Here is a 142846-nt window from a genome sequence, read left to right as displayed (position 1 = left end):
CACGGAGTCAGGATCCAGCCCATCCCGCAGCCGAATGGCCAGGCGGTCAAAGTCCTCCATCTCCAGTACTGCCGGTTCATCTGGGGAAGAGGGAGGGTCGGTTAGGTGGGCTGGATGGTGGGATAGTGACTGTATTTCCCTTTTTGCTTTGCCATCCAGGAAGCTGAGTCAAATTCCAGGTTTACTTGGTAGCATCTGCTTAGAATGTTATGGTCTGCACATCTGCGGTGTTTCTAGCCTAATCGTGACCTCTGATTTTAACTGAAATTGCACCTGGTCTTGCTTTTTAATTTTAATTGAATGTAACTCACTTATGCAAGCACTGAATAGCCTTCGTGGAAGAAGGTCAGGAATAAAATAATACATACTTATGTACCTCCTGTACCAGTAGCTACCATTTACTGAGTGGTTATTATGTGCCAGGCACAATGCCAGGCACGTTATACATATGTCTTTAGTCCTCATAATCCTCATAGTCACAGCCTGGCAAGATACGCACTATTCTCATGTAACCAGATGAAGAAACTGAGGCTTAGGAAGGAACTTATCCATGTAAAACAGCTGATGGAATTCAGAACCTAACCCTGTACTGATGTGTATTAATCCAATGAGATGAAGGAATGACGGTTCTGAGAAGCCACCCAAGGATGGTGGGTTTGAGTCTCAGCCGGCAGCTCTACCCTCTTCAATCTAGGAAGGCAAAAGGCACAGCTGGCATTCGCACAGGGGCAAAAGACAAAGAGAGAGATTCTGGGGCCAGTGGGCCACACAGGGGATGCTGGGGAGGGAAGCCAGGAGCCCCGAGGATGGGTGTGTGATCTACAGACCTGGGTTAGAAAGCTACACACAGCTCCCCTAATACACTTCATTTCTCCCCTGTATTCCAACTGTACTCACTGCCTCCTCTTAAATAGCTGTCTTGCGCCCTCCCCAGCCTGCTGCTCCGGTGGCACCAGTGCCACAGGCCACTCCAGTCTTCCAGGACACACCCTGCCTGTCTCCCCCAGGGCCGTCCCTGCAGCCTCGTGAGAGGTCACGGGGAAAAGGCAGGAGAGCGAGTCCTGCCACAGAGCAAGCATTCTCAGGACTCTGATTTTCCCCCAGAAATAGGGAATTGGCCAAATAACTTTCTTCTTCTTCTTCTTCTTTTTTTTGTTTTGTTATTCCCTCCTCTAATTAAAAATCTCTAGGCTTCTGTGTGGAGAAGAAAGAATGAGAGCAAAGAGGGCAGGATGAGCCCAACGGATTGAGGGGCTCTGCTGCTCAGTTCTAGACCGGAGGAAATACCCTAGCCACCTTCAGCCCTCGGGGCGCCCCCTTCCGGAGGACCACTCTCAGGACCCGGCTTCTCCTCCAGCCAATGAGAGGCCAGGCCCCTCCCAGGTGGATCCGCCGGCCAATAGCAGGAGAGCCCGTTGGGGCGCTGCCCGCGGAGAGGAGGGGTTTGGTCACGGGAGGGGAGAGAGGAGCCGCCTGGACCGTGGGCAGGGGCACGCGTCCATACCTTGTCTTTGGGTTTCCTCTTTGTGAGGCCGGTTCTTGCCGAGCTTCATGGCGGAAAACACGCTCCTCCCGGCTCTGTGAGACGGGGCCGCCAGAATGAGGTGGGAGGAGATAGACGCCGGGAGGAAGACACACAGACATAGAAGAGCAAAACCCGAAAGAACACGTAAGGGAAAGGGAGATCCAAGCTCCAGCCCCTCACCTGCTGGTCCCAAGATATATTGGGGGCCAAATTTCCCAAGTCGGGAGCCGTGAGGGGGAATTAGGGCAGAGGAAACCCCACCACTTCCTCCTTCCCCATGTCTTCACACCACTCAGGAGCAGGTCGGGGACGGCGACCAGTAAAGGTGGAAAGAACCGTTTCAACTGGAGCCCCTCGGGGTCCTGATCCCAGCCCCCTCAGTCCAGTCTTAGAGCTCTGAGCTCCGCCAGTGCCGCCAAGCTCACCCTCCCTGACCGTGCACCCCACCTCGGCTGAGTGGAAAGAAAACCAGACAACCAGAGATAAAGCATCAGAACAGAAGGGCAGAAACGGGACTCAGAGGCACAGAGACTGATGAGCAGGTAGGAAGTGTGGTTGCAACTAGCTGCTTAGTTCTCAGATGGCTCTGGTGCTCGAAGCCTGCCTTGTCTTTCCCAACCTCTCTGTGCCTTTGGATTCTCCTTGGTCCCCGGTGAAAAGAAGGAGATGGGCCCTTTCCCGTCTCTATCTTTGGTCCTGGCTTTGCCCCTTCTGCCTGTCCCCTCTCACTACAGAACCTCCCCCCCCCCCAACCAACCCCCAGGAACGTATGGCAGACTCCATAGTTCCTACCTCTTCCTCTGGTTGGTGTGGCCTTGTGCCCCCAGGAGAAGGGCCTTGCAGTCAGGGGGGCTGAGGGAAGGGGGCAGGGGGTCCTCACTGTCCCCTCAGTGATGTCCCCGCAGCTGAGCTTGTGATCCCTGGTCCAGGAGGGACCAGGAGTAGGATCAACAGGCGGTAGAGTGCAGTATTCCATTACCCCATCAATATTGCATGAGCTGGACACCTGACTCCATCCACTTCCCATTCTCCCTCCTCCTGGCTGTGCCCGTGTCATCCTGGGCCCCATCCCTAGGTGGGGTGGGGTGCAGATTCCAACTCTGAGCTCACCTACAGCAGCAGAGCCCACCCATCTCTGGGTCAGGCATCTCCTTGTGGAGGTTTGGCTATGGTTCCCCAAGAACCCCTGTTCTTTTTTTTTTTTTTTTTTAACATATTTAAAAAATAATTTAATCTCCACAGCAAGCTTTGAGGAGGATACTATTGACCACAGTTTACAGTTGAGGTCTGAAGCAGTTAGAAAAGCTTTATTCCATTGACCACATCTTATTATCTGTAAGGAAGAACCCCTGTTCTTTATGCTGGGTCATGTGAGATGGGGGAAAACCTTTCTGTCCTTGTAGAGATGGCCTAGAAATCTCAAGCCCCTCCTCCCCTCAACCTGGCCCTATCCTAGCTCCGGGCCTTTTCTTTACTCTTCATATGCCTGGCAAGACATGAAGAGGAATGTGTCTGTGTCCCAGCGAGAGAGCAACTGAGGACCACCTCTTTCATGTGGCACCAGCTCACAGTTTAAGAAACACTGACATCTTCATGATTTCCTAAAAAGGCATGAGGTGGGTGAAAGAAGGCTGGGGTAGCACTGATCTCTTCACACTCTCCAGCATCACGTTATCCAGGACATATCAACAGGAGGAAAGGGAAAGAAGGCACTCTAAAAAAGGAAAACGGATGCCTTTGGAGTTATCTTTAAAAGTTTCTCCCCAACAAGAGATTATATAACCTTTCTTGAGCCACTAATCTGGGCCAAAGGCTTTTCCAGATGTTTGCTCATTTCATCTTCATAGCAGTCCTGGGAGGAGGGACACATGCTTCTCCTCGTTCAACCCATGAAAAACCTGAGGTTCAGAGAGCTGGGATTGAAGCTACCACCTCCCAGGCTGGCAATACTTCCACTGCATCCTCGCTGCTGTGGGATTGCACTTCTCTGGGGGTGTGAATCCTGTCCTGACCATTTGGAACTTTGGCAGAAAGTCTCCATGGGGCCAGCACAACTTGCAGATGGGGACGTCATCTGTGAAGAGTCCCATGCACTGGGCCCATGTTTACAGAAAGGGGGCTCATTCCAAGTAATGTGAGCATCAAGACATTTTGGGAAGAGAAGGCTATAAATATTAAATTACTGGTGACCTAACACTGCACCAATCAATGAGCGCATTAAAAACAGTCGTATGGTGGTGAGAAAGGAACCATCCCGCCTGGCTTACAACGATCCATCCTGTGCGATTTCTCCCTGCTTGGTGGCCTTGAGGGCAGGGGTGCCGGCCATACTCTGACTCTTGCAACAGGAAGTGAGCCTAGTGTGGGCCCTCCCTCTGCTTCCTGTCCCAGCATTTGGGTTTCCTTTCCTCCCAGCCTTGCTGCTCTCCTGCCTTACCCAGGAGGGCCCTGTGCTGACCGTGTACAATCACTTCTTGGCCATTCCTAGGCTGTATCATCCTTAGAGTCCCCAGCCCCAGTCCGTGTGTGACTTACACGCTGCCATCACACAGTCTGTTCCAGCCACACAACTCCAGTCCCATCCCCCCCCACCCCCGCCCTAATGTCCCCCAGGAAAGTGCTCTGAGATGGTAGGTCAAAGCCATGTATGGGGTCAGAGCAGGCCCTGCCTGCAGAAGCCAGCCACTCTGCATGCTGATACCGGATCTGGTCCTGCTGCCTGAGGCCCAGAGGTGGTTTGGGTAGCAGGGAATTGCGGATTTCTGATGCTGGTCCCAAGGACCCATCCAAGTGGAAAATGGCCTGGGGCTTCCCTTGGGCAGTTATGGCCCTTGAATTTGAAAGTCACTCTAGTCCTTAAAACAAACATATTTGGAAGCAAAGATTGAGACTAAAACATCTATACTTATCAGACCATTGTCTACCAGACCCTGAAGCAATTCAAAGGAGAAACCTCTCTCCCCAGACCCTGCATGATTTTAACCATCTCAAGTGGATAAGTGCATCGGTGGGATTCCTGTGCACCTGGGATTATCTCAAAATGGTGACATCCCTTTGCAAAAAAATGCATACTATGTAGGGCAAGTGTAATTCCCAGAATTCTTACTGTAGGCTCTGCACCCATTCATTTCTCTTCAGTGACTAGCTCTTCATTCCTGTGAGCTGTGGGCAGCAGAGCATGAGGTCATCAGCTATCAATCCCTTTGTAATTTTCTAATTGATGACACATCAGAATTCACTGCCCATCAGTTGCCCATCATGCCTGCTTCTCTTGGCAAAGGGTAAAGGTTATTTTTGAAATCAACGTTAACTTAATCAGGGAATTTTGAAGATTATCCACTTGTATTAAAGACTTAGATTTCAAAAAATGTAAATTGTTGATTAGGTTACTGATGTACTGATATTTCTTTGTTTTAAATTCTGCATTTGGTCTAGATGGTTCTCCAATTACTAAAGATATAATATGGACAGAAACAGACAAAGAAAACAAGCCAATAATCAACTTGGTGAAAAACCACTTTGCAACCAAGTGGCTCCTTATTCGTGGCTGCCTGAAAGCCTGAGAAGCAGGAGCCGGGGAGGTGGGCCTCCCAGGACCCTCTGAGGGTTTATGATCACATTTGGGCTTCCCCATTGATGGATTCATGACAGTCAGAATGATATGCACACACAACTTAGATAGCTATTTCTCTCTGGAGAGAAGTCTAGTTAGTTCACTCATTTAAAACTCTTTTTTCATTTATGGACCTAATGATTTCCTTGCTGGTTCCATGGCTAAGAATGTCTTTGTGGTTGGGTAATGCACCTGGGGTCCTAGGGGAGAGCTGGGAACTATCCAGTGATGACTTGGAAAGATTCGCCAAATTAAATTTAGTGAGCTGGATCTCAGTCAGGTCTCTGTGTTATTGTGGAGGTTGTGACTTAAAGGGGTGGGACTGGAAATGAACCGCAGGCCATGGCTGCCTGGGGCTTCTGCCCTCCGACTGCCTGCCCTGGAAACTGTCAAGGCTCATTAGCTCAGGCCTCAGGTAACTGGGAGAAACAAACTCCTACCTAAGAGACACAGGGTTTATGGTTCTCTCTTTCCTCTTGTTTCTCCTCAGGAGAGCTAGAAACTAACCAGTTTTGCCACACAATAACCCTTCAGAGATTTAAAACTGCTCCCACAGCCTTTCTTCTTCAGGCTAAAGAATTTCAGCTTGTTTAATCTCTTCTTAGAAATCCCATTTTCCTACCCTTTCAATCATCCTAAGGCTCTACACATTAAAATAAGAATGAATGCCAGTTTACTCATCTCATCTGTGAATTGGAAATGGCAGGACATTAGGATGGGGTTGTGCAAGGGAACCAGCGGGCCTACTGCATGCTCGCACTGGGAGGCATCCCTTAGTGCCGTTATGTCCAAAGGGATCAGGCCAACCTGAATCCCTTGGGGTCCGGCCCAGGACAGACTGGGGAGCTGGAAATCAAGAAGGGTCTTAGAGCATCACCGATCTCAGACAGAGAGCCTGGGAGACCGGCAGGTTGTTTGTGTCTCATACGGGCCTTTTATGTCTAACTGTCCATGCAAAAACCTGACCCTGAGCCCTCTCCCTAAGTGGGACCCCCAGCTCAGCAGTCTGATGTCATCTCCCACACCCCCCAAGATCCTGTTCCCTGGCTTCCTCTCCAAGTCTGGCACATGCTCTCTGCCTGGGGCTTCTTCCCTTGATTGTAACCTGGCAAACTCTCCGATCCTTCAGGTCTCTGGGCCCGAATTTCCCCTCACGGTGCCATTGCCTTGTTGTCATGCTTTTTGCTCATGTATAACAAGCAGGAGTTGGAACTCAATATGCTTTTGTTAAACGAGACTGGGAGTCCCCGGGAGCTTAATGCAAGCAGATACCCCAAGCCCACACCAGTGCTCATCACTTCAGACCCCTATACAAATAATCCTGCTGTCGCCATGATATTGTCTTGTTGACTAATTTTTAACTTCTTGAGACCACAGTTTTGAGCAAATCTCTTAACATCTCTGGGGCTCAGTTTCCCTATCTGGAAAATAAAGACCACATTCCTGGCTTTTCGGGTCTTGTTGATGTGTTCGGAGAATTAAATTTAGAATATAGTCAAGTGCTCTAAACTTACTGGGCCTGTTGGAAACTCTGGGTTGGGAGTTAAATTCTCTGGGTTTTAGTCCCAGCTCTGTTCCTCTTCTGGAGTCGCTTGCTTCCCCTCTCTGGGCCTCAGCTTTGTCACCTGTAAGAATGGGTGTTGGAGCACAGGCTGCTCCAGTGTGGTCAGCCCTGACTGCCACTGCCCTTGTGAATTCCCTGTGATGCTAGAAGGTCCTTGAGATGATGCAAACTCTGGGGAGGCTGAAAGACCCACTTGTCTCCCCCTGACCTTGAGACTTTCCAATACCTTGTGGCGACCCCTCCCATCTGGAGTCCTCTGGGGAATGGAGATGGTGAAGACCACCAGAGAGGGGTCATCTCTCCTTAGCTTTCTGGGCTTCATGCTCCGGCCGCCCCCTGTGGCCACTTGGTGCCCACAGTTTGTCCTTCTTGGGCCTCCAGCACTGCATGTCCACCAGCCCAGCTCTGCCTTGGCTCTGCGGGAGAGCCACTGGCATCTTGGGCCGTCCCCACTCCCTCCCTCACAGGGATAGCTCGGGGCCTGCCCACAGGCATGGGGGACTGAACAGGGAAGTGGAGGAGGAATCGAGACACTGAAAAGAGGGAGGAGGGAGTGGAAACCGGAAGGCCTGCACCCACCCTGACCTCCCTGTGCCTCGCTCCCATGGCCAGATGGAGAGACCTCCCTCGCCCTGCCATCACCCGGTGCTGGCTCCACCATTGATCCGGGCCCCCCGCCATCTGTACCCTGTGCTGAGGACCCTTCCCTCTCACGAGCCGCACGGGCTCCACCCTGGCCTCGGCCACCTACTTGTGCTCGCCATCTCTGCCTCCCTTGGTCTTCTGTCTGCCTTTGCTGAGTAGGGGGAAGAAATGAGGAGACAAGGGGATGTGTGTGAGAGGGTGTGAACCAGAGATGCAGACTTAGCCCCTGGCCCTGCTGACCCCCACGCTCCCCAGGGGCCTCCTTGTTCCAGAGAGCCCTCACCCCACAGCCTCTCACTTAAGCAAGCCTAAGCCTGCTGGGTAGGGACCCCATGGCCCAGGCTCTGCCCTGGGGAGGAGGGGAACTGGTCCTGATTCTTGGGGAGGAGCTCACAGGAGTGGGGCTGGTGGCCACTGTCCCACTGACCCCAAGCCTAGGAGAACCTGGGGCCCTGGGGAGGGAGGAGGCCTCAGGGTCCCCGTTGATCTCCTCCCCCAGGTCAGGGTCTGGTCATTTCTGAATGTGGGTTGCAGGTTCCACAGGGAACAGAAGGTTAGATGAGCCCGGCTACCATCCAGGCCTGGGCCACCCTGCTCTCCTCGCCACGCTTGATCCCCTCCAGTAGAGTGGGGGGCCCCCAGCTCTGAGGGCCTCGGAGAAAAAAGGTGGGCCAGGGAGGTTCTGGGCCTGCAGTTGTAAGCGAGCTACTGCTCCAGGGCTCAGAGCAGGGCTCCTCCTCCTCCTTTGGGAGGCTTCCAGAAAGCCTTTCTGGAATGTTCTCTCAGTGCTTCCCTGATGCTGTGGCGATGAGGATGAGGGAAAGGAAGTGAAAAACAATTAGCAATTTCTTCCTCTCCTCACACCCTGTCCCGGCACAGACCTTGCCCGGGTAGGCATGCCTCCAATCCCTCACAGCTCAGGTCCTGAAGGCCCAGTGGATCACAGCCATCCTTTCCATCTGGCCAGCTGGCCAGTTTGTATTTCCTTTCCAAGGAGTTAACATCAGCGAGGTCTCTGGCTACCGCAATCGGCTGAGACCACCGAGCAGAGAACAGAGAAGGGGAGAGTGTCTCAGCAGCCCTGCTCTGGCCCTGGGCCTAGTTGGGGGTCTGGCCAGGCCTGAGCCCCCACTGGGACCCACTGAGAGCTGCGTGGGCTCCAATGAGCTTTCGAGAATGAGGGCCGAACAGGGGGCTGCCTTTCTCTGAATTATTGATACAGGTTTCGGGGGAAATTTGTTTTTTTGTCTATTATTTTTTAAAGAACTGGGTGACCCTGAAAAGTTTGAAAATCTTTGCAGTAGAGGAACTGGAAGGGGAAGTGTATCACCTGAGAGTGGGCAAGGGTGGGTCAGGAAGGTGGAATTTGTGTACCTAAATGATAACATCTGACCCTTTTTCTCTTTCCCTTTGGCGGTTTGCTCTGAAATGGCAGAGAGGTGTCAGGCTGGCCCAGCAGCGGCCCCCTCGGGCACACAGCAGGCCAGAGAACAGTGTGTACCTGCAACCTGGCAGCCGGCACCTGGCACACGTGTGCCCTACCCCTGCTCACGCGCTCCAGGCCCCTGGGCCAGCTAAGAGGCTGCACACAGGTCCACACTCTCAGTGGGGAAATGCAGAAGGGAAAAGACCCTCTTTCTGTGAAAAAATAATACTCTTGTGATTTTACTACAAGCACTGTTGTGACTCCAACTAACATTAATAACTGCATGGCCCTGCGGGAGAACTTAAACATGCCTTGACATACTGATGCCAACCGTCTCACAAGGGGGTATCATTATCCTATTTCCCAAACGGGGGAGCTGAGACTCTGCCTGCCCTTAGTCACTCAGCCGCAAGGGGTGGGGATGAGAGGTTTGACCTCATGGTCATCCTCGTTGCTAGGGGACCTCTCCGTGGAGCCCTGGTTGGGCCTGACTTTCCTCCTAGAGTCTACATTGTGTTTTTAAGTGTCCCAGCCTGGCCGGGTAAGTTCTGTTCCTCAGCCAACACACACACACACACACACACTCTCTCTCTCTCTCTCTGCCTCAGTTTCACTCACCTCTTCCTCAAGCTCCCACCCCCGTGACTCTGTGTGCACAGTTAGAAGGAGCCATGGAGGCTGGGGGACGTGAATCAATATGGTGGCCTCTGGGGGATTGAGGGTTTTCTGGGATCTTAGTGCTTCACGGTGTGAGGTCTCACTTGAGCACTCAGACCCGGGCAGGGGGTGAAGAGGACCCCCACCTCAGGTGAAGTGGCTGAGTTTGGGAGGAGTCTGCTGAGCACTGCTTCACCCCAGATCTCAGCATGGCCCTGACCCAGGCTCCTCCAGGCTGCTTGGGAGTGGCTGAAGCTCTGGGGCTCAGCCTGGTGGAGGGAGGCGGGGGAGGGGCTGTGGGAACCCTGCACTCTGGGGGTGAGGCTGGGTGTGTAGACCCCATACACACACATCTATGCATACCCCATGGCACATGCCCCAGGCACACGCAGGCATAGGAGGGAGGTACCTTCTTCTATGGGTCTCCACTGGAGTAGAAGAATGATCCAGAGGGAGAACAAGAAATGTGTCCCACTCCCTCCCTTCCCCCAGGAGGAGACCCGGCAGAGAGAAGCCCAGCAGGGACACCAGGAAGGGGGGCTGGGCAGAAGGAGGGCTGGAGGGCCAGGCAGGTGGAGAAAGTGAGGAGGAGAGTCGCGGAATACAGGGAATCTGCGAAAGCCCCGAGTCTCTGAAGTGCAGTTGTGAGATTAAGGCTGGGTTCCCTTCTCTGTCCTTTCTAACAGGGGGTCCTTTGCCCAGAACCTGGTGGTGTGTGAAGCTCCCTGGTGTCATGGAGAGAGAGAACATACGTGCAGGTAAGCGTGAGAAAACACCCGGGCATGTGTGCGTGTTCAGGGCCAAAGTCTCCTCTCTCTTCAGACAACAGGGCAGATGTACACTGACACGCAGGGGCCCAGAACCCTGATTTTGTGCTTCTGAGAGCAAAGTGCGCACGGGGTTAGTAGTTCATTCCTTCTCTGCAACACCGACAGCTGGGGGGGCGAGGGAGTCCTGTGAGCGAGTGAGACCCCGGCCTGGGCCCAAGCGGCGGTGAAGCTCTGGCTGTGGGCGCCTTTGTTGGCAGAGCCCTTGGAGGAGGGTGGGGATGGCCAGAGCTGAGAAGGATCTTGGGCCAAAAGGTCCGATGCTGCTCAGGGTAGAACAAGTTGTGGTGGGGTAACATGGAGACTGCGGAAAGGGAGAAGGAAGGAAGGGGACCCTGGTTGAGCACCAGCCACGGGCCAGCACTGCGGCGGGCAGCTCACACGTATTATCTCATTTGACCCTAACACTCCTGTGAGGCATCAGCAACCCCTGTCTTACAGGTGGTAAAGTGGGGCTCCAAAGGGCAGGGCTGGGATTTGAGCCCTGTGCTCTCCACGGCACCGCACTGCCTCCTGGGACATTCCCGGGCATATTGTGCAAAGAGCCAGCTGAAATCAGAGGCTGCTGATTTGGAGACAGGGCCTACAGAAGCAGCCAGAGTGGCTCAGAGGGCCTGACCAGGGCCTGGGCCTGATGGAACCATGGGAGGAGACCGACCAGGGCCTGGGCCTGATGGAACCATGGGAGGAGACCGACCAGGGCCTGGGCCTGATGGAACCATGGGAGGAGAGGGTTAGTGGGAGGGTGGGTGGTGGTGGGTTGGAGGCTGAGGGACTGCTCAGGCAGAGCTGCCAGTGGACATTCCCTGAGGCCCAATGGGAGAAACTTCCGGGAAGATACTTAAGGCCTTGGGAGTGTAGAGGAATGTCTGCAGAGCCCCTCCCAGGGGGTGGTGAGGGCAGATGGCAGGAGCCCAGCCGTGGGGACCTAGGCCCTGCAGGGAGACCTCCCCACATCGGCCTCCTCTGCCCTCCATGGAATGGATGCCTCATGCCACCAGTCCTGGGCCTGAGGTTGCTTCCTGCCACTCACTCCACCAGCCCCCCGACCCCTCCAGCAAGCACTCCACGCAGCCACATCAGACAGGGAGGAATGGATTCCCACACCAGACCCCTGTGGATCCAGACAACCAGGTGAGAGACCGTTGCTTACCGGCCATGAAGTTTTCTTGTTTGGGAAAACAACAGAGGCACCCTGTAGATTGGGCACCTTGACCTACAAAGCGATGTGCCTTCCCAGGAGGGGCTGGAGGGCAGGGAGCAGATGTGGGCGAAGGAGGACTTGACTTGGAGTCAGAGCCTGGGCACATACATCCCTTCCTTCCCCCTATTCTTTCGTTGGCCAAATTTTTTCTGGAGGGCTCTCTGGCCCAGAAGACAATGGCTTCCTCCCAGACCCCAGAGCTGACAGGCCTGCCTGGCTGGCACTTAGGTGAAGAGGGTGAGACATGACACCTACAGCTGCGAGGCCAAATCCGGGTTCCCCCTGGAACCGTGCACTCCTTGACCCAGAACTCATTGGCCCATGCAGGCAGCTAGAATTAAACCACAGGAGAAGCCCAAATTCTCTAAACCAGCTGTACCTTCTCCTCACACCTCTGCCCTCCCCCTGCCCCCAGCCTGCTGGCTGCATGGCCAGGCCTGGCCAGAGAACGTGTGGCAGTGGTACCACCCCGAGGCACTCTCAGGGTCTGGGTTGGCAGCCCCAGCGCAGCCGGGAATCTGCGCACACACCCAGCCCCTCCAAAGCAGGCCGTGGCCCCCAGGAGACAAGGAGCTCTGCGTGCGGTCGTCACCCTCTCCCCATTCCCAAACTCTGGGACGAAACTTCTCCTCCCGTTGCTGCTTCCTGCTGCTGCTGGGGAGGTGGGAAAGCCAGGCTATAACGTGAGGGTGGATAGAGGCCCCCTCTCAATCTCCATACTCCTGGGGCCCAGGACGGTCTGCAGGTCCAGGACCAAAGCCCCTCAGGCTTGACCGCATTGTCTCACTGTTCCCTCCATCAACACCCTGGCCCACTTGTGTGGGATGAGAGAGGACCTGGCTCGGCATTGCCTGAGCTGCAGCGACCCCAGACAGGGCTGCCCTCTTGGCTTCCATAGCGAGCTGTTCTCCACGCGCGCTACCCACGGGACCTGGGGAATCCCTGGGTCCCTCAGGACGTCAGAGTTGGAGGGCAGCCAGGATGCTCAACCCATTCCTGTTACTAACCTGGAGGGGCTAATGACTTTTCCAAAGTCAGTTAGTTAGTGGCGGTCAGGATGCGACTTAATGGGGCTCAGCTCTCCTGATTTGGAGCCAGCATTCCTTTCCCTGCAACTGATGGCTCTCACGTGGCGTCCAATCTGTCCCCAGAAAGCCCTTTCTTAAAGTCCACGTGTAGCCGCAGACAAGCTCTTTTCCCTACGGGGACAGAGGATGGGGACCAGATGGGACCCTTAGTGTCAGCATCCCCACACTCCCCACTGCATCCCTGCTCCTCTTTTCACCATTTCCAGCCCGATTCCTAACCCCCTGCATTGTCCAAGAGCCTGTTCATCACCAGCCCTTACGTGGGGTAGTACTTGGCACCCCAGTTACAGTCTGACCCCCCATCATCCCTCAGCTCTCCCAGCAGCAGGGTGGGGGTTCCCATTGCCCTGAGACCCCTGGTACAGGGTAGGAGTGACTGGCCAAGGGTCACGAGGCTGGTAAGAGGCGGAGCTGGGACTCAGACCTGTGTCTCCTGAGGCCAGATTACACGCTGTCTCTACGCTACCCAGCCTGGAGTCTAAGGAGAACGGTCTCCAAGCTGGCCTGGGTGATGCCGTCCACCTCACGGCTGACCTGGAGTCATAGGTCCAGGAACATTTGCCACAGGCATGGTTCCTTTGGACTTACTATGATTACTCCCCACCTGGCTCCCAGGGTCTGAAGCTTGTATATGTCTCGGGGGTGGGGGGGAAGTGGGGAGCGGGGAGTGGTTCAAGGGCAAAGAAGGAAAATATATTCATACAATAAAAGTATAAAATTCAATTACCCTAATTTAGCATCTGTGCTTTTTCAGAACAAGTACTGAATCAATTTTACTTGGAAAGGACAGGGTGGAAGGAGATGGGAGGGAGATGTTTCCAGTGGGAGGGGAGCCTACCCCCCTCTCCAAACCCACCCCCATCCTTCAGATGCACAGCTGACTTACCTGAGTTTTACACATTATTCCCAGTGACCTAAGAACCTGCAGACAGTGTTTTACCTAGAGTCTGTCTCTCTGGGCTCTGAGAGTAATACAGTTGCGTTTCCTTTTTTTTTTTTTTTGTAAAAATAGTGCATTTGGAATGAGTAGGCCTGGACACAGCATCCCGTCCTCTCTGTGTGACTGGACATTTGAAGGTGGGAATCCTGGACACCTAGGGTGTTGGGATGCGGTCTTCTCAACAGAATAGAGGCCAGGTCCCAACCAGGACCGTTGGCTTCACTCTGGCAGGAAGAAGCCTCCTTCTCTTGGGCCTTCACTGGGCCAGGGCGGAGGCCAGGCTGCCTGGGGCTGGTCTGGCACTGCTGGGTCTTGGGCCAGAGAGATCAGGGCCTCCTCCTGTCTGCTTTTCCCATCCTTTGAGGAGGCAGGAGGTCTAGCCTCTTCCTCCCATGTTAGAGTCCACCCTCCCAGAACTTTGCCTCCCTCAGGGTAGCGGAGGGGCCTGGCCCCTCAGCCTGATCGCAGACACCCTGCTGCCTCCCCAGTGAGTTCTGGAGTCGGGGCGCAGGGGATGCTGCAGAAACACTTGCCCTCCTCTTGTATGTCTCTCCAGCAACTCAGGTCTATACTCTGAGCCCAGGCCTAGAGGGGCCTTCCAGGGGAGCAGGCCCCAGGCATCCTCCCTGTGTCTTTGGGGGCAGGGGGCCCAGCCTGTTACCTCCGGAAGCTCTTCTCGCCCGGCGGCCGAGAACTGGAGCGGGAGCCAGGGAGCAGCCCATCTGTCTCCTGGCTGTCCTTCTCTTCCTCGTGAAGGGGCTCATCCCCCAGGAAGTCTTCGTCAGCCCAGGAGCCCACCATGCCTGTGGGCTGATACCGGACCTCCACGCACAGGCTGGTCTGGAGGGAGAGATGGGTGGTGAGTGGCTGGGACGGCAATAACAATCATAATCCCGTGTCCTCCGCTGCTCTGTGATTTTACAAGGTGCTCTCACACCCTTAACTTACTGGAGGAAGGCAAGCTGGGTACTATCCTCCCCCCCACTTTCCCGTTTTGCAGATGAGAAAAACAGAGGCTCAGAAAGACTGACAACTGAATGGGCTGTGGCTCCAGATCCTCCTGCACGTGGCTCTCCTCCTCCCTGGTGCCCGAGGTGGGGGACCCACGCCGGGCAGCTGAGCCTGGGCTGGGGGTGGGCCGAGTCCACTGGACACATAATCAAGAGCATCCTCCAGTGTCCCCATGGTGTAGGTCACTCTCTCGCCCTCAGAACCAGGGCTGCCTGCGGGGACCAGGGGTGGTCTGTCTGAAATCAGCTGACTTCCCCTCGCTCCTGATGCTCTCTCAGGATTTGATGACGTGAGCTGAGAATGTCCTTCGGGAGAGGAGCCCAGGCCCTGGACACCCTCAAAGGCGTGAGGTCAGCACTTCTTCCTGCTCACCTGACACCCACCCTCCTAATCTGGAGAGGATGGGAGCTCGAGGTCACCATGGGATTTTCTCTGTGTCCTTGGGCCACAGAGCAAGAAGTCTCCTCTTAGCTCTAGCTTCTCCCCAGTGCACAGGGAAGACTCAGCCTAGTCCCTTCCTCAGCCCGTGTGGGTGCTAGAAAATCTTCTAGACACGCTTTCCCTTCCTCCAGGTCAGGAGCTGGCTGGCTCCAGAGACCCCCACAGGCAGCCCACACTAGGCATGTGGTCCTCTGAATGCCCAGGCTTCGATTTCCCCAGGGAAGAAGTGTCTTGAGCCACCAGGGCACTGTGGGAGTTTCTGCCCCACCCTTGGCACTCCTCAGAGAGGGTTCCTTCCATTCTGGCTCTCTGTGGCTGCAGTCCTGCTTCTGAGGCTATTCTGCTGGCTACTACATAGGGTCATATGTGGGACCAGGGTTGGGGAACCATGGTACAGCCCCATTTTACATATGGATAAACTGAGGCCAGGAAATAATAGCTACTGATCTTACTTTATATATTTATTGAGCACTTACTATATGCCTAACTGGTCCAAGCACTTTCTGTGCATTCCCATTTAATCCTCAGAGCAGTCCTGTGAAGTCGATACTGTAATTTTTCTCACTTTGCAGATGGTATGCAGCCAGCCCACAGTTAGTGAGTGGCCTAATGAATGTTTGTACCCAAGGGCTGTGTTCCTCACCACTAGGCTCAACTGCCCAGTGGTGGGCATCAATGAGCTCATGGGGACAGATGCGTCAGAGCAGAGCCTGGGGTCTGGGCGTCCAGAATGGTTTATTTCCTTCCTCTGTTTGAACATGTATTAAGTGCCTACAGACTGTGCATCATTAGTACATGTGTGTTCCTGTTGGAAGTGCTGGCATGGAATGTGACAGATGAAATAGAAAGAAGGTCCCTGCCCTCACAGAAAGGCTAGTCTTAGACGTCAAGGCAGGCATGCAGAGTGAAGGTCATGGCCAGGAGTGGCCAGCAGGGCTCAGACTGGGTTTCAGACGACAAGAGACACATCTTTAGTGATTCCTGAGCTGGGTCCAGATGGAAGGTCCCCTAGGGAGAGAAGGGAGGGCATCCCCCCGTTGCCTTCTCTTGTACTCTTATGGCAGGAAGGATTGCAGTGTCCACCTTGGGGCCCTGTCACGCCCCAAGGGCTCTGGACATGGCTGCCAGGCTGAGGGGCTCCAGCAGAGTCTGACCTGAGTCTCCTCCTCCCACCTCACCTCCCCGCCCATAAGGAGTGTTCCTAAGGCCACGCTATGTGCAGGGGCAGGGAGGCCAGCAGGCCCCCAGGTGACCCGTAATAGGCAGGTCCAGGGACTCTCTGGGCGCCCTCACCTGGATGATCGCATTGTTGTCGTCGATCAGCATGTCAGTCACTTCCACGTGCTTCTCCTCCACCACCTTCTGCAGCACCATGCGGAAGGTCCCGATCAGCCTGTGAATGGCAGAGGGGGCGTGGTCTTCATGGTTTCACATGAAGAGGCCAGAATGAGGAGCAAGGCTGACATCCCGAGAGGCTGGGACTGGCTGGCAAGGGGACGAGGGGGCTGGCTCAGGCTCCAGGCTGGGGTTGGAGAAGGTGGCCCAGGAGCTGGGGCTGGCCAGGGTGGCATGTCCAGGAGGGTCTGTGGCCCCCAACAGCTGTGTGTGGTTGTACGTATGACAGCCATTTCCCTGGGAGAGCTTGAGGGCAGTGAGCACCTGGGGGGATGTTCACAGACGGGTCAGTGTGTCCTGGTGGAGCCTCGTGCTCCTTGGGTACAGGCGATTGGGGTTGCTGAGCCCCTGCGGAGCAGCTTCCAGATGCCCAGCATGGAGGCTGTGGGGAAGGACCAGAGGCTCCTGGATACACAGATAGCTCCTCCCCCTTCCACCTCCCTAATCACTACCAAGGTCTCTACCCCTCACCGGCACCACTGGCTCGTTCGTCCTCTGTTGAGTCGGTAGTGATGCCCACACACACCTGCATTCTGCAAGCTCCTTGGGGGCAAGAACCCATCTGACTGTGGGATCCCCATCCACCCAGCTGCCTAGAGGGGATCAGCAGGGCAGTGTTGTGATGAGCACAGACGTGGAGTTGGAGAGACGGGATCGGAAACCCAGCTCGGACACTTACTAGAGGGTTACCTGCTTCCCGGGCAGCTGACCTGGGCTCTCAGTCCCAGATTTCTCCTAAGATGAGCTAATAACCCCTGCTTCACAGAGCTGCTGTTTAGAGGACTAACAGAGATCCTCTGTGCCAAGTTCTTAGCAGAGCGCCTAGTACATAGTCAGCACTCCAGGAGCTGTCTGGTCGTTATCAAGGGGGTGACGTTATAGCGTGAGCCTTTCCAGGGAAGCAGCTGTTTCCTATTTCCAGACTCTATTTGGTATTTCTGGCTCACAGGAGATCTCAAAGTCTACTGGCTGAATTAATGAACGACAGTGGGGGCCCCATAAATGCTGACTGAGTTGACCTGCGTGCCATTGCATCCCGTGGTTTGAAGGTTATTGCTCTAGGAGAGAACAGGGTACTCAGAGCGATGTTCTCACACGGCGATTCCACATGGGGTAGATTCAAACATACACACCACTTCTGGTTGGAGGGACAAAAGCAGAGGGGGCCATTCACAGGGTGTGAGACAGGAGGGGACCTTGGGATCATCTGGTGCTGCCCTTGGTTTATAGGGGAGGAAGGTGAGGCTGAGAAAGCAGGAAGGGATGCAGTTAATTTAATGGCCACTCCGGATGAGGTGAGGTATCGGGTGGATTCTGACTTCACCAGACATGTCTGATGTCTGCATCCTCCTGAGGGCCATGGAGGGCAGACACTGTTTTAAAAAAGCCTTCCGTCTGTGTGAGGGGAGAAAGTGCTGGGAGCAGCCACAGTGAATGAATGCTTCTCTCCGGGGTTCAGAGCTCCATCCGTCAGCTCGCCCCATCCTCCCTATGGGTGAAACTGTTCATACCATTCCTCCACTCTAAAGCCTACCTTGGCTTCCAGGCTCTTCTCAGACTAGCCCCTTGGAAGCTGCCTCCCCCGCTGCATCCTGCCCTCTCCCCAGCTTGGGCTGAAGTGCCGGCCTGGGGTCAGGAGACCTAGAGCCGCTGCCCCTGGGTCTCAACTTTGTCTTTATAAAATGAGGGTGGTGGGCTCTTAGCTTCTGTCCTGTGAAGCCCTTCTAACAGTAGACTCTAGGCATGAACATGTATACTGGGTTCTTTGCAGCCTCATCTCTTTAGGGTCTAAATCTGTGGTTCTAAACTTCAGCATGAACAGAATCATGGGGAGGGCCTGCTAATACACAGATGACTGGGACCCACCCCCCCACCATTGTGCTGGCAACTGTTTAACAACTGGCTGGGGGAGGGGAAGGGCAGTCCTGACTTGCAGCTTTTGCTCATTTCCATGGTGTAAATACCCCCACCAAGGCCAATTTCAAGCTTGCAATGTGAAGTCACTGAGCACCGAGTTGGGAGAGGTGTGTACCATCTGCTCTTGGGAGCCGGCCCCGCCCCAGGGGGTCTGACTCAGCAGGCGAGGTGGGGCCCCAGAATGGGTATTTCTGACAAGTGTCCAGGTGATGTTGATGATTGTGCTTGGGGAGCACACTTTGAGAATCCCTGTTCTACCACTGCCCCTTGCTGACTGGAACTTCAGGCCCTTTTAGCTCCACTAGGGCCTGTTGAGCACCTGCTGAGCGCTGGGTGCGCAGGCACAACTTTCCCTAGAAGATACCCAGGGATCAGTAGAGATGCTGCAGTGTGACAAGACACCCCCAGGGGGCAGGATGGAGCTATTCCCCCACAAGTGCTCAGAGAAGGCTCTGGCACCTTCCAGGCTTAAACAAGTTCTCAGACCTTTAGACTTGCCAGGGACCTAAGAGGAAAGCTTGTCCAGCATTCCGTCAAGGAGAAGTCCCTTAGTAGAGCTGATTCACTTTGTTATAAAGCAGAAAGGAACACACCACTGTAAAGCAATTATACTGCAATAAAGATGTTAAATTTAAAAAAAAAAAAGGAGGAGTCCCTTAAACCTCCTCCCTGACACACACTCCCAGATCCTGCTAGACGCCCGGTGACGGGGACCTCACTACACCCTGGCTGCTCACCCATCCACCTCTGCTTCAATCACACAGTAAGCTGAGATCCGCTTTCTGGCAAATTCCCCCTCCTCATGCCCTGGTCCAAGCCCTGTTCACACACAGACTAAATGCCATCCCTAATGGGAGGCAGTGTAGACAGTAGAAAGAGCCTGGGCTCTGGGGTCAGACAGAGGTGGGTTTGCCCAGCAGGGTCTAAGAGGGTTTCTACCACCTGGCAGCTGTGTGACTTGGGCTGGTTCTCCAACCTCTCTGAGCCTTGCTTTTTTGCCACCTCCCCAAAGGTGATACCACTTGCTTCACTGGGTGGTGGTGAGTACACTCAAGTGAAAGTCCTCTAATACCGCCACACTCAGATGTCACATGTCACAGTGGGGCATGAGGTGGGGCGGTGTTTGCCGTCTGGAGGGCCCATACACACTGGTCTCCTGCACAGGGTGGGCTCTGGGGGCAGATGCGCAGTCTCACAGAGCCAGGGCAAGCCTGCGGCCCAGAAGATGGGGTTGGGATCCTGGGAGCTAGCAAGGCCAGAGGACTGAATTCACCATACCCACAGTGCGTGGCTTGTGGGGCTTTAACTCTTAATAGTTACCTGCTGCTTCCCCCAAACAAACATAAAAAATAGTGTCCTTTGAAATGGACAACGGATGTGATCTCAGTCTTATGTTAAAGATAAAGAAAAACATCCATCACCAGAGGAATGGATAAAGAAGATGTGGTACAGGGCTTCCCTGGTGACGCAGTGGTTGAGAGTCCGCCTGCCGATGCAGGGGACACGGGTTCATGCTCCGGTCTAGGAAGATCCCACGTGCCACAGAGCGGCTGGGCCCGTGAGCCATGGCCGCTGAGCCTGCGTGTCCGGAGCCTGTGCTCCACGACGGGAGAGGCCACAACAGTGAGAGGCCCGCATACAGCAAAAAAAAAAAAAAAAAAAAAAAGTATATAATGAATAAGAACCTACTGTATGGCACAGGGAACTCTACTCAGTACTCTGTAGTGGCCTATGTGGGAAAAGAATCTAAGAAAAAAAAAAAGAGTGGCTATATGTATACATATAAAACTGACTCACTTTGCTGTACACCTGAAACTAACACAACATTGTAAATCAATTGTACTCCAATAAAAACTTTAAAAAAATAAAGGAAAACATTTTAAATAAAACTTTACCCTTTTTGCACATCTGTAACGTACCGTCTAAGCAAAACCAGGGTGCTTGCTATGAAAACACAACTTCAAAACAAGTGCCCGCATGCTGCTTCCAACAGAGCGTTGCCTCTCAACCCCCTTCCACAGATGTTCTCTGGGGAAGGAGCTGGTGCAGGAAGGGAGCCTTGGGTCTGGCCTGCCTGGTGACCCCGGAGACCACCTCCTGCCCCGAGCCCAGCTGCCCTTTGTCCAGTCTGGCTGGAAGCTCAGCAGCCTCTGTCTATTGCCTCTGCCCCTCCCGGTGGGTCAGCGTGGAGGAGCTGCCTGGGAGGTGGGCCCTCCGGATGGCAACCCCCGACTCTGGAGGCTGGGCTGGCCCCCACGGAGCGGCTGGGCAGGCTGAGCAGGCTGAGCAGGGGCAGGATTCTCTGGTAGTTAGCCAGCAGTGAGGGGGGCCCACAGACTGACCACAGTAGAGCTGCAACCAGGCACCAGGGTCTGTCAATAATTCATTGCTTTCCCCTGGGAGCTGGTGTCAAGTGCCTGAGGCCTCACCAGGCCTCCACTGCTCTCCTGGCTCCTGAATTATTCAGGAGCCCCAGGAGACTGGTGCCTGGGTCAGACCAGCCCCCCTCCAGGGTCCTGGACAGGCAGAGGGGGTGGCACAAGATCCTCTGGACCCAACATCACATCCTCACAGGGAAGCCCAAGGCTCTTGAAAAAGGATCTCATTCAATGTGGGCAGAGCAGACCTGGGGTCTCCTGGCCTGGGTGAGGGGTCAGTTTCTATGCTGCCCTCTGCTTCTAGAATAAGTCCCCTTCTCTGTGGTGGGTGGTGGTGGGATCAGGCCCACAGGTTCTAAATCTCACGCCAGCCTCCTTTACCTCAGTTTCCCCAAATGTACCAGTCATGTGGCTGGCTTCCTGGGGAGCCCTGAGCTCTTCAGAGAAGAAGGGCCACTCGAATTCCTGTGCCCAGATCCTCCTACCCTGTACGCCCTCTCCTCCTGACATTACTCATTCACTCATTCCACAAAGTAAGGGGGGCCTGCTGGGTGCCGGCCACTGTCCCGAGCAGCGGGTGTGGCTTTGCTGGTTGCCGTGCCCGGTGCAACCCCCAGAGGCTCCCCAGAGGCTCAGCTGCCCCGTCAGAAGGAGCCTGGTGACTGAGCTGGGCCATGGTGGGGACAGAGGGCAAGCACTAGGTGGCCCTTTCCTTTGGCTCTGGGAGATAGAGCCCAGACTCCAGGGTGGGAGACTGAGGCCCACCTGACTCCAAGCACCTGCCCTCCCTTTCCGACCCCCCGAGCTGGCCTGTGTCAGGTGGGCCCTGCATTGTCCACGAGACCACCAGTCCTCCCCACCCCAGCTCTGCAGCCAACAGTGCCCTGGACCTTCTCCAGGCTTCCAAGGAAACAGCAGGACCCACTTCCACCAGGTCCAGGCCTCCCCTTGTGGGGTTTCCTGCCTTTTCCTGGGTGGGGGCAGGGAGGGCCGGGAGAGAGAAAGAAGGAGAATCAGAGCAGGGACACCCCACTTCTGTCTCCGTCTTGCTGGCGTTTTAGGACAACTCATCGAAGCCCTATATTCCAGCATACTCACTGTTACAGTAGTTGATTTCCTAAACAATTTACCAGATACTTCTGATTAGTCTATAGCAAGAGTTTTGATGTTTTCAAGCATTTTAGGGATTGGTCCAGCAGCTTTCATTTAAATGATTTAGCAAATTCATCTAAATGATTTAGCGATCTCTTCCACATCCTTGGTTTCCACCATCACTGTTCACATAGCCCGGTCTCTGGGAGTTTGAGGATTAGGAAGGGGAGGGAGGAGACCAGCATCCTAGCCCCGCCCTCCTGCTGTCTACCCCTGTGGCCTCAGCAGCCTCTCCGAGGCTCACTTTCCCCATCTGCACAACGAGGGTTGCCCTGGCTGAGCTCCAAGGCTCCCCGGTGCTCTGCTGTCTACCGTGGGTCCTGTTGGGACGCCTGGAGCTCCTCCCAGCCCTCAGCTTCCGATTCTGCTTCTTCCTCCACGTCCACCTTGCTGTGCATGTTCCTGTTTCTCCTGTTCTCACAGGTTACCCGGTCTCTCATCCCAGGGAAGAAGGTCCTGCTTCATCTTGGGGGCCCCTGGTGGGGTGTCTCACCAACCTTTCTTGTGGGTGCCAGAGGCAGCTGCCTGAATGATGGGATGCCCTGATAGGCCTCCCTGCCGGTGGGTCTGGAATGCCTACATCCCATACCCAGCTGAGATCTCTCTGGCTCCCAATAAAAATCACAGAATCCTTGGAGGTCACGTGGTTTGGCCCTTCCTGACTCAGAAATCCCCTCTACGGCATCATGGTCCACACTCTGCTAACCCTCTCCCCGTGACAGCTCATTGGCTGGAGAGCTCTGGCCAGCTTTCATCTGTCTGCTGTCCACCAGCAATGCAGCCCTGCCCTGATCCTGCTTCTAGGCATACATCTTTCCTCTTTCACATGGCAGAAAACCTTCTTAGGGGACAGACATGGTGCCCTAACCCCTCATCTTAGTATCTCTAATGACTAGCACAGTGTCTGCCTGGTATACAGTGTTTCTCAGTGAATGTTTGATGAGTGACTGAAAGGATGGACCAAGGCTGGATGGATGGATGAACATGTCTTCTGTGATTTTCTCCTCTAGGCTCTCATCCCCTTGTCATGAGGCAAGATTTAAAGTCCCTTCCCCCTGGCAACCACGAGGCAGTGCCTACTTGTCTTCTCTCCAAGCAGCATGAGGTCAGTGGAACCCTCGGCCCTCACCTCTCCTGCTCTGCTGGCTCTCCTACTAACATGACCTAGGGTTAGGTCAGCTTTTCATTCCTTTGAGGTCTTCTCCCACTGTTGAGTCATACTGAGCGCTCAGTGAATAAAACCCCCACGCCATTTCAGACGTGTCATGGTTCAGCCATGACCCCCTCTAGCTTGTATAAGAAAAGTGGCTTTCGAATCCAAGACAGGAACTTACATGTACTATATTTAGCCACCATTCCAGACTGTTCAAATGATTCTGAATTTTGCTTGTCACCCAGAGAGAAGGATGGGAACTACTTTTGCTGAAGCCCTGGTAGTGATAGGTGGTAGATGGGCTCCATTGCAGAATGTAAGCTCCATGAAGGTGGGCGCCTCGCCATCACAGTAGCCACTTAGTAAACATGGGGATTGAATGAATGAATGAACATCTATCTCATTTAATTCTCACAGCTTCCCTTTGAGGTAAGTACTTATCCTCTTTACACATGCAAACATTGAACTCAGAGAGGTCATGCAACCTGCCCAGGGTCACACAGTAGATGACTGAGCTGGGATCTGAGAGCAGGCTCTCCTGACTCCTAAACCACTGAACCAGACTGCCTCGGAGCTTCCAGTCCTCCACAGGTGTGACAAGTTCACTCTCAAGGCTACAGATAGATGGTCTGTTGGAGGGTATTATCACCTCCTCTGATGGGTAACTGTTGCCCAGCATGGTGTAAGGGGGAAAACTTGAGGAAGGGGACAGGAAGCTGTGCTGGGACTGGGGACAGAGAGAGTGAACTTGGCCAACAAGGATCGGGAGGGCTGGGAGACTCTGAGGACATGAAGGAGCGGGGGTTTGTGGTGGGGTGGGGGCGGGTCTTTGAAGGTCAATCCAGGCCCCTTTTAAACTCAAAGGAGGGGGCGGCCCAAGGAGCAGGGCAGGCGCCCCGCCCCGTGGAGCCCCGCCTCTCATGCCCCGCCCCTCACTTACTTGTTGCTGAAGACTTTGCTGTAGTTGAAGATCTGAATCTCGAGCATCTCATTGCTGTCGATGCCGCTGGCCACCTGCCACCGGAAGGTCTGGGGAGAGAGGAACAGCTGTGGCCTTGGGTGGAAATGACAGGGAGGGGTGTGGGGAGTGGGAGGGGGACCCCTGGTAAGATAGCCCCTCACACCAGCCCAGTGTTTCACAGGAATTGGAAGACCAGATGGAAACTGGGGGCCGGGGTGGAGCAATAAACCCTTCTGGACTTGACTTTGAATAACTGAAAATAACCAGAAAGCTCTGGGGTCTGCTCAAGATGCCGCTGAGAGATGCTAAACAAGGGGGATTTGACAGAGCAGGAAGAAGGCAGTGACTTTTTAAGCTTCATTTATATAGCCCACCACATTCAGAATGCACAAGAGGCTAGTAATAAATAATAACAATAGTAATAGTAATAATAGCTGCCAGTTGTGGGTCTGAACTTTTCATCATGTGGGTCTGAATGCTTTAGATGCATCAATTCGTTTAGCTTTAGATGCATTAATTCATTTAGTCTTTACAACCACCCAAGAGGCTGGTAACGTGGTCTCCGTTCTAGAGACAGAGGAACTAGCGTTCAGGGAAGTAACAGGACGCTGTTTTTAGTGGCCCAGCAGGTGCTGGGCAGGCTTCTGAGGGCCCACCCGGCAAGCGTGCTGCTTCAGAGCAATTCTTCATTCTCCAGTGAGGACTTGGGGGCTGGGGGAGCACCGAGCCAGCCTGGCAGATCACGGCCGAGTGTGGGCAGGGCCTGTCATGGCCTTCAAGTCCCCTCTCTCTGGGGCTGGCCAAGGCCCAGGGAGGACCCTGACACCTCCACGGTCAGCTGGAGCAGGCAGGTGAGGGAGGAAGAAACAGAGGAGGGAGGGGGGCCTGGGGTGGGGAGGGAGAGGGCTTTGAGAGGGGTGTGGGGGGAGGACTTTGGAGGCCTTGGACACAGAAGGCAGAAGGGGGGGAGGGGAGCCTGGAGGCAGCCTGGCCGCCCACAGGCCCCATTAAGCTTCTCTGTTCCTGCCACCCGGAGGTCTCCAGCTCAGCAAGGGTATGGTTTTCTTAATGAAGTTGCCATTATCGGGCGGGAGGGAAATAAACTAGCGTGCGAAGGGCGAACTCATTAGCCACCATGCAGAGGGAGGAGGGTCTGGGGGCGGGCACCAAGATTTTGGTTTTCTTTTTTTTTTTTTTTTTGCGGTACGCGGGCCTCTCACTGTTGTGGCCTCTCCCATTACGGAGCACAGGCTCCGGACGTGCAGGCCCAGCGGCCATGGCTCACGGGCCCAGCCGCCCCGCGGCATGTGGGATCTTCCCGGACCGGGGCACGAACCCGTGTCCCCTGCATCGGCAGGCGGACTCTCAACCACTGCGCCACCAGGGAAGCCCATGATTTTGGTTTTCTTAGAACCAAGGGGAAAGGGGTGTTTGAGCCACCTGAGGGTCTGGGCGTGGGATTTTGGCACTTGAAGGAGGAAAGGAGTAGGAGAAAAAGGAGCTGTGGAAATGGCCCAGTTAGAGGAGGGTGCTGTTGAAGAGTGACATAATTAGGTGAACACAAAGGCACCGGGAAACATGAAGTCCTTTCGAGGAAAAGGGGCCCCGAGAGGGAAGCGGCTTGGGGTCTCTTCTTGCCCATTGCCAGGTCCTGACTTGCCCAGTGGTCGGGGTGCAGTTTACTGGGTCACCAGGGCCGACAGGCTAAGAAGGCCACCGTCGTGGACCAGTCTGCTGAGCAGAGAGGAGGGGAGTCAGCAAGGGCTGGGAGGGGCACCTGGGGGGGCCTGACTGGGGGTGAGACTCCGGAGGAAGCCCACCCGGGGGCGCCCTTTCAGAAAGTTTTCAGCTGAGGGAGCACATTTAGCATTTCCAGGAAGAAGCCTCAGTCGAGCCCAGCCAACCCACAGAAGCATGAGAAACACGAAAATGTTGATAATTTGTCAGTGAGCTTTGGGGTGGTTTGTTACGCAGCCCTAGATGACTGTGACAGTCCCCTGTGCTATCTGTGCCTCTCTCTAGGAGTCAGCCGCATGTCAGGGAGGCCTGTCATCAGTGGCAGAGCTGGCTCCCTGCCCGGCCCTTGCCTCTCCACATACGAGGCCCCTCCCTTCCCGCCGTCCCCCGAACTCCTGGGATAGCTTGCCTGTCCCACTCAGCAGTTCGGAGCCTGAGCAGAGCCAACAGGCCCAGTCTTGTCTCGTTTACTGGGGTCACCCTGCACCCAGCGCGGGGCCTGCCACGTTGTAGGCATTCAGCAAATCGGCCTCAAATGGTTGCCTCGACTGCAGTGCTGCTCCTTGCTGGCCTGAGGGCGAGGCTGAGCTAATTCCCCTCTCCACACCTCCTCCTCCTCCTCTGGAAAGCGAGCGTGACGTTACAGTACTGCTTCTTGGGGTTATCGCGAGGCTGGTGAAGCACTAGCGCAGAACCCGGCGCAAGTAAGGGCCTGATCAACATGGCGCTTTATTACAGTGAATTCTACTGCGTTGCTGTTATTTCCAGGAGCCGGGGCAAGGTCTGGCCTCCTTGGGGATGGACACTGCAGGGATTGCAAGGGGCTGCTGGGGACAGAGAGGCTCTCTCCAGCCTGAGGCAGCACCAGCATGATTCTCTTCCTGCAGCCACAGCAGCTGAGGGTTGTGTCTTCTGCCTCTGGAGATGCCCTGAAATCAGTGGTCTAGCGATCAGGCCAAGGGAGCCCGCACATCACCTAGGATCCACCCCGTGTCAGCCTCCAAACATGTCAGGGGACTCAGGTAGTAGCTGAGCCAAAGATAGCTACTCAAGTTGTCATGAGCCAGCAAGCCCCACGCAGGAGCACACGTTTGCTGAGCGCCTCCTGTGTTTGCTGGGCACTTCCTGTGTGCCGGGCTCTGCATGGGGAGGCAGGGGTGTGTCTCAGGAGCTACTCTCTGGGTAGTTCTGAAGACAGACACAGACCTGAAATTGCAGCTTGGGATAGGAACATTGACAGAGTAAGGTGGCAAGCATTAGGGGCAGAGGGAGGGAAGAGGACCTCTGTCTGAAGGGGGGTCTCAGGAGCACCGGGAGTGTGGAGCTGTGACCCAGTTCACCAGCTCTAAGCTTCGCCGTGACCTGGCAGGTGCTGGCCAGGGTGGCGGTGTTCTGCATCCTATCAGCCCCAGCTATCTAAGACTCCACGGAAAGGTTTCCCTGATGCAGGCTGGAGAATGACCTGGGTTATCCTGGGCTTCATCAACTGGGTTTGAAACCATCCTAAATCAGCAAGGCAATGTCCTTAAAGAGACAGCCCTCATGCAGCTCAATAGCAAAAAAACAAACAACCCAATCCAAAAATGGGCAGAAGACTTAAATAGGCATTTCTCCAAAGAAGATATACAGACTGCCAACAAACACATGAAAGAATGCTCAACATCATTAATCATTAGAGAAATGCAAATCAGAACTACAATGAGATATCATCTCACACCAGTCAGAATGGCCATCATCAAGAAATCTAGAAACAATAAATGCTGGAGAGGGTGTGGAGAAAAGGGAACACTCTTGCACTGCTGGTGGGAATGTGAATTGGTACAGCCACTATGGAGAACAGTATGGAGGTTCCTTAAAAAACTAAAAATAGAACTACCATATGACCCAGCAATCCCACTACTGGGCATATACCCTGAGAAAACCATAATTCAAAAAGAGGCATGTACCAAAATGTTCATTGCAGCTCTATTCACAATAGCCCGGAGCTGGAAACAACCTAAGTGTCCATCATCGGATGAATGGATAAAGAAGATGTGGCACATATATACAATGGAATATTACTCAGCCATAAAAAGAAACGAAACTGAGCTATTTGTAATGAGGTGGATAGACCTAGAGTCTGTCATACAGAGTGAAGTAAGTCAGAAAGAGAAAGACAAATACCATATGCTAACACATATATATGGAATTAAAAAAAAAAATGTCATGAAGAACCTAGGGGTAAAACGGGAATAAAGACACAGACCTACTTGAGAATGGACTTGAGGATATGGGGAGGGGGAAGGGTAAGCTGTGACAAAGCGAAAGAGAGGCATGGACATATATACACTACCAAACGTAAGGTAGATAGATAGTGGGAAGCAGCCACAGAGCACAGGGAGATGAGCTCGGTGCTTTGTGACCGCCTGGAGGGGTGGGATGGGGAGGGTGGGAGGGAGGGAGATGCATGAGGGAAGGGATGTGGGAACAGATGGATATGTATGACTGATTCACTTTGTTATAAAGCAGAAACTAATAAAAAAAAATTTCCAATGGCAAAAAAAAAAAAAAAGAGACAGCCCTCTAAATATGGGGGGGGGATATTTTAGGATATTTAGTGTTGCAAAGCTTTAGGGTGCAATGGAAAGAGACTGTCTTGGGAAGTTAAAGACCCAAGACTCAAACTGGGTTTTTTCCTTTGTTCATTCTTTCACTCAGCAATATTTCCCTGAGCCCTGTGCTGGGTGCCAGGCCATTCATGAACCAGACAGGTAAGTTCCTGACCCATGTTGTTCACAGCCCATGTCTTGCAGGTACAAGTGAAGTGGGAAGATGAGCTCTGACCCTCCACCGCCCAGGCTGATGACCTCTCCCTCCTCTGGGCTCAGAAGGCCCATAGTCCATCTTTCCTGTTCTGGATCCATCTCCCCTCTGGACTGAGCCCCTTGAGGGCAGGACTGAGCCTTGTCCGCTTTGCAAGTGGCCATAGGCTCTGGAATTAGACTAGGGTTCAAACCCTGATGCACTACTCATTGCCTGGGGTGTTGCCCACCCAGTGCGTTGCAGTGAGTTATGAGGCTTGCGTAAGCTCTCAGCCCGTCCTGCTGTGTACCAAGCACTCAGTACCTCGCAGCTGCTCTTATTCCTACAATTGTTATTGTTATTCTGGCCTCTGCTGGGAGGTCTGGTCCACAAGAGCCTGGTTAAGGCCAAACCAAGCTGGCTTGGAGTAGGCTGGGTGTGGCCATGCCCCCACCCCCCCACCAGGGGCCTCTGCTGGCTTCTGGCCTGGCACGAAGACTGTCTCTCTCCGTCTCTCTCTCTCTGTCGTTAGCTTCTCCATAGTTGTAGGTTAAATGCAGGATCTCAGGTTCCAGCCTCTGGGAAAGGAGACACCAGGTCCAGGCTCTGTTTCCACCATTGTTGTTCAGAGCACTGTCTTTCTGCCATGTCCACCCCCCACCGCCTCAGGTTCCTCCGCTGTGCCTGCCGCGGCCCCTCCCATCCTTGTCTGAGTAGAGGAGGGAGAGACATTTGTTTTCATGTCTTTTATTTCATTTTCAGCCATGCGACATTTCTGTGAGGCAGACAGAGCAAGGAGTCTGACCCCATTTTTCAGAAGGGGAATCTGAGGCCTGGAGAGGTTGAGTGGCCAACCCAAGGGCACAGATTTCATTAACACCTCAATGGGGACTGTAGCCCAGGTCTCGTGACTCCCAGGCCAATGTGCTTTGTACCTCACTGAGCTGGTTCCCAAAGGCCCTGGGCACAGTAAGGGTGAGAAAAGAGACTTGCTGGGAAGCTAGGAGACCTCCGGAGGTTTTGTAAAGGGCAGCTGAGGTTTCTTTTCCAAGCTTATTCTGGAACCACTGACAGGCTGGTTCTTTCAGGAGCCAGCTGGGAAAGTTTAGGACTTGTCCACCCGAGGCTGGGGAGACAGGTATAAGTATGGGTGCATTTCCAGGCTGTCCTTGGAGAGTTCCCTGGGCCCTTCCTGAGCAGGAGGTGGGACCGTTGCCTCCACTGCTTTGTGGGGTGTACCCTGCTGACCAGTGGCAGCCAGGCTGCAAGCTGCTTCTGAGAAGGAGAAATGGAGACAGGGGTGTGGAGAGACCCCAGCAAAGCCTTGCAGGAGTGGCGGGGGTCAGGCCAAGCAGCTTTCTACTGCTGCATCCAGAGGGGCCTTAGTATCTAAGGACCCTGGCTTTGCCACTTACAGCTGTCACCTTGGGAAAGATACGTAGTCTCTGAGCCCGAGTTTCATCACTGTAGTTGCTGTGGAGACTGGATGGAAGAGGCCTTGCTCAGGATGCAGCATGGTGCTGCGGTGGGAAACTGCTGCCATGATCTTCCCACAGGGCCGCCCAGAGGGCAAGTGACGGGCAAGTCCGTGTCCCGTGGGAGGGCCTGAGCACTGCAGGTCACTTAGCATCCTTGCCCCATTCCACCAAGTGCCCGTGTGTGTATAAATTTCCCCGGGTGGGAGCTACCTCTCCCCGCCTCACGGCTGCTCTCTGATCCTGGCATGTGCTTTTGCCCATAACTCCCTGGCCTCCACCCCTTCCTGGACTCTCTGCACAGACCCGGAGGATCCCTGTGCCCAAGTTCCTGCAGGGATCCTTGTGTACTGTTGCACCTGCCTCTCCCTCTGGGGCATCTCTACCTGGGCCTGGCACACATCAGGTGCTCAGAACGTGGTCCCGTGCTCGGGGCGGCAGGACTGACTCTCCCCCTGCCCCGTGCTGGGCGGCCCTGGGAAGAGGAAGGACACGGTGATTAACTTGGAATGTCATGTATACCCATGGCTCAGGTGTCCCAGGGTGCAGTTAATGGAAAAGAGTGACAGTGCCTTTATAAGGGGCATCAGGTTGCTCACGGGCTGGAGGTCTGGGTGGACATGTCCCCTGGGATACTTGGTGAGAAGGAGGGAGTCGATGCTGTGCCTGGCTGATTGGGGGCAGACGCCCAGGGAGGCAGGGCTGAGCGATTGAGCCAGGAGGCCTGCATCCTCACCCAGGCAGGCCCTCCAGCTCGGGGCCCTGACTGAGGAGGTGGTGCGGAGGGGATGGAACAGGCAGGTTGTGCGGTGGGGCTCATCTGAGGCTGAGACACCAGGCTTAGTACTGGCAGTGTTTCCATTGTCACGACAATCTCTCATTGTGTTCACGGTTTTACAAAGAGACTTCATACCCATCGTCTGCCCCATTTGACAAGTGTGGTAGCTGAGGCTTAGAAACTGAGACTGAAAGTCATACAGCCAGGAGGCAGAGAAGGCAACAACAGAACTCTCACCGGGGAGGGTACAGCTTGGGGGCTGTGATGCTCAGTGGTGGCCTGAGCCCAGGTGAGAAGGTGGCCTGAGCCCAGGTGAGAAGGTGGCCTGAGCCCAGGTGAGAAGGTTGAGGCCTTGCTCCCCTGTGCCTACAGCTCTGGTCCTACGGACACAGCTGTACCGTGTGGGATGGGCCCAGAATGAGGAGGAGACAGCAGTTCTCAGTGGCTCCTGGAGGCTGGTCAGCTAAATGCTAGCCTCAAAGGGAACAGGCTGTCATGAGGCTCTTTCCAGCCCAGACAGAGCCAGATGTGAGGGGCAAGGCTCAGGAAAGCTGGGGTAAGCTCTTCTGGTGTAGAGCTGTGGCTTTGTGCCAAGATGGTGACTTAGGACTCTGCTACCTCTCACCCCAAAGTCAACCCCGTAGGAACTACAGAAGCAAGAGGGGAATATAGATTCTAGGAAGTAACGAACAAACATGCAAGCAGGTATGAGAAACCCAGGGGGACCAAAGGCTGTGTGAACTGACATGAGTTGGGGAGTATGGCGGCTGCTTAGCTTGTGGGGGAGGGGTGAGTGGGAGCAGCAGTGGGAGAACAGGTTGGAGGAAATCTTTGCAAGTTCTGCTCTCATCACTCCCTGGCACCACCTTGGGGCAACGGTTGCCTGCTCCTTTACTGATAAAACTGTGACAAAAACCCTACTGGGATGAGGTTTAATAAAAATAGATGCTGATAAACCAGCTGCCTCACACTTTCTCTCATTGAACCCCCAGAGCTAGTTTGTTAAAAATCTCGACTGCTTTCTGTCAACCATGTCTCACCTTTAAGGCTTCGAGATGAGACCCTGACTCTGTTTCTGTGGTGACTGGGCCCCCCTGGTGTTCACGCCCACCCTTCAGCCCCTAGAGGCTGACACAGTAGCCTTTGATGGTTGCTCAGTACTCATTACCAGACAGAGTAGCTGATACCAGGGGAGCTCAAACAGGGCAAAGTAAAGAGACTGGGAGAGTATCTCTCCTATAAAAAAAAAAAAGACAACAGACTGAACTGTATACACCAACTGGAACAGGATCATTAGAATGAATGGACCATAAAACTATGTATCAGCAATATAAAACAAATTCAAGGCATCATAAGAAAAAAGAACAAATTAGTAAATTGGAAGATCAAGTTGAAGAACTCCCTCAGAAGACAGCAGCAAAGGATTAATCAACAAAAACCAGAAAAGCTAAGAAATGGCAGCTGGAAGTAGTACTGACATCTGATCATAGGAGTTGCAGAGGCAAGAACAATATAAAAGTGAATGTTTGAAAAAAATGATGGAGATAGAATTTTCTATAATAAATGAAAATGAAAGGCCTTAGATTTGAAAGAGCTCACAACATAGTGCAAAAAAGCAAAGATCAGGAAACCCACAATTAGACACATTATAATAAAATTTAAGAATATCAAAGATAAAGGACTTATATTTGAAGTTGTGAAGGAAAGAATTTCGAGCTTAGAATTTTATAACTGATGAAACTCTCATTCAAATTTGAAGAAACAAGAAACACATTCTCAGATTTACAAAGCTTTAGAAGGATTGCTACGTAAAAATTCAAATGAAAAATACTTTTGGAGGAGGTACTCAAATAAGAAGAAAAACAATTCCAAGAGATGCTTCAAGAGATATGAGAAATAAAGGTGATTAAGTATCTTGGAAAAGACTATTGTTGTCTTTATAAAGAAAAAAGAAGGCTAGGACAAATAAAGGAAAAAGAGAACACACCTTCATAAGAACCTAGAATTAAAAGTCTAATCTAGTCAATATCAGCATTAGGATGTGGGCTGAGGTGGGGAAATCAAAGAGGCACAAGAGAGTATTAAGGTACTTGTCACGTTAGGAGAAATTATAATTACTTATTTATTTGAGTTCTCAATAGGAGAACATAAACATAAGTATGGAAGGCTGACTACCTACCTTGAAAACAAAAACAGAATACATAGCTTTTCAACTAACAAAAGAAACTCAATCTATCCAACTGAAAGCTGGAAAATAGGAAAAAAAAAAGAAAGAAGCAGAAAATACAGTAAATGGAAAATATAAAATAAGATGGTGGTAGAAATAAGTCTTATAATAATAGCAATTACTGTAGAGGTAAATGGGTAAAACTAATCAATTAAAACAGAGAGACTCTCACATTGGGTAAGAAAACAAGACCTAATAATCCATGCCCTAAGAAGACACACTTGATTTTAAAAACGGAATTATTGAAGATAAGAACATGAAAAAAGACATACCAAGAAATTAAAAGGATCGAAACAGATATACCAGGCAAACGAACCAAAATTGGCTGAGATAGCAATCTTAATATCTGACAAAATGGAAATTAATGCAAAAAACAACATAAGAGACAAAGAAGGATATTAAGTGCCGGTTGAGGGGAAAATAAGCAAGATGATATAGCCATAATGGACATAAAGGCAACTAGTAACAGTTTCAAAACACATCAAGCAACAACTGACAGAACTGCAGGGAGAAATATATAAATCAACAATTGTAGCAGTAGATTTTATTTATTACAGTCATTATTGAAACTGATAGATCAAGCAGAGAAAAATAAACAGAACATTTGAAGAATTAAATAATATAAATAATAAGCTTGAGCTTATATAATATCAAGCTTATATTGAGCTACAGATAGAACCCCACACTAAACAAATTCCTTTTAAGCAGAGGGAGCATTTATGACCATGAATTAGGCCATAAGAGAAGTCTCAGTAAATTCCAAAGGATCAATACCATACAGACTCTGTTCTTTGATCATAATGCAATAAAACTAGAAATGAATAAAATAAGGAGCTATAATTTCATACATGTATTTATTTGGAAACTAAATAACATATTATTGTATAACTCTTGGGTTTAAAAGAAAATCGTAAAGGAACGTAAGAAAAGTTTAAACCTGAATAATAGTGAAAACATTATATATAAACATTTGTAGGATACAGTTAAGACTGCACATAGAGCAAAATTTACAGCTTCAAATACATTTATTAAGAAACAAGAAAAGTTAAAAATAATAGGCTTAGCACTCAAGAAGTTAGGAAAAGAGCCATAGAGTAGAATAAAATAAACAGACAGAATGCAAATAATTAAGAAGAGGGCAGAAATCAATGAAATGGAGAGCCACAATAGGGGAGATTAATGAAGCCAAAAGCTGGTTCTTTACAAAGACCAATAAGATAAACAAATCTTTAGCAAGACTGACCAAGAAAAACAGAGAGAAGATACAAATAAATGAAATATGGAATAAAAAGGGGGAAATAACTTTAGGCACAGAAAAGATTTTAAAACAATCTTAAAACAGTATGATCAAATGTGCACTAATAAATATGAAAACCCAGATGAAATGTAAAAATGCCTAGAAAAATGTAAAAATCCAAAATTGGTTCAAGAAGACATCCAGAAAGTGAAAAGGGAGTCAAAGAACTCTCCTCCCCAAACTGTCCAGACTTACAAGTTTTTACATTTGATTCTTCCAAAATGTCAAGGTAAATTTCTGTCTTATGCGTATAGTTCCAGAAAATTTTATGTATTATTGAATTATGAAGATTTTATGAACATAGCGGCAAAAATCCTAAATAAAATTATTTGCCAATTGAATCTGTGTATTAAAAATAATACGCTATGGAATATACTAAAGGGACATGTTATAATTGTCTCAATTGGTGCGGAAAAAGTTTTTGATAAAGTTCAACAACCTTTTATAATAAAAACTCTTAGTAAACTAGTAAACAAAGTTACATAGTAAAATCCTATTCCAGCAATTATTTTTGATGACAAAACTTTAGATGCATTTATTCTCTTTAATATGGAGAATGCAGAAAGGACACCCACCGAAACCATTGCTGTTTAACATAGAACTAGAGATCACAGCCAATACCCTATGGAAAGATAATGAAGTAAGGAGATAGGATTGGAAAGGAAGAGATAAAACATTTCGTTTTGTAGATAATATTATCATATACATAAAAACATAGAATCAATAGATAAACTATTAAAATGAACAAGAGGATCAATATCAAGTTCAGCAAGTTTGCCAGGTAAAAGAGGGACTTAAAAAGGAAAGGAAAGCATTTCTCTACGCCAGCAATAATCAACTAAAAAATGTAATAAGATACCATTCATGAGAGTAACAAAACCATAAAGCATCTAGGAAATAATCAAGAATACATAAGACTTCTATGTAGAAAACTTTAAAATCCTAGTAAAGGATGGAATAGATGATTTAATATTATGAAGAAAATGACATCTTCCTAAGTTAATTTTTAAATTCAATAAAATTCAATCAAAATTCCATTTGGTTTTTGGAAGGACTTAATAAACTTACTTTAAAATTTATCTGGGAGAATAAAGATCCACAAATAGGCCAACTTCAAAAAAAAAAAGAGTAAAGAACTTGCCTCATCAGATATTAAGACATTTTTAAAAGGCCATATTAATTAACACAGTGTGGTAAAGTTCAAGAACAGACAGATAGACTAAAGGAATAGAATAGAAGACTCAGACATAGACTTTAACATATAATAAATGGAAGAGATGATTGCTTGCTTTGCAAGCTGATGTTTCCCTTTATAGAGAAAAATAAAACTGGGCCCCTATCAAAAACCACATACAAGATAAAAGATACAACTATAAAATCAGAAAATGTAGGAAAATATATTTGTAACCAAGAAGAGTATATAGACTTCTTCAACAAAACTTGGAAACATGCCAGGATTAAGAATTTCTAGTCAATGAGCGGCACCAGGGACAAAGTTAGTAGATAGATGGTAGACTGGGAGAGGATATTTCAGTATCTTAAACCAACAAGGAGTGGGTATCTAGAACATACAAAGAGCTCTTGCAAATCAATAAGAAAAGACAGCTATAACAATAGGAAAAAAGGGCCAAGAATATGGACAGGCAATTTAAAGAAGAGGAACCTTTAAATGTATCTTTAAAACAACAATGAGGTATCATTGTTAGCCTGAGGAGAATCAGAGAGCTGTATAACACCAGGTGTACATGAGGATGTGGAAAACAGGCACTGCTAGTGTCAACCATGACAGTCCTGGGTCAAATTAAGTGTATGCATAGCCTATGAGCTAGCAATTCCTGGCCCTGGTGTATATCCCAGAGAAATACTTAACACAAGCCCAAGGGGCATATGCATAAGAATATCCATAGCATCCCTGGTGGTGGGTAGTTGGAGGCAAGCTAGGAGTTCCTCATGGGGGGTGGGTGCACAGGCGAAATGGGTAGGGTGATTAACTCACGCTGGGTTGACCATGACTTTTCTGCTTTTAGCCCTGAAAATCTGTGTCCCAGGAGCCCCCTAAATCTCAGGCAAGTCCCAGGATGGTTGGTCAACCTAATGTGTGTTGGATGTGTCCCATGGAGTACTGTAGAAACAACAGATTAGCACAGCAATGGATGGAATTTAAAAATGGTGCTCACTGAAACAAAAGGAAATATTTAACATGACACCATGCAGGTAAACACAAATTATATGCTTACGAGATAACGATACCAATTTTGTAAGAACACACGGGAAATCAAAAGATACACACGTTAAACACATTAGAATGGTTGTATATGGAGGGAAAGAATACGGAGATAAAAGAGAATGCGTGCATCCATCCATCCCTACCTACACACTGAAAAACAAGAGGGGACCTTGTAGGGACCAATGAGACAACGTGCCATAAACGGAGGCAAAAGATTTTCTCAACCCTCTGAGCCTGAGGTTTGAAAGAACAGAAAAGCTTCCTGCAGAGCCACAGTGGGAGAGGTAGCCCACTAGCTCTTGGAGAGGAAGGGGTGAGGCCTGGCCCTCCATGCGCCCAGGGAGCAGGGAAGCCCCTCCAGGCCTGTTGGATGGGCCTAGATGGCCCTTCTCTGTGCCAGACACTCCGCACGGGGCTCTCCTCTACAGAGGTCCCTGAGAGGGGTCCTGGGTGGAGGGGACAGGAAGGCTCTCCCCCAGCTCCCACCACTCCTCCTCCCAGGAAGCAAGGAGCTCTGGGCAGGCTGCCCGCCAGGGTGTGGGAGCAGCACACCCCCAGTAGGCGGGGAGTTGCTGGTTCCCCTCTGGGTTTGTGCTGCCCCAAGGGCATCCTACCTCTGCGAAGTCAGCCACATCCTCACAGTTCTCCAGGACCCGGGAGTAGAAGGATTGCCCTGGTGGGGAAAAGAGGCAATTATAGTCAGAACTCCCTGGACAGTAAGCTGTTTATTTAATAGCTCCCAAATTCAATTCTTTTATATATGAATGGACAAAGATCTCAAACCATTTAGAAGTGGTAATCAGTGGACAGGGGGAGTGAGAAGATATTGAAAGCAGCATGCTTTGATTTTTTTATTGTATACACTTGAGTTCGACATTTTTCAATGACTGTGCTTCACTTTTGTAATTGAAAAAAGAATGCTTTTAGATCCCCACCAGCCTAAACCAATGGACCATTCACTGAAGGGCTACCTCCAGGTTGAACTCAGTCTCATTCTGAGGATTAGTTTGGGTTGTCGCCAGCAGACAGGCTCGGGACCCAGGAGAGGGGTGGGGGAGTAGAGTGTGCTTTTCTCCCCCTGGAAACACCGGGAGATCTGTCAGGACCAGCGCCTGGCCAGGGAGGCATTGGAGTGAGTCCCCTCTGATGCTCCTTGGTGATGGGGTTCCATCCCCCTGGGAACCACTTCTCTCGTCTGGCCTTGGTGGCCTCACCTGTATAATAAGAGGGTTGGTGCAGGGATATCCAGGGCTTGCCTGGTTTTTAGAATTTAGAAGCAAGTCCTAGTTCAGTATGAAGCTGACAAGGAGGCGGCCAGGGATCTGATGCCAGAGTCAGGTGGATGGTCTGAGGAAGGGTGTGTGTGAGACTGTGTGTGTGTGTGTGTGTGTGTGTGTGTGTGTGTGTATTTGGAGGATGGGAGCACATGGGGAGGGGTTGCAACCAAGATAATAAGGAAGAAGCTATAAAGCAAAGACTAGAGACACAGAAAATAGATGTGGAGTAGACAGATGGGAAAGAAAGATTCCTTAGCACTAGCCAGGGACAAAACAAAACAAAAAACTAAAAAGAAAAATCTCAACGACACATCCCAAGGCAGCCAGGGGAGGAGAGGAAAGCATGAGGGATGGTGCCTGAGCCTCTTTTAATTTTTCCCACAGGCAACATGCAATACACATTGAGAAGCAGGTGAGCATATCTGTGCACTGGGGCTTCCCCAGCGGAAGCCTGAATAACCAAAGGCTCTTTCATCCTGGAAAATGGTAATGAGCCTGGATATGGCTGTGTTCAAGCGTTTCCCTTTCCCGCAGTGAAACTGAGCAACCCAGCCAGAGGGGAGGGAGGGAGGGAGAGTCCAAGATGGTATTACAGGGTTCAAATATGCATGAAGCCACTGGAGCTCAAACCTACCCCTGCTTGTGTATTTCCTATAGCCTTGTTGGAAAAGATGTAAAATACCGTGAAATCAGCCACTGCAAAATTTAGACATCAGGGCTGTGTTCTGAAAAGCAGTAAAACCTCATTGCTCAGGCCCCGGGGATTTAAATGTGGTGAATATTGTCAAACCGGATGAGCTAAATTTTACCTCTAGATATTAAAAAAAAAAAAAGGTTTGCTGAAAAAAAAAAATCAAATCAATGGCACAGAACGGTGGAAAGGACCACTTATTAAGAAAACAGAATGTCCTTAAGCATTTTTGGACAGCCACTTTTTAGGAGGATTTGTACAAACAGTGACAGGGATAATTCCAGTGGTCCTTTTCTATTCATTAGGGCAGAGCCAGGGGACCTCTGTCACCCCTTCCAAGTGATCAGTGGGGCTTACTCACCCCATCTCTTGTTTCAAGTTCGTTTCCACTTAACATCTACTCTACTCAATACCAGTCTTGTCGACATTTCAATTCCATATTAAATGACTTTCAGACAAAACCACTTAAAATCCCAATATCCAATCACCTTTGTTGCCACTGAGATTGAGAATAAGTCTGGAGAGAAAGGAAATAGCCTGTTCCCTGCTATGGAGAGGCTTTTGTGGATAGACTGAGCAGGAGATTAAGTGGGGAAAATTGAACAGCATCCTTCGTTCCTTCGGAGGCTCATGGGATAGCTGAGCTCTTTGGTCTGAAATAAAATCCTCCTTGAGTCGATAAATGAAGTTTGAATAGCAGACTCTGTGATCACACTGTAATAAGTGCCATGACATCAGATATACCCAGATGGAGGGGTCCAGAAGTCCAAAGCTTAATCGAAGTCAGTTGTATGTTATTTGCCATTTTACAATATCCATACGGCTACTACTCCCCTAAATGACGTTCTTGTCTCATAATGCAGGATGGAGTGCTAGCTTTCATGTGATGTGACTTAAGGGGACAAAACGTCCCCATCTGCACCAAACAGCTCTCTCTTCCAGACAGTTTACTTTGCTAGAGCCAGACCTGGAGAACTGGCAGGCGTATAGGGACTGGGCTGTGAGCCGGTGTGCATTCGTTCATTCCCACACACAAGAGTGTCTTTTATTTCTGCTGGGTTAGCACAGCCATTTGGCCGTGGAGGATGGTGGGCCAGCAGTTGTACAAAGATAATTAGAATGCCTGAAGAATCTTATTACAATCCAGAAGGGGGACAGGTCAGGCATGTAAAAGGCTAGTACATAAGGCAAAACTTGGTCGTTGGCATGCAAAACAAGTATAAATAAATTGAGAACACAGGAAAAAGAGAAGTGACCTCAACTTAGCAGATCAAAGAAGGTGTTATAGAGCCATGGGCATTTACACTGGAAGTTCGGATGGAATCTAGAAATGCAGAGACACTGGGGGGAAGAGAGAGAGATGACGGGACTTCAGGCAGAGAAAGGGGTGAGCAAAGGTTTGAAAGGATGAAGCAGAGAATGGAGTCCGGAAGGAGTGGGACACAGGACAAGTGTGTTCTGATGGTGAAGGGAAGAATGAAAAGTGCCTCCCCTCGGGGAGCAGCCCCCCGAAGGAAGACCTGGACTGGGGGGTCCTAAGAGGGCACAGGGTGGGGGGAGTGGAGCGTTAAGGGGAAAGACAGTGTCCTGAGGACAAGCTTCAGGGACATGATGGTTTTGCCCAGGACCTAGCCCTCTGGGCTGTATCAGTACCTGACATTACTCTTTTCCTAGTGTGAGCTGAGAAATAGCGCAAAGCACCCTGCTTGTGACTCAGACCCGTCACTATTATTTCTTTGCGTTATTTAACATTAGCCAGACCTCACTGTCTGCAGTGCCTGGGATGGCCTGTATGGAGGGTGGCCTGGTAATCACCCATTCCCTGCTGCAATGCTGTGACGTCCCCAGCATCTGTTCTCCCCCTGTTCCTCCACAGCACCTCAAGAGGGTGGCCCTGCAGGTTTAATTCCCCCCCAGTTCCAATCAGCCTGTTCCTTTTCGAAGGCCAGTTACTCCCACAAGTGTGGGGAAGCAGGGCCCAGGCATCCCTGTGTGCAGAAAAAAGCCAGGCTTACTCAGGTTTGGGGCCTGATGCCGCAGCTGAGGCTAGGAGGGCTGCAGCTGGCTATTCAATCCCCGGGGTCTCAGAGTCATCATCTCTAAACTGGTGGCAATTATCCTGGACGAGCCTACATCCTGGAACCACTGTGAGGTTAAGAATCCGCCTGTCAATGCAGGGGACACGGGTTCAAGCCCTGATCGGGGAAGATCCCACATGCCACGGAGCAACTAAGCCCGTGCGCCACAACTACTGAGCCTGCGCTCTAGAGCCTGTGAGCCACAACTACTGAGCCCATGTGCCACAACTACTGAAGCCCCTGCACCTAGAGCCTGTGCTCTGTGGCAAGAGAAACCACTGTAATGAGAAGTTCGTGCACCACAACGAAGAGTAGCCCCCTGCTCGCTGCAACTAAAGAAAGCCCGCACAGCAAAAAAGACCCAATGCAGCCATAAATAAATAAATAAAACGTTAAAAAAAGAACATTCCTATTCCTCAAGATGTTCCCTCATCCCCCACTTTCCATAAGTCTCTACCCCTCATATGTAAACCACTGCTCTGATTTCTAACTCTTGATTTTAAACTTTGTGTAAATGGTGGTATCATACAGAATGTACTTTTGTGTATCTGGCTTCTTGAAGTCAATGTAATGCTTTTGTGATTCATCTACATGGTTGTATATATCGGTAATTCATTTAATTGTATTGTTGAGCAATTTCTGTTGTATGAATAGACTGCAACTTGTTGATCCATTTTCTTGTTCATACTTTTGGGATTGCTTTCATTGTCAGGCTGTTGCGAGTAAAGATGCTGTGAACATTCTTGCAAAAGTTTTTTTGTTGACCTATCATTTCATTTCTTTGGGGGAAATACCTAAAAGCAGAATCACTGGCTCATAGCATACATGTATGTTTAACATTAGAAGAAACTGTCAAACACTTTCCCAAAGTGATTATACTATTCTACAATCCCATCCACAATGTAAAAGAAATGTTCTATATCCTCACCAATATTTGGTTATTGTCAGACTTTTACGTTTCAGTGCATGTGATGTATTTCATTTTGGTTTTTGAGTTTCATTTCTCTGATGACTAATGATGTTGGTCACATTTTCATGTGTTTATTGGCCATTTCTATATCTATATCATGAGCAAGGCAAGGTTGTCCACTCCCACCTCATGTTTTATTCAGCATTGTACTGGAGTTCTAGCCAGTCATTATTTTTCCAATTTTAAACTAACCTTGCATTCCTGGGATAAAACTCACTTGTCATGATGTGTTACCCCTTTCATATATTGCTACTCAACTGACTAATATTTTGGTAAGAATTTTTACATCTTTGTTCATGAGGGATATTGGGCTCTAATTTTCTTTTTGTATAAGGTCTTTATCAGATTATGGCATCATAAAATGAATTATGAAGTGCTCTTCCTTCTCCATTTTCTGAGAGTTTGTGTAAGATTAGCATTATCTCTCCCTTAAATATTTTCTAGAATTTACCAGTGAAGCTGTCTAGACCTGAAGTTTTCTTTATGGAAAAGCAGTTTATCACCACCACCACCGCCATCATCATCATTATCATTGTTATTACAAACTTGATTTCTTTAATAGATACTGGGTTCTTTAGGTTTTCCATTTCTTTTTGTGTCAGTTTTGGTCAGTTGTTTTTCAAGGGATTCGTTCCTTTCATCTGTGCTGTAGAAATATAAAATTATTCATAATATTCCCTCAGTTTCCTTTTAATGTAACGATATCCCCTCTTTCAGTCCTGATACTGGTAATTTGTGTTTTCTTGTTTTTTCTTGTTCACTTTACCTATTTTATTAATTTTTTTTTAAAGAACAAACTTTTGGCTTTGTTAGTTTTCTCTGTCGTTGGTTTTCTATTTCTTTCCTTTTATTATCCTGGGATTTAATATTTTAGATTGTATTTATTTTTATTTATTGAAACATAATTCACAAACCATAAAGTTCACCCACTTAAAGTGTACGATTCAGTGGTTTTAGTATATTCACAAGGCTGTGCAACCATCATCACTAATTCCAGAATATTTTCATCACCTCACATGAAACTCCATACTCATTAACAGTCACTCCCTATTCTCTCCTTCCAGCCCCTGGCAACAACGAATCCATTTTCTGTCTCTATTCTGGCCTTTTCATACAAATGGAATCATATGATATGTGGTTTTTGTGCCTGGCTTATTACACTTAGCATAATGTTTTTAGGATTTGGGTTTAATTTTCTTTTCTTTTTTTTTTTCTTTGGCTGCGTTGGGTCTTCGTTGCTGCGCAAGGGCTTTCTCTAGTTGCAGTGGGCAAGCGCTACTTCTTTGTTGCAGTACGCAGGCTTCTCATTGCAGTGGCTTCTCTCATTGCAAAGCACGGGCTCTAGGCATGCGGGCTTCAGTAGCTGTGGCATGCGGGATCAGTAGTTGTGGCTCGTGGGCTCAGTAGTTGTGGCTCGTGGGCTCTAGAGCGCAGGCTCAGTAGTTGTGGCGCACAGGCTTAGTTGCTCCGTGGCATGTGGGATCTTCCCAGACCAGGGCTCGAACCTGTGTTCCCTGCATGGGAGGCGGATTCTTAACCACTGTACCACCAGGGAAGTCCCTACTTTGCTTTTCTTTTAGCAGCTTCTTAAGGCAGAAACCTAGATCATTGATTGTAGGCATTTTTCTTTCCTGCTATAAGTATTTAAAACTAAATGTTGATATGTAGTATTTTCATTAACATCCAGTTAGAAATGTTTTATAATTTTGCTTTTGTTTTCTCTTTGACCTTAGGTTATTTAGAAGAGTATTGTTTAATTTCCAAATATTTGGAGTTTTTAAAGATCTCTTATTGTTACTCATTTCTAATTGAATTCCAGTGGGGTCAGAGAATATACTCTGTAAGATGTCAGTCTTTTGAAATGTATTGAGACTTGTTTAATTACCCAGCATATGGTCTGTCTTGTTAAGTGTTCCATGTGCATATGAGAAGAATGTGTATTTTTCAGTTTTGGGGTGAAATGTTCTAGAAATGTCAATTAGGACAATGTGGTTGATGATGTTGTCCAATCTTCCATGTCCCTAATGATTTTATTGTTTAGTTGTTTGTGATTCTCTCTTGTAATAACACTTTTTCCCCCTGTGAGGAACACTACTATTCAATTTCATAATGACAGTTGATGGGACCGTAGAATGAAGAAATTGAATTAAAAAGGAGTTGTCCAGGAAAACAGCTATTCCTTAAGTTCCTTAAACAGTGTGCTCTCCAAAGATCACCAGCAACTCAGAGATCCAGATTTGGGCTCTGTAGAGTCACTGGGCCTCTCGCAGGGGAGGCTGTCCTTTCCTTTTCCCCCACTTCTCAGCTAGATGGAGGCCCCATCTATCTCTCATCTGTTGTTTTCCACAAATCTAATTCAAATATCATTTCTTACCTCCACTCACTTATCTCCCCTTCCCTCACCCTGTTAACACCCAGGGACATAGCAGAAACTCAGGCTTAGGTGAGGGATTCATCTGAGAGGCAGGGACAGGGCAGGGATTATAAACTCCATCTCTCTGGCTCAGCTCAAACCTGTGCTTCCTTCCAGGTGCTGCCTCAAGATGATTTTGCCATGTAACTAACTGATGACTCTGTTTCTCATCTTTCAGACCCAGGCACTGAGGCAGAGAGAGAGTGTGATGTTTCCCCTCGAGCCTAGGACAGCACGAGCCACACTCTCAGCAGCTGTTGCATCTTAGGTTCTCCCCCTCTGTGACAGATGGAGAAGCCTGTGGTCTCAGTGATCCATGAGCTGTGCAGAGTACCTCCTCCGTGTCAGGCACTGGGAATATAATGAAGCATGATGGGAGTGTGACTCTTTTTACATCCTTAAATGGGGGGAAAATATTGTTAAAACTGCAGTCCTGACTTTATCTTAAACCTTGGCTTTTCAAAAAAATCCAGTGAGTGAAAACTGACTTCCAGCTAAGTTGATGAGCCCTGCTGTTTTGAAAAATAAAATAGAAGCAAAGACTGTTGAGCCAGCCTCTCAGGGGTGGATCAGTCCAGGTAGGAAGCAGACAAGAGGCCAAAGGTAAAAATGATCTTGTGATATTCTCTGTCTCAGGAAACCTTTCTAGAACTGTCAGTGGAAGAAACAGATCACTGCCGGGGGCTGCCAGGCTCGGGGGCTGCAGGGTCCCCTGCTGCTAACTGCTTGGCTGTCCTGCCACACCTGCAGGCCACGCTGCTTCATGTTGCTTCTGTTTCAGATTTGTTCTTTGCCAGGCACTGTGCTGGTCCCAGGGAACCTGGTGAGGTGCCTGCCCTGGAGGAGCCCACCCAGATGGTGATGGCTCCAGGTGTTTTTCACCTTATCATCTCCATGTCTGGCAGAATTTGGGGTGTCAGCAACTGGCAGGAGTCCAAAGGAGAACTCCTGCCCCCCCCAGATCCCTGGGTCCATGGGATCCCCAGGGTCACAATCTACTCTCTTTCTGTCTCTCTAGAAGGCTGCAGCATGAGGGGCCCTAATTAGAATAATCCTTACATTTTACAGCACTTTACAGTTTGTAGAGCCTTTCATGTACATCAACTTTTTCATTTGATCCCAAAGCAGCCCCATAAGAACCAGGCATACCTCGCCTTCTCCTAGGTCTTCACTTGCCACCTGGACTCCTAAACCACCGGATTCCAACCACTTTCCTGGGTACTCAGGGTACCAAGGCAAATTTCGGGCTTCCTGGGGGACATCCTCACTAGAATGACCTGCGGGCAAGCCCATCCTCTTCGTGTCCCCCAAACCTGCTCTTCCTTGTATGCTCCCCGGCTTCACTGGTGGCCTCACTGTCCACCCAGGTACTCAAGTATGAAATCCAGCGGCACCCTCGTCCTGCCTTCTTGCTCACTCCCAATCCCAGAGCTGCCTTCTCCTCTGAACGGATGTCACCCCTTCTCTTCAAACCCACAGCCCCCCTTTTGAGGCACAACTCTCTCTGCCTGTACCACTGCCCCTCCCTGGGCTCCTGGCCTGAGGTCCTGACCTCCAGATCCCCAAATCGGATCTTCCCACCCCATCCTCTTGCCAAGAGCTTTGGTGACTCCCACTCAATTACAAGGCAAAGTTCAAACTCCAGAGTGTGACACTGAAGACCCTCTGTGTTTGAGCCCAGCCTCCCCTCCACCCCATTCCTACCCCAGGCCCTGCCAGCACTCCCTCTTCCCCAAGCCCTTGACACGGCTCCACACCATCACATCTGTACTGATAGTAGCCCCTCTGCCTGGAATGGGGCCTTTCATGAGTTTTGTCTCTGCCAAAATGCTATCCCCTCTCAAGGGTGTTTAAATATCAGCCCATCCCCTGCTCAGTAAGATCTCCTCTCTGGGCCTGTGCACTTTTCCGGCTTCATCTCGTTGACTCACCCGCTCAGGGCAGCTTCTGGAGCTCCTGGTCTGAGTGGGCTTCTCTTGCCTCATGCTGCCTTGCACCTGTACCTCTCTTTCCAGAACACTCATCCCACTCCCAGTGACTTGTGCAATGACTGTCTTCCCCTTGAGGGCAGGGACCTTGTCTGTCTCATTGACTGCTGTCACCCCATTGCCTGGAATAGCACTTAGCTCATAACTGGTCCTTGATGAATATTATTACCTGGATGAATGAAGGAGTGAATGAATGATTAAATACTTGACTTACAAAACACATTAAAATATAGCTTTTAATGAATTGGGAAAGAGTTTATGACATTAATGAGATAATCAGAAACTTGATCACTGAATACTTGATAGTATTAAGGATTTATTTCTTTTTTAGGAGTGATATAATAGATGGGTTTTTTTTTTTGAGCCCTTGATTTTTACAGCTATATACTAAATATTTAGAGAGGAAATGGTGTGGTGTTTGGGATTTACTTCCAAATTATTTGGGGGGTGGGAGAAGGAAGGGGTACAAATGAAACAAGTTTGGCCCTGAGTTGACAGCTGTTAGGACTTCATGGGGAGAACTTGGGGGCGTTTATACTAGTCTCCCTACTCGAGTATATATTTTAGATTTTCCATTCTAAAAAGTTAATAATAAAAAAAAAATCAAACTCAGGGATGGGAGTAGGTGGGAGGGATATAGCTTTTATGTTAGCAGTAAAGGTGGGTAAGGTAACCAAGACTTTGCAATTCAGGGAAATTATTTGCAAGTCTGTCCTTGAGCACATTGCCTTCCAGCAGCATTTTTGCTGAGGGCCGTTTGCAGCAGAAGACGGTTATATGGTCATTTCCATATCATGAGAACACACCTGTCTCATCAAAGCAGGAGAAGCTTAGGGAACATGCAGCACACTCTGCTGCTCTCCGAGGTCTGCAGCGGCTTGCTCTGGCCCGGGGGAAGAGGATATTGACCGCCTAGGGCTTTAGGCACAGAAGATCCACTCCCCCGGTGATGAGGGGCCTGGGAGTGCTCGGAAGAGCAGAGGATGTGGCGTAAATCCCTCGGGCACCTCAAAAGCGCAGAGCTGTGTCCACAGCCAGCCGTGCACTGCAGAAGCTGTCCTAAGGGTTCCCTCTATCTGCCGCCTTCACTGGGGCAACACCCGCTCCACATCCTCCCAGAGAGGAGGTGCTGGGTGAGGCTGGAGTGCACAGGCAGGTCCAGGCGTCCCAGGAGCATCTCAGGGCTGGCTCAGGGACACAGGGGTACTCTGCCTCCTTCACCAGGGGTCGTAGAGAAGTCTCCGGATAGAAATCCTATTTCTCACCAAGGCGGAGAGTTCCCCCATTTTAATGGGAAAATAAATCTAATTTGGAGCCTGAGGTGGCCCCTGCAGCAGCCAGGAGTAGGGGAATCTTGTCCTTAGTGCCCAGGCGGGGGCCCCAACCCCTTCCCAGCACTCAGTCACCCACCCGGCCGTGCGCTCCTTTCCAGGCTCTCTAACCTCCATCTACTACCTGCAGCCTCTGCTGTAGCCAAACCTAGTGGCTTCTTGGCCATCGTATTTAAGTGGCGTTCCCCTCCTCTGGCCTCTGGTCCTGTCAGTCCCCCACCCAGAATGGCCTTGCCTCCGCCAGCAACCCTCCCTCGCCCCTCCTTCCGCATCTCCACGTGTGCGAGCAGCTACTCAAGACCCAGCTTAAGGGCTTCCTCCCCGCCTCCTCTACCCTCTCCTCTGCCTTCTCACGAAGCCTTCCCTGACCTCTGCAGCTGGGAGCAAGCGGCCATCCTCTGAACGTGTTGCAGTTTACGCCCCGCCCCTAAGTGCGCCTTGGCCCTCTGTGTCTGGCAGTGTTTCTCCATGAGGTCTGCGCACATTTCTTCTCCCCTGTCAGACTGTGAGAACCTGGTTCCTTTAAGCCCCACCTTGTACCTTGTGCTCTGGGCAGCAATGCTCAGAAAGAGCATGTGCCATGGAGCGGGAGGGGCGGGGGAGCTGTGTAGCCTTTCTTGCTTCCGACCTGAGGACCACAGCTGGACTCCCCAACATTTGCTAGAAGATGAAGTCAGCCTCCCTCTGGGGCCCTGAAAGATCCCCTGGGTTGGGAGGTCAATGCAGGGAGCTAGGGCCAGGATTCTTGATTCCTCCACTTCCTGATCCCCTTTGGATAGACAGCTGGGGGCGGGGACATTCACAGTTGAGGCCACTGAGCCAAAGAGTGACAGGGTCACAGAGGAAGAAGGATTTAAACCCACTAACAAGTGAGTACCTCAAAGACATGCCGTTTCGTATTCATTTTGATGACTTGGCCCAGGGCTCAGCACAGGGCTCAATTAGGAGAGCTAAGATCAGATCCCTGTCTTGAAGGTGCTTGGAGGTTAGTACAGCATACAAACTGGGGCAGTTTCTGAACTACAAAGTGCCCTAGCTGAGGGGTGGAAGGAGCGTGTACACAGTACTGCAAGGGAGGGTGAGGGCTCCACAGAGGAGGTGACGGCTGCGCTGGGCCTTGAAGGGTGCACAGAATTAACGGGAGTTCTCAAGGTGGAGACGGCAGAAGAAATATGACGTCTCGAGGCTTGGAGGTATAGAAGACTTGGCATCTTTGGGGAATGGCAGGAAGTTCAGTGCAGTGGGAACCCAGTGGGTGATGTGGGGAGGGAACAAAGAAGAAAAGTCAGCTGCGCCAAGCGGGGAGCCTCCATAAAGCAAACGTCTGTGCCAATTACCAGGTCAGGCGAATTGTGTGGAGATCAGAGCCAGCCTCCAGAGATCACCCATCTCACCCATCGAGTCCCCAAAGCCAGTATTTTGGCAAGAAAACTCAGGGATGGAGAGTAAAGGAAGATCAGGAGGCTGGCCCCAGACAGTCTGTCACTTGGTTCCCTGACAGCCCAGGAACCCATGCCTGGGGGCTTGGATGGGGCTGAGAACTGGGCAGAAGGTTGGACTAGAGGATCTTAGAGGCCCTTCCCACTCTGCCTTCCGTGGCTCTATGATGGATGCTGGGAATTATTTCAGGGGTTGAAAAAGGACAGCTTAAGCTAACACTTCCTCCCTTTGAGTAGTGACCTGCAGGCAAGATGGCTCCTTCCCAGACAGCCCACTCCTGATTCTGGCTGCAGCCCTCTGCGTTAAATGAGGACTGTGGTCTCCATCTTGCTTCTGGGAAGCAGAGGCCCCGAGGCCCTGTGGTCCACTTGCATGACAAGGACTGGGGTCCAGGCCTTCTGGTGTCTCCTGTCTGACTCAATGGACTGTGACTCCTGCAGGTTAGGGGCTGTGTCTTCTTCCCCCTCAGGGTTCCAGGCCTGTCCACAGATATCAGCACATTCAGTGAACAAACGAATGAGGGCAGAACCAGGTTAAGAGTGGCTGCTGGAGCAGTGAGAGACAAGAGCTACAGACGGAGCTGGCTGGTGAGCGCTGAGCCGCAGGGTAGGTGGCCAGCTGACCTGGGATGGCAGGGAAAAGAGGGGTGGCCGGGGCCAAAGCTGGAGCATGCCCAGCCCACGTGGGAACAGGGGTCTCAGGGGTGGTCTGCCCCAGGCCTGGGTTCCTGTGGAACATCTTAGCTGGGGGTCCCTACAGAGCAGAGGCCAGGCCAATTTGCCCGCTCCTGGCACAGTTCGGGAGCCCCTCAGACGTGCCCTCCTCCCCGCTTTATATCTCGCACGCTGCCCTCTCGCCTCACTCCTGGCTGACAGAAGGAAGCTGGGCTGGAGAGATGATGACTCAGAAGCCAGCAGCTGCCCCAAGTAGAAATGAAACGGTTGTCTCACAAACACATCGGTCATTTGAATGCTCTTTCCTTAAAACTCTTTCATACCTATTTTTTTCACTGAAGCAAGCTGATGAAGTGAATGTTATCATTGTACCCATTTTACTGGTGAGTAAACTGAGGGCCAGAGAGGTGAAGTAAGTGGAAGAACCCAGGTAGGATCCAGGGCTTTTGACCCCATATCTACAGATTTCTCTACCACAACCCCATAGGGCTCTTTCCTAAGTGTCCTGTGTCGCGCAGCACAGAAAGTCAAGCTTTATTTCAACCAGTTGATCTGGTCTTCCTGGGCCACGAGTAACTCAGCTGGTGCTCCCTCACCCCACCTGGCACTGAGCTTCACTCAAGGGATCGGGGGAGCTCAGGACCAGCATCTCCCTCTGACCGTCCACTGGCTTCTCGTTTCTCCCTGCAGGGTACTTGCTTGGACACCCATGGTTGTGTGTGCAGGAGACACTGTGGAACATTCTAGAGTGAGTCCGTTCCCTCTGAATTGTAGTCAGTGTTGGTCTTTTGGGGCATCTATAGTTGTCAACTGCTGGCAGCAGCAGGTGAATGGCTGGGGCATCTCTGGTTCTTGCAAAGGACTCTTTCTGGAAACCTGCTTGCCATCTGCCTGTTCCTGCTGCCCACTCCCCTCCCCAGGAGCTCGGCCTACGGTCACCTGCTGCAGATGCGGAGCTTGGAAGTGGATTTCTCCACTCAGTCCAGAGGGCACAGGTTGCAAATAGGCTAATTCCTGTGTGGTCCACTGAGGTTAGAGGACCAGCCCCACTGCCCAAAGAAAAAGGTGGGCATCCGATAGACAAGGTGCTCAACCCAAGTTCACCAGGAGGGGATAAAGAGGCTTTCAGGGTGGAGCAACCAGGGCTGGGATGAGGTCTTGTGAACTGGGGCCACTGTGCTTCGGTCCCTCCACGAAGGCCGTACAGATCTCTTTACACCTTGGTTTTTCTGCCTGCAAATGGGACTGGTTTGTGCAGCCTGGGACTGTTCTGTCATGGCAGCAACAACACGGCGACCTGTAGCTAAAGACCCAAATACTGTGCTATCTGCCCACCACGGGGACACGTGTCACAGATGAAAGGACACACTTGCTTTTTCTAAAGGCAGCACGAGCTGGCAGGTGGCACACGGAGATCCAGGGTGCTGCACAGAAAGCAGTCTGGACGGGTGTGGGAAGCAACAGGCTGCCCAGCCCCCATTCCTCTCCCTCCTGCTTGCACGCACACCGTGATCCCCTCCACTTCTGCCTGTCCCTACGCACAACAGGCCACAGGGTGGACAACCCAGGACCTCATGCCCAGAGCAGGCCTGACTGAGGGGGTGACGTGGGTGCCCCGGTGGCTGCTGGAGAGGTCCTGAGAGGGCTGCCCCGTGGTCTCACCTCTCCCTCCTGACGCAGGTGCAGACGTGTGTCCAGCCTGGGCCCTGATGCTCATTTTGCTCTTTAATCTGGTGGGTTCTCTCAGCTCCTCCCCTACTCTCCCACCCCGCCCCCACCCTCAGAGCCCTCTCTGGGGAGAAAGGGCCATGTCTAGTGAGGAGCACCCTGGCCTTTGGTCAAAGGCTGCCAGACATGCCCCTGGCCCAGGGGGCTGGGCTGTGGCCAGGCAGAAGCAGAGGCAGAGGTGCGTGGGTAAAAAGCAGAGGGAAGCCTGGCCTTGTCTTTCCCTGCTCAAAACCTTCGGGGGCTGCCCACTTTCCCCGGGGTGAAGGCAGTCTTACCTCCTCAGCTCTACCTGTCTCTCCTGCCTCAGCTCGCACCGACCCCAGGATCCAGGCTTATGGAGCATCTGTCTGTTCCCGTGTCCCAGCTCCTCTCCTGATCTTGGGCATCCTGTCCCCTCTGTCTGTTCTGTTCTTACCTCTTCACCTTGCTCCTTTCTGCTGTCCCCTTGGGTTTCAGCTGAGGTGTCACCTCCTCCTGGAAGCCTTCCCTGACCACCCTGCCCCCAGCCTGGGTCAGGGTGCTGCTTCTGTAGCTTGCACCCTACACTCGTCCCCATCCTCATCGTATCACACACTTGTCCCTATTGTCTGCCCACGGGTCCTCCTGTCCCAGTGGATGTGGGCTCATTGAGGGCAGGGCCTGGGTCATGCCCAGCCCCTGGCCTTGGCACAGAGATCATAGTAAATGGTCACTGGATGTGTAAGAGGGAAGGAGGCTAGGAAGAGAACTGACAGAGAGGGAGGCTGGTGGGGCTCATAGGATCCCTGACCACAGATAGACCTGCGAGAAGCCAACAGTATCCCCATCATGCTGGTTTCTAGGAGCCCCCCGGGTCTTCCAGGCTGTACACCCCACCCCCACTCTGTGCCCAAGGAAATCAACCTGCAGGAGGGAGAGGGAGAGGAGGAGGGGCCCAGGGAGACTCCGCAGCGCTGGGTCCCTCAGCCCTGAGTTCCCCTGAGCCCTGGGGTGGGGTCCTCACTTTTGCCTCCCCAGGACCTCCTGCAGGCAGAGGACTCCACAACCCTCTGGTTGGCACATTGGCAAGTGCAAGGAGAGACACACATGCAGACATGGAAACGTGGGGGACCCTGATTTTCAAGCAATCACAGTGGTTAGTCAGGTCAGGGGCAGATGGCTGCCTGTGAGAAGACTCATCGCACCAACCCTGCTAGAACTTTTCCAGTCCATCCTCCCCTCCCTGCCCTATCCCGTCAGCCCGGAGCTGGGGTCCCCATAAGACACGAGAGTCCCTACCTCGGAAAGTCACTTTGGCGATCCGGTCGCCCCTGCCCCGCAGCTCGGAGACCGTCTTGAGGTGGACGAGCAGAGCCATGCTGGTGCGGGAGCCTGGGTACCGCCAGGCGAGAGCAGCTGGGGAAGGAGTGAGCTCTGTGGATGGACGGCGCTCGGCACACGTGCCTCCCTCCTCTCCCACACCGCCTCTTCTCCCCTCCGATCCTGCCCACAGAGACCAAGGCAACCAAGCCGAGCTGCTCCTTCCAGCGACTCACAGCCCGGCCCACCTCCACCCCTCCAAGTTGTCAGCCCAGTGTGTGTGTATCTGTGCGTGTGTGAGTTGTGCGCCCGTGCGCAGCCTAGCAGTGCAGACAGTCTGAATTCATTATTCAGCAGCCGCCTGCTCCCAGATAAAGGACGGCCCAGCTTCAGGTGTCTTCTCGCAGCTCCTGGGGCAGAGCTGCCTGCCTTCCCCTCCACAGGGCCTGCCAGGCAAGCTCTTCTGCCACCAGGAGTGGGAAGATGGGAGTGGGCATGAGCGCAGTGGGCTGGGTGTGGGGCGGCACCCCTCCCATGGGGGAGAAGGAACTTTTTTTTTTTTTTTTTTTTTTTTTTTTTTTTTTTTGTGGTACGCGGGCCTCTCACTGTTGTGGCCTCTCCCGTTGCGGAGCACAGGCTCCGGATGCGCAGGCTCAGCAGCCATGGCTCACGGGCCCAGCCGCTCCGCGGCATATGGGATCCTCCCAGACCGGGGCACGAACCCGTATCCCCTGCATCGGCAGGCGGACTCTCAACCACTGCGCCACCAGGGAGGCCCGAGAAGGAACTTTATGATCTGTGTGCACAGGAAGCTGAGCTGTTGCACTGATGTTTCAGGGTGCCTCCCCCCCAGTCAAGCTGGCCAGCAGGGCTGCTGGTGCCCACCAGGCTCAGGGGGCCTGGATGCTCTGGATGGGTCACACTGTGCTATGTAGAAATCCCAGCCCAGGGCCCTTCAGCTGGAAAATCAGCACCTACTGGATGACATCAAGGCTGTGCCTGGTGGCCGGTCCCTCAGAAATGGGAGCCCTAAGAGGACAGGGAATGTACTTTCCCACCTGCTCTCATGGAGATTAGGACCCCAAGAGGCCGGGTCCTGACTCCCAGGGATCTGGGAGGACGGAGGTGCTGTTTGGGGGGCACTCAGGAGCCAGGCTAAGCGTGATTGGAGATGCCTGACTGCGAAGGCCTCAGAGGCTTATGTTTTACTAAGGGCAGTACTTCAGGTCCAGGGCACTAACCCAGCCCCATCCTAGGGCCCGGGCGTGGCGAGATGTGCTGCAGGAGAACTGTCAGCTGCGAGTGGTTGGGGAAGGGATTTCTGTGGCAGAATTTCCAAGGACCAAAGGAGATCTGCCCCTCCTCTCTTCCAGCAGCACACCCCTGGAGGGGCTCAGTGGGAAGGGGACCCCGGGAGCTGGGGTCCCTGAGCCTGGAGCCTTTGCAGGGCCATCTGCACCCTTGTTCTTGCTGTTTGCTCTGCATGGAATGCCCCTACCCCATCCCTAGCCTCTCGGTTTAGCCCGACTGGTGCCTATACCCGGAAGTGCCTCTGCACCTGCACGGCACTCAGGCTGGGTCGGGTCCTTGTCTGTGCTGCCCCCGTCCCCTCTCATCCACTGCTTCCTTGGGCTGCTCCACTTACTTCCCCCGACCCCCAACTGGGAGACCCTGGAGCACTGCACCTTTGTGTCCCCAGAGCCTCGCATGGCCTCCTGTGGATAGCAGAATATCCCATGAATGTTGACAGGATAAAAGAGTGAGCGTGGTGACCTATCTGAACAGTCTAAAGGTTAAAAAAAAAAAAAAGAAATATTAAATTTTTACAACGTGCTGGCAAGAGGTCACTCCCTTTGAATTCTATAGTCCAAGCGACCTGCAGGGTATCATAAGAGCATTATTCCTTCCTTCTAGATGTCTCCTCCTACTCTACCCTATTTTTCTTTATCTCTTTATGTTCTAATTCCTTCTCTCTCTCTCCTTCCTCAATTCCTTCTCCTTTCTCACATTTATCTAGCCATATTGAATTAAAGAATATTTTAGAATATTGTATTTATGCAATAAAAGTGAAAGTCTAATTTAAAAAAAACCAAACAAACAGATGTTTAATGTCTCTTTTTTAAAAAAAACTAAATTCACTAACATGTTCCAACCCTAAGGCCAAAAGGTGATCTTTGTAAAGCCTGGTGGCGCTTTACAGGGAAAAACATCTATCTCCTCCCTAGGCCCTCTGGATGTTCTCTCGTGAAGGGGGTAAGTTTCATGAGGCCTCCTAGGGACCTGTGCATCTTTAGGAGAAAGCCCCTGAACTTGCCCTAGGTAAGGCCTGGAACTTTGCTGAACCTCAGTTTCCATATCTATGAAATGGTAGCAATTCCATCCGGTCAGCACACAGCACCCCTTGGCTGAGCCACTGACCCTTCTGAAACCTAAGCCAGATCCCACCCTTTTTTTTTTTTTTTGCTGTACGCGGGCCTCTCACTGCTGTGGCCTCTCCCGTTGTGGAGCACAGGCTCCGGGCACGTAGGCTCAGCGGCCATGGCTCACGGGCCCAGCCGCTCCGCGGCATATGGGATCTTCCCGGACCGGGGCACAAACCCGTGTCCCCTGCATCGGCAGGCGGACTCTCAACCACTGCGCCACCAGGGAAGGCCTCACGATTGGCTTTTGCTCCTTACTTATAAACCTCTCTTGTGGAGTAGTTTGAGAGGCAATGGGAGGTGAGAAGGAAGTTCCTAGGGAGAGAGAAGAGATTAAGGAGAAAAATGTCCTTTACTCCCGACGTTCGTGCACACACACACACACACACACTTAAATTACAGTGTCCTGGGCAAACATGCCAAGCGGGACACACGTCTGAAGCCCCTCCTGGAGGCCCCGCGGAACGGGGGCCCGGTGGAAAACCTTGGGGAGCAATGGCTTTTGAGGTCCCTGTGGCCACTCGGGCCCTGGGGCTGAGCCGAGCTTGGGCTGCTGCTTTGTGCACCGTTTCCACCTTCGACCCGCCTCGGAGCATCACCCATTTGGCCTGGCGGGGAAGCTGAAAGATGCAAGGATGCGAAAACGGAGGCTTGGGTGGGAGCGGCGATTTGCGGGGTCACACAGGAGAGCACGTGGAGATGCGCAAACACCTCGCGGGCGCACCCCGCCTGGCTGCTCCTAGAAGCGGACGGCGAGCGGGGTGCGGGGCCCGGGAACGCCGCGGCGGCGGCGCAGCGCCACTGGCGTCGCCAGGCGCACGGTTGCCGGGTAACCCGTGCTGTCGACCGTGTGGCCAGAGCGCCCGGGCTCGCTGCGCGCTCGCCGCCCCCATCATGGCCTCCCGCGGCGCGGGCACCCTACTGACCGAGTTCAACGCCGCCTACGTGCCCCCCGGCCTCATGCCCGGGTAAGACCGCCGCACACCAGGCCCCGCCTGAACCTGGGGGTCAGAGCCCCTGCGGGCGGTCTCTCCCCTCCTCCCTCCACCGGCCTCGAAACTCCGCCCTTTGGGGGCTGAAGGACCCCGGGGCGCCAAGCTTTCACCTGGCGGGGTGGCCTCCCCAGGGGTCTGCGCTCTCAGAGCAGGCAGTGGCTGGGCGTGGCGGGGGCTCTCCAGGTCCCCTTCGGTAGGAAGTCGGTACCCAGCGAGCGCGGAGCCCGCCGGGCCGGGATAACCGTGGTTGGGGTCCGGGTCAGTGGGAGGCGGGGGAGACGACGTGTGGGGTTGGAGTTCGGAGACGCCGGGCACGAGCAATAGGGTGAGGAGTCCTCGAGAAGGGCGCGGGCTCTTCGGCCCCCACCACAGTGCGGGCGCGCAGGATTCCCGCAACAGGAATTAACCTGTTGGTTGAAGGAGCGAAGGCGACCGGGTGGGCACCCGGGAGCGGGGCTCGAAGAATCTGACAAGGCAGGACCGGCAGCAACGTTTCGTGGTGTGCGCTACCCACCCGATCGCCTCCTCCGTTCTCCCACTGACCTCACTTAATCCTCACAGAATGCTGCTTTTGAAAGCTTCCCAAGCCCCCAGACCTGACCTGCCTTTAGCATTTTCGGATGCAAGGCAAAACCTGCTTTTCCTTTCTCTGGATGTTTTCACACTCCAGACAGCTAAGGTGCAAGTCTGACCGCTCCCTTCCATTCTTTGGTCCTTTTTCTCAAAGTGTCTGAGATTTCCACTCCCAACCTCCTCTTCCAGGGTGTGAGATTGTCTTCTCTCTTCCACCAGTCAACACGGCCATTGAGGATGGGGGCTGGATTCTGAGAGGCCGCCTGCACAGCACCTGCACATCTGTATTGAAAGAATGAATGAAATTAATGTCTTGAGAGTTCTGCAGGCAGGATCTCCACGTGGGTGGAAAGACACGTGCTCTCTTCTGCAAACTAAACAGACTGCAAAACAAAGCAAAGGTCTCAGTGTATATTTTGTGCGACGTTTGGGTTGTCTTGAAGCAGAATAAGGCTGACATAGAGGAGCTGTGATATTAAAATAATTTCTGCACACAGAGGTAGTACAGGAAGTAGGGGCAGGTTCTGTAGCTTTAATCCAGCCCCTTTGTGGACAGGGCCTTTCCTGGGCCTTAGAGAGCTCAAAAGCTGCTTCGGTTCCCATCAGACAAAGCTGATTTACCAGGTCACAGTTGTTTCCTGAAGTCAAGCCAAGTGTGTTAGAGAAGATGACTAAGGATTTTCCTATTAATTCTTTCAATCGTTTAGGCATTCCTTTGATAAAGATGTGTTGAGTGCTTGGGATGGGCCAGGTGTTGGGTTAAGACAAACAAGTCGGGGGCTGCCCTGGAGGGGTTCCCAGTCTGGTGTAAATACATAAGGTTTAGTTCAAAACCATCTCTGCAGCCTTGGATAGTGGTGTTTACACCACACTCTGGGTGTTTATCATGAAATTTGATTTCATACATTGCTATATTTTTGTCTTAAGCCCACCACAGTCTCCACTGGAACCTAACCCTCCCCCACGACTCCCCACTCTGACCCAGGTTGCGGGGAGGGAAGCTGCATGTTTCAGAAGCAATCCCAGGATACTTCTCTATCCACGCCACTCGTCTGCAGTTCCCTTGAGTGCCCTGTCCTCTGACTGATCTAGAAATTATGATAACAAGTGAATCATAAATAAGGTTCCAAGCGTGGATGGGCTAGTTTGAGCAGCTGAGCCTGTATGTGTTACTTTCTTGGCTGGATCTTTCTGGGAGGGATGTGCTCTCCTTAAAGATTCTCATCAACAAGGAATGAATTGAGTTGTCTTATGTGTCTAAATGCTACCTTATTTGGCAACTTTGTTAACGTAATGAAAGAATCCAAGATTCCCTGCCACAGTTGGGTAATGATTATTTTGTATGTCTTTTCGAAGATGAATCACAGGATTTTAAGTGCAACCAGTCTCTTCCGACACTCAGATCGTCCTCCTTACCAGTTTTACTCATAGAGGCAGAAATACTTGCAGTGGTGACGACCTCGGAAACTAGGCAGTCCAGCCCCCCCACCCCCTCCCATTCCAGACGTGGTCACTGAGGTCTGGGGGATGGGGACTTGCCTGAGCCTCAGGCTGGTGATGGAAGAGCTGGGCTGGTACCAGGTCCCTGATTCCCTGTAGTAGCACTGTGAACCCCCATGTATAAGCACCTATTATATGCCAGGCACTGAGCTGGGCTTTTTACAAACTTAAAAAAAAAAAAATCTTCACAACAACCCAGTTGTCAACCCAGATGCAAAACTGCCCAAGGTCTTTCATCAGGTTGCCCAGCGAGGTCTCTGTGACTTCAACGCCCTACTCTCCCCAACTGCAGCAGTTATCATCAGTTAGATCTCTACAGTGTTCAGGGCCTGATTCTGGGTACTGAGGGGAACGAGATGCTGGTCCTCAGACAAGGATGCCCCACCTGCTCCCTTGCCGCTCTGGGCAGTACAGCCCTCAGACTTTTTGCCAGTTTCTGGCCCGTGTGCCCTCCCTGCAGTGAGCAGGGAGCTCTCAGGTCAGAGGTCCTGGGGTTGTAAGGCTTTTGGAGGGATGAGACTGGCTCAGTGAGACTCTGTGCTTCCTGCCCGCAGGTCAGATCTAGGTGGGACCCATCCCTTTGCGCTCTGCCTCCCACCACACCTCACCGGGTTCCCAGTCCGAACACTTGACCTGCCTGTGCATCCTGGGGCACAAAACAAAGGCCATCTGCCCAGGAGGAGGTAGGAGGCCCAAGTGCCCACATAACTACCTGATGCCACTCACACAGCCCTGAGGAACTGGGGAGACTTCCTAAGAACAGGGGATGGGGGGCTCCGGCAACCTGGACTTTGTAACAGGGACCCTCCGTCTCTGCAGAAGAATCATAAGCCCATAGAGATGTGCTCCCATTTGTCAGTTCAATTCAGCAAATACTTACAGAGCATCTACTGGGTGCCAGGGATGCAAGTATGAGTAGAACCCAGCCCTCTCTCCCCACGGAGTTAACAGTTCAGGTAGGAAGAATATACTAGGGCCCAGGTAATTACAACACAGCAGAATGTGAATTGAGACATAAGAGAGGCACAAAGATCAAAGACAGCTCAATGGCAGGGACAGGCGTGGTCTATGGGGGGTCGGAAGAGGCTCGATGGGAAAGGGAGGGTATGAAACATACCTTGAAGGATGGAGAGGATCACAATTTGGGGAAAGGAGGAAGCATCTTCTGGACGGAGGGGATGACATGGGGAAAGGCGTGGGGAGGAGGTACCAGCAGAATATGTTTTGAAAGCAACAAATGGCCTATTTGCTCCGAGTGGCAAAGCTGGTGTTACTGAACTTGGGTCTGCTTGCCTGCACGCAGTAAAACCAATCCATTGACCTGGGTTGCTGTAAAGGAAAGTGCCGCGTTTATTGCAGGGCACCAAGAAAGGAGTCCAAGTAGCTAGTGCTCAAAAGCCCCCAACTCCCCAAAGGCTTTCAGGCAAAGGTTTTTAAAGATAGGGTGAGGGAGGGGGTTTGTGGGGTGTGTGATCAGCTCATGGACATTCTTCTGATTGGTTGGTGGTGAGGTCATCAGGAGTTACCATCATCAACCTTCTGGTTCCAACCAGTCTGGGTTCTACATCCTTGAGGGCAGCATACAATTAACTTCTTCCGCCTGGTGGGGTCAGTATCTGCAAAATGGCTCAAAGGACATGGCTCAGAATATTTTCTATGGTCCTTGCGGAGGAACTAGAGGTCCTTGACTTTGTTTAATGGCTGAACTATTATTATTTTGTCTTGCTTGACTGTTTTCCTTTCTTTCTGCATTTTCTCACGTCTCTGATTAAATTTATTCTTTGAAACTCTGGGAAGGCTCAGGAGGCTGAAGTTTTTCTACAGACAAGAAGCAGGCAGAGGACACGGTTGGGGATTCTGTCCCTGGAAAGCCCCATAGGGTCCTGCTCAGTTACGCTGGGACACGGAAGTGGATGATAAGACTGGAAAGACCTCTCACAGGGACCCACGTCAAGCAGGGCCTTGAGCACCTGGCCCAATTTGTTCTTAATTTCCCAGGTGATGGGGAGCCCTTGAAGGTTGTTGCCCAAGGGAGGGGTCTGATCAGAACCAAACTCAGCCAGAAGCGTGTGGAGACGAGGGTGCTCTTGGAATGAGAACAGGCTGAACAGTAACAAGTTAATTAGTTAATAAGCTGCTCAGGGGATCCCTGATGGTGAAGGGTAATTAATTTGAATGTTAGCTGGGGGACCAAGCAGTGCTATTAAGAGGCGGCGAGGGATGGCTCCCTGTGTGCACAGTAACCACAGGGGGCTTTGACTGTGGACCGGGCTGAGCACCTTCTCCAAGCTTGTGTGGTGCGCAGGTGGGTGAGGGGCAGGGATGGATGAAGGGGTCGAGGAGGGGGTGTGAGGGTCCGTAGGGACCACTCGGTGCCCCATCGTGACACATGCCGTTCCCCTCTGTCCTCTCCACCATGGCGTGCCACACGCCCAACAAAAACGCGGCTCTACCATGGAACCGCACGGTCATGCTCGCAGCTCGCTAATGCAAGTGCGTACAGGGACATAGACCTACTAGTCAAGGTGTGCCCTCCGAGGGCTAAATAAATATGACCATGTGCATGGGCACGCGCGTGCGCACACAGACGCGCGCGCGCATGTGCACGGGCCCCCGCCCACAGCAAGAGGGACTGAATGGAATCCAGAACCCACGCAGAACCTTAGGAGGACTGCGGGGGAGAGGGCTTCTCTTCTATTGGGATGCAAATATCTTGGCATTCAGAGAAGGTGGGAAAGCAGGGAGCAGAGAAGGAGTGTGGCGGAGAACCTGGGGGCGGCAAAGGCAAGAATCACGATGCCATGTCACTTTTCTAGAGCTCCTTTCTTTGAGGTGCGCAGACGCCCCTGTGGGCGGGACTCTCTGGGCCGGTGTGCTCGGCAGACAGGACCAAGCGTTCCAGGAAATGGTGCCCCCGGCTTCTGGACTTCGGCCTCCTTCAGTGAACATTACTGAGCACTTGTCATGTGTCAGGGGCTGTGCAGGTTTTGAGGGTAAAAGAGAACACTCATTAGCAGAGGAGCTGAGCTAATGTGGATCTTGGTGTCGATGAAGGATCGTAATCCTGCCGTGAGGCAGAGATGCTGGGCAGAGGGTGGGTGGCCAGGGGACGCGACAGGGAGCCTGGCTCTGTGAGTGAGGGCGAGATGCCCCAGGAGGCAGGAGGAGATGCAGGTGGAGGAAACGTGTGTGAAGGCTTCGAGAGCATGTGGGGCCCCAGGGATGTAAGTAACACTTCCGGGGCATAGGGCGCCCGTGGGGAAGTGAAAAGAGAGGTGAGTCACGGTGATCAGATGATGAAAGGTCACTCTGGCATCAGTGTGGACGACAGGCTGCAGGGGTGACACTTGGTCTAGGGGACTAGCTAGGAGATCTGAGGCTGTCCAGGTGAGCAAGAGGAGGGCTGGTAGCCATGGGATGGAGGAGGGCAGTGGGAAAGTCACTAAGGAGAGAGCAAAAGCAGGACTTAGGGAGAGGTTGGATGTGACGGTTGGCAGGGTGATGCCCGGTTTCCGGTAGGTGAGGTGCTGTTAGCCAGGACGGACATGGCCAGGAGGAGCAGCAGGCTGTCTTCAGTTGTGCTGAGTCTGGGGGCCCCGGGCAAGCCCTCAGTGGGCAGCTGGGTGTGTGGATCTGTAGCCGGGAGGAGGGTCGGAGCTGGAGACACCGATCTGGGTGTCCTCGGTGTTGGAAGTCTAACGTGGACGAGCTCTCCCAGAGGGAGTGGGTCCCTGAAGAGAGAAGAGGACCCTGGGGCAACACCAGCACCTAGAAGATGAGCAGAGGAAGAGAGCCAGGCTCCAGTCCATCCTCCTCCATGCTGAGGTTTTCCTCAAAGCCTCCCCCGATGGAGACCCCTTCATGGAGCTCCACCAGTACTCTCCCCACCCGACCTTCAGGGGAATGGGCCTTCCCTCCTTGCGTTTAATAGCATTAGAGCCTTGACTGCCAGCACCATTCCTGCACACACACACCAGGACGCAATAAACACCGAATGAGGGGGAGGCGGGAGGAAGGAGGGCTGAGCGATGCAGGCTTTTGTATTCTCGACACCTAGCATCGCACCGGCACACAGTGGGTTCCCAATAAAGTAACTCTTAATGCCATCTGACTCTCTAAAGTATTACCTGTGCAGGTAAAGAAGAACGCAACAAATCACCCCAAATCCAAACACCTAGAATTAACCTAAACACCATTTTAGGTTTCTTTTTACGTGTATATTCAGACAAAAGGCTAAATGGATGGGTGGATGGATCGATGGATAGAAAGATAAGCGAGCAATTTTATAAAACTATGATCTTACCATACTTACTATTTTAAAATGAAAAGCATGAAATTTAATGTTACTCAAACTTAACTGAAGAGAAAGATACTGGAGTAAAATGGAAGAACAGATTTTAGATAAATGTTAATTCATCATAAAAGATCTGCATTTCTAAAAGTTCTCTCTGAGGGAGAGAGAATAAGCACCGTTAAGGGGTTAGAGTAATTACATTGGGTTATTTTCACCAACGTGTTTCGATTTTAGATGCCACGGGTTGACTATGCTTTAGAAATTCTAAGTGCACGCCCATCTCCCCTCCACCCACCCCCCAACTTTTGTTGCTAAAATTATTTTTTCCTTTGACAGGCTTTGTAACATTTGCATTCTATTCTGCAGCCAGCCTTCCCCTAGTAGCTGTTCCTGGTTCTCTGCACTTAAATAGATGTGAAGTAACCACCTGTCATTCTTACAGAGGTTCTACATTCCTGAGTATTTTTTTCTTTTGAATCATCTCTTAGTTGGCAGGATTTCATCATTGAACACCACTTTCAAGAAGAGCTTTGGGTGCTTTATTTCCTGAGTTCTTTCATACAGCTGCCTTTATACCTGGATGACTGGCCAGTTCGATATTATTGGTTCATGCTCTTTTCTCTGCAGAGGGCTGTAGACGGTTGTTTCTTTAGTTTTCATTCTGTTGCTTCATTTTCTCTGTGCTGGAGTTTGGCAACAGCTGGTGACCGGCACCTCTTTCATCCCCTGCGCTCTGAACCACTTGAGAAAGAAGATAAAAGAGGGAAAGCTGGCGCTGGAGAATGGGGCTGACGCTGAACCCGGATGAGATAGCCAGGCTGGGCTGGGGCAGGCTTTCCTCCTGAAAGGCAGAGTGGGTCCCCCAAAACAGGGCATGGAGGAGCAGGGTGGGTTTCCTTGCTTCCAAGCCAAAGAGGGAGGGAGAGTGGGCTTCACCACCCCCAGGTAGATGCTCCTCCACTTCTAATGTGGAAAAGCAAGTGAGGGCTGGAGACGGCTGGTGGACAGTTCCCTCCACACGGGACGACTCATCGCGATGAAGGAGGAAGCACCTCCCAACCGCCTGTCTTTGACTTCTTGATGGCACTGCTCTTTTTATGACAGTTCATGCACAGCACAAAGGACTTTCAGGGACTCTACCTCTTTATCTTAGGTGATGCTTCTTCCAAATGAGTTTCTTCATCAGTGCGAATGTTGCAGAGAGGGAGTGTGGCCCAAGGATGTTGGATTTGGCGACTGGATGATCTTATATGACCTTCATGAAAAAGCACAAGCACACGTTCAAGTGACGGGTCAGAAGGAAAGCATAGGAATAGAAGAAATGAAGGCAGAAAGTAGTATAGAGGATTCCTTGGAGACATTTGGAAATAAAGGAAGAGAAAGGGTTGTAGAAAGCAGCAAGGCCAAGTGTGGAATTTTGCAATCTAGGAAAAGCTGGGTGGCACCTTGTGAGGCTGTGGTGCCGGAAGCGAGGCTACACCAAAGTTGACACTCATCGCATGGCCCCTGACCCTTCATGGGATAACTGCAGAACGTCACAGCTGCAGGAGGCCTCTGCATCTTCAGGCCAACCCCCCCTTCAATGGAGGGCCATCGAGGGAGAGTGATTTGCCTGCAGCCTCGCTGAGGGGGTCAGGACTGGAACCCAGGTGTCCTGGCCCCTGTGTGAGCCTCTGGTCTGGAGAGATGACCTCTGTGGGGAGGCAGAGGCCCAGAGCCTCTTTCACTTGTCCTTCCCCAGAGGCTCGAGCTGGGCCGTGTACCTTAGGAAGCCTCTCAAGGCCCGGAGGTGACCAGCGGGGCCGCTGACCTTGCCCGCAATCTTGAAGGGCCTCTCTCGGAACTGGCCTGCAGCTCTCCACCCATCTCTCCCCCCACCCCCACCCCCACCGGCTCTCTCAGGTACCAAGGCCATGTTCCTGGCGTGGCCTTCTCCTTCGGCTCCCCCTACGACACCACCACGCTCAAGTACTTCCAGGAGCAGCACAACGCAGCCCTGGAGAAGAGCCACACTCCCTTCAGCAAAGGCGGCCACTTCCCGACCATCTTGTCTCCATACCTCAACCAAGTGCTGAGTGACCGCTGGCTGCACGCCCCCAGCTGCACCCGCTTCAACCTGGACAGTAGCCGCTCGGCCGAGCTCTTGTGCTTCTAGCAGGTGGCGCCCAAAGGGACACACACACACACACACACACACACACAGCTTACCTGTGCCACCTACCGAGCTGGGCTTCACATACCCTACCTCTCTCTGCTGGTCCCCTGCCTTGTTTACTTGCCCTAGCAAAGCTGGTGTGGTGACAGGAGCTGAGGCTCAGGAGGACACCTAGCTGGGGACTCTTCTCTGAGGGCATTAGGGGAGACGGCCCCCACCCCCCTGCCCAGGTACAGCCAGTCAGGGGCTGCAGGTGCCCCACGTCACTCCTGCACACTTACGACCTGTCATCTCTTCCTTGGTTGAGCTGTAGATGACACAGCAGCATCGGGAGTACTATCAAGACAAGACGGGCATGGTGCCCTGGGTCCCCTACTTCGTGCTGCCTGTGAGGGAGTGGGAATGATACCCCATCCCCACCGACCTGTGAGTGCCTGCCCTCCCCTCATCCATACGTTCAACACACCGCCATAGGGCACCTGCTTTTGCCAGGCATGCAGGCCCCCAGACTGAGAAATGAGTTAAGACTTTACCCCAAAATGCACAGGGCGACAGTTACAGAGCAAGGGGGTCAGGGTTTCAGCAGCCTCAGGAGGGATGCCAGGAACCTGAATGGGCGGGATCAGGAAGAGCATTTTCAGATGCCCTGGGAGTTTGGGAGCAAACCCCCTAATCCTTGCTGGCCTGAGTCTGCAGGCTTCTCCCCCTGCAATGGCAGCCTTGCAGATACACTCGTCCAAACGCCAGCACAGCCCCTCGGTGCAGCAAGGGGCGTCTGCCCTCTGGTGGACCCAGAGGGTACTACACGAAGCAGGGCTGTCTCCGCAGCCCCAGCCCAGACTCAGAAAATGTTCTTTTAGGGACGTGAACATATTTTTCAATTAAGTCCAACTGTCCCTCTAACAAATGTGAAAGTTCCTCCCTGTCCACCCTTTGCTGCTTTCATCTGGGAGAGCTTCTTCTCCCGGGGAAGGCCAGCTCTGCCCTGTGAGATAATCCGGGCATGTGGTTTCCTCACTCCCTCCTACCACCCAGGCAGGGAGATCAGAAGTCTATGCTGCGAGGTGTCCTGTGGAGTAGGGGGCATCGGGAGGTCAGTGGGCAGGTCTTGGGTTTCCAACTCTATGCTGACCCATTGCTTGCCTCAAGAGCCCTGAGACTTGCCATTGTTGTTACTGATAAAGCAGCAACCCTTTCCATAGAGTTTAATGGTTTTTAAAGATACAATTTAACATCCTCTATAGGTTCTTCTGTGCAGGACAGATGGGTCCGTTTTCTAAATATGGAAACTGAGACTCCACAATGGCCTCGGGAACTTGTGCCATGGCGAGTCTGGTTGAAGGCAGAACTGGAGGGAACCCAGATCTCCCAACGCCAACTCTAGGATTCTAGGTTGGCCGTCTCCACCCTTGGGGTGGCTCTGAGTCAGTCCATCCCTGGAGACAGTGCAGGGCCTTGTCTGGGGACAAGTCTCCCCTTGAGACCTCTCCAGGCAGGATCTGCATCTCCTGCAGCTGTGGGACCCCAGGACGCCCAGCTCTGTTCCTTCTCCAAACTGCCTGGAAGCCTGTGCTGCTGCTGACAGCTTCACGTCTAACACAGAGGACCAACTAGGTGGTTGGGAGTAAGAGGGTCGGTGTCTGCGCTCAGCCTTTACCCTGATCATCTCTGTGGCCTGGAGAAAGTCCCTGTCCTTCCCTGAGGTCCACTGCCATCATTGTCATTATCACCATCACCATCACCACTGTCACCACCACCATCACCATCATCATCAGTAGCAGCAGCACATTTCTTATAACACTTGTTGAGTGTTTGCTCCTTGTTCAGCATTATGTTAAGTGCTTTGTATGCATTACTGCATCTACTCCTCAAAACAGAGCTAGGAGGGAGGTACCGACATTAGTCCATTTTTACATGTGTACACTTCTAGCAGGAATTGGGCCAGAATCCACCCCAGCTTCTTGACACCTATGTCATTGCTCTTAACCACTGTACTGCTGTGCAAACACAAGTCATTCTGACCTCGAGTGCAGGGTGACTTACCAGATGTCAAGCTGACGAGCAGCCAGCAGGGTCATCAGCAGCACGGGCTGGGAAATGGGCCTTTTTCACCCTCCCTATCTGGTTCACTGCATAACACTAGCTCCATCCTCAGCCCCAGGCCTCCTCTGGGCCCAAAGAAGAAGTGGCACCTTTTAAGAGTATCCCCTGGGCTTCCCTGGTGGCGCAGTTGTTGAGAGTCTGCCTGCCGATGCAGGGGACACGGGTTCATGTCCCGGTCTGGGAAGATCCCACATGCCGCGGAGCGGCTGGGCCCGTGAGCCATGGCCGCTGGGCCTGTGCGTCCGGAGCCTGTGCTCCACAACGGGAGAGGTCACAACAGTGAGAGGCCCGCGAACCACACACACACACACACAAAAAAGAGTATCCCCTGAGAACCTGAGGACCTACCAGACATTCCCATCAGGGAAGAGGGTCCCCCCACAGGAACGGCAGATGTAGGACTGCTGCTTTGAGTTCAGACCATGATGCCTGAGAGCCACGGCATCACCAGGTTGGCCTTTTGGAATAAAATCTTTATCCGTGACCATCCCACGCTCCTCTCCTCTGAGCCACAGGACCACTTGGCCACAGCAGGACAGCACTGAGGGTCACACAGCACGGTGTCTGAGGGGCCTGTGGAATGCTCACCCCAGGTGTTAGAGCCAAGAAAAGGTGGTGTCAGCACCCCGCTGGACCCACACACCTCTCCCCTGAGGGCTGTAGGGCTCCTGAGTCTCAGTGGCAGGTCACTCAGGCACAGAGTGCCTCCCATCTGCTTCCAATGGGATAATCAAGGAAGTCCCATTATGCCATGTCTGAGCATGAGGGTGCAGTGACCCTGGAATGCTTGCGCTGGTGTCAGATGCAAAGGAATTCCCACTTGAGCCTCGGCTCAGCATCATTTCATTCACACAATAGCCTGTGAGAGAGGCGGTGTTGCCCCCACTTTACTGATGAAGACACCAAGGCTCAGAGGTGGAAAGAATTGTCCAAACTCACGCAGCTGAGAAGTGGCACAGACAGGATTCGAACCTAGGCCTTTCTGACACCCAAGCTCTGCTATTTCCACTACACACTCTCCTTGTGGTCCATGTGGGGTGGGGATAACGCAGATCCCGGAGGGCTCTGTGGTTCCTGAGAGAAGAAACCACTTTCTGCATTCTGCCCAGACTGGCAGGGACAGTTTGATTTGGGACCTACCCCTGGGACTGTTTCTAGAAGGGGACAAGAGGTAAGGGACCCGAGACTAAGACACTCTTCAAGGCATCACTGTATATCAGGGACCCTTACGCCAGAGTGGACACTGGGTTCCTAGGTCACATCTGGACGTAGCCTGGGAGGTTCAGGGTCTGGAGGCCGCTGCTTCCTACCTCCTGGGAGGCCTCCTGTCTGCGGGACAGGACACAGGATGCGGGGGGCAGCCCCTCTGGAGAGAGGATCTAGAATGGGAACCTTGGGTCAGGTGTGTACCCACACCATAGGAATTCTCCAACATTCCAGAACCTCCTGGATTTGATCAAGGGACTCCATCAAGAAAGGGCTCTTATTTCCCCTAAATGGGTGAAATGGGCTCTTATTCCCCCTAAAGGCAAGGCAACCACAGCAGGTTCAAGTACACGGGAGGGTGAAATAGGCCTTCCCCTGTGAGCCAGCATTTAGACACCTCCTCCCCTGAGGTCAGTGTAAACAAGAAAAGACATGTGCCCATCAGGTAGGCATCTGACAGCTTTCAGAGACCCCCTAAGGGGCCTCTCCTGTGTGCCAGACCAGCTTGGCCCCAAAGAGCCCCTGTGGTGGCCAAATTCATTCCAGGGCTTGGCTGAATAGCAAAGCAAGTAAACCCTGATCGCTGGTCACACACTGTCACGTCCCGAGGGTGCAGGGGTGCCGAGGGGGGCCAAGATGTCTTGGGAAGCCAGGCGCCAATTGGAAAGACTGCGCAGCGCGTAGCTCCATACAGCTTGCACCCGAGAGGCGAGAAGAGAGGCTGGGCGGAGGCTCCAGGGAAGGGAGGGCAGGACGTGTATTTTCCTGGTGAATTTCATCCCATTTGGCCTGGTCCCTGCTGGGACATGTGTTGACCTCAAAGGGACTGGCCATCCCAGTCTTGGCATCACTGGCGGACTTAAGCCCTGGAATGAGCAGTTCTTAATAAAAAGTATGTCTATATGACCCTGCACTCAAAAAATGATGAACTGATGGAAAAAGGGAAAGGCTTTTCTTCTGCTTTATTGAATAAACAATATTCTAGACGTGAGGGAGGGATGGGGACAAAGTCATTCTTCTAATCAGATTTCCCCAGGTGCCTGCAGGGGGTTGGATTCCTAGTTCCAGGGGTCCCCCTCAAGGCCGCCAGAGCAGGTATTTGAGGCCACATCAGCATCCCCAGTAGTGAATCCGAAAGGAACTGAAAGAAAGAATTCCATTAGCCACCTCGAGCCTTCAGTTGTAAAGCCCCCTCTGATTTCTGGGTTCACACCTCTTGTGTCCCTTTCTCTGAGTGATGGCCAGTTGGCAGCTCTTCCAAGCCAACTCAAAGCCTCCTTTGAGCAGCTCTAGAACGCAAAGGCTGTCAGAACCTTGTGGTGCTAGAACCAGTGGAAAGAAATGGGAGAGATTCAAAGAAAAAACTCAAGGCAGACAGGATTCCAGCTCCAGTCATGTGCTGGGCTGTTATGGAGGAAGAGGAATTACCTCGGTTGGTTGGGGAGTGGTCCAAGTGTGGAATCTCTTTTAGAGAGTCTGCCCAGGCTAAGCCCTCTGGCAACCATGTTGGAACGGAGGGCCCTCTGCTCTGGCCAGGCAGTTGGAAGAGGGCTGGACACCTGCCTGGAGCTGGCCAATCAGATTCTCTGAGAACTTGGAGCCAGAGCTGAGGGGCATTCACTGAGGGTCATTCAGAGCCAAATAGACATAAACCTGACCGCTGTGGAGGCCACATGTGGCCTCACGTCTGACAAAGCAGAGATTGCTGGTTGCACATAAAGCAAAATCCAGAGTTGCTGAGGACAGAGGCAGGGACTCTGGGCCCCTGACCAGGTGCTCTCTGAGGTCTAGCTGTTTTTGTTCTTTTTTGAATGGTTTGTTAAACCATTTTGAGTGGGCATTCTTCCTTGCTCCCAAAATCACCTAGACTGAAGACCAAGGGCAGAATAGGGCCCTGGAGTAGCAGACACAGGCAAACAGATGCAGCTCAGTGCGAGAAGATTGCCCTAAAAGGACTGTTCCTCAAGAAATGGGCTGCCTTCAGCGGTGGTATGTTTCCCACAACTGGAAGGACCCAAATACGACTGTTAAATACAGCCAGTATGGAGATGACCAATTGTCTCAAAGGAGTTTGGACAGCTAATGACCATTAAGGCCCCTTTCCGCCTGATGGAAGGTTTGGAAATGCTTGAGCTCTTCCCTGAGCTCCATCACCAGCATCTTCATCCCTGCCGCTCCCCCCCCACCAGTTCCGTGCCAATCCCCAGCTCCCAGTGACCACTGGAGGTTGTGGCGGCAGGGCAGCAGGCCCAACAGTGGCAAGGGCAACTCCCCAGGTCAGTCCTGGAGCCCAGCGGGCTTTGCGTTGGCTGTAGAGGGACCGTGCCTGAAGTCTGGACCACCCACGTCGTTTGCAAAGCCTGGAATGCAATCTCCCCTTTGCCTTTTGAAAGCCCACTCCCTGTCTCTTTCCAGGTTAAGTCATTTCTCAGAAGCTCCAGTTTTGCTGATTCTGAAAGAATCTGCGAATTGCCCTGGAAACTCATGACCTCACTGGGAAGACCAAGGTGTCCCATTGACCGAGGGAGACTGGGGCGGGCCTTCTTGTCCCCCACTATGCTGGGCATCCCCCCCTCACTCCAGAACACCTTACTTCATGAAGTCTGGAGATTTGGCCATTGCGTGTTCAAACTCTGAGAAAGACAGCATGTTGTCACTGTCCAGATCTGACTCATTCAGGACCTGGACAGGGGTGCAGAAGGAGCCAGAGAGCAGAGAATCAGAAAGGGAAATGGGGACACAGGCGTGGGGTGCAAGCACCACATGCTGAGCGCTACCATAAGCCAAGCTCTCGCTGGGTGCTTAGCATCCCTGGAGTCCCCTGGGAGGCAGGGGCTCTATCCCTGCCCCAGGCAAGGACACAGAGGTGCAGAGAGATGAGGGCATGTGCATGGCTGTCTGGGACCTTGTGGGCTGGTCTCATCATGGGGAGAGTCCTCTTGGTGCCTCCAGGACAAACTTGAGAGTGAGAATGGATGTGGGGTGATGGACAGGGTGACATCCCCCACCTGCTCTCGTCACCCAGTCACAGGCAGGGGCTCTGCACTGCAAGGGGCTCAGTCAGGGTGGGGAGACAGCGATGAGCCCTCATGGTTTTATCTGCTCCTACTTCCCATCCAGACCAAAATGTTCTCATGGTCTTAGGACAAATGGGTGCATGGTTGTCTTCATGTCCTGCCATACTTTGGACTGTCACTCTAGGACATCTGGGCGTTGTGCTGGAATAATGTCGGAGAGGGGATGTTGTGAAGTGTGCATCTGAGGCTGACCTGCTGTTGGCCCACCTGCCTGCAGTGGCTGCAGTGTTGCTGGGAGGGCCCCTTGGGGTGGGCTACTGATCTGGAGACCCAGGAAGGGAGTCATGATCCTGGAGGAAGGACAGAAAATTGGGAGTAGTTGCTTCCAGTGAGCACCCATCCCTCAGTGCCCCTCACCCTGCCTGCCATCAAGAGGCTTCAGGTGATAGCGGGGCCCACGCCAGCCACCGTCCCGCAGCCCAGGGCACACACGTGGCTGGTGAGTTCGGTCAGCAGGTCCTCTGACACGTCGTCGCTGTTGAGCAGTCGGAGGATGATCCTCTGCGGGTCCTCCTCGTCGATGAAGCCATTCTCATTAAAATCTGCAAAGAGGAGGTGGGGCCTGAAAGGAAGGGTAAGAGGAAGGGGGCTTCCTTGGCCTCCAAGAGTCCTGGGGCCATGGCACCAGCCAGGACCTACAAACTCCCACCAGCCCCTGGGAGGCCCCGCAGAGCCCAACTATACCAGGTGGGCCTAGAACCTGGGACTCAGGGAGACCTGGGCAGGCCTAAGGGGTGGGGCTCAGCAATGGCAGGGCAGGCTGCAGGAAAAGGTGGTGCTTAATAATAATAATAATAGGCATTGGTTGGGTCTGTACTACCTGCTCAGACTTTTCCTGAGATCTTCACCTGTTTTAAGTCACTGAGTCTTCACAATTAACTTTTTATGAGTCTCACTTTACCAAAGGGAAACTGAGGCACAGAGGGTTTTCTGGTTTTTCCACACAGCCAGGAAGTGGAAGGGCTGGCATTCAGACCTGGCTAGGCTGGTCCCCGGGTCCCACATCTACCATCATGCTGTGGAAATCCCAACCCTGGAACTTACAGGTCAGTATATCTTTTGGTGGCTAGGAGTTGGGCAGCAAGGAGGAGTAGGAAGCAGCCTGGCTTTGGAGCCAGAGGACCTGGGCACAAGTCCCTGCTCCTGTCACCCTGCATCAGGCACAGAGATGCACCAGGCTGGGTCCTGCCGACAAGGAGCTCCCAGGCTGGGTTGGGGTGCAGGGGAGACCGTCAGGTACCCGAGTGGCTTGGCTCCAGGAAGAGAGGAACAGGCATCCCAAGGACCCCAAGCGTTTCCAGATGGGTGTGAATGAGGAAGACTTCTTGGAAGAAGAGGCATCAGAGAAGGACTAAATGGCTTGGGACTGCAGAGGTGGCAATTGGAGGAGGTGTCAGGGTCAGGGTCACTGGGGACAGTGGCAGACAAGGAACAACGCCAGGTGATCAGTTAGTTTTGAGGGGAGTGGAGGCTTGGGAGAAGGTCAGGGGTTGTCTGGAAGGTGAGCCAAACTGCAAAGGGCCTTGAATGCCAGGATGAGACAATTGTACTGACGTTCTTGACAGCCCTCCCCTGGGACACCCAACACAGTCCCTGAACCACTCATCAGCCATGTAGTAAATGCAGTCAACTTAGGCAGGTACAATAATTACCACTATGACAAACAGAGGTGCCGGGCTATGGTCTAAGTACTTTGTATTTCACTGCATTTAATTCTCATAACACAGATGCAGAAACTGAGACACACAGAGACTAAATAACCATGTTTACTTCCTTAATCTCATTTCAGCCTATTACCTCATCAATACGCTGATGAATCCCAAATTTGTGTCTCCAGCCTGGGCTTCTCCCTGAACTCCAGGCTCATATATCCACCTGCGTTCCTGCCCTCTCTACCTGGAGGACTAACAGTCCTCTTAAACTCAACCTGTCCAAACCCAACTCCTGATACGCCCCCCTCCGCCCTGTCCCCTAACCTGCAGCGCTCAGAGCTGCCCCTTGGCGAATGGGTAACTCCACCCTTCCGGTCTCTTGGCCAATCAGGTTGGAGTCATCCTTGACCGTCTCCTCCCCTCCCAGCTCTAGCTCCAGAGGCAGTAAACCCCGTCTGAGGTTTTCTCCTCACTGCCCTGCCTCCACCCGGGTCCAGCCACCATCACAGCTCTCTAAGACCCCGCAGCAGCCTCCTGACCAGCTTCCCTGTTCTCAGTCTGCCCCCTTCGGTCTCTTCTCCACTCAGCAGCCAGAGTGGTCCCGTTCAGCCTTCACAGCCTCCCATCTCAGCCAGAGGACAGCCCGGTCCCGACAGTGACCCCCGAGGTCCACCCTGCCCTCACTCTGCCTCTTTGCCATTCCTCCGTCGGGCCAGGCACGCTCCTGCCTCAGGACCTTTGCACTGTGGTTCCCCCTTCCTGGAACACACTCACCCCAGAGTTCCTTTGGGTCTTTATTCCAATGCCAGCTTCCCCCCAGGGCACTGCTCAGAACCTGTCTAAAATTACACTTCCTGTCCCTTTCCCTGCTTCATTTTCTCCCAACACCAAAGACTACCTAACACACGATATGTTTCACTTATCAGTTTGTTTATTTCCCTCCACCAGAACATAAATTCCACGAGGGCAGAAAGTTTTATCTTTTGGTCACTACTGTATTCCTGGCTCCTAGAAGAGTGCCTGGAACAGAGCAGGTGCTCAATGAATATTTGTTGAGTGAGTGAATGAATGAACCACCCAAGGTCACACATTGGTAAGCGATGGAAACAAGGGGAAACCCAGGAAGTCTGACTCTAGGGTCAGTCTATGTCCTCAATCACTCATAACTCTAAAATGTCCAATTTTTAGCTGGGCCCAGAGTGGAGGAGTGCATTTGCTGATGTCATGGGATCTTTCTGTGGTAGAGCCAAGACTTTTGTCTCTGTTTCCCAAGGAAGGGTATGGATGTGGAAGGTACAACTAAGCACCGAACCCCTTAAGCAGGTGGCTCTCCCCTGGCTGGATGTTGATCAGCCACAGGGGCCGGAGGCTAAGGCCCAAGATGTTCATCTGAGCTCTCCCTGCACAGCTCTGCTATGACACGCCATGGGTAATGGATCAGATCTGGTTGGGGGGGGGGCGTGCAGAGGGGCCAGCACTGGACTGGAGGGAGTGGGTCCCCGCAGTGACATTGCACTGCTGATGAGAAGCTCTGCAGCCTCTCCCTGAGCCCCCGCATTGTCCCCAGGAGTCCTGCTGGCCCAGCTCCCATATGCAGAGACTGCAGCAAAGCGACATGGCTTTGGTCCCAAGCCATCTGAAAACAGAATAATTTGCTGGAGTAAAATGTAGACCTGGACAGTTCCCCTTCTTTGGTGGTGCAAGGGCAGAACAGCCTGGGAAAGGGCTGGGGGCAGGGAGCTCTAGGCTACTGGCCAGTCCATGTGGCCTCAGCAGCCTCATGACCTGCGTCCGGCCACTCTGGGGAGAGGAGGGTCTTCTTCTTGCTGTTTCCCAGCAACGAGGGAGATTAGAGAGCTGGTGGGCTCAGCCTTCATGTCCCCCCAAAAGCCTCTGACCATCCTCATCCCAATCTCTCTGTCATGTTATTCCTTGCAATTTACAAAGTACTTTCACAAAAATTAGCTCATTTGATTGAGTGAGGCAAGGCAGGCTTTCACCACCATTCCCACGGGAACTGAGGTTGCCTCTTCGCCTCTCCCAGCCACTCGCATCCCTGTGTCAGATCCTGGGAAGGTCTGGGAAGATCCGCTGCTGGTGCTCCGGCACCTGCCTGAGGGTAATTCACAACTGGTGGAAGCCGTGCTGACTGGAGCAGGAAAGCAGTGCTGGGATGCTGGTCTCTGACAAGTAGAAAGTCTCCCCAGAGGTGCTGAGAGAGGGGGATCGATCAGTTGGAGGCCAGGAGGGTCCCTCAAAGCAGAAACTGGAGCCCGGTAGGTATGTCCTGGTAGGTGTGGCTGGCCTGCTGGACTTGACCGAGAGCCATTCACGCCTTCCTTCTTCCTAACAGAATTGCAATTCTTGTTCATGATGACACCATGTCCAGCTTAAAATACTCAACCTTCCAGTCTCCTTTGTGGCTATGCGTGACCATGTAACAGTTCTGGCCAATGAAGTTCTGGCCAAAGTTGCTGGGTGGAGCCTCCAAGAAAGTTTGTAAAAGAAGAGTAGACTTCGTCTGTGGCTTTGAACGTCCATTTTGTCCTTATCCCCTCTCACGTCCCTTTTTCTTCCTGCCTGGAATGACGAGATGCCTGTAGGCACAGAAAATATCTTGTGCCTCTGAGGACAACAGTCCCATTAAAGATGGGAGATTAAGAGGCTTGAAGGAGCCAGGCCCTTGGTTACTTCCTGGAGACATTACCTCAGCTCTGGACTGCCTGAATCCAGGATTTTTTTTTAAACAGGGATGTTCTTACACATAATTAAGTGCAATCCTAACTGATACAGTAGGTCAGAGCAGTAGTTCTCAAACTCTGCTGCACCTTACAATCACCCTGGTGGTGCAGTGGTTAAGAATCTGCTTGCCAATGCAGGGGACACGGGTTCGAGCCCTGGTCCGGGAAGATCCCACATGCTGCGGAGCAATGAAGCCTGTGTGCCACAACTACTCGAGCCTGCGCTCTAGAGCCCGCAAGCCACAATTACTGAGCCCATGCACCGCAACTACTGAAGCCTGTGTGCCTAGAGCCCGTGCTCTGCAACAAGAGAAGCCACCGCGATGAGAAGCCCGTGCACCACAGCGAAGAGTAGCCCCCACTCGCCGCAACTAGAGAAAGCCTGCATGCAGCAACAAAGACCCAACACAGCCAGAAGTAAATAAATAAAATAAATAAATTTATATGTATAAAAAAAGAATCACCCAGAGAGTTTTAGAAAAGCTCACCAACCAGGGCATACCCACCCAACAGCATTACATCAAATCTCTGCAGCTGGGACCCAAGCAACCATAGGCCTTAAAAACTCCAGGGGTAATCCCAGTGTACAGCCATGTGGGAGAACCAGTGGGTTAGAGCCATGCTTCTGAAACTATAAGGTGTAGAGGAACCACCTGGGGGTCTTGTTAAAAGGCAGATTCTGATTCAGTAAGTGGAAGGTGAGACCTGAAATTCTGCATTTCTAGCAAGCTCTCTGGCAACGTTGATGCTGCTGGTGCAGAGGCCACACTTGGTGTAATGAGGGGTTAGAACACTGAGTTAGGTCTTCAGACTTTGGCTAAGAACGATCATCAGGACCATCACCAGCACCATCCTCTCCTTTCTTCCTCCTCCTGACCCTTCTTTTTATTCCTCCTCTTCTTCCTTCACTGCTACCACTATCACCTCAATTTATAGAGCAGCCATCGCGGGCCAGGCACCAGGCTCAGAGATTCACACATCCCATCTCTAATCTTGCTGACAGCTCTGTGAGGTAACAAATCTTCCGAGCCCAAAGAGAATTCAGATTTGCCTGAGTCTAGCTGATGAAACCTTGCAGTTTATGAGTCCCTAGGCATCTATTTGCTCTGCTGATTTGCATGAAGGCTCTGTGCTTTTTGTTTTTGTACTTGAGCTCAAGGAGGAAGGAAACTGCCCGAGGGGGCCCTGGAGAGAGGGCGGGGAGGAAGATACAAGGACAATGTGGGGGACAGGGAGTGTCTGCTCCTCGATGTGACCTGAGGATCCTGTCTGACTTCTCAGGAGGAGGGGTATTCTCCCCATTCCTGAGCTGAACACAATTGAGCTCCTGAGTCTTGAACAGCAAGAGAACCTGCTACTCTTCTAGTTCCCTGAAGGTTTGGGTGTTTTTGTTTGTTTAGCTCTAGAAACCACGGAAAGACAGTTGAGGCAGACATCTTTTCGAACATCTGCCCAGCCTACTCTTTTTTTTTTTTTTTTTTTTGCGGTACGCGGGCCTCTCACTGTTGTGGCCTCTCCTGTTGCGGAGCACAGGCTCAGCGCCCATGGCTCACGGACCCAGCCGCTCCGCGGCATGTGGGATCTTCCTGGACCGGGGCACGAACCCGTGTCCCCTGCATCGGCAGGCGGATTCTCAACCACTGCGCCACCAGGGAAGCCCTGCCCAGCCTACTCTTTACCATTTCTGAGCAGCATCTCCACCCCCAGTGGTTGGCCTCTGGAGGCATGTTTATTTATGTGACTCTGCTTCTTCTTGGTTGTGGTTTAGTGGACAAGGTTGGTCCCCTAACCTAGGGGTAGCTGGATTCCTGGTTTGGCTGAGCCAATCAGCATCTCTTGAGATAACAGAAGTGAGAAACAGAGATGCTTGTGGCTGGTCAGTCATAGTGAAGCCCGAAGGCCATGTGGAGGCCCGGGTGGTCATCTTTGGCCCATAGGCACAGAGGCATAAAAATCAGATCATCAGAAAGAGAAGGTGCACAGAGAGAAGCAGAGATGAGAGACCAGGCAGCAATAGAGAGAAAAGGAGAGAGTAGCTACCTGACCACTTTCCAGCTGCATCCCAGGCTCTCGGGAGGCCTGCTTCACGTCTACCATGGGCTCCACACTGCTTATAGTGAACAAGCTCTAGTGCCCTCCTCCCCCCATGATCTGCACCTCTTGGCGTTCACGCTTCTGTATAATCCACATACCCCTCTTGTGTGGGTGGACACTTACTTCTAAGCAATGGAATTTGGCAACAGAGATGTCATTTCCTGATTACAATATGTTATATTGCCAGCAGACTGGCTCCAGAGACTCCCTAGCTGTCTTTCAAGAAGCAAGTGGCCATGTTGGAAGGCCCATGTGATGAGGAGCACAGGTCACCCTCTGGAAACTGAGGGCAGCCTCCAGTCAATAGCCACAGAGAAGCCAGGGCTCTAAGTTCTGTAGACACAAGGAAATGAATTCTGCCAACAACGGGAGTGAGCTTGTAAGTAGATTCATCCCCCGTCAAGCATTCTCTAGGCGAGCATGCAGGCCAGCCAAAGCCTTGACTGCAGCCTTGTGAAACGCTAAGGCGAGGAACCGACTAAGTTGTGTCCAGGCTCTTAACCCACAGAAACTGTGAGATTATAAATACGTGTCATCTAAAGCCACTAAGTTTGTGGTAACTTATTACACAGCGATGGAAAACTAATGTACTGCTGCTCTTCATCTGTTGTCTTTAAAAAATTTTATTTTATTTTATTTTATTTATTTATTTTTGGCCGTGTTGGGTCTTCGTTGCTGCACGCAGGTTTTCTCTAGTTGCAGCGAGCAGGGGCTACTCTTCATTGCAGTGCACAGGCTTCTCACTGCGGTGGCTTCTCTTGTTGCAGAGCACGGGCTCTAGGCACACGGGCTTTAGTAATTGTGGCTCGCAGGCTCTAGAACGCAGGCTCAGTAGTTGTGGTGCACGGGCTTAGTTGCTCCACAGCATGTGGGATCTTCCTGGACCAGGGCTCCAACCCATGTCCCCTGCATTGGCAGGCAGATTCTTATCCACTGCGTCACCAAGGAAGTCCCCATCTGATGTACCTTTTACACAGGTAAATTCCTGTTACTTACAACCTGAAGAGAGCACGTAGCCTGGGCCAGCATTTTCCACCCAGAAGAGCTGCTCCATCCAGAACAGTACTGACAGAAGACAGAAGAGGCTAGAGGTAGCACAGCATGTGCTCTGTGGTGGAAGGCCTGACAGAGGGTAGCACAGCTCGTGAACCAGAACTCCTTGAATACCTTGGAAACTCCCTGGGGACTCCCAGAAATACGTGGGGTAAACAAGGAGGAAGACTAGTGGATGGGGGTGGGGACTACTAAGCCAACTGAATTTGGATACGTGATTTCACTTGTACTTACCCTGCTTGATGTTCATTGTAAATGTGTGTCATCAGATTTAGGACACTTGGGGCCATTATTTCTTCAAATATCTTTTCTGCCCTGTTGATTCTCTCCTCTCCTTCTGAGACTCCAGTTAAATATATGTTAGAACTTCCTGTTGTCCAGCATGTCCCTCAGGCTCTGTTCCTCTTTTCTCTTCATATTTGTTTCTCTGTGTTCTTCAGATTGGATTATATTTCTATTGATCTCTATCTTCAGGTTTACTGACTCTTTCCTCTGTCATCTTGATTCTCCTGCTAAGCCCATCCAGCAGATTTTTATTTCAGATATTTTATTTTTGAGTTCTGTATTTTCCATTTGATTCTTTCTTATAGTTTCTATTTTTCTGCAGAGAATTCCTATCTTTCCATTCGTCAGGAGCATATTTTCTCTTACATCATTGGGCATGATTATAATAACTGTTCAAAGATACTTATCAGCTAATTCCAACATCTGGGATGTTGGAATCAGTCCCCATTCTTGAGAATGAATCATTAAAAAAAAATTTAATATATTGAATAATTTTGGATTGTATCTTAGTCATTCTAAATGCTTTATGTGGAAACTCTGGATTCTGTTATATTCTTCCAAAGAGTGCTGAATTTTTTATTCTACTGGGCAACTGATTGGACTTAAACTGCAACCCCTGCCACACAGGGACCTTGTTAAAATGCAGTGGCAGCTCAAATCTCCATTCAGTTCTTTTATCCTTACCTGAGTTGCTTTGAGTCTGCCCTGGTATATATGGTTTAGAGGTCAGAATGAGATTTGTTCATAGTTTTTACACAAAATTTGGCTCCCTTCTTCTGGATTTCTTTCATGGACTCTCCCCTCTTTTCACTTTTGAGGGGAAAAGGGCCCCAAACTCTCTGATTCTTCCAGTCAGAAAGAGATCAGGGTTTCTATCAGTCCATGATGCCACTTACTGAAGCTCACCTTCAGGCTAAAAAAGTAAAAAACTAAAAGGGGGAGAACCATTCAGTACCATTTCCTTTTTTCAAGTGTCAACTCTGCTTCTGGTAGCTTTCTAGTGTCATCAAGTAGTTGATATTTATATTTTGTTTAGAGTTTATAGTAGCTATCTGCAGAAGTGACAGTATGATAGGAGCTTACTCAGCTATTCTCAGCAGGAGAACCTGTGATTTCATTTGAGTTTACTGAATACTAAGCTTGAGAACATATCAGATACAAAAATATCATTAAGCCCTTTTTACAGATGGGAACACTGAGCTCTCATAGGTCCATCTGGTTTAAAAGTCCTCCACCCCATTCTATCCAACTCCACTTGGGTGAGGCAGGAATAGGATGGTGTCCACCATGTGGAGGCAGAGGGCGAGCTGACAGAAAAAGAAGGCAGGTAAGATGCCAGACTATACAAACCTAAATGTACAAGTCCTTTGGGCCAAGGATTTGTCATGAGGAGCTTGAAGGCTTACATGTGGTCTGTTTGAAGGCTTTGTTTCTTTCCTTTTGGTCCCTTTTGAGAATTTCAGGGATCCTGGATGTGCTAAGTGTTCGTGAGGAAGGGTTTGTGAAACTGCTGAAGAGCAGAACTTTAGTGGAGCCTTGTGGCTCCCAGACAAGATCAGAAACAAAAAATGTCATAGGACCTCAGAGATGATCTCAACCCCCTCATTTTTAAGATGAGGAAACTGAGGGCCTAAAAATTGAAATGATTTTTCCAAGATTTCTTAGCTATTTAGTGGTTGAACTAGTTTCAGTGTTTAAATCTCTTAACTTCTTCAAAATAAACATAACTCCTTCATACCCATATATAGTCCTCTCTTTCTCTCTCTCTCTCTCTCTCTGGCCTGCCCACACTACGGTCATGAAATATCAACACCGATGACTCCATTTGCCTCTGATGGCATGGAGGGGAAGTCATCAATCCATGAGAGTAGTACTCCTCAACCGTTAAAAACAATCTACAGCACTTGAGAAGCATAGTGCCCATAAATACTCAAGTAAGCCCCAGCTAACATCATCACACAAATGCATTGACGTCGATGGATTCCAGTTGCGGTATTTATTCTATGGCAATTGTCCCACCACTCAATCCCCACAGCACCCACTGTAAATGCGGAAGGCGTACTCGATCTTCAAGCTGGGGCAGGCCTGCTCGCTAAACACAGATGCCATGCCCAGCACATCCTCGAAGGAGAACACATCGTTGTGGGAGAACACTCTGCAGATTCGGTCTCTGAAAGGGTTGACCTGTGTGGGTGGGGAGGAGGAGAAAGAGGAGGGAGGCTTATCAATGTCAGGTTCATGCCTCCCTGGGTCTTGCTAATCTATCAGAAGCACAGTTTTCTGGGTTTGAGACGAAAACAATAACAACAACCTAAATATTGGAGTAGATGTTGGATCAATAAGCCAGGACCGCGGACACGATGGAGGGTACCTGGGCTGAAGGACCACGCTTAACATCGCTCTCCCCACTGTCATCTCCTCCTGCATGTACATTCCACAGGCTCATTTTTTGGTTGTTATTCTTTTTTATGCTTATTAATTTTGTATGTAAAATTTGGGAAATACCCCCCAAAGTATTAAAAATGGGATAAAAATTGTTTATAATTCACTCTCCAGAGTTACCTACTATCAACATATTGATGTAGAAGTCAGACAGACCCAGGTTTCAGTCCTGGCTTCACTATTTACTAGTGATTATTTTACATAATCTCCAGAGCCTAAGATTTCTCATCTACAAGATAGGGTGGGATAATACTATACCTACTTAATAGGTTTGTTGTGAGGATTAAATAGGATAGGTTTAAAACTGCACAATGACTAATAACACTCAACAGATGGTAGCTGTAAGTTGTTATATAACATCTACAGAAATTATAATTTGTACAGCATTTTCATTTTTAAACCAACTAGTTCTCAAATTCGAGTCCCAAGTGAGTAAGGGTCATGTGAGTTTAGAAACTCTGATTCCCCTCAACTGGGCCTGGCCAGGGTCATTCATGAGCGGGCCCTTCTGAGCTGGTACCACAAGGTTCTAAGCAAACACCCCAGCCACTTCTCAACCCGTTCAGAGGCAGCTCACTAAGGCCACCTTGCTACTCTCCATCCAGGCCCCAGGAATGGGCAGGTGGGGTGGGCTGTGGGTTAGAAGGGAGGGGCAGATCTAATGAGAGTTAAAGTCACAGAACAAGCTTGGAAATATTTAAAAGTAGCGGGTCCACCTTTGGCATCCTCGTCCTCCTGCTTTCTGTGTCTCTAATCCACCCCCACCTGCTAAGACTCCTTGGTCCGCAATTGCTCAGGGGCCCAGCCCGTGCCTGCTCTAAACTCACCCTGCCTGCTGGCAGGCCTTACCAGATCCCAGCTCTGTTCTGGTGTTCCAAAATGACCCCTGATCCCTCCCTTCTCACCAACCAAAATTCCTTTTCCTTAGATGCATCTCAGCTAAGGAAGCTATTTGATTCTGCGAATTCACACAGCAGTTCCTCAGTATTCCAAATTTTTAGTTAGTTGAAACAAATCTTCAGTTGATTTTTCTAGTCCCCTTTCACTGACAAGGTATTTCTTCAAGGCTCCAGGCTTCATGCAAAAGGATTAGTTCCACTGCACACACGGCCCTATCATCTCCCTCACTAAACCCCGTCCCCAGCCCCTCTGAGCCCCTGTCCTTGTCTATCACTCCTTAGGGCTGCCCTAGCTTCAGCCAGCGCTTCATTCTCTGGTTTTGATGTCTCCATTTTGGGGTCATGAAAATTTCTCTTTCATTTCTTTTGAACTCAGCTACAATGTTAAAATCTATGGTTTAATTTTATTTGGTATTCCTATATATTTGAGAAGGGAGAGAGGACATTCTGAACCACCTCACGTGGCTGTGTAATTCTCAAACCTTAGTGAGCATACAAGTTATCTGAGATCCTTCTTAAAAACATGAATTGTAACTCCCACCCTCAAAGATCCTGATTCAGAAGGTCTGGGGTGTAACCCAGTGTTATGGATTGAATTGTGGCTCCCCCCAAATTTATATGTTGAAGTCCTGATCCCCAGTGCTTCAGAATGTGACCTCATTTGGAAATAGGGTCTCTGTAGACGTGATTAGTTAAGATGAGGGTATATGAAGTAGGGCGGGCCCTGCATCCAATATGAATGGTGTCCTTATAAAAGGGGAAATTTAGATACAGAGACATGCACTCAGGGAGAACACCACGTGAAGATGAAGGCAGAGATCGGGGTGACACGTGTACAAGCCAAGGAATGCCAAAGATTGCCAGAAAACTACCAGAAGCTAGGAGACAGGCATGGAAAAGATTCCTCCTCACAGCCCTCAGAAGGAACCAACTCTGCAGACACCTTGATCTCAGGCTTCCAGCCTCCAGAACTGCGAGACAGTAAATTTCTGTTGTTTAATCTACATAGTTGTGATACTTTGTTATGGCAGCCTTAGTAAACCAGTACACCTAGGAATCTTCACTGTAGGTAAGATTCTCAGGTGACAGGATTAATCCCATATATATCTCTATATACACATATATGTTTGAGGAGTGGCCAGGGTCCGGGAGAATCCAGGCTGCCCCGTTAGATCTTCCAGGCCAGCTCCTATCTCCTCCATCTTTTAACCTCCACCTCCCCTAGAAAAGCTTGGTTTGCCTGCTTCAGATGAATCCTGCTAAGGGCAGTCTTCTGTGATGTGTTCCACCTAGCTAAGTGCCTTTACAGATAACTTTGCCAAATTTTAACTAAATTAACGCTCACAAATGGATAGGTGGCTTAACAAGATTCCTGCAAGGAAACCACAATTGAAGACAATGCTCATAATGCATATGCAAGTGAACAAGAAAATGTCAGGGCAGATCCTTCTCCTACTTAAAATGTGAGTTCTTCTCTATGAGGTGAAACAATGAGAATTCAATCAGACATAATGAGAAGTGTCAGCTCCAGTTCTCTTTTCCTGCACTCAGACAGGTGCAAGGCTGGTCAACAAGCTCACTGCCTAAGCGTCTATCCAACCACTGAACGAGATGACAACCTTCCCTTCCCTCGGGGCGGCCCCACTACTTGGCTTTGCTGGGAGTGATGGGGGGAGGGGAGAATAATTACCAGGAAATCAATTCACTCCCCCTTAGACCCATGTCACGTGACTGTTATCCACCTGCGCGCGCGCGCGCGCGCTCACACACACACACACACACACACACACACCTTGTTTCACAGAGATTGTGGAACCTGCCGGTAGCAAGAACAGTACATGAACAGAACATGGTGACCACAGATTCTGTTGGAAGATGCAGAGAAAATCCTGCTGAAGGTGTACAGAAATATGCATTAGAGCAAAATTCACACTGTGGAAAATTTGCTAAATAGTTGAAGAAAAGTACAACTGTTTCTAACATGGTTTCCCTAGATTCTGTTTCAATAATGAAACACAGGAAGAACCACATTTCTGTGAGTCACTAAAGGAAAGAGGCAATGTGGACTGAACAGTACATTACTTCCTTAATAAAGACACCATTTATGGGAAAATTTGTCTGAGTGTAATCACTGATGGAGTGGCTGCTTCCTGATGAAAATGGATTCTGGGTAAGGGTGCAAGGATGTTGATACATGTGTAACTACTCCCTGCAGCATTTCTTTCAGGCTACTGTAGTGAAGAACTTAGATCCAGAAGTACACGAGTGCTGTAGGATGCATTGATGTGATTGTTTTTTTTTTAAGGAGTTTAAAATATAGTAAAACTTATAAAATGATTTGTAATCAGAAAGAAAGTGACTATGAAAATCTTTTGAACCACACGGAGGTTTGCTGCTTATCTATTGGCAGAGCACTTAAAATAGCCATCAAACATAAAGAGGATTTATTCTTGTACAAAAAGACGAGAGTTCTAAATTTGCTGAGCTTTTTATGATGACAAGTGGCCATTGACAGTTTGCTACTTCAGAGATATCCACCAAAATATGAATTCAAATTCTGTCTCTTCAAGGTAAAGGTGACGTATTTTAACAGTGAGTGAGAAAGTATTTGCTTTTCCAAAGAAACTCATGCTTTGGAGAGAATGTTTTGAAAATGAGATTTTTGTTGCTGAAAACATGTGATCTCACCTATAAAGATGCTTCTATCTGCACACCTGGAAAATATTAGAAACAGATTTTTCTAATCTGTTTGAAAATCGTCCAAATGAAGAGTGGATTTTGAGTCCATTTGTTAAAAATATAAAAACGCAATGATTTCCAATTATCTTGTAGGAGCCGCTGACTAATGTAATGGAAGATGGACATCTGCTAGCTTAATTTCAATCAAAAGCCTTTAATTGGTGGATGGGATTGAAAATAAGTACCATAATTTAATATAGTAAATGATATATCTCTTCTCTTTGTATCAACTACAACTGCCATTGAAAACAAACTCAGCCAGACCAGATTTCTAAATGGCTCTATCTCAAAGGGTTAAAGCAAGATTTCAAAGAGAAATGAAGCATATCCAATCATATTGCTTTCCCTGACACTGTTGTTATTAATTATAAGCAAACAATAAAATTGTGAAAGGAGGAAATTTTGTTATATAAAATAAAGGAGAATTTATGTAAAAAATATTTTATGTAATCTTCAATTTTAACTTTTTATTTTGCATGTTTATTTCATAACATATTAGTATTGTAGTAAAGGTATAGAGTTTATAAGTGAATATATGTATATTATGGGTGCATGCTCCATATTTTTTTATTGCTGGGAATGCATGATCAAAAATGTCTGGAGGTTTCTGATCTAGACTAACCCCCTCATGTCACAGATGTGGAAATGAGGACCTGGGTGGGGGGCTGACTTGCCCAAGGTCATTCAGCAAGCGAGTGGGAGCCCAGGACCCAGGTCGTCTGAACCTGCCTGGTACTGTACCCACCTCAGTGCCTTGCGCCACATAACTATCAAAAGAGAAAGGTGGGGGCTTCCCTGGTGGCGCAGAGGTTGAGAGTCTGCCTGCCAATGCAGGGGACACGGGTTCGTGCCCCTGTCCGGGAAGATTCCACATGCCGCAGAGCGGCTGGGCCCGTGAGCCATGGGCGCTGAGACTGCGCGTCCGGAGCCTGTGCTCCGCAACGGGAGAGGCCACAACAGTGAGAGGCCCGCGAACCGCAAAAAAAAGAAAAAAAAAAAAAAAGAGAGAGAAAGGTGGTGATGAGGCCAAGCATATGACCTGGAAAACCTTTTTTGACAAGAAGTGCAAAAATGGAGCCCAGATTGAAGTCAAAGAAGTGGCCCCTGGCCTCTGAGAGCTCTAGGGTGACAGGAGCAAACGCTGAAGGAGGGAGAAGCCCAGAGGGGAAGGGGAAGGCAGCATGGGGCCATCAGGCCGGGGAATGGTGGAGGAACCAGACTGAGGAACAGGGCAGGTATTGGCTGCAGGGTGAGGGCCAGAGCTGTGTCCGGGCCCTGGAGGCTGCGGTGACCGGTAGAGTTCTCTGTGAGGCCCGGCGGGCACCTGCCAGGAGAGTGTCCCAAGCTTGTCTCTGGTCCAACAATGGCAAGTTCCCTCCCCCCAGGTTTCCCGCGGCTCGCTTCCCAGAGGGAGATCCCAAGGCGCAGACTGCCCCTGTGACCAGGCGTCCCTGGTACACATGCAGCTCCCTGCAGAGGGCTGCTGATGGTGTTGCAGGGAGAGTTTCTAAGGGCCCAGGGGAGGCTGCCTCTGTGCCTCTCCCATCTCTCCACCTGGAGCCAAGTGCCAGCTCAGCCAGAGTCCTCTGGTCTAGCCCAGCCACCAGCAGACAGAAGAACAGCTGGAAAGAGGCAGGAAAGGGAGCACAGTTCCAGTTTACAGGATTCCAGAGTTTTGTTGCTATTACTTTAATAATCTGAAATCTGAACCAATAAAATTTGGGCCCACCCAGAGAGTTATAGTCTGCGTAAAATTTCACACTCATTTAGAAGTCTTCAATCCTCCAGAGGAGGAGGATGACAATTGACAAACTAACGCTTCCGTTTCAAGAATAACATATACCCTAGCGTGAAGGTGTTCTGAACAAGGGAATATAAACATGTCAGTACAGAAACTTATACAGGTAACGGTAGTGCAATCCCTATCTAGGCATGACAAAACTAAAGAAGGCAAACATAAACCCTGAATGCTGGGGATGTTTCTGGAAACACAAACTACAGTTTGTAAATAAAAAGATTTCAGTCCCTGCCAAAACAACTAAGTTTTTTCAAAAAGGTCTTCTCAAAGTTATTGAACAAGAGATTTGATCTGAAGATGAAAGTCAGAGGGAAAATATCTGGACTTAGCTTAAAAACATCTCCTCACCATTTCTCCAGCAAGTGCATAGTCAAAAAGAGCTCTTTACAATTGCTGGAAAAAATTCACAGAAAAATATGCTAGCGATGTCATTTTTCGTTTAATTTTTTAAGTAGTTTAATTTTTAAGATCTCATTTTTTAAAAAAAGGATCAAACAGTATTTATTATTTCATTTAATATTTCTCACTGCTAATTAAACTTTCTTAATTTTTAGTGTTTGGTTTTTTGAATAATGCTTTACTTTTTGCTCATTTTGTCTGCTACCAACTCTTTTAAAAATGATATCATTAATGTTCATATTTTTAAAATTTTAAACAGATGTAAAGCATCTGTTGAGGAAATGAGTGGATGAAGGTATCTGTACATGAGGCCAGCCCCTCCTAGGTCTTGAGCAGAGCCCTTTAGGTTACTGGAGCAGACACTCACTGGGAGAAGTCCTGCCTGAAAGAACCCTCATAGTTGTGAAAAATTGGGTGAGCAGACCCCGTGTCCTGGAAGAAGGGTGTAACGACATCCTTTTAGCGCCTTTGAAAACTTCCCTCAGATACGTCATATTTTTGGATTGGAAGGCTCAATATCATTAAGATGTTGCTTCTTCCCAAATTTACCTGCAGAGTTAATGCGGTTCTAGTTAAAGTCTTCCAGCTGATGTTTCTGTGGAAATTGACAAGCTGATTCTAAACTTTGTATGGAAATACAAAGGGTCAAGAACAGCCAAGACAATCCTAAAGAAGAGGAACAAAGGCTGAAGTACTTATACTACTAGATATCAAGACCTTGCTAAAGCTTTCATAATCAATACAGTGTGGTACTGGTGCAAAGATAGACAGACCAATGGCCTAATAGAAATTCCAGAAACAGACCCATATGTACATGGCTGCCTGATGTATGACAAAGATCACATTGCAGTGGAATAGGGGAAAGGAGAGTTTTTTCAATAAGTGGTATTGGGTTTAGTGTGTATCCATACAGGGAAGAAAGGAATCTTGATTCCTATCTCACACCATAACGCAAAAATCAATCCCAAGATTGATCACAGATCAAAGTGGAAAACCAATAATAGAACTTTTAGATGAAAGCATAGGACAATACCTTCATAACCTTGAGGCAAAGATATTTTAACAATACACAAAAAGCCCTAATTATGAGGGAACAATTTCATAAATTGGAATATATTTAAATTGAGGAGTTATGTTGTTCAAAAGACATCATTATGAGAGCCAAAAGGCAAGCCACAACAATCAATGTGTACTTCAGCAGGTGAAAGGATAACAAACACTGGCACATCCATACAACGGAATACTTCTCAGCAGTAAGTAGATTCATGCAACAATGTGGATGATACTTAAATGTATTTTGCCAAGTAAAAGAAGTCAGGTCTAAGACTACCTATTGTATGAGCCCATTTGTATCATATTCTGGAAAATGCAAAACTATAAGGATGGAAAGCAGCTGGGTGGTTGCCAACAGCTGGGGGAGGGAGACAGAGTTAATTACAAAGAAGCCTCTCAAGGAAATGTTTAAGGTGATGGAACTGTTCTGTACCGTGGAGCTGTGATGACAGATCCACACCTCTATGAATTTGTTTAAACCCATAGAACCGTACACCACAATGAGTGAAGTTTACTGGATGCAAATTAAAAAATTAAAAATTTAAAAAACCCAGTGAACCCAGGATGAAATGCAGACCATGACAAATAAAAGTAACTATATACAAATATATGACAAAACCTCCCTGAAAGGAATTGGGAAGGAGGAACTGACCAAGTAACACGGTGTTTCGACCGGGTACTGTAAGTCTAAAGACAACAAGAACTATAAACCAACACTGTACTCTAGTTGGCAAATTTGTTTCTCACAGGGGTATGGGCTAGCAATTCTGAAGCCACATGGATAGTGAGGTTGAACAAATAGGTAAATAAATAACAGATTATAGGAGCCAAGTTTCTTATTGTCACACTAAAAAAGTTACAAATAAGCAAGAGAGGGAGTGCTAGATAAGCCAGAGACATCAGTAGGAACTCATGGGTATCTAGATAGATGGATAGAAGGATAGATATAGAAATAAATATTGGTGTTTAGTGTACATGGGTTACCACATACACATATATTTTCTAGCTCTGTGCACTAAGTGACTTTACAGTGGTGAAACCTGGAAACATCACCGTAACTAAGTGATGAAAGTTAACATCACTGGTAGTTGATTGTATTGATATTATGTGTCCCCTGATACGATGTGATGAGAAGGGTACGTCACTTCTGTGGCATTGGTTGCATAAATCCATAACCCCAGACTAAGCAAGAGAACACATCTGAAAGACACAAATTGAGGGAGGTTCTACAAAAATACCTGGCCAGTACTCTCCAAAAAATCATGAAAGACAAGAACGGAGGAACTGCCACAGATCAGAAGAGACTAAGGAGACAGGAAGACTAAACGTAATGTAGGATCCTGGAGTGGATACTGGAGCAGATAAAAGATAAATGTAAGAAAACTGGTGAAATCCAACTAAAGTTTGTAACTTAGTAGTGTTCCACCAATTTTAATTTATGATTAGTTTTTCTTTAAATTAATTAATATATATATATATATTATGTCTGTGTTGGGTCTTCGTTTCTGTGCGAGGGCTTTCTCTAGTTGCAGCAAGCGGGGGCCACTCTTCATCGCAGTGCACTAGCCTCTCACTAACGCGGCCTCTCTTGTTGCAGAACACAGGCTCCAGATGCGCAGGTTCAGTAGTTGTGGCTCACGGGCCTAGTTGCTCCGCGGCGTGTGGATCTTCCCAGACCAGGGCTCGAACCTGTGTCCCCTGCATTGGCAGGCAGATTCTCAACCGCTGTGCCACCAGGGAAGCCCCTATTATTCGTTTTGTTAAGTGTCCCATGGTTACATAAGAAAGGTATACAGTATTTGCCTTAATAAATCTTGAAAGCAAGCCTTGAAAGGATTAAACTCATTTCAAGTAACAAGGCTGCATCCAAGAACAAAACTCGGTAACATTTAAATGGATACAACATGAAACACCTAGCAATATGAAATTTACAATGTTCAGATTCCAATAAAAAATCACCAGTCTGGCAAAAAAGTAGAAATATAAGATCCACAACCTGTAGAAAAATCAATGAATAAAAACAGATCCAGAAATGACACTAACGATAGAATAGGCAGGTGCAAATATTAAAACAACAATCATAAATATGCTACATATATTCCAGAAGGTAGAGGAAAGCATGATGAGGAAAAACGATAAATCCATAGATTCAAGAAGCTCGACAGAACCCAAGCAGAAGAAACTTGAAGAAAACTACACCACAACACAGCGTAATCAAATTGCCAAAAACCAGCATAAAGAGAAATATACTGGGGGGTGGTGTGGGAGGACACATACATATAGAGGAACAAAGATAAAAATGACTCGGGCTTCCCTGGTGGCACAGTGGTTAAGAATCTGCCTGTCAATGCAGGGGACACGGGTTCGAGCCCTGGTCCAGGAAGATCCCACATGCTGCAGAGCAACAAAGCCTGTGCACCACAACTACTGAAGCCCACATGCCTAGAGTCGTGCTCCGCAACAAGAGAAGCCACCACAATGAGAAGCCCGTGCACCACAACAAAGAGTAGCCCCCACTAGCTGCAACTAGAGAAAGCCCCTGCGCAGCAATAAAGAGCCAACGCAGCCAAAAAAAAAAAAAAAAAAGACTCTAGATTTGTTGTCAGAAACTAAGCAAGTCAAAAGACATGGAGTGATACTCTCAGAGAGAAAGAAAAAAGGCTCTCATCCAATTATTCTATACCCAGCAAAAATATCTTTCAAACCTAAGGACAAAGGACTTTCTTCTTCCCCCAGACAAACAAAAGCTTAGAGGATTCATCAGCAGAAGACCAGAGCTACAAAAAATATTAAAAGAAGTCCTTCAGGGAGAAGAAAATACCAGAAGAAACTTGGATCTGCACGAAGGAATGAAGAACACCAGAACTGATAAATATCTAAGTAAATATAAAAGATCTTTTTCTCATTTTAAACTCTTTTCAAAGAGACAAATCCACTTACATAGCTGGAAGTTTCAACATCCCTCTGTCAGTAATTGATAGAACAATAGACAAAAAAATCATTAAGAATATAAAAGACTTGAAAAGACTATCAACCAACTTGGCTTACTTGACATTTGATAGAACACTTCACCCAGCACAGTAGTACCCACATTTTTTTCAAATGCACTTGGAACATTTACCAAGATAGACCATATTCTGGGTCTTACAGCAAGTCTCAATAAAGTTAAGAGGATTTAAATCACACAAAATATGCTCTGACCACAACAACATTAAATTAGAAATCAATATCAATAAATTAGAAAATCAATAAATCAAAATCAATAAATTAGAAAGATATCTTGGAAACACTCAAAGTCAAAGAGATCACAAGGGAAATTAGAAAATAATTTGAACTAAATAAAAATGAAAACACAACCTATCAAAATTTGTGGTATTCAGTGAAAGCAGTGTGTACAGGAAAATGAACAGCATTAAGTGCTTCTATTAAAAAAGAAAGGACTTAAATGTTTATTTAAAAAAAAAAAAAAAAAGGCCCTTATCCAATGGTGGGAGTTGGTCACTGGGGGAAAAGAGAGAGGGTCAGGAATTCCAGGTCTATCATCTGGTGGATGATGGAGCCCGTTGTAATCCTGTGCTACCTGGGAAGTGGCTGCCCCTTAGGAAATGGATGAGCTTGTCGCCTGGAGCAGTGGCTTGGAAGCCACAGGTAGATGGAGCTTCTGGGCTGAACTGGAAGTCTTCTCTTCCTTCAACCCTGTTGTCCAGGAGGAATTCCTAGTTCTGGGTCTGAACTGAGTCACCCTTCAGCACTAGAGTAACTCTACCAGAAGGTGGCAGTATTGAGTTGGAGTCATGCAGTCAGTTCTCAAACCCAAAGTGAGTGAGCACCTACTGTGTGCAAGGTGTTGAGTTAGGCTGTGACTATCTCACAGGCAGGTGGCAGGATAGATATTACCATTACGTTTTACAAAGAGAGGACACTAAAGCCCAGAGAAGGAGGACTCAAGCTCCTAAGTCAGTGCTTTGTCTACAGTACTACTCTTAACTGCACTGGGTATGCAATTTTTTTCCAAGAAAAGGTCTCAAAATCGCATTCTTGCACATGCAGAGCAGGCAGGGTTTGAGGCATTACCCTGAGTCCCATGCCCATGCCAGCTGGCAGTTGCTCAGAGGACAAACCAGCATAACTGAAGGATGTGGCTTCCTCAGCTACGGATGAGACACAGGCTCGTGGCCTGAATTTTAAGCCATTGTAGCAAATGCATAGGTGAGTTACTGTGTGCCAGGAACTGACCCAGGTCCCGGGGCCCCCAAAATGCTGGAGACGCCACCTCTGTCTTCCACAGGACACAGGCTAGGCACTTTAAAAAGTCTCTGCAAACACAGACAGGGGAGGAGAAGGTCTGAATCAAGTCCAAGCAGAGCGAAAGAAAAAGAGCTAGGACAAGCTAGCGTTGCTGGGCGGTAGGACCAACAAAGGGCAGGGAGGAGAAACCAGCCAGGAGACAGAGACAGAGCAGGAGCCAAGGCCAGACCAGGCAGGGAGTGACGTGGTGCGACCATGGGAGATGCTGTGGGCTGGGGCTGGATGGGTGGGTGGGCAGGGAACAGGGCAAAGCAACAGGGCCTCCCCTTCCTTCTCCACATGCCCCCCAGCTGTCTCTTCCTCTTCCAGGCTGCCCTGGGGTCACCTAGTTGGATAAAAATATTAAGTAGGGGAGGGCAACAGTGGGGCTTAACCTGGACCCTGAATCCTCAAAGGCCCAGGTTGGCCTGTGTGATCTTCACCAGGTGGAGAGAAGCCTGGCATTCTCATTTCAGGGAAGCTGGGGGTAGGGAGCACAGGGCATGAGAAATTCACTTAGGTGAATGTACTCTCTCTGTTGGCCAAGCCCTGGAGGCATCCTTCCCGCTAGTTGTTTATAAGAAAGGGACAGGCTCTATGTTTCAGATGTTCAACCTTCCTGACGTCTAAAAACAGAGAGGCCTGTAAGGGAGCTGTCTCCTGGTGACAGATGGGTTGGCAGGGACAGGCTGAGGATGTGTCCTGCTGGCAGATGGAGGAGGATCGCTAATGAAACAAATCAGGGGGAAATGCAGTAAAAAATGTTAAATATTATTAAACATCCATGAGACCACGTGGCCTGAACTCAGACCCACCATACCTATCTCTCCCCAGATTCTAGGCCCACAGGTACCTGCCACTGCCCCGAGGGTCCTTCCAGAAGAGCCATCTGCTAGCTTGGAGGAGCCCAGGGGACTGCAGGCCTGAGTTTTTGGGGGTGGCCCAGGGGCCTGGCATTGTGCTGTAGGAGGCTTGAGGTGGAGAATGGAGGAGCAGAGGTTCTGGAGTCAGACTGACTCTAAATAAAGTCATAACTTTTTAGTTGACATCTACAAGATTCTGGTATCTTGCAGATTTAGAGGTTAATATGATTTCAATTTTTCAATAGTGTAACTTGCCCAAGCAAAAAAAGAAAAAGAAGAAAAGAAAAAAAAAAGGGAAGCAAAAGACCAATTGTCCCCTCACTTATTTATCAAACCTATTACAGGAGACACAAAACTTACATTACAGAGAAGTGTCTATTCACATCTGTACATCAGCATTTTAACAGCTTGAGATCAACTCTACAGTGTCTTACAACACATTAAACAATATTCAAGTTCTTGGGTAACGAGAATAACAACAAGACAAGCTGTGTGAACTTGGGCAGATCGTTGAGCCTCCCCTTTTCCCCATCTGTAAAATGGGCAGAATCATAACTTTGCTCCTGGGGTTTTATGGGGATCAAATGAAATCATATTTGCCAAACGCCTTGTGCTGGCAGGTCCACAATAAACTTTATCATTAGTAATTCTCTCCACCCAACTTCACTGTCCCCCGCCTTCTGCATCACCAGCCTCACCAGCACCCCCAGGGACTGGCAGGGCTATGGATTTAAAGCTCCCAAGTAAAGATGTTACCTGGGCCAGCATGTTGCCAGTTGCTGACCCTGCCTGCCAATGGGCACAGAAATGTTAGTTTTGGCTCCCATGGGTGTCTATAGGGACAACTGCTGACTACAGCCAGAGGCATCACCTCCAAGTGAAATCTCCAGGGCACTCAAAGGAGAGCCGCTTTGGTGAGAAGAAGGGGGCTCACGTGTTGAGGGCTGACCTCGGCATAACCTCATTTTGCAGTTGACGATAAGGAATCACAGAGAAGCTAACACACCGGCTGTGCGGCTGAGTCCCACAGGGAGCTTTAATCGAAATTCACCTTCCTTAACCCACCGGTGGCTTTGAGTCGGTACCTCTAGGGGCAGGGCCCAAGAATCTGTGCCTTAGTAAGCTACGCACGTACTACGCTAAGTGACCTGGTCAAAGTCACAGTGCTAATAGACGGCAGAGACGTGACATCAGATGCTGTCTACCCCACTCCCCTGCCCCGTACTGTCCTTTCCAGGACACGGCTTCCCACCCAGCAAAGACCGGGGTAGGGGTGTACAGCGCAGGCAACCTCTAGCCTCGCTCCAGGGCAAACATCCAGCCTGAAAACACATGTTTTGCAGAGACACCTCACAAAGCTCCCTTCTGCTCCCTCTAACTTCCCTCCACCCCAGCCTCTCCCCGCGGCCAACAGGCTGTGGCCGGGCCCTGCAGAGGCAGGCAAGTTACATCACCCCAACCCACGTGGGCCTCCCTCTCCTGCTCTCTCATCACTCACAGTCACCTCCACCTGTGACAAACTGTCTCTCCTACAAACATGTCCTTTAACTGTTTTCCCTCTAACTTCCCTCGTCCAATTTCTGCCAGATTTATTTAGGAAATGTTTCCATTTACCACCTTAGCCCTTCTGATGGAAACCACTTCTACCAGAGCACCAAATAAAGTGCTATTGTTGAATGAATGACTCCCTGGGTCAGTCCTCTAGCTTTGCTGTTTTATGGAATTACTAGGATAACAAGAAAAAAATTGCTATTTTTCTGTGGAAAAAGCAAACAAAGTTCCAAACAGCCAATATGAAAACCCGTTAAAACACAATCTGTACCTGTACTTTAAAGGCAGGTTGTGCAAAGCGGGAAACGGTGGCTAAGGCGATGATGTCACCCCAGGGCAGACCAGGCAGCAGACAGTTCAGAGAAGAGCCCAGATCGGGAGCCACTCTGCTTCTCATGGGAGCGGGAATGGAGCGGCAGGGCTGCCCTGGCCCCAGCCCTCCTGGTGCCGGCCCGCTGTTTATAAGCTGCCTTCCTGTCTATAAGCAGGAGGGCTCCTCAGATGGTGTCGGGGCTGCTTTGCAGCTGTTTGGGGACACTCACCCCAGGCACCCTGGGAACATGTTCCCCTGTGAACTCTGTAAAATGTGTATCTTTGCGTCAGGATGACAATTTCTCTTTTATTAATACATCTAAGTGACAACGGTTGATCTATTTTGCCCCTCACTTTGAATCAACTGATATAAACTGAAATGGGCTCACACCACAGCCCCCTCTGTCACCCACAGCTGCTACTCTCTCTCCCTGTGATGCCCAGTGAATCTTTAAAAATCCAAACCAGAGCAACGCAAAGGTCCTGTGTTATTTCAGTCCCTGATATTTTGGATTATTGGACTTTTGAAACCCCCAACTTCCTATTCTGCTCTTCCTCCCGTATCCTGGGAACATGGGTCCACCCCCAGCAGCCTGCCCTTGACTGCTAAGGGCCCAGCCAGCCAGCCATGATTCATCATCACCCAGGCATTCATTGAGCACCTACTGTTGGCCAGACCTCTGGGCACTACACCTTATCCATACTCTCCCTAGGGCCCAAGGAGAGAAGCAGGAAGGAGAGAAACTTGTTAAACATTTACTGTATATCAGGTGCTATGTCATTCACATGCACGTAAGTTGTCCCATTTATCCTTTAAATCAACCCGAGCAACAGATATTGTTAAGTTCATTGTATAGATGAAGAAAACCAAGGAGCAGAAAGCTTTTATAACTTCACCAAACAAAAGGAAGAACAAGAATGTGATCTCAGGTCTGTCTGACCCTCAGACCTGAGCTCTTTGCATAGAGTGTGTTCCAGGAAGATGCTGGATCAAAATGAAAACAAATAAACAAAAAAACGCACACAGATATGTCAAGCCCCTGGGTCACCACAGGGATTCAGGCTGAGAGCCAAGAGCATGCTTATGGCTGGTGCTGATGCGGCTCAAGAGGACCAAGAGGAGGGGTGAAAAGTGTCCCACGAATCCTGGCATTTGAGGGGGTGTGAGAGGATGAGCTGATGCTGGCTCACAGGAGCCACTGGGAGTTCTGCAGCCCCCGCCGCATGGCACATCTGGGGAAGTGCTCACACAATACCCTCATGGAGGATGGAGGACATGGACTGGACGACGCACACAAGTGCCTATTGAAAAACCACATGCAAAATGCCATTTATGCATCTATGTCAACTTGGAGAGTGGTCTCTAGCGATGTGTCACAGGGCTCTATCTTTTATCACTGACTTGGGTTAAGGATATTTAACAGCCCAGTTTTTTATTTTGTGCCCCCCCAATGAGATGTCAATGTTTTTCCGTGTGGTTACATAGTCAATATAATTATCATTTTAATGGTTGCAGAGTTCAAATTCCCAGAGTGGACGGTCCTATCTATCTCATGCCTCCAAGGAGAACCTGGAAATCTAAATAGGAGAATAATTTTTTTTTTTTTTCCGGTACGTGGGCCTCTCACTGCTGCGGCCTCTCCTGTTGCGGAGCACAGGCTCCGGACGCGCAGGCTCAGCGGCCATGGCTCACGGGCCCATCCGCTCCGCGGCAATGTGGGATCTTCCCGAACCGGGGCACGAACCCGTGTCCCCTGCATCGGCAGGCAGACTCTCAACCACTGCGCCACCAGGGAAGCCCAAGAGAATAATTTTTTAAATATAAGGAAAATAATACATGAGGATGTTTATTGAAAAATTATTTATAGCATCAAAAAATACATATCCAAACCTGGAAACAATGTTAATGGCCTGCAATGAGGGGATGGTTTAGTAAATCAGAACTCAATGCAATTATGCAACCATTAAAATGATGCCAACACAGACCACATGGCAACACGAAGAAACATTTTGGCCTAATGGAGAAAAAGCACAAAATAAAATCATATCTGTTTGTCTACAGTGATGTAAAATAAAGTGTGCCTGGGGGAAAAGTGGCAAAAGAAAACAGAAAAATGACAACTTCTGTTAGGATGGTTGGGTGCTAAGGAATTCATTTTTAGAAAATGTATTTTAATGTCAACATACGATTTTAACAATAAATAAAAAGGAAATTAAAAAAGAACGTAAGTTCCAGAGGCAATTTGCTAAGCAAGCGAACAAATGTTTCTTCCTAAGGGGTTGGAAGCAAGAGCTTTGCTTCTCTTTTCTGCTTTGCTCTCTATGGGGCAAGGGCTGGACTCCAGGCAGATCTAGACTCGTCTCCCAGACCCAGAGAGCCTCCTCAAGGCCCGGCAGGGAATGCTCCTGAGAATGGAAGTTCGGTGGAAGGAGGCCCCAGGTCATCTCATGGTCTCTGCCTGTACCTTTCCAGATACATTTCAAAATATGCAGCCATAGGTTGGTAACTAGCAAGTAGTGAGCAATTTTCATTTTTCCTGATAATTCTACCAGGTTTTAAGAGCATTGTCGGCTCTCTTGCGCTGCCGTCCTACCCTCTTGGTTGGTAGGCCTGGGAAAGCACCGTGGTCCCCGGCCTCTCTTTCTGCCTGCTGGTTCTGAGGCCTCTCTAAGCAGGATGGCATCTGAGGATGGAGGCGGAGCCACTTCGGTCCCCTCTCCCAGGTGAGTCTCCCTATTCTGGGAGGCCCTTTGCCCAGGAGAGCAGGAGCAGAAGCATCTGGCCAGGCAGGGCACTGCTTGTGCAGCGCAGGAACTGGGCCCTGACCCAGAGCTGCCCAGCCAGCTGTTCTTGCTGACTACCCTCCTGAAGGGGGGCTGCTTGAGTCCTGGGGGTACTCATGGGGCGGGACAAGGGAGAGGCTCTGGATCCAGAGCAGCCAGGGGGCAGGATGAAGTTGGTGCCTCCAGCCATCTCCGAAGAGAACCTGTTTCTGATGTTCTCCTTTTCTGCTGCCTGAGAAGTGGCGTCTGGGTCACGGCAGCTGCTTCAGTTCCCCTCAGCACTGGGTCAGCCTGCTGGGAGCACTTCCTCTGGCATTTGGCCTCAGGGAGAAAGAGGGAGGTGGGTGACTCCTCTCACAGAGCCTGGCCGGGGCTCAGGATGCAGAGACTTTCAGCCGATGGAAGGACACTGACGGTCTCTGCTTCAACTTCCTGGGCAAGCGTCCCACCCACAGCTGAAGCCTGGTCCCCCGACACTTCATCCCAGGAGCTCAGCTGGAAGGCCTCCAGGGACAGGGAGCTTGCTCCATCCTTAATGAGCCTAGTCTTGCTTCCAAGAGTGAGATCTGTTTAGGAATTTTAGCCCCAGGGTCACTTTTCCCTTGCACCTTAGGGTTACCCTGGGAGCCCATCTAATTCCTCCTTCACCCTCCAGCAAATTCGTAAAGAGGGTTACATCCTCCCGAGTCTTTCTTCAAGGGAAACACCCCCATTTCTCAGCAACCTTCCCAGTGGTGTGGCTTTGGGTCCCTCCACCAGCCTGGTGGCTATCCAGGGACACTGCTCCCGTCCATCTAAACCCTGGTGTGAGGTTGATGCTCGTGTTTAAAGACGCCCCATGTGGAACCCTCTTGCACTGTTGGTGGGAATGTAAAGTGGTGCAGCCACTATGGAGAACAGTATGGAGGTTCCTCAAAAAACTAAAAATAGAAATACCATATGATCCAGCAATGCCACTCAGCAACCCCACTTGACAATAGCCAAGACATGGAAGCAACCTAAATGTTGACAGATGAATGCATAAAGAAGATGTGGGGTATATATATGTGTATATATATATATTTATATATATATAAAGGAATACTACTCAGCCATAAAAAAAGAATGAATTAAAGCCATTTGCAGCAACATAGATGGACCTAGAGATTATCATGCTAAATGAAGTTAAGTCAGAAAGAGAAAGACAAATACCGTATGGTATCACTTATATGTGGGATCTAAAATTCAAGACAAACAAACATATCTGTGAAACAAACAGACTCACAGACATAGAGAAACGACCTGTGGTTGCCAAGGGATGAGCGTGGGAGAGGGAGGGACTGGGAGTTTGGGATTAGCAGATGCAAACTCTTATATATAGGATGGATAAACAACAAGTTCCTCCTATATTGCAGAGGGAACTATATTCACTATCCTGTAATACACCATAATGGAAAAAAATATGAACAAGAATATATATATATATATATATATACACACACACACACACACACACACATGTATAACTGAATCACTTTGCTGTACAGCAGAAACTAACACAACATTGTAAATCAACTCTACTTTAATTAAAAATTAAAGGAAGAAAAGACTCAGAGGGGTCCCCCCACTCAGAGGGGCACAGACGCTCCCTGCCTCCAGGTGCTATTCCTCTCTGAAGCTGCCTGAAATCCCATCCACCTGCCTGTTGCATTCAGGATTTTCACAGCCATCTTCTCACGCAGGCTGCATACAAACCCTCCGAGGTAGGCAGGGCTGCTGTCATTAGGTCCATTTTTCACCTGGGGAGAACTGAGGTCACACACAAAATGCAAACTCCAGTCCAGGACTTTGAACAACAAGCCTGATGTGCCTGGGAGACTTGAGGGGCCGCTGTATCCTGGGGGCCTCATCCAGTGCCCAGCACACAGAAGGGGCCTGTGTTCTGTTATGGGCTGAGGCCAGAGCTAAGAAGAGGGGAAGCTCCCTCTCAGGGCCTTTTGTGGCTGGGCCTGCAAGGGGCCCGGCCTGGCCTTCTGCCTGGGTGAATGGGTCCAGCTGTGCGGAGCCGTGGTGGCCTAGAGCTCCAGGCAGGCGACACCAGCCCTCCCCCACACCCGTGCCGCTGGGAAGCAGAGGCAGCAGGGGCCCAAGGCCTGCAGGGGGTTGAAAATCCTGGGAACAGAGCCCCAGCCAGCCCAGCCAGCACCTCATTAGGAGGCCCGAAGCGGGGAGGGGGTGCTTCAGGAACAATGTTGTTTATTTTTCTATTTTTAAACAAGCCTGAGGTCTCTGGGGCCACAAATGAAGTTATCAGAAAAGACATGAGTGGAATAAAGCCTCAAGCCAGCAGGCTGAGAAGGGCCCTGGGGACCAGGACTCTTGAAAAGCTGAGATGGGGTTTGTTTATCTTGTGCTCTGAGAGCGCAGGACTGGGACCAAGGTGCTGGACAAGCATGTCCCCAAGCCCACTGCAGCCTGTTCCCTCTGGGCCACTGGGGAATTCGGGTGTGAGCTCTGCTTTCAAAATGATCCCCTCAGTGTCACCTGCTGTGGGGAGGGAGGAGACACCACCTCTGGAAGGAAGCCCAGGTTCACTTCTCACCTTGGCCACGTGAACGCCTATCCCAGTGGGCAGGAGCCGGTCGGTGCACTCAGGGCACCTGGTCCCTGCCCAGCCACTGCTGGCTCTGCCACCGACAGGCCCTCCACCTGCCACAGCCTCTGCTTTCTCCTCCAACAACGCGCTGGTCAACCTCGTCTTGACTCCCAGGTAGCGCGCACGGGGAGAGCGATGGGATGGTGTGTGTACCTGGAGAGGGCTGGGCACGCATCTCACCGGATCCCCGATGCCCTAAAAGGGGGCTTGCCCTTCCCATCTCAAAGGTGAGGAAGTCGAGGCTCTGAGGAGTTGAGTGACTTGCCCTGAAGCGTTAAGATTCAGGCCCGCCTCGTTCTGGAGTTCACTCTCCCTCCGCGGGGCAACTGCCTCGCAAGTGCTCTTAGGAGATTTGAAATTTGAGAGAAACATGGATCATTGACAGAATGAATTAAAGGCCTAGGTGGGTGTGGCTGGATGAGAAATACCTCTCAGAAGTAAGAGATGTGATAAGAAGCAAAGCAAGGAGGACTTGAGGTCAACGGTCCTGGTTTGATTCTGCTTCGAACTGCAGACAGTCACCATAGCTACCTCCCAGGGTCAGCGACAGGCTCCAATAAGATGAGACATGTGAGGCCGTAGGGGACGGCCAAGCTCTGTACAAATGAACATCAAACGCTCTCCAGCTCCGCTCCCCGCCCCTTGTCCCCTGCCACAATGTGAAACATGGGTCCAGCAAATTGCACCCAGGCGAGCAGGGGGAGGGCTACACATTGCCTCCTTCTAGAGGTACCAACCAGAGGCCTCTGCAAGCACAGAATCATCCATTGGGGTGCACTGGGGGAAGGGCTGCCCTTGGCCATCCCACAGGCTCCCTCCAGCCCCATCGCCCCCAGCTTAGGGGCACTCCTGTGACTTGCCCTGGAGTCTAGATAGAAAGTTGAGGCCAAGGAGGAGGGAGTTAGCCCACGGCCAGTCAACCAGAGGAGGGAAAAGCTAAAACCAGCACACAGGGCTCTCCCCTACCGTCCAGGCTTTCCTAACTACCTGTGAGGGAGGCATTACGCATCCATTTGGAAGGTGAGGAAACTGAGGCCCTGAGAAGAGCAGTGACGCGCCCAAGGCCGCTGGTGTCTCTGCTGCAGCCAAGGCTGGAGGCCAGATCCCATCGGTCTGCCGCTGGCTGCTCAGGCCAGAGCAGAGACTGCGGCCTACATCACTGAGCTTTTTCTGAAACGAACCACTTCTTAATTCTTTGGCTGAATGTCTAAATAAGGATTTTTGCCAATTCTGAGCCCTGCTAACTGATGAAGTTGTCAGAAAAAGATCTAATGATGCTTGAAAATGCCGGGAGCGAGCCAGCTGCCAGATTGCCCTCCCAGCTCTGACTCCACATCAGGGAATTAGGACCCTCCCTCTCGGGGTGGGGGGTGGGTAGTGAGTGCTGGAGGTTGAGACTCCGCTGCCTTTCATCAACTGTGTGACCCCTTTGATCCTCTGCTTGCGGGCTGTAAGTGAGGATAACTTTGAGGATTAAATGAGATGATGTGTGTGCGATGCACAGCACAGATTTCAGGGCAGGCTGGGATGGCAGGGAGTGGGGCAGGGAGGCTGCTGTCTGAACTCTGCTGAATGGACAGAGGTGGCCCTGCCTACAGCCCTGGGTGAGCGAGAGCTGCGGTTGCCAGTTCCATGTGGGGAGGCCCCAGGTCACCCCCAGTATTTATCTTGGGAGGGAGGGCTGGGAGAGCCAGCGGGCTTCTCTCCGATGAGATGAAAGGCTCAGAGTGACCTCAGGCCCTGTGAGGGGGGGCCCTGGGGTGGGAGCCTGGGAGGCTGGGCTGGGGTGCTTGGCAGGCCAGGCCCGGCCCTTTGTTCTCTCTCCTTTCTCAGTGGAACATTTGTTCACGCGGGAGTCCGGGCACTAGGGGTGGGGCCTGGCTTGGGGACTAGGGAATCCGACAATTCCCAGGCCTGCCTCAGGAGCCTGAGAGGCTGGACTCTGGGAGGGGCCCTCCCGAACGAGTTGGACCTAAGTGCAAACCTCCCTAGTACACGAGACACACATGTGTCATCTGCCACCCAAGGGTGGGCTTGGCAGGTGACCCAGTGGAGATGGGAAAGCCATTCCCCCTTCAATCACCAACTGTCCAGACCGCCAGCTCCTTCCCATTCTCCTTCCTCCCCCTGCTACATGTACACACATGTAGACATACATACACACACCCACACGTGTTGCCTGCTTGGAAACCTTGACTTCAGCCTCCCTAGTAGATGAAGACGTATGGAGAAAAAACAGGTCTTGGATGCAAATGCATTTTTCCAATTGTGGGGCTGTGGATAGAGCTTTTAACTTAGACTCGGCCTCCTCGCCTGTAGTGTAGGGAGGTACGCTGTGCTTCACAGACGTGGTGAGAAGCAAACAAGGCAGAGTACGAACAGGACTTGTAACCAAGAGGCGCTCGACTAATGTCAGTGGACATTTGGGGCTGGAAAGTAGAATTGCTATAACCATCCAATCTGCTTCTTTGTTTTTTCAACAAGCCAGGGAGAATATCTAAGGGGAGGGAGGGGTTCAGGGCAGTGGTCTAAATACAGCATGAGGATTATCACTGGGTCCAGCTGTCCTGGCCTGGGCCGTGGGTGAGCAAGAGAGCCCCACCCGCTCCTGGCCTGCTGCCTTCCCTCCTTGCCCAGTTCTCTGCTCTCTGGCTGAATGCGGTGCACTCAGAGGACAGCCTCGAGCTCATGGGAGCCAAGAGGTGAATGTTAGGGGCAGGCAGGCCAGCTCCTCAGCAGGGATCAAATCTCAGTCGGAGCTTCCCGAGGATGTGGTGGGAATTCAGAACGTGGAGCATGGAAATAGCCTGGCTGGCGCGGGAGGTGTGGGTTCTAACCTTGGCTCAGGCTCTGACGGGCCCTTGACCTTGGACAGTCATGTCCAATCTGTGGGCCTTAGATTTTTCATCTGTCAAGGCGGCCATGAAAAGGCTCTGACAAAGCTGGTCCAAAACTGCACTAGGAAGACCCCCAGTGTCAGTCACTGCGGTCCCTCCACCCCAACCTCTTCTCACATGGACAGGTGGATTCAAATTCTTCCTGGGTGTGCCATCACCCATGGAAGAAGAGAACCCAAAGGCCTTTCGGACCCCTTCTAGCCAGAGACTCCGCCAGACGAGGCAGATTTATAATAACAGAGTTTTCACTGGACCGATTGCTTACCCCCTTTGACCCTCTGCTTCCCCAGCTGTCAATGCAGATAATAACTCAGCCAGCCGAGGGCTGCCCGGAGAGTTGAGTGCAGCGCCCAAGTGCTGAGCCCTGACCCTGGCCCAGCCACGGGGCAGTACTAGGGAGGTCCTTCCCTGGCCCCTGGGGAGGGGTGCTGTGCCCAGACTTGCCTGACTGCCCCAGAAGCCGCACAGCATTCTAAGAAGTTGGGAGGGGACGCCAACAGCATGACCAAGGTGTCTTGGGCTGAGTCTCTCTGGGAGGGACTGTGTCCACCTTGTAGCCTTTGTGAGCCTCTCTGGGTCCCAGCATTGAGCACCGGAGTCGAGAATATTGCAAAGCCCCCAAGGCTTGTGATTCTCCTGTTTCTTCTTATCCCTGAATTTGCTGAGAAAAGGCCTTCCTAGCCCCCAAGACCTCACTCCGTATACAACATATAGTAAATGCTTAATAACTGCTTCTGGGGTGAATGGATAAGGACCGGGTGTGGGAAGCCCTATTCATCAGACTCCAAAAAATGTCTCTGCTCCGTGGGAATTGCCCTCTGATAATCAACAGGACAAAGAGTGACCTTTCCCAGGGGTCCGTGGGGAGGGAGGGGGCTCCCCGAGCAGCCTGGCTGGGCTGGAGGGCGGTGTGGGGACGGTAGGGGAGAGCAGGGAGCGAGGCTCTGAGGATACCAGCCAAGTGGAGCATCTGGGAGGTGGGACGTGGAGAGCTCTCCAGGAGAAATGTTTGGGGGCAGCTGCTGTCTGTGTGGAAGGTTCTGAGACAGCAACAATGAGGAGTGGGTGTTTTGGAAACATTTTTGAAACGTATTACTGAACATCAGGAATGCAGGTGTCTATCCTGGATAAAGATAGCAGGTTGAACCCTTGCATCTATTTTCATTCCCTTCCGACACCCACTAAAATTATAGTAAAGCAGTCTTTAGAGGCGTGACCCACAAAGACAGAGAGGACACAGGGGAATAGCAGCAGTTACCCAGTGATTCTTCCCCAGCTGGGCTCCAGGATCCTGACAGCCAGAACTTTACTCCTGTTCTTGACCGTCCTCAAGAAATGGCCCCTTCAGCTCACCCTTAGGGAAGCTCCCAGTCGATGAACCCCACCCAGAGACTGGAGCTCTGAAACAGCTTTTTAGCAACCACCTCCCACTCTTAATTATGAGCAGACAGTTACCAAGTACCCAGGGAAGGCTTCTGACATGAGAGATGGTGACCCAAACAAGCTAGTGGAAAAAACACCTTGGATTACAAATTGGAGAAGACATTACACCCAGTAAAAATGAGAGCATACTATTAAAAGAAAGAGAAATAAACAGAGAATAAAAATGAGCCCTTGGAAACGAAAATCATGATGGCAGAAGTGAAAAACTAAATTGGACATGAAGATAAAGTTGAGGAAAGCCCCCAGGAGAAAGAGCAAAGGGAGGAAGATGAAATATACGCGAGAAGAGATGGGAGTGAGTTTATTGCAAGCTATTCTAAGCAGCCTATAAGCAGGCCTCCGAAAGGCTCAGAAAAACTGGGGATAGATGGAAACCAAGCTGGAGCTGAAACCTTAGGAGCCATACCTGGAACGTCTCCTGACACCTCGGACGGGTTCCCAAACTTCTCAGTGCTTTTACAGAGTTGATGCTGGGATAAAACGTAGTAGGCACCAGGCTGTGCACAGACCATCTGCCTGCAGGAACCCCAGAAAGGGAGGTGGGAAGAGGCCGGAGGTGAGCGGTGGCCCTGTTCAGTGTGGGAGCTTCCACCAGACCCCCTGTGAGACCCCAGTATCTTGCCCCCAGGTCTTGCTGCTGGCTGTCCTGGTCCCAGAAACTAGAAACCCAGGCGGGTCACACCATGCCACTCCTCATCCGTGTTTACAGAAAGCAAGATCGTTATTTACAAGAACAGAAACACTGAGCTAATTCACTTCTAAATACACCAAACAGAGTGGCAGACAAAAAGAAAACAGAAACTTCTCCGTAAAAAGGGGCAGTGCATCCTGGCCCAGCAGGGCCTTCCTGTGGCCAGGCTTTTCCGCTAGCCTCTGCTGCCCAGGCCGCTCTTGCTCTGCCCTCCGCTGACAGACAGACGCTTCCCAATATTAACCAACCTACTTTTTCCACGAGTGAATCCAAGTTAAGAAAACAGAACTTTCTTCCCAGATCACTCAGGACCCTGAGCCAAGTAATACCAGTACCCAGAGCTCCCTGGGGCCCCGTTCTCAATGCTTTTCCAGAGATGTGTTCTGGGCAGGGTGAGTCACCCAGCTCCCATCCTTGGGGCCGCAGAGGACACGGGGACACTTGGGGCCCCACCTCCCACCAACCCTCTCCTTGCTCCTTTTGGGAAGTCAGCTTTCTGCTTCGACCAAGATAGGAAAGGCACAGAAGGAAACTTGAGTCCTGGATCTAAAACCCCAAATGCTAGTCTGAGGACCAGGCATGATCAGGGGCAAAGTTCCTGACAACCAGTAACAGAGGGAGAAAAATAAGAACAAAAATGGATGTATGTGGAGAGAACTGTTATTGCTTCTGGGATTAGATCCTTCTTACGTTTTTGTTCTAAAATGAACACCTTTTAAAAATGAAATGATGATTGTGGAGACACGTTTTAAGTCCTTACTTGGCAAAATTGGAAAGTTGGCATTTCTAGCTATTCCTTCCTCAAAATAATAAATTTTTGAGTGGTTGGATTTTATCGGACTATGAAGTCCAAAGTCTGGGACACACTGTGGTAGATGACACAAAGGAGAGTAAGACCAAGCTCCAGGGCAGAATCAGAACCTCAGACTCAGAGGGTGAGGAGGGCACCAGTGCACGCAGTCCAGTCTCCTCTGATACCCAGGTGTGTGCTAGAGCACCCCAGCTGAATGCTTGGCCAGCCCCTCCTTGGTGCCCATCAGGGACAGGGAGCTCATTCCCTCTGCATGCAGCTCTGATGATTACAAAGTGCTTCCTTCTACTGTGGAGAAACCTACGGCCTTGGACCCATGCCTATGCCTGGGAGCACCTAGAGCCAGGCCTTTCACTTGCAGGAAAACAGCTCCACGCTGCACCCCTCCCTCCTAGTCTTTTGCTGGAGTCTATTTGCTTCCCCCTCACCCTCAATCATCCCTTTTGTGAAGTGACTTGCTTGAGATCACTTGTCTAGCAAGTGAGTTCAAAGCCAGCTCTTCCGGTCCTGGCCCTATGCCCTGTCCCCTAGTTCTCTAGATGTGGCAAAGGCTCAGCGTCCTCAATTCATGAAATGGTACTGGTTGTCCAGAACCAGTTGGAAAAGCAACAAAGAAACCAAAATGGGGAAGAAAAAAAAAAGCAACAAGCAAAAAAGTCAGTGTGATCCCAATAAACACTTATATATCCACATGAAAAAAAAAGTGTGGAAAGAAATAAGGCAAGATGATCATGACAGTCATAACTTGAGGTAGGCTACGTGATGCTTTTTACCATATGTTTGCTTTTCTGTCTGTGTTTTCCAGTTTTTCTGCAATGATGTGGTTTTTATTTGTAGGATAGAATAAAATAATGACCGTTTAGAAGGATGAAATCAGAAATGTAAAATTAATCTCATCCCAAGACCCCATCTCAGTCCCCAGCCACTGTCCAGTGAACAAGCTCCTGGGGCTCTAGGGCTCCAGAGATGATCCAGATTGTGACCTTGCCCTGGGCCGGGGGTCCGCCCACAGACCCTCACACATCACAGCCCTTTACAGCAGCCTGACATTTCTGCTGCATCGGCCCCCAGCCCTTGTCTGCCAAATGATGAGCCCGCGGCCAAGCAGACCCCAGACCACCCGGGGTTGTTGCCCAAGCGCTCCCGCCCATCTGCCCCTCCTCCATTCTTCTCCAGCCTTGGTGGCCCCACCCCAGACCCCAGGTGGAAGAAAAGGGAGAGGATGGCGAGCAAAATGGAGGCTGCAGAGGACCATGGCTCGTCCTTGCCAGGCCTGTTACACAGCACAGGGTGTGCATATTGTTTTACAGACCGGAGATTAAACTTAGAGGGGAGATGTGTCATCCGTGGAGTGTGATGGAGCTGGGCCCGGACCCAGCCCTCTGACCTAGCCCAGTGCTTTCTCCTCTGGGGCTCAGATCAGAGCCCCCAAGCGTGACTAGGGTGTGCTGGGTCCATCCAGAGTGCTGGGGCCACTGGTCATGCAGCACCCTCCGTGCCAGCCCTCTAGGGCGTGTCTTTGCCAGCTGCTCCCCAGCGCGCCTGACAGCCCCAGACACATGTCAGCCCCGAGCCAAGCCCTGATTGGAAGTGCAGGCCCGGCCGAGGGGTCAGAGTCCTGCCTGACTTCCAGGCTCTGCCGTGTCATGTGGCCCTGGCTGAGCTGTTTCCCTCTTGGGGACTCAGTTTTCCGATGGATAAAACCAGAGTGAAGAACATTGCAAAGTGACTAGACTGGTGGTTTCTAAGTTTCTTTCCAAGCTTAGCATTCAGATATTCTGGCACCGAACAGTGACACCACCTCCCGTCCAGGGAGGGGAGGTCAGAAGCTCCCCATGCAGCCTTGCCTTTGGGCTGCCCCTCAGCCTGGCTCCCGGAGTGGACAGTCTAGGTCTGAGAGAAGTCCCCCACCTTGTGATTGAGTGTTTGCGGGGGTGAGGGTGTGCAGGGCTGTGTGTGTGTGAGGAGGGGGTCCCCGGACGACAGGCTCCCCATTTTGCATCTGGGACAGACACATTCTCCAATGATGTCACCTTTTTGAGGATTCTGCTCTCAGCTCCCCCCGAGATCCCATACCCCTTCTGGTTCCCTTGTCTCCTCAGTTCCGGACTCTACTGCAAGTCCCGGGCTCTGCGTTCCTTCTCGGTCTCTGCCCTAGAGCAGGTCTGTCACTTCGGAGGGGCCGTCCCTCCCCCGCCCAGCGTCTCTCCCTCAGAACCCCTCCTGCCACCCCGCCCCCGCCCTCTTTAAAGAGGCGCCCACAGCTCTCTGAGCCTGTCTTGTTCCAGACAGAAATGAAGATGGGTTCTCATCGTACAATGACACCTTCAAACCATTATTCTGCCAAGATCCGAATGAAAAATCAGGAAGCCTGACACTGCTGTGATTTGTTAACCTGGCATTGCCTCTCTATGCTTTGCACAAAGTTTAATTAAAATCTCAGCAGTGATTGGGGAGCCCTTTTATCATGCACCTCTGGGCTCTTCCAGGCACCCTGGGGGAAGGGCAAGCTCTTTTCACAACAGGAACAAAAGCTCAAGGACGGTCCCTAAAAGACTGGCAGATCGTGCAAAGCACAGCCTGTTGGAGTGCACAGGGCCTCAGGGAGCACGTGGAATCTGAGCCGCCCCACCACTCCACCCATTTCACAGGTGAGGACACTGAGACCAGCACTTTCCGCGCCTCAGCAGATCCCAGTGAGGCCGCCCCCACCCCCTCCACCCCACCCCGTGGACTCACCCTCAGAGCTGGCAGGGAGCTGACCTGGTCCATGGTCAAGGTGGCCTCCTTGTAGTACTTCCCGGGGGGACAGAGCTTCAGGAAGGAGTCGTGGATGCTAAGAAGAGAGGCGTGGGGGGCTGGGAGTGGGGACCGGCCGGTCCCCTCTCCCGCGGGCTCTCTTTGGAGGAAGGGGACTCAGAACTAACTGACACAGAGAAAGCAGTTATAGATCATTCCACCCTTCCAGAAACATGCCTGGTGCTCCAGTGTGCCCAGCGCACCGTGGTGGATGCAAAGATACGCCAGGCTCGAGGAAAGGTATGTGAATGCGCTCTGTAGCCTGAACACAATCTACAAGTGCACCGGAAGGGATTTCTGTTCTTTCTCGCTCCAGTCCCTCATTTACGATGGAGAAACCAGCAGGGCCTTGGGGATGCCAGCATGCCGTCCCAGGCCATCTGTCCAGCCCCACCCTCAACTCAGCTCAGAGAAAAGAGGTCGCTCGGTGGGTGTGGCCGAGTCAGGATTAGAACCCCGCTGCCTGCAGCCAGCAAATCACACAGCCATCCGAGGCCAGCGAGCTGATTCCAGACCGTGGGACTGAACAACTGTCCCCATCGATTCAATACTCAGTGTCTGTCTGCAGGCCTCCTCACCACTCCAAGGGATTTTGTTTACAAGGCACAGGCAGGTAGAGGGGGAAATGGCTGTGTGAGCACTAAGAGGAAGCAGGCAGGAGAGAACTCTGCCCCTGGCCAGGAGAGGAAGCCCTCATCCTGTGGCCCTCCCAGTCCACATTCTGGAGAATGAACTCTGTCAGCCTTGTATGGGGCCCCAACTGTCGCCAGAGACTTTATACCGACAAGTTGGGGAGGAAGCCAAGAAGTGGGGTGTGAAATGGGGGAGGAGAGACAGCCTCCAGGAAAGTATGGGTAGGAGGAGGGACACTGAAGGACAGCAAGGAGGAGAGGAAAGCCATCACACCTGGAGGGTCCAGTGGCCTACAAGGGGAAGGGGCGCTGGCAGTGGTCTGCCCCAGTCCAAAGGAGCATTTGATCACTGTCATTGTTAGAATTGCTGCTGTGGGGTGATAAAAAGCAGACTGACTTTCAGTACATTTTATTAATTTTTAAGACTTCTCTGAGGCCGGGCACCTGTATGGCCGTTGCCCAGGGTGGGCTACTCCCGCCATCCCCCAGCCTGGTCCCCCACTGGGAGTGACTGCTGCACACTGCCAGCTCACATGGACGTTTTTCGTGGAACCTGCAGAACAATCTTGAAAGGTAGGGACCATTATCTCACTTTTACAAACGAGGAAACTGAGGCTCAAGGAGGTAAACTAACTGACCTTGCCTAAGGTCACACAGGGGTAAGTGTGAAGCCAGAGCTGCAGACGCCAAAGCTCCTTCCCCAGGAGCCCAGAGAGGGGGGTCTCAGAAGGACTGCAGGGGGGAAAGAAGGAACCTCCACTGCCGTTACCACCCGCCTTCTTGTTTCCCAAGCTCTGTGTGCTGAGTGCATTCAAGCATATTAGCTCATTGAATCTTCCCAGCAACCCTGCGTGAGAGGTATTGGGGTGATCATTTCCATAGATGCGTAAACCGGGGCTCAGAGAGTTGAAGGGGTCTCCCCAAGGTCATGCAGCTTGGAAGAGGTAGAGTGGGGTCTGAGCCCTAAGCCGGGCTCTTTGGGCTGTACTGCCCACCTCTAAAGGGTCCACCTCCCACCCCTGTGAAAGGCTCTCAGGCCCAACCCCCCACCCTGAAGAGCCTTCTGGGTTAGGGGGTGCTGTGAGAGGGCCCTGCCCAGACTTCATGCCTTCCCAGGCTGCCAAGTGGGTGGGCTGCCTGCAGATGAATCGTGGCTGCGTCTCGACTGCCACAAAATGTTCTGCTCCTCCAAATATGGATCAGCTAGCTCTAAATGGAGCTCTGAATTAATCCCTAATAGACTCAAAAGTCAAAGCCATTTGAAAAACTCACACATCCCGCCTGCCAGAAAACAAGCAGCCCAAGCTGCATCTCCCTGCCACACCTAGCCAGACAAGGGGAGGGGCTGTCTGCGGGCTCGGAGGCTGAGCCCAGGAGGAGACCAGCTCCACTGCTCTTGCTCTGTGGGACTTGGACCTGCCATGTCCACTCTGGGCCTCCGTTTGCCCTCTGTACAATGAGTCTCAGTCACCCGCCTCCATCCTCCAGTTCAGGCATTCTGGACCCCTCTCTGGCATCCTGTCCAAACCCTTGCCTCTGAGGCCCTCCAATTTAGCCTTTTTCTACTGGGTCCCACATTAGAATCATGAGAGGAGCTTGTGAAGGTATCCGTACTCAGCTCTAGAGATTCTCATTCAAGGCTAGCATGGGGCCCAGGCCCCTTTAGGTTCTACATGCTTCTGTATTTGTATTATACAGGCAGGACTGAGAACCCGGCTCCAGTGAAAGCCTCCAATTCCACACCTTCCACCCCAGCCTGGGCTCCCCGACCTGGGCTTCACTCCCATCCCATGGGGTCAATTGTTCTTTGCCCCATGGAATGGCCTGCAGGTATTTTATAAATGGCCCTATCTTTAGCTTGAAAAATGTGGCTTTTAGTCCTATGATCTACTTCCAAGCTGTGTGACTTTGGGCGAATCACTTCATTTCTCTGAGCCAGTTTCCTCATTTGCAAAAAGGAGGTGATAATACCATGAAAATAACAGCTACCACAGTCTCAGCACTGATCCCTGTGCCAGGCACTGCTCTAACTCCTGACACATTTTTGACCATCTAATTGTCCTAATAACAATCATGTGAGGTTGATACATATGATACTTTTTGTAAGTGTGGAAACTGAGGCTCACTGTGGGTAAGAAACTCACTCAAGATCACACAGCAAGTAAATGGTGAAGCTGAGCCTCGAACTCCAGCCTTTGGCTTCCAGGAAGCAAGCGTGTAACCACTCTGCCTGCTGACCTTCTGGTGCTCCAGGAGGACCAGGGGCTAACGGCCAGGACAGGGCCTGGAGACTGAAAATTCTGGGGACCTCAAGGTTGCTAAGAGGATAGAGGGGCCTTATGGCCAGGTCAGCCTGAGCAGGAGCTGGGGGCAAGGCTTCAGGCTCCCACATCAGATCCACCCCGAACCCTAGATCGTGTCAGGAGCCATCCCTGAGTGATACAACATAATCCAAATTGCTCAAACTGAGTTGGGCTGACCCAGGCCCAGCCACAGAGGTCTAAAGGAAGCCACACGTGCCCTTTTTGAGTCAGGTCCCAGACCCGGGGTCTAGAGCCACAGCTGAAGATGAGGGCCCTGGAGGGTCAGTGCACTGAGCCCAAAGAGACATCTGGAAGCAGGAGTTTATAGGACAGCAAATTTAACCAGAAGTCATAGAAGGCTGACCTGAAAGCTGAGGATGAAAGGGACCCTGCTCTTTTCAGAGACCAACGGGATGTGAAAGAAGATTCCCACAGGCTAGAAATTTAGGGTGGACAGACCCCTTCTTGGAGAGCTGAGCCAAGGCAGCCCTGGACGGGGAAGAAGCTGTCACATGTGGTCTGCCCCTCCCATTATGTGTCATCTGCAGATCCAGTGACCAGGCCTTTATGCCCTATGCAAGTCACAGGTGGGAAAGCATTTAGACAAGGGCAGAGGCCCTCTCCTGCAAAGATTACCTCTGTTTATCAGTCTCTTGGTTACTTTTTTTCAACTGGCTAACTCCATCCAAGTGTACTGTCAACCAAGCCACATTTCTTTGTCACATTTGTAGGAAAATCACAACACATTGTCAGAGGCGATGTCGGAAAATTGTTCAAAAGTGATCAGAGCTTAGTCTGGCTCAACTTGGCTGTGGCAGCCCATGATGGCTGCTTTCTCCCCTGAGCATCACGTACCATCTGCTCCCTGAGCCACGGCAAGTGCTGCTGGGCACCCGTATCAAAGCTGTCCCTTCACGTTACAGGCAGTGCATCCACGCTAACCCTAAGGTAGTCACTGCCCAGGTCCCCTCCAAGGAACTGACCTAAGATCAGCGCGTGCACGCGCGCGCGCGTGTGTGTGTGTGTCCCCTTCCTAAGATATTCTGTGTGTGTGCATATGCATGTATGTATAACACTTTATTTTACAAAAACTGTAGCATCCTATATATACCAGTCTAGTTTACCAAAGTAAGACAGATAAATAGGTTTAAAAAGCCAATAGCACTATAAGGCTCACAATTAATATCACTAATACCCAGTATCCTACACCACCTTTTTACCCCTGCTCTCCAGAGGCAGCATTTTAAAAAAAATTTGCTATTTCTTTTGGTTTTTCCTTAATATTTGCATAGTATTTCCAAAGACAGTGCTGATACTGCCGTTTATTGGTATTTTTTTTCATTATAGACTTTATTTTGTGCCCTTTTACTATTAAAAAAAAGAGAGAATTTATGTCTCTCTGTATACTACTTCTCCTTCCCCTAACCTCCCGATATAAGATGATTTGCCTGAATCAAAATTCAGTGTTTATGTTATTATTATATACATATTATTTTTACATTTATATATAATTACATATTATGTATGTATTATTCAAACATTGCTCACAGCTGAGTTCCCTAGTGCAACGTGATTACATTTTTCTTTCTTGCAAGACTCTTTGTTTTTCCCAGAGTTAATCATCACTTTGTCTTCCTTTTGCTTACGGTGTTTCTATCGTTATTTCATCCCCAGACTTTCTGCAGAACCGTAAAGTTCCTCTTAATATGGTTATATACATTACACCACCTATAGGTTCATTTTGTTTTCTTGGGGGCATCACTCTTGGAACCCCTAACTCTTTAATTCTAATCTGGACTCATTGCTTTTCAGGCCTGCTGCATGCACCATTATCATGGGCTTCTCTTCACTGTCATCTTTGTAATTCCATTGTTTGACATCCTCTGTTTCCTGGTTCCCTTGTCTTCCTTTTGTTTTTAGTTTACTTACTAGTTTTAATGGAGAACTTAGTTTACTTATTAATTTTTTTTTTTTTTTTTTTGCGGTACGCGGGCCTCTCACTGTTGTGGCCTCTCCCGTTGCGGAGCACAGGCTCCGGACGCGCAGGCTCAGCGGCCATGGCTCACGGGCCCAGCCGCTCCGCGGCATGTGGGATCTTCCCGGACTGGGGCACGAACCCGCGTCACCTGCATCGGCAGGCGGACCCTCAACCACTGCGCCACCAGGGAAGCCCTACTTACTAGTTTTAATGGAGAACTTAGTTTACTTATTAATTTTAATGGAGGCTCCAGAAGCTCCCTGAGACAAGGCACATGAGGCACATGTGAGGAGCCCTAGCGACCCAGAGAAGACCATGTGAGAGTCTTTGAACTTTCTGGATGGAGAGAGGAGCAGGCATGCTCATGCTCAAGTGGTGAGAAAATAAATTGGTATAGGACAATCCTGTCATCCCTGTCAACATTTTAAACATACCCACCCTTTGCCCAGCATTTCTATAGCTAGAAATCTCTCTTATGGATTTAATCTGACCTGTTGGATAAGCTCTTCATACATAAATGTTTGTTTACTATAGCATTCCTGGTAGAACTAAAACCCATAAACAACTTAAGTGTACCTTATGGGGCGGTAGTAAAATAAATGATATATCTTTTGTAGGAAAGAATGCTCCTTAGCCATTAAAAAGAATGAGGCAGATCTCTATGTGCTGTATGTAAAACTAGCCAACATAAAAACTTTAAAAAAGAGAAAGGTCGAGGACAGTATGATGCTTCACTATAAATGGGTAAGTGCTACAGTATGAATGGGATAAAATTTTTGAAGAACACTTATGTAGATCTATCTATGAAAATTTTTTCTGGAAGCCTCGATGTGAAAGTAACTGTGAACAGTGGCTATCTTCAGGGAGAAGGCCTGGGGAGGGGAGGGAGACATTTACTTTTTTTGCGGTATGTGGGCCTCTCACTGTTGTGGCCTTTTCCGTTGCGGAGCACAGGCTCCGGCCATGGCTCACGGGCCCAGCCTCTCTGCGGCATGTGGGATCTTCCCGGACTGGGGCACGAACCCATGTCCCCTGCATTGGCAGGCGGACTCTCAACCACTTCGCCACCAGGGAAGCCCCTGACATTTACTTTTTACTTAGAAGTTTCTAGGCTACTTGAATTTTCTAGCCATGCTCACATATTACTTTTAAATTTTCATTTCATTTTTATTCAAGTGTTCCTTTTTAGGAAATATCAATAAGGGATGTATGGGTAGTAGGATATTTGTTATTTGGAGTTTTGTCATATTTTTCTATATTTCAAAAAGTGGGCAAATATTCATTTTAAAGTGAAAGCGATGTAACCCCGTGACTGTCCCTGGTCTCTGTCACTCCCTGTGCCCCCGCCATCTCTCAGCCCCGATCTGTGCCTGGGGAGTCTCATGCTTGTGGCAGAATCATTGCCCCGCCTGGCACCCTGAGTGGGAAGTGTGGCTTCCAGGCTGGGCGTGATGCTGGGGAGGGTGAGTCCAAGCTGAGACAATGAGGGGAGAAGACCCTGTGGGTCTAAGGATGGTCTCCTCACTCCAACCTCACCCCACCCCACCCCAATGCCTTAGTGAGCTCCTTTATTCCTCTAACAAGTTTTTGTTGAGCTCTTGGCCCCGGGCCGAGCGCTCACACATCTCCATGCCGTCTACTCCCTCCGCAGTCCCATGAGGGATCCTCATGATGGCTGTCTTGGCCTGGAGCCTTCCCCACTGGCCAGCACCTGCATGAGAACAGGGGCTGTGGACTGCTCACCCACACTCCCAGTGCTGGGAGGCACTGAAGCAAAGCTTGGGAGGGAAGGGAGGGCTGTGAGAGATTCAACAGTGCATCAACTTTACCCAGCTAGTGGATTCTGCAGCCAAATGGGCTTCAGACCTGTTTCCTAAGTCCTTTCCTCCTTTTGCTCATCATCCCAGGGAGGCCCTGTCCACCTCTGTGATTCTATGAAGAAACCTTGCCTTGGATCCCATAGCAACCTAAGGCCTGACTTTTCACTCAACTGTAGTTAGGCCCTGGGAATCATGACCTTGGACCCTCGGGGTTGGGGTCCGTCTCTGCCTGGCCACTGCCAGCCTCGTCTCCAGGACTCTGCAGCTCTGAGCAAGGACCATACTCAGGGACCAGAGTGAGGCTGTACCAGGGCAAGACTTCAGCTCAAGGGGAGGGAAAGGGGACCCCCTCTACTCACCACAGGATTTCATCTCTGGTCAAGAAGGTCAAGGCCTGCAACAAACCACAGAGAGGTGACCTGCCCACTCTGTCCAGCCCTGCCCCGGCCCCCTGGGGAGTGGGGAGCTTCAGGGGTTGATGAGAAAAAGCTCGTGCTCTCATTGCACAGCCAGGGAATGGAGGCTCCCAGCCCTCGGTAGTGGATACCTGGGGGGCTGCAGAGGAGGTAACGGTACCCCACCGTCCTCCCCCATCTCTGATGGTCTTGGGAGGTAGCACGTTGGCACAGACCTGCAGAAAGGCTTAGAGACAAGGCTAAAACCCTGGGCTCTGGAGCAAGAGACAAATGGGGGAGGGCCTCGGAAGGCTGGTCCGGGTCAGATGGATGTAGGTTTAGCAAAGGCAAGGGCCACCACAAGAGTTTTCCCACCTGCTTCGGGAAGCTTCCACCTCTGCCCAGAATCTCCTGCCTGATCTACCCACCTGGTATTCTTCCAAGTCCTCCCAGTGCATCTGGTACCTCAAACATGGCCCCATGCCAACCCTACCCTTTTCTCTGCCAGCAGTGGAACCTCAGCCCCAAGGGCTCACCAGCTGTGCACCAAGTGATCGGTTGCCATGGTGACCTACATTCCGCCTTCTGCCCAGTCTACCTGAGCTCCTGAGTGGGCAAAGAAACCGATTCTTTTGGTTCCCGAGGCTAATAGACATCACTCCCCAAACAGCAAACAGAAAGGCAGCCCAATAGCAGGTTTGAGAGTCACACTGTTGGCATGTGCCACATGCTGACAAGGCATGTGATCTTGGGCAAGTTAACCAACCTCTCTGTGTCTTAGTTTCCTCATCTATAAAATGGGGATGATGATCACGGGATTGTTGTGAGGATTATTTGAGTCAATACAGGTAACAGCACCTTGTACGTAATAAATGCTTGACAAGTATTAGCTATTAGAACCACGCCGCAAGCACTATGCCAGGTGTGGGGACACAGAGATGAGGAAGCATAGACTCTGACATCAAGACGTGGCCCAAAGCGCACAGATAATGGTATTCTGCCCATCCGTCAGGTCCCTGAAGGAGCGGAGGGCACAGTCAAATCAGGATAATATGAAGAGGGTCAAATAAAGGGACTCTTCAAAGACAAGGTCAGGGAGTGTGGAAATCACCCAGGATAGCATGGCATCTGGGTTAGAAACCACAGAGCTGCTACCAGTCCTGGACCAATGCATATGGAATCAATACCCACACACCACCCCCTCCTCTTCCTCTGATCTCCTGTGGGGACTGAGAGCAGAGTGGAGAGTGAATCTGGAAAGACGGAGAAGTCCAGCACAGATGTCAATGTTGCCCGCCAGGAGGGTCCCCCCGAAGCCACGCCCTCCCCTAGTCTCAGTGCCAGTGTCGGCTTCCTGGTTCGTGTACCCATATCCTTCCACATGCTCTCCTAGGTAAACATCCCAGGGGCTTCCTGATCGAGCTAGTTTATATCTCTGGAAATGCAACTGCTCGTTTTTCTTCATCTGCCCTCCACAGAGATGGAGACTGGCAGAAGAAACCCAGGAGCGCTTAGTCCTTATTTACTGGACAGACACAGGTAGAGTATCCACAGTGTGTCAGGTGCTTGGCTTGACCCTGGGGAGAGATAGGTGAATGTGGTCTCAGCCCTCAAGGGATGGATACTTGTCGCACACACACACACACACACACACACCATGGGAGATGGAGTAGATGTCATCAGAGAGGTAATACGAGTTATGAGTATCTAGAAGAGGAGACCGCTGGACGGGAAGTCTTCATGTAGGAGGTGGCATTTAAGTGGTTGTTATAATGTCATGGTTAAGAATGTGGGCTGCCTGTATCACTTCTTGCTGCATCCCCTTGGACAACATAAAACTACTCTGGCCCTCAGTTCCCTCAGCTGTAAAATGAGAATAATAAATCCCTACTTTATAGGATTATTGCAAGGCTAAAATTAAATGATAGATATATAAACCTCTTATATAGCAAGGTACCTGGCACATGATGAGCTCTCTGTAAAGGGTAAACAATATTATTACTTTTTAAAGTTGGGTCTGGAAGAAAGCGTAGGATGTTAGCAGGCAGAGTCAGTAATTACATCCCATCTTCCGGCAAACAATCTGAGCTTCTATTCTCATTTATTGAGCAGCTTCTCTCATCAGGTGTGTCCATAGGAGCTGTCTCCTGTGCTCACAGAGCCCTGGGGAAGGCCGAAGTTGGCAAGGTTCAGTAATGCTGTGGGGTCACTCAGTTGGCCAGGGCCAAGGGAGGATCCGAAGCCTGGATTGTTGTTGCAAGCCTGGGGGTCCCCACAGTGCGGGGTGGGAGCCAGGGGAGCTGCAGGGCCGCACCCCAGAAGGCTGTTTCCTTCTTAAGCCTCGCTCAGCCCTCCTGTCTCATGAGGTGCAAGTGGCAGCGCTGCTGGCATGTGCCTTTAACACCTCGTTGACACTTGCTAAAAGGAGAACAAAAACAAACTAGTGGGAATTCCCTGGCGGTCCAGTGGTTAGGACCCCTGGCTTCCACTGCAGGGGGGCACGGGTTCGATCCCTGGTGGTCAGGGAACTGAGATCCCGTAAGCCGCGTGGCTTACTTAATCAACGCTTTATTTTTTAATTAATTAATTTTTGGCTGCATTGGGTCTTCGTTGCTGCACGCAGGCTTTCTCTAGTTGCGGTGAGTGGGGCTACTCTGTTGCAGTGCACGGGCTTCTCATTGCGGTGGCTTCTCTTGTTGCAGAGCACGGGCTCTAGGCGCGCGGCCTTCAGTAGTTGTGGCTCGTGGGCTCTAGAGCTCAAGCTCAGTAGTTGTGGTGCACGGGCTTAGCTGCTCCGCGGCATGTGGAATCTTCCTGGACCAGGGCTCGAACCCGTGTCCCCTGCATTGGCAGGCGGATTCTTAACCACTGTGCCACCAGGGAAGCCCCTCAACTCTTTATTGAGCCCGGCAGTGAAGACAGAGTGATTAAGCCAAACAAGGCCCTGCCCTCATGGAGCCAGATGCCCATAGGAAAACCACCATCCCTTCAATTGTGGTAAGGGCTATGAAAGAAAGAAAGCAAGGATGGAGAGTGGGTGGGGCTGGGGAGGTTTCCTGAGGAGCGGCCATCTGAGTAGAGACCTGAGCCACAAGGAGAGTGCGCCAGGCTAAGTCTGGAGAGTTTTCCAGACCCAGAAAGCAGCAGCATCCAGCTAGAATTAAACAACACTGTTTGGTTTTCTTTATCTTTGTTTATATTGTCCTTTCTTTTCTGAAACTGATGCAAGTTTGCCATTTCTACCTGTGATATGTTTCTTTTATAAATATATCTGATGAAAAGAAATAGGAGCCCACCTAGAGAAAAATATTAAGTAAATAATTAGACAGGTGGTAAAGGAATATGCCAGAAATCACAGAGGTGTTTCTCTCTCATCTCACACACAGGTAACCAAGGTTTGCAAACTCTGCTACCCTCCTCTCTCCTTTAGCTTTTATCCCCTCACAACTCCCACTCCCCAGTCCCTGCCCACTCCACCCCTACGCACAGGCTCTCATCCTAGAGAGGGTTTTCATCGTTCCTACAAATAACAATAGCAACAATAAGAATATCACCTTACATTTGCATCGCTTTGTAATTCCAAAATGCTTTTCTATGTGCCATCTCATCTGCTCAAGAAATAAAAGCCTATGCTCCTTTAAAAAAAAAAGAAAAAGAAAGAAAAATTCCCCATACAATTCTGCCTTCAATGCACTAACCAACAAGCATTCTTACCCTCCTCCAGCCTGTCAAATCTCTCAAACTCCTCTTTGGCAGGGGTTCTGAAAGGGGTGTAATTGAACAGAGAGCAGGCCAAGGCATGCCTCGACAGTTCTGCACACTTCCCCTCCAGGGTCCGTCCCTGCAGGAATCCTCTGCGTGGGACAAAATGCATTCTTTGCAAGGTTTCTGTCACCTGCCAATGAACTCCACCAACTGTTAAAATTGTAACCCCTGCTCTGACCTTGATTTAGATGTCTCTTCAAATTCAAAAAGGGCTGAGAAGGAACTTGTATCCAGAATACACAAAGAATGCTAAGAATTCAGCAATAAAGAAAAATAGTCCAACTAAAAAAATGGGCAAAGGATTTGAATAGACACTTCTCCAAAGAAGATATATATGAACGAGCACATGAAAAGAGGCTCACCATCATTAGCCATGACGGAGATGCAAATCAAAACCACACTGAGATATCACTGCGCACCCACTAGGATGGTGAGGACGTAGAGAAATTGGAGCCCTCCTACACTGCTAGTGGGAATGTTAAATGGTGCAGACACTTTAGAAGAGAGTTTGGCAGTTCCTCAAAATATTAAGCAAAATTACCATATGTTAAAAACAAGACAACAGGCCCAAAGTGGAGTCACTCATGCTAAGCCCCACATCACCAAACTGAAACTTAATTACAGTTTCAGCTCTCCCAGAAATGGAATCTTAAACCTGTCACTAGTGAAGTCTGATAGACCCCTGTCATCCGTTAAAGGAAGTGACCTTGCGACTCCAATCTACTTTTTGCCACTATATCTTCCTTGTTCCCCCTTCCTTCTGCCTATAAAAATCTTTCCTTTCATACAGCTCATCCGAGCTCCTTTCTGTCTGCTAGATTGGATGCCACCAGATTCATGAATCCTTGAATAAAGCCAATAAGAACTTTAAAATTTACTCAGATGAATTTTGGTTTTTTTTAAACACATATGACCCAACAATTCCACTCCTGGGTATATATCCAAAAGAAATGAAAACATTTGTCCACATCAAAAACTTGTACATGAATGTTCATAGCAGCATTATTCATAACAGCCAAAAAGTGGAGACAGCCCAAGTGTCCATCAACCGATGAACATATAGATAAAATGTGACATATCCATACAATGGATCATTATTCGACAATAAAAATAACTGAAGTATTGATACATGGTACAATGTGGATGAAGCTTGAAAATGTTATACTAAATGAAGGAAGCTATTTGCAAAAGGCCACAGATTGTATGATTTTGTTTATATGAAATGTCCAGAATAGACAAATCCATAGAGACAGAAAGTTAGATTAGTGGTTGCCAGGAGCTAGGGGGAGGGTAGTATGGGTGGGAGGGGTTACTGCTAATGAATATGGGATTTCTTTTTGGGGTGATGAAAATATTCTAAAATTAGATGGTGGTGATAGTTGTACAACTGTGTAAATATACTGAAAAATACCGAGTTGTACACTTTGAGTGAATTGTATAGTATGTCAATTATATCTTAATAATGTTTTTACTAGAAACAATTTCAAGGAGTGTTTATGTCCTCACTTAGTGCCTGGCACATAGTAGGCCCACCATAAATATTATTAAGGGAAAAAAATGTTATTAAGGAATGTGTAAATGAGATATTGGGTTTTGAAATAGTTTCTGATCTATTTCCTCAGCCTGTGGGTCTTGTAGCCCAGGGGGGCTCCACTCACTATAGTTATTCAGTGCTGGAGGCAAGGGGAGATCTTGCTCAAGCAAGTCACTGCCCAGCTCTGAATATCAGCTAGGCTTTTTTTTTGAATTCCCTGCAACTGAGCAGACTGGAAAGCCATCCTCTGTCTGGAGAAAGGATTTTCTAAATTCCTTTGGTGTGGCAAGAGGCAGGTCTGAGGGTTGCAGATCCTGGTCTCTGTAGGAGCATCCTGGCAGGCAGGAAGAAAAATGGTGGAAGTCCTGCCCTTCTCGTCTTGAGGGCAGAGGGGATAAGGAAGGTAGTGTGGACCCCTGGGTGCTAAAAATCTTGGCACTCGAATCACCCTACTGCGAGGTCACTGGGGGTGGGGTGGTGGAGGGGTCAGGGGGGCTGCACACCTCTAGAGGTCTGCCTGATGGTCTCAGCCATTTCCAGCCCAGTGCAGAGCGAAAGTGCCCCAGTGGCAGGGGAGGCGTGACCACGGTGGGGCTCCTGGCCTCCCTGGCCATGCAGGGGACCCTGGGGCACAGGGAGAACAACAGAGGGGCTGAGAGCTCAAGCAAAGACCTGGCCAGGATGCAGAGCCCAGTAAGGCCCTTTTCCAGAGGCAAATGGGACACCATGGACCCCTCACAGTGCAGGTCAGCACATTACCCTGGAGGCCAGGTGTGACTGTCATGCCTCATCGGACCCAGGCAAAAATGCACAGAACAAGCACGGATCCAAGGAGGCCTCCCCATGGCCGGGTGAGCCTGCTTCGTGCACCCAGATACCGACTTAGGGGAAAGAAGGGGTGACAAAAACCTGAAACACTGAATATTTACACAGAGAGACTGGTTCATCCAAAGAGATTGTTTAAACCAGTTCTTTAGTTTCCCATTTATATTGCCTGGGGGAGAGTAGGATTGTTATAGCAATGGGGGTGGGGAGCAGGGAGTCTGAAACAGAGTAACTCTTCAAATAGATAGGATATTTATACAGGAAATAGTCATTCAACTTGGAAGACACTGAAATATAATTAACGGTAAGTCTAGGGAGTGGAAGCTTGAGAGGAAAATCTGGGCAGTTTTAGATAATAAACTCTCTTTTCCTTGCACACACCAAGGAAAGGCTCCATGGCCAGGCCAGGAGGAGAACACTGAATTAAGAGCAGCTGGAGGGGGCCTGGGAAGCCAGGGGGAGCTCAGGCCTGGAAGGGCTGGTCCACGGGCCCTGGTGACCTTCACCAGCCAGACGAGCTAGGCTTGAGCCTGTACACTGACAGTGGGGAAAGGAGGGGAAGGGTAGGGAATTCCAGCCGGTCACACCCCACGCTGCCCAGGGCCTTCAAGTGAGACAGCCTCTCACCCCGCCACACGTCACCTTCCTGGTCATGCTCATCTCAAGGGCAGCTCTCCTGCCTCTGTGTCTGGCTTCTGGGATGAGGGTGGGGCGTGGGCCTATGCTTGGAGAAGACAGAGCCTCCTTACAGATGAGTAGGGCTCCCCAGGTGAGGTAGGAAGCAGGTAGGTACACCTGGGCACAGTGCAAGTCTGACACTAACTATCTGTTGTTAGTGCAGCCTTCACCGGTGAAAGACACAGTCCTCCACAGGACTCCCCTCACTCCAGACACCAGCTGCGAGTTCTGGGGTTCCCAGGCCACCTGCACTTCTGCTAAGTGGTCACTATTCCCTCAGGTCTGATAATTTGCTAGAACAATTCACAGAACTTAGGAAAGTGCCATACTGATGACTACAGTTTTATTATAAAGGGTACAAATCGGGACCAGCCAAATAAAGAGACACATAGTGTGAAGTCTCAGAGGGTCTCAAATGTGAAGCTTCTGTGTCCTCAGGATGCATCACCCTCCTGGACCACTGATATGTAACATGAACCAGGAAGTGCTCACCCAAGCCTGAGGTCAGAGTTTTTATTGGGGTTTCATCATGCAGGCATGGTTGACTGAATCATCAGTCACGTGATTGAGCTTAATCTCCAGCCCTCCACTCCTCCACAGCGGTCGGGCTGACATCAGCTGGCTCAAAATCCAACCCTCTAATTGCATGTTTGGTCTTTCTGGCACAGCCAGCCCCCATGCTGAGTCATCTCATTAGCATGAGCTCAGACATGGTCTGAATAGCCCACCAGGAAGACTGAAGACACACATTCCTATCACTTGGGAAATCCTGAGGGTATAATGGTTACCTCCCATGAGCCAGGGACAGAAGCTATCTGAATTCTTTATTATACAACACTAGGAAATCTGGAGTGGGGTTGGGGTACAGTCAGAGAAATGCAGAACTAGATCCAATCTTTTGAAAAGAAAGAGACCACTTCCTCCCCAAAGGAAGAGTGAAATTTATTTGGGAGTTAAACAGATTTACCCAGAGGAAGAATTGTGGACAGAGAATATCTTGAAATTTAAATCTTCGTGTTCTTTTCTACCTCCTCATAAGAGACTTTTTTTTTTTTTTTTTTTTTTTTGGTCTCCCATTCACATTGCCTGGGGAAAAAAGTAAAATTGTTATAGTATAGGAAAAGAGCTAAAACCAGCCAATGTTCCTTTTTTTATGAACAAATCAGACTTCTGAAAATCCAGAAGGAAGGCTGAGGGAAGCAAGAGTCCAGAGTTTATAAAAGAAGGACAGAGAAGTATCATGTCACCAGAGAGGCAGGGCAAGGGTCTCCCCACTGGGGCCACTGCCACTGCCAGCCCTGGGGAGCTCAGAGCCTGCAGACAAACCATTTGTTAACTGTTGAGGGAGCTCCACTCATGGCCCAAAGAGAAGAGGCACACGAGCGACCCACTTCCTCACTGTGGGGCAGGAGCTCCATCACGGGTCCAGCCAGCTGTCACTCAAGGAGGGTCCAGCAGCACATTTTTTCCCCAAGGCTCTGCTGAACCCCATCGGAACTGCCCAGGTGGACAGACGCCCTCACCTGCATTTTCAATGTCCCAGGACACCACAAAGCTCCACAGAAAAGAGGGTGGGGGGCCTGGACACTCAGAGGGTGGAGGACTGGTGGGGGGATGGGAGCCCCAGCTCCCGTTCTTGTGTGGGGCTGGACAGTGGTGCACCTGCCCCTTTGCGACTTGTATCAGATGCCCTGGTGACCCAGGTCCCACTCCGACTGCTGGGGCTGCTGCGGGGACAAGTCTAAGAGAGCTTGGTCCATCCCAGAGTGTTGCTTGAAGGATTCTCCTTGCGTTTTCTGTCCCAGGACTGCGCTATCAAGAAGCTTCCTCAGCCTGCGGGTAAGCACAGCCCAGAAGTTCAGGGTGACACTCCCTGGGGTGACTGTCCACCAGTCAGGCTGGGAACTGGTAGAGAAAGGCTCCCACGCCTGTGCTTCTGAGCGACAGCTCTGGGAGGTGCTCTGTGACTTTTCAGCAGGGACTGATGAGGTTATAGCCCTTGAGACAGAGTGATCTGGACACACACACCCCAGCTGGGCTTTTCCTCTTTCTCCACCTCTCTCCCTAGCCCCTCACTCCTGCTCTCTGGGATGGGTTCTCAAGTAACCCACCTGCACAAAAGTCCTGGTTTCATTCCTCCTTTCAGGGACACATCAGTGGGGCACCCATGGCATTGTTGGGAGCCTCTGGGGGGCGCTGCCCTGCTACGTGAGAGAAAAAGGACACTCCAAAGACTCTGCATTCTGATTGGAGCAGTCCTGAATTTTTAGTTCTAAATTCCAATAGACTAACCTCAAAGATCCCCTAGTTGGACCCCTGCATTTTACAGTGGATGCGGGGCTCGGAGGAAAGTCTCCTGAGATCCCGTGGGGAGCAGGACAGAGCAGGGTCTGGAATCCAGCTCATTCCCTGGTCTCTTCCCTCCCAACAGACCTCTAAAAGCTGCTTGCTGGAGGTCACTGAGCCGGTTGAATGAGATCCTATCTGTGGAAATGTCTCGTAAACTGCGAAGCATTATAAAAATGCTATTTGTCATGACTTGTGCCAGACCTAGGACTGGAACCCAGATCTGCTGGCTCCCCGGCCAGTGCGTTAAGCCCAGCAATAAGAAGTTGCATTAGACAGCAATTTAGAATTCCTTATTTTTAGAGTCACGCTCTCAGAGACACTTGCTAACTAGAAATCCCATCTCAGCCTCCCTCTCTCTGTTGGGCACTCCCTGCACTGTGTTCTGCTGGGTGGCTGGCTGGGTGGGGAGTGCCAGCTGACTTCCATCTTTTATTCTGATTCAAAAAACTATTTACAAATCCTCTAAGATGTCTCAGGGACTTTTGCTGGTGCTGAGGACATGGTGGTGACCAGACAAACATAGCCCTGGCCTTAGGAGATTGGCATCTAATAGGGGAGAAACATAGGCAGTAATCACTTGGTTAACTATACAATTGTTTCTGTGCTGGTGCTGTGAACAGAGTGCAGGACACAAGGACAACACCACCAATTCTAGGGGTCAGAGAGACTCCTTGGAGGAGGGGACATTTAGCAGAGACCTGAAGGATGGACAGGAGAGAAGCAGACAGGAGAGAAGAGTGTCTCCTGGCATAGGAGCCCCCAGGGAGAAAGGAGCTCAAGGGGCTGGCAGAGCTGAGAAGGGCCTAAGGGTGGAATGTGTGTCAAGGGCAAGAGTCAGGCAAAGCAAGACTGGAAGTTGGGTTGGGATAGAACTTGTGGGCCCAGTGGCTCCTTGAGGCTTTATCTTCAAAGCTTTCCTAAAAGCCATGGACGTCATTGAAGGGTGTTATGCTGAGAAATGACATAGTCATATTTTTGTTTTCAAGGGGTCATTCTGCTCATAGGGTGGCTGGCAAACATGCTGGAAGGAGGCCAGCCTGGCTTTGGGGAGGAATGTGAGGAGACTCCTGAAGAACGAGGGAGGGAAGCGGTGCCAGAACAGGGCTGCGGTGGTGAGAAGGACAGAGCTAGGTGAGTTCGTGGGACGTTTTAAGGTGCAATCAGCAGCACTGGGGACTGGAAGTGGGAGGGGAGGGAGTGGGGATTGCTAATGGTGACCCTTGGATTTCTGACATAAGCAGCAGGGTAGATGGAGGACACGCCCCTTCCTGAGCTGGGAGCCTGGGGGAGGGACAGACTGGGGAGAAGAACAGGATTTTGGACGTGTTGAGTTTCTGTGCAACAGCCTCCTGGAGATGACAAGTGGCAGTCAGATACGTGGGGCTAAGAGCTTAGCGCAGAGCTCTGGGCTGGAGACAGACATTTGGAAATGTCCAGGCATAGGTCATAGTCAGATGTCATGAACGAGATCTGCCTGGGACCACAGTGGGGATGGAGACAAGCTCCCTGACCTCAGGGAGCTTACCTTCTAATGGAGCGGGTAGAGGATTCCACTTCTTGTAATATCAGAGTGGCTCTTTCAAGACCAGTTCTCTCACCAAAAATAAGCTGGACAAAATCCAAAAGCCTTTTTTTTGGCAGCTATTTGTTTGAAAGGTCAGGATCCCAGAGAGATGGGAGTATATGGAGATGACATTTGGTGCTACTTTTCCCCTTAAGGTATCCCTGGCTCGTGAGCAGCAGGGGGCCAAGAGGCTAAAAACCAAGGAGAAAGCAGTGGAGAAGAAGCTGAGAACTTGAGTTAGAGATTTTGGCGATCTCATAGAGTAAGGAAACAAATTTTGGAGTTCAAAATAGCCAGACAAGTAGGACCTGAGGGCCAAGATGTCTGGGAAAAGAGAGGAGAAGAGAAGCACAGTAGGTTAGTTCACAATTCCCAGGTCCTCTTCCCCGAAGGCATTTGCTGATTCGCAAGCAGCATCCGCCCAAGTAGTGAAGGGCTGAGCGGAAATCACGGACGAGAGACTAGAAAGTTGAGCGGAGTTTTGGCGGTAAGATGGGGCCGGGGAAGCCAACTGGGAATCAAAGGCCCATCCAAGAGGAAGGACCCTAGAAAACAGCCCAGGCTCCCAGGGAGAACCCCAGAAGGGTGAGGCGCTAGGAGCCTGGGTGAGCCAGAAACAGAGCAGCCTTCAAAGTCTGACCTCCAGCTTCAAGCCAGCTCAACCCCAGGCTGGATTAAGATGGCCTTCCGACGCTTGAACTGCCTTCCAGAAAACCAAATAAATCATCTCTGATGAAATGTAACATCAGTCAGAGTCAAAAACATATCTCCATAATAGAAACAGACCCACAGGTGATCCAAATAGTGGCGTTATCTGATGCAGTACAGATTTTTAAATCACTGTGATTAAAATGGTCGAGACAATCGACGACAAGATGGAGACTTTCACCAGAGAACTAGAATCTATATATGCAAAAGAATCACATGGGAATTACAGTGGCGTGGATAGAATATGGCAATTAATATCCTTGAAGAATGGCTAACAACCTTCCATTGAGCCAGGAGAAAGGGCACCCCAGGGGCAGGTCAGTGCCCTGTGAAACCCCACAGGTAGCAGCCTGCAAACAGGGTGGAGGGCAGGGTGTTTGGCTGGCAGAGCCAGCGGCAGCGTTCCATGCAGAAAATTCAGGGAAGGCCAGTTGGAACCGCATTATGCTCGAATTTGAATGTTGGATGAAGAAATTAGAGTTCTGTTCTGCAAAGTGTGAACAGTTGTTCTGTTTGTCTGTGTCTCTAGGTTTACTTTGCCTCAGGATCAGTGTAGAAAAAGTTTAAAAAAATGACATAGTTTGCATTTTTTTAATTACTTTTTTCAAACATTAAGAAATTCAATATCTGCACCAGTACTTAAAGCATTTTTAATTGTTTCTCCATCCAGGAAGAGTTTCATCTTCTGGGCTATTTTTGTAACACTCCATAACAAGCCTATATTACAGTTTCAGACGGTAGCATTGAACTTCTAAACAAATTTTGGCATTGAGCAAGACCTTTTTTGGCTAGTTTAGTTTGTCCTTCCTTTGCTGACCTTGTAAACCACTTAATTGCGAAATGTGGTTTGTCTCAGAGTGTCTCTTAAACATTGTATTCTTTAAAATAGAGATTTTTCCATTGCTTGGGAGACCAACAGCCATATCCTCAACACATACAGCAAAGCAGGGCTCCTCCCTTCCACTTACTTAGAGACATATGGTTTTCATCAGCCACTTCTCTCTTCTTGGCAGAAAACCTGGCCAAGGTGTAAGTTTTATGTAGCAAATCGCCCACCCCTCTCACATCAAGCCCCTACTTGCTGTTCTGTCTCTTCCGCCATCCCAAGTGACCCTGCCTCCTTCTCCATTCCCAAAGTGTGCCCCCAGTCCCCTGCCAGGCAAACCCAATTGACTGAGTCGCCCACCTGCCAGATCTGGTCCGTGGAGCTCTGAAGCAGGAAGTCAGCCCGAAGGCCTCTGGAAGTTGGAGCTGACCAAGCTGAGTGTGAACTGTCTTTCAGAAAAGAGGGTTCCTGAAATTCGATCAGCCGGTCAGCTGGGAGCTCTTGCTCACTGCTACAGAGAACGGGCAGCTGATGAGACTGAAGTTCAGGGACTGAAGACCGCTGCCATTGGGGTTGTCCTGCCCCCATTCTGATCCAGTGGGGAAGCCCAGTGCCACTCCCTTGCCAGGCTCCCCCAACCTCTGTTGCCACCAGTTCTTACCCTTCCTGGGGTCATCGTGAGGGAGCTTTCTAAGCTGGCGGCAAAGTTTGTTGAGCCCTTAGTCCCCCTGACCATCCTTCCCCTGCAGGCTGGCTGAGCCTCACTGACATAAAAATGGCCAGAAAGAAGTACCTGAGTGCTGGTAAGGATGGCCCTAGACTAGGTGCTGAGGGACCCAGGCGGTCCAGCATGCTCACCACCACCATATTTACTGCAACAACTGACCATTTCTGCCTCCAGACCTACCCTGAATCCAGGCTTGTTTCTCCACCTGTGGGGGCAGGGGCTGTCCTGGCTCCTGGCCTTGGTGGTCCAGGATGCTGGGGTTCTGAGGGGCTGGAGGGAGGCCAGTGTGGCTGGGGCACAGTGATAGAGGGAGAGTCACTCAGGATGAGGCTGCAACATTGGGGAGACCAAGTTCCATTTGGACTGCTTTCCTTCAGGGCCCAGAAGGCACTGGAGCTCTGATTTAGACCGATGAACATTTCCTGAGGCTTTGCATCAGCTGGGTGCCCCAGTGGGTGCTGGGGACTTGCCAGGGCTCTCCATTCTTTGACCGTGTCACACACTGTGAGACCCTCAGCCTCATAGAGACAGAGTGACCCCAGGCAAGCAGCAAGCCTCCTAGGACCTTGCTGGAGGAGGGAGAAGAGGGACTTCCTATGGTCCCCGTGGCTGGTTCTCCAGCTTGGGGACAGCAAGCACTGGGAAATAAGGGCTTGGGCTATTTTGAGAAGGCTTGTGTATTGGGGTCATAGGATAGGGCTCTGGAGGTGCTGACAAGGGAGGGGTGCAGCCAGAGGGGGAAGGATATATCAAACTAGGTGGGTGGGGTCAATGGAAACATCTCTGGGCCATAGTTAAACTTGAGCAGCAGGAAGGAAAAAGCTGTGATTTAAACCACCAACGAAATTACTCTAGTACTTCTGCCTTCCAAGGGGGTGGCCTAATTCATATCAAAGGCATGATGAATCCTTACATGCCTACAGAGACGCACAGGAGAAGGAGCTAAGACCAATAATTTGATTGTGTTAAGGGCAAAAGTAATTTTAAAACTGGTCCTTAACGTTTTCTGGGCAGGCAGAGATTGGCCCGGACACCGTCTGGGCAGAGGGTGGGGATGAGCTGCTCCACAGGGAAAATGATGCTGTGGGAGGGGCTCCGGTGCTGGTTGCGGGGGAGGGGGGAGGGGGAGTGAGGCTGGAAACGTACTGGATGGGGTGGGGGTGGGGAAGAGCAAGGGAATAGCTGATATGCACCTTTTTTTTTTTGCAGTACGCGGGCCTCTCACTGCTGTGGCCTCTCCCGTTGCGGAGCACAGGCTCCGGACGCGCAGGCTCAGCGGCCGTGGCTCACGGGCCCAGCCGCTCCGCGGCATGTGGGATCTTCCCGGACCGGGGCAGGAACCCGTGTCCCCTGCATCGGCAGCCACTGCACCACCTGGGAAGCCCCACTGATATACACCTTTAAGGTGGTCTCCGTGCGAAGATGCAACACGGCTCTCCCAATTATATGTAGGAAAATGTGTCACACACGCCCTATGCTAGGGCTACTTTGGGGAAAATCAAGGGAAAGGATCTATGTTTTACATGTGTCTTGACACAGGGCAGAGAGAAGAAAACAGCTTCAGGGGACAAAAGCATAAAAAAGAAGAAAGAAAGAGGGGGAGAGAAAGGAAGAAAGAAGGAAAGGGAGGGAGGGAGAGAAGGAAGGAAGCAAGGGAGGAAGGAAGGGAGGGAATTAATTCAGTAGAAACAGGTAAGAGGGGATTGGGAACAAATCCCCCAAAAGTCTTGCAGGAAACCCCGGATTTCCCTCTACTGTGGGTTGAGGGTTTGATCCATTTTCCCTTGGATATTCAAAGGCAAAGTGGCCCTCATAAGGCATAGGACTTGGAAACACCCAACACGGTAGACATAGGGTTTTAATTTTGTGTGTAACTTACTAAGTAATGAGGAAGAAGAAACTGAGCAGGACCTGGTGAGGGTTTGAGCAGCCTCTAAAGGGCATTGAGGAGATCCATCAACTAGGAGTTTAAATCCAAGCCTGTTCTGTTGAAGGCAGGTCCTTGGCTTACTGAAACCAAGGGGGTTATGGAAACCCTTGTAGGGTCTGGAAGGAAGTGGGCTCACTATTCCCTTCTACACACACACACACTCACACCCCCTCAGATAATGATAAGGACAGGTTTGGCCCGAGTGTCTCCCTGCCCCCTTCCCCTTGATGTTTCTTGAAGCCTCTTTTAAATTATGGATCAGCTCATTAATGGCCAGTTAAGATGACTGAGTGGTTCCATCTATATTTCAGGGAAACCCTGGGATCATTTTGGCCAATCATGAGGACACACTCCTTTCTACCTTCCCTTCCACTTAGAAACTGAAGTTATTCAAGGTGCTGGCCTATTTTACCCTGAGGTAAAACCAAGTTGCTTCATTCTTTAGAGAAGTGTAGATACCTCAAATCATACATTGCTATGACCAGGCTCACCCAAAAGTCCTCCCCAGCACTTGATCCACAGGTATCAACCTTTTATCTCAATTTCTCCAGAGAAGACCCCGTCATGTCCTTGACTGAAATACAACCCTGAGAGAGAAGGTCCCCCAGGGACACCAGTGTGCACATCTCCATCTAGAGGAGGATGACTTTGCAGGGAGGGGTCTAGAAACCATCTCAAATGTCAAATGAATTGAGGATGTTGAGTCTAGGGAAGAGAAAGTTAGGGAGAACACACAAGTGTCAGTGAGCATTCTTTCTTATGAGCAAGAGAAATGTGACAAATTAGGTTAAATAAGAAAAAAATTTATTGGTTCATGTATTGAATAAAAGGGAGGATTGTGTAGGCTTCAGGAATGGCACACTCTGTTTTCGAGAAGATTGCCATCAGCTCTACCCGACTCAGATGGAATAGGTTCCCCACAGGAAAGAAGGGATCTGTTACCACAGGAAGGTAGAAGAGGTATTGGCCAGGCAAAGACAGCAGATGTCCACTCCAGCTGCCTACAAATTTATGAGATATTCATTTGGGTTTTCTTTCTATAGCTTAATATCCTTCAGTGGTTCACCAGGACCTACAAGATAAAGTCCAGTTCCTTCAAATGACTTCCAAAGCCCTCCAGGGAGCTCTGCCCCTGGCTCCCTGCTCAGATGCCCCTCCTACCACTCTGCCCAGATCTCTCCCCAAGGTACCCTTACACCCAGAGCCAGGCAGACCTCAGTCCCTCTGCCCAACGCATGGGCCAAGCTCTCTCCTAATTCTCTACACCACGGCAAAAGACAAGTTAACAACATTGCCTGAAATCTTAGGGAGGAAAAGGGAAGTACACACCAGAAAGTATCCTATCATTGTTCTCAGAAGTGGCTCTGCTGAGAGCCCACAGCCCTGAGCTAACTTCAAAGTTCTTTTCAAGCCCACTCCCCACCTCACCCACATCTACCTCCAGGTGGCCAGGAACAAACCTCCTCCCACCATCAGGCGTCTTCCAAGTATCCCTCTTCCTTGGAGTTCAGGTCTAAGCAATGACTCCACGCCCAACCCAGCTCCTAGAAGCAGTTTTTCCCTCTTACTCCCAGCTGAGATCTGCCTCCCAAGCCCTCTTGTCCTGCCCCAGAATTTGCCTCTTCTGTGCATTACTGACAATAGGAATATCAAAACAAAACACCTGCCAGGACATTTTCTAAAAGTTAGAATGGTCAGGTTAAAACAGCACTTTGGGAGGGACACCAACTCCCAAGTCTAGATTGGGCTGTGCCAGGCCCAGTCGGGTTTATTTGCACAGTTGTTTTCTCCAGTCTAAGCTGAAGAAGTGAGCACTTCTCTCCCACATTCTTCTCCATCTCAGCTTCTTATCTTGTACAAACAACTGATCCCAGAGTAACACACACCACTTTGCAAGAACACACCAGTTTCAGGCATAGGGTAGTCTGATTCCAAATTAGGAGATGGTGGTGCTCTAAATAAAACAATGTTCAGAGGCAGACTTCTACAAATCATTCAATGTATATTATTAAAGGGTATTAACATTTTAGACTAAGAAATCTCCTTTAGGACCCCATCAGTGCTTTCCCATTCTCACCAAGAATGATGGGTCGTTGCTTTATATTAGCATAACTAAAAGGGTCAACTCAAGTGGGACATCCAAAAACAAAGGAACATCTTCCATAAAGCAAATTTTAGTCTCCATCCTAAAAGGCAGACAGCTTGCAATTCTGAAATGTCATTTTTTTCCAGTTTAAAAAAACCCAACTTATTATAAACTCATTATAAAGTAATTTTATAATTCCAGGACAAAGGATAACAAAGAGAGAGATTGGGTGAAGGCTGATTTCAAAGTTTTGTCATGGGAGCCCTACTGAGACATCCAATCAAAACAAAAAAATTATCAGATATGGGAATTTCCCAAACCTGTTCCAAACAGTGAAACATTGCATATTTGTTTTAAATTTTATTTTAAAACATAGCTAAGCTCAAAAGCAAAAAAAGAAAATTTCTAGACACCAGAAATGAAACAGAAACCTATAGCCATAGAAGGTCAGAAAGGACAAACCCCAAAAAGAGTAGGAGAAGGCAATAGTGAAATCACCCCAAAAGAAGCCTTAATAATGCAGAGGACTTACAGGACACTTGTGGAAAATAACTCCTATTGAAGATGAGCTCACAGACGAAAATTATAAAATATATGGGGAGGTCCAATGCCAAGATAGATATTCCACTGGCCCAACAAATGGAATAATTCACACCAGCGGAACTACAGACTAACAAGTGATTTGACAAGGGCCTTAAGAGTTTAAAGAGATAAAGAAGGGCCTATATAACAAGAGTAGAAAATTATGAAAGACAAGAGGATTTGCAATCTTTGACTATAATCGTGGGTTGTATATTTCTCTTTGTAGTTCTATTTCACTTCATACGTTTTGAAGATTTATGAGGTGCATATACACTTAGAATTACTATGTTGTCTAGGTGAATTAATCCCTTTATCACTATGAAATAACCTTATTTATCCTTGGAAATAGTCTTTGCTCTGAAATCTGCTTTGTAAGATATTAATATAGCCACTCCAGCTTTTTTTTGATTAGTATCAGCATGGTATATCTTTATCTAACCTTTCACTTTTAACCTATTTATGGCTATATTTAAAGTGGGTTTCTTATAAACAGTATATAGTGGGATCATACTTTAAGAAAAATCCAATCTCATAATCTATGCTTTTAATTGGGGTATTTAGATGATTTACATTTAATGTGATTGTTGATATTGTTGAGCTTAAATCTACCATTTTGCTATTTGCATTCTATGTGTCCCATCTGTTCTTTGTTCTCGATTTCCTCTTTATTGAGTTACTTTACGTGTTTTATGATTCCATTTTATCATAGGTCTACTTTATTCATAGGATATTATATTTATTTTATCATAGGTCTACCTCATTCTTTTTTTTTTTTGCGGTAAGTGGGCCTCTCACTGTTGTGGCCTCTCCCGTTGTGGAGCACAGGCTCCGGACGCGCAGGCTCAGCGGCCATGGCTCACAGGCCCAGCCGCTCCGCGGCATGTGGGATCTTCCCAGACCGAGGCACGAACCTGTGTCCCCTGCATCGACAGGCAGACTCTCAACCACTGCGCCACCAGGGAAGCCCTACCTCATTCTTTTTAACCCCAATATAGCATTCCATAGTATGGATGTACTACAGCTTATTTAACTACTAATAGAAATTTAAATATTTTTTCAATTTTTAAATATTACAAAAAAATACTGCAATTAACATTTTTATGCATGTCTCTTTGTGCCTTGAGTATTTCTGTAGAATCAAGTCTCAGAAGTGAAATTTCTAAGTCAAAGGATATGTACTTTTTCATTTTGATGGATTCTGCCAAGTTTCCCTCCATAAAAGCTGTATCAATTTGTTCTACCAACAAAAAGCAATTCCCTACATCCTTGCCAACCCTAGGTAGAATTTTCTTTTATTATTTTTTGTCATTCTACTGGGGGAGGTTGTCAGTTATTATTGTTTTAAATTTTCATGTCTCTGGCTTTTTATAATATTAAACATACTGATATATATTTATTGGCCATTTGTACTTCTTGTGTGAATTATCTATTGTTATGGGCTGAGTTGTGTCCCCTGCCCACCCCCCACCCCCTGCAAATTCATATGTTGAAGTCCAAACCCCTAGCATCTCAGATGTGACTATATTTGGAGATAGGCCTTTAAAGCAACAATTAAGGTAAAATAAGGTCATGTGGTGGGCCGTAAATCCAATGTGACTTGTGTCCTTATAAGAAGAGGAAATTAAGACACAGATGTGTGTGCACAGAAGAAAGACTGTGTGAGGACACAGTGAGAAGGCAGCCATCTGCAAGCAAAGGAAAGAGATCTCAGAAGAAATCAAACCTGCCAACACCTTGATCTTGGACTTCTAGCCTCTTGAACTACGAGAAAATAAATTTCTGCTGTTTAAGCCACCCAATATGTAGTATTTTCTTATGGCAGCACTAGCAGACTATATACATATTCATATATATCATCCATTATTCTCTTAGGCAATATATCTTTCTTAATGCTTTTTAGGAATTCATTATATATATAATAACATTTTAATTTTATATATATATATATATATATATATACATACTTATATACATAATAACCTTTTGTCTAGGGTGACAACATAATTTATCATTCAAACCAAACATCTTTGAGAATGAAAATGGGACACCAGGACAACAGACATAAACCAAAACTGTTCTGAGAAAACTAGGGTATATGGCCATCGTACTAACATCTGTTATATTTGCTGCCAATTTTTTTCTCCAACTATATTAATTACTTTAAAATTTTTAATAGACTTTATTTTTAGAGCAGTTTTAGGTTTACAGAAAATTTGAGCAGAAAGTTCCCCTATTATTAACATCTTGCATTAGTGTGGTAATTTGTGAAAATTTATGAATCAATATTGATACATTTAATGACTAAAGGTCATAGTTTACATTAGGGCTGATGCTCTATGTTGTACAGTTCTATGGGTTTTGACAAATACATAATGTCACGTATCCAACATTACAGTATCATACAGAAGAATTTCACTGCCCTAAAAATGCTCTGCGCCCCATCTATTAATCCTTCCCTTCCTCCCCCAGAACTTCTGGCAATCAGGTTTTTTACTGTCTCTGTAATTTTGCCCTTTTCAGAATATCATATAACTGGAGTCATATAGTATGTAGCTTCTTTCAGTTAACAATATACATTTAAGATTCCTCCATGTCCTTTCATGGCTTGATAGCTTCTTTCTTTTTATCACTGAATAATATTCTATTGTAAGGATGTACCATAGTTTGTTTATCCACTCAGCTATTGAAAGATAACATGGTTGTTTCCAGTTATTGAGTTATGAACAAAGCTGCTATAAATATTTGTGTGCAGGTTTTTGCACAAAGTCTTCAACTCATTTGGGTAAATACCTAGGATTGGGGTAGATGAATTGTACAGTAACCTATGTTTAGCTTCGCAAGAGACTACCAAACTCTTCCAAAATGGCTGCACCACATTGCATTCCCACCAGCAATGAATGAGAGTGTTCTGTGTCTCCACATTCTCACTAGCATTTGATGTTGTCAGTGTTTTGGATTTTAGCCATTCTAATAGATGTGTACTGGTATCTCATTGTTGTTTTAATCTGAAATTCCCTGATGACATACGATGTTAAACATCTTCTCATAAGCTTATTTGCCATCTGTATGTCTTCTCCGTTGAGGTATCTGTTCAGATTTTTTGCCCAATTTTTAATTGGGCTGGTTGTTTTCTTATTATTGAGTTTTAAGAGTTCTTGTATATTTTGGCTACAAGTCCTTTATGAAATATGTCTTTTGGAAAGGTTTTCTCCTAGCCTGTGTCTTGTCTTTTCATTCTCTTAACAATGTCCTTCACAGAGCAGAAGTTTTTAATTTTAATAAAGTTTAGCTTAGCAATTTTTTCCTTCAGAGATTGGTGTTGTATCTAAAAAATCATGACCAAACCCAGGGTCACCTAGATTTTCTCCTATGTTATATTCTAGAAAATTTATAATTTTTGTTTTACATTTAGATCTATGATACATTTTTGGTTAATTTGTGAAGAGTGTAAGGTCTGTCTCTAGATGCACTGTTTTTGCATGAATATGCCCAATTGTTTCAGTACCATTTGTTGACAAGACTACTCCATTGCATTGCCTTTGCTCCTTTGTCAAAGTCTATTGGACTACGTTTGTATGGGTCTATTTGTGGTCTCTTTAATCTGTTCCATTGATCTATTTATTCTTTCATCAGCATCATACTGTCTTGATCACTATAGCTTTACAGTAAATCTTGAAGTCATGTAGTATCAGTCCTCCAACTTTGTCCTTCTACAGTATTATGTTGGCTATTCTGGGTTTTTACCTTCCCATATAAACTTTTTTTTTTTTTAAGATTTTTTTTTTAATGTGGACTATTTTTAAAGTCTTTATTGAATTGTTACAACATTGCTTCTAAGTTCTATGTTTCGGCTCTTTGGCCCTGAGGCATGTGGAATCCCAGCTCCCCAACCAGGGGTCAAACCTGCAGTCCCCGCACTGGAAGGCGAAATCCCAACCATTGGACCAACAGGGAAGTCACTCATTCTAATATAAACTTTAGAATGAGGTCTTTTTTTTTTGCGATACGCAGGCCTCTCACTGTTGTGGCCTCTCCCATTGCGGAGCACAGGCTCCGGACGTGCAGGCTCAGCGGCCATGGCTCATGGGCCCAGCCGCTCCGCGGCATGTGGGACCTTCCCGGACCAGGGCACGAACCGTGTGCTCTGCATCGGCAGGCGGACGCTCAACCACTGCGCCACCAGGGAAGCCCCAGAATGAGTTTGTTGATATCCACAAAATAACTTGCTGGGATTTTGACTGTGTTTGCATTGAATCTAGAGATCAAATTGGAAAGAACCAATATGTTAACAATTTTGAGTTTTCCTATTTATGAACATGAAATATTTCTTCATTTATTTAGATATTCTTTGATTTTTTCATCAAAGTTTTGTAGTTTTCTTCATATATATCCTACACATATTTTGGTAGATTTCTACCTAATTTCTTTCTTTCTTTCTTTCTTTCTTTCTTTCTTTCTTTCTTTCTTTCTTTCTTTCTTCCTTGTGCTAATGTAAATTGTGTTGTCTTTTTAATGTCAAATTCTAATTATTCACTGCTGGTATATAGGAAAGTAACTAATTTTTGTATATTAACCATGTATCCTGAACCTTGCTATAAGCACAATATTATTTCCATTTTTCATTAATTCTTTGTGACCATCTACATAGACAATCAGGTTATGTGCAAACAAAGACAGTTTTATTTCTTCCTTTGCATTCTGTATATCTATTTCCTTTTCTTGTCCTCTTGCATTAGTTAGGTCTTTCAGCACAATATTGAATAAGACTGGTGAGAGGGACATCCTTGTCTTGTTCCCAATCTTAGAGGAAAAGCATCTAATTTGTCACCATTAAGTATGTTAATGTTTATTACTTTTTAAAACATGGAAATAAATTTTTAAAACTAATTTAAAATACATCCCTATGTTTTCTAGATTTTGTGTTTTGCTTTAAAAGACCCTCTCTATTCCAAGGTTATAGAAATATGTCCCTATATTTTCTTTATGCTCTTCCAGTAATTGTATAGGTTTGTTTTTTACCTGCACCTCTTTAATCCATCTGAAATTTAGTTTGCATATGGTGTGAGGTAAGGGTCTGTTATAGATAGATTCTATAGGTTAGCTGGATCAACATTCATATCAATGCCCTTCTGGTATGTCTTCCTATATTGCAGACTATCTTGAAGATAAGATTCCAGATGTAATGGAGATTCCCCCAGTTGGATGCCTTCAGAATCTGCCACAGCTCCAAGCCAATGACTGAGCATGAAGAGGAAACTAGAGTGTGGCCATTTCTCCCCACATAGAATAACTCTTCCATGGGCAATCTTGTAGTAGCCAAGACTTTCTCAAAGCTGCATCACAGTCTGAAGCTTTTTCTGCCCAATCTTCTTCCCTGCTCCCTTTCCTTTCACAGATGTCACACCTAGTCTGAAGGCTTTCCCTGCTGCTCCTGCTCCTTCTTCCCTTTATCTTTTTTTAAAATTTTTATTTTTTATTTATTTATTTTTGGCTGCCTTGGGTCTTCTCTGCTGCACATGGGCTTTCTCTAGTTGCGGAGAGCGGGGACTACTCTTTGTTGTGGTGCACAGGCTTCTCATTGCGGTGGTTCCTCTTGTTGTGGAGCACAGGCTCTAGGCACACGAGCTTCAGTAGTTGTGACACATGGGCTCAGTAGTTGTGGCTTGTGGGCTCTAGAGTGCAGGCTCAGTAGTTGTGGCACATGGGCTTAGTTGCTCTGCGGCATGTGGGATCTTCCTGGGCCAGGGATCGAACCCATGTCCCCTGCGCTGGCCGGTGGATTCCCAACCACTGTGCCACCAGGGAAGTCCCCCCTTTATCTTTTACATGCAGTGTCCCAACAAATCTCCTGTCCTTCTAACTCCATCTTGGTGTCTACTTTTTAAAAGACCTAAGCAGATACAACTCACATGAAGTTTTGAGTTACCTGGAGAAAAAGGCAACACAGCTTCCATTTTACTAGGGCAGATCCTGGCAGAGGTGCTGTAGTTTTGGAATAGTACCCATGGCAAAAACTTCCTACTATCTGGAAGCTTCCAGACTGTAGCAACAGCATCTCCTTCAGTGGTTGAATTCTGCACTGTGGCTTTGGAAGTCATTCTGGTAAGCTCAATCTAAATCCTTTTCCTCTCTCTTCACAGTTCTGGAAGCTATACATAACTTCCACAAATTTCTTTCTGATTAAAATAGTAGAATGAATTCTCTTTTCAGAAATTAAAGCCATCACCAATGTAGTATCTAATTTAATTTCTTCCAAAGTGGGTAATCTATTGTCTCAAAACCATTTTTGACTAGTCAGTCTTTTCCTAATGATTTAAAATGCCCTTCTCACATATGCTAGATTTCCATGGATCTATTTCTTTACTCTGTTCCATTGTTTGGATTCTCTGTTCATACATCAATATCGCTCTGTATTGACCACTTTACAGTAAATGTTTATATGTTGTTCTTACTGTGTCAAAATTCGCCTGGCTCTTCTTATTCATTTTTTTCTTCTAGATGACTTTTAGAATTTGCTTTTAAATTTCTATTTTTTAAAACCCTTACTAAATTTTTATTGGGATTTCACTTAATTTATAGATTAATTAGGGGAAATTTTACTTCTCTACAATATTGGATCTTCACCAGGACTCATTTGTACTAGGGACTGGCTAAATGGCTTGGGAGTGGGCTTGAAGCTTGAAGGCACAGGGCTGTACCTGCTAATTAACTTGGCCAAGAGTAGCTCATAGGTGTCTTAGAGAGAGCAAGTAAAGTTTTGCAGAATGGTGGGAAAGCAGGCCAGTCCACCTGGAGTTAAGGAGTGGTTTGATGATGATACACTGAAGGATAAATAACCATCTTATATGTAAGGGGGGGGTACTTTAGGCCATGTACTGTGGCTGAGGAAGGGACTCTGGAATCATAAGCTCTTCCATGAGGAGGCCATCTCCATGTGCTGATGTAACTAAAAAGGCCCCCAAATCCTGGGTGGAATCAAGATGGGACCAAAGAGGAAACAACACTGAGTACTCCAGAGAACTTGGAGCCAGGGGAGAATGGAGGAAAATATCCTGTTTCTGGTTCTTTGGAGACCAGGATAATGGAGGGAAAGCTTGGCAGATGATATGGAAGAACAGAAGAGACTAGTAAGGGAAGACAGTCTTCTCGGAGAGTCAGGAAAAGAAGAACAGCCTTGGAAGAGACTGGATGTGGGCTGGAACATAGTTTACAGAGTTGAGGCATCCCTATACAAGATTCATCTGCAACGGTGACCACAGATCAGTCCTGTGTCCAAATAGCAAGATTCCCTTCATCAGTTCTTCACCTGCAGGAAGAAGTTTCCATTCCTCTCCATACCAATGGCTTGGATGTGTATTGTTATTGCTGAGTTATTGCAAATGGAGAGTGAGGGTCCATGGGGGTTATAATCTCCTTCCTAGAACCAGAGCTTCAAGTCCTGGCTGGTGGCAGAGAAAATGTCAGAGAAGGCAGGTGCAAACCCGACACCTGCTCAGAGCTCTCCTACTGGAATGTTCTCCAGAGGTCTTCTGGACTGACCCAAGGTCTTCTGTAGCCATTTGGGTCCCTTTAGCCACTGCTGAGCTCCAGAATGAATCTTTTCTCTTCTACCTTTTTATTAAAAAAAAAACCCACACGCGTCTGGATAGTACGTCAGAGTTTATATTCATTATCACACTTGACCTCCTAAAAACACTATGATTTAGGCATAGCTATAATTACTGATGGGAAAACTGAGGCTCAGAGAGATTATCTACTCACCAAAAGGCACAAAGCTACTCAGTGCCAGAGTCATTCATTTATTCAGCAAATGTTTCCTGAGGCCTTACTGTGTGTCCCAAACTCTGGAGACCCAGAGCGGAAAAAAACCTGTCCAAGTAATCAAGGAGCTCCCAGCCTAGTGGGCAGACAGGCTCATGAACAGGTAATTTTAAAGCAATATTATTGCCTTGCTGGTGGTCCAAACCAATCCAGAGGTTATGCAGAAGAAAGTCCCCAGGAAGGCCCGGCAGAGTCTTCCCAGACATAGAGGCAGCATTTGAGCTGAGACTTGAAGAATGACTAAGAATTTTCCAGGGGCAACAGGAAGGAGTTGTATTCCAGGAAGGAGCAGCAGGGGCAGAGGTACCCAGCAGTGAGAGGACGTAGAGGGTTCTGGAAAACTGCAGGTTGTTCTGGATCACACGGTGGCAAAGTGTGTGCGAGGTGGCCCAGACACGGAGACTGACTAGGCTTCAGGGGCATTCATTCCATGGCTAAGGAGTGCACCAGACACTACCCTAAGCACATACTAACTCACAGCATCTCCCCCTTGTCTAGGCTGGGACCCCTCCCAGCACAGGTTACACTCCAGAGCCCCAGAGAGGCCAGGCTGAGGCTGTCCGTGTGGGACTTTGTCTGTGTCCGCCCTTCCCCCACTGTTCCCCCTGAGACCACACCATTCACAAATCCTCACCTTGGGGGCTGCACCCCAGATACTGCCCCCAAACACTTTCTTTACTAGTTTCAGTCACTTACAGGAACTTGACACCATGCTATGTGTGTATTTGTTCACTGTTCATCCCCTTCCACTAGAATATAGGCTCCATGAGGGCAGGGACCTGACCTATTTTATTCCCTGTGCCCGCTCATGCCTGGAAAGGTGCCTGGCACGTGGTAGGCACCCAGAATATATCTTGCTGAATAAATGATCTCAGTGAATCCTCACAATGACCTTGTGAGGTAAAAATTATCATCCCATTTTACAAATGAGGAAACTTGCCTAGGTGACACAGCGCACAGCACAGCCAGGCTTCCAAACTCTGCCTGTGTGACTCCAGACCAAAGCTTATACTGTAAACCCAAGCCCATGTTTGCCATTTCCAGAAACTTCCAGGCTATTTCACACCTCATCAGTGCTTCTTTTGCAAAGAAATGTCCTTTCTCCCTACCAACCCCTCCCACATACACACACACAATTGACCAACGCAATGCTCCTTGAGCCCCTCTGGCCCCTGGACAGATTCCTGGTGGCTCTTTCTCATGTTTGTTTCCTTTTTCTCTTCTGTGAAATGCTTTAGGGTAAGACTTTGCCTTATTCATCTTTGCTTCCCTAGCACCAAGTGGGGCCCTGGCAGAAAGCTAGCAATCTGTGAATATTTATTAAATGAAAAGAAGGAAGAGAGGGAGGGAGGGAGGGAAGAAGAGAGAGAGGAAGGGAGGAAGGAAGGGAGGGAGGGAGAGAGGGAGGGAGGAAGGAAGCAAGGGAGGGAGAGAGGGAGGGAGGAAGGAAGGAAGGAAGGAAGGGAGGGAGAGAGGGAGGGAGGG

General features: G+C 49.6%; 3 protein-coding genes across 6 annotated transcripts in view; 1 reads left to right on the top strand and 2 right to left on the bottom strand.

The window, feature by feature from the left end:
* Positions 1-52345, bottom strand: part of OTOF (otoferlin) — a gene marked incomplete at both ends in the record, with an annotated part of 90659 nt that extends 38314 nt beyond the window's left edge. For 3 of the 4 annotated variants that reach the window (XM_079720876.1, XM_079720875.1, XM_079720878.1), the window contains 7 exons: positions 1-80; positions 1505-1578; positions 14151-14329; positions 16235-16334; positions 23877-23965; positions 37034-37092; positions 52267-52345. The exon at positions 1-80 is cut by the window's left edge and continues 47 nt beyond it. In XM_079720876.1, the coding sequence (XP_079577002.1) occupies positions 1-80; positions 1505-1578; positions 14151-14329; positions 16235-16334; positions 23877-23965; positions 37034-37092; positions 52267-52345 (660 nt within the window). Of the gene's footprint in view, positions 81-1504; positions 1579-7453; positions 7499-14150; positions 14330-16234; positions 16335-23876; positions 23966-37033; positions 37093-52266 lie in introns of all 4 variants that reach the window. The other variant, XM_079720877.1, reaches the window with a different exon arrangement.
* Positions 52346-55601: 3256 nt separating this feature from the next.
* Positions 55602-66726, top strand: CIMIP2C (ciliary microtubule inner protein 2C; the record flags this gene model as incomplete). The annotated part of the gene is given in 7 exon segments (XM_079720881.1): positions 55602-55675; positions 63972-64221; positions 64225-64227; positions 64538-64627; positions 64631-64650; positions 66386-66425; positions 66649-66726. Coding segments are annotated over 7 exon segments (555 nt in total).
* Positions 66727-68643: 1917 nt separating this feature from the next.
* CIB4 (calcium and integrin binding family member 4) lies at positions 68644-116539 on the bottom strand (the record flags this gene model as incomplete). The annotated part of the gene is made up of 7 exons (XM_079720447.1): positions 116395-116539; positions 115931-115965; positions 108779-108875; positions 80478-80619; positions 71043-71152; positions 70127-70215; positions 68644-68674 (listed from the first exon to the last, which is right to left on the bottom strand). Exons 1-7 carry the CDS (start codon positions 116446-116448, stop codon positions 68644-68646), a joined length of 558 nt encoding a protein of 185 aa, XP_079576573.1. The 5' UTR covers positions 116449-116539.
* Between the last annotated feature and the right edge of the window lie 26307 nt (positions 116540-142846).

The sequence above is a fragment of the Hyperoodon ampullatus genome, assembly GCF_949752795.1.
Source record: "Hyperoodon ampullatus genome assembly, chromosome: 15".
Lineage (NCBI taxonomy): Eukaryota > Metazoa > Chordata > Mammalia > Artiodactyla > Ziphiidae > Hyperoodon > Hyperoodon ampullatus.
The sequence above is the reverse complement of the archived record's forward strand: the minus strand, read 5'-3'. Positions and strand labels throughout refer to the sequence as shown.